Here is a 144,179-nt window from a genome sequence, read left to right as displayed (position 1 = left end):
TCCAGGGACAGGCAGGCAGGTTGGAATACCGGGTGATCAGTCCACGAAAGTGACAGTACAGGCAGGGTTAGGCGGTAGGAGAATCCAAGGGGCAGGCAGGTCAGGACGCAGGTTTCTGAATGACGAGAGAGGACAGGAACGAGAAGGGAGAGAACAACGGGCTGGGAGTCAAAAGGCAAAGACAATGAGCGATACAAAGGCTTGGCAGGTCCACTATGAACAATACCTCACACTGGAGTGGAGGCAGAGCACAAGCTAAATAGAGAGATAAACAGGGCACAGGTGTTCAGTATTCCGGGGATTAGGATCTGGATTGCTGGGTGCGTTCATGCATGTCAGGAAGTGAAAGTGTAACGTGGCGGGTGAGGAGTGTGACGGGGAGGAGCTAGATCCGGAACGACGCAAGAACCTCACAGTTTTGTGTAGATTTGCACAACCTCGCCATTTTAATGACCATTTAAATCTCATCTGAACAAGTCAGTGTTAATTATCGCACCTTTTTTGATTTAGTCTAGTCTTAATCTTAAATATCTAGTCTTAAATATCTTAAAGTTTTGGTTATGTTTTTATTATTTTAAGGTTGAATATTTCGCTAGACACCATTAAAGTTTCTTATTAAGTTTACCTCCACCACAAATAGCATCAGTGTGTGGCTTTTGCCATACGGTGACTTAAGCAAATAGCATATAGCTGGCTAGCTTAGCTAACTAGCTTCTCTAGACTCTTCCATCCAATAATCTCAATGTTGTATGTTGATTAATATTGTCTTCTAGTTGTGTAGTTTTGCGTGTAAACCACACGGCTTCCTCCATACACGCAGTCGCTTATTTGTCACACAAACGGTCATTGAGCCGACGTTACATGAGAACAACACCCTGTCCTTGGCACGTTATGTAGTAACGATATGTGGTATGTATTTTGGTTAACCGAGTACTTTTTTTCACATTCGATTATGATAGTAAAATATGTTCCAATGCACATCCCTACTGCAAACCTTCCTGGGATAGGAGTCACCATCACCCATGTCATTGTTGGAGATGCTGGTTTTCCATTGCATGTAATCTGATGCCCTTTCAAAGTAAGCAATTGTTGATTGATATTCTGAAAATGGTTAAATCATAAGCATACAAAATATAAGATTAATTATAGATTTATACTTAATACTTGTAAATGTTCTGCCCTCTTCTATTTGCTTCCATTGCACATTTAGAATTGCCATATGTAATGCATTTGCATTAATTGCACATCTATACATACTACTTGTACATACATATACTTAATACTTTTAAATATTCATCACTCTATTTGCAGTTTTGGTAAGACGCAAACTGCATTTTGTTGTACTGTACTTGTACGTGTTCAATGGCAGTAAAGTTGAAATTAAGACTAGATTCAACAATGTCATTGAACAGTACAAGTACAGTACAACAAAATGCACTTAAAAGTCAGTGAATTTTTGTGTTATTTTAAATTTCAATGTAAATTCTGCTTTAACTGGTGCCAATCTAGATGACAGCAAGAGGATCTACAACTAGTGACATTCACGGTCCAGGCGTGTGATGGAGAACTAATTTGGTATGATGGTTGCAAGGTGGAGAATTCTAGGCAGACTGTTGGAATTCCTACAAGACAAATGTACACATGTTGTAAAGGCCTGTGTTGCACTGCACAACTATGTGGCCTATACAGATGCTGCCAACACACCTGCAACAATGTATATACCACCTAATTTAACCAACTCTGTTTTGAACAATGGTGAGGCACAGCCAGCGAGCTGCTGAATCCTCAACAACCTGATGAGGTTTTTCATGTGCCATGGCAAGTAGTTAGTGTAGGGTATAATGTGTCAGAATGCTGATTTATGGCACTGGGGGGCGGGACTTCCATATTCATGTGACAGGTGGGCGGGACATCTGGTTTGTAGGGTGAGACTTCCTGTATGACGTTTGGTAGGGCGGGACTTCAGGAGTGACGTATGCATGTCCGGTAATTTATGATTACATTGATGTGTCAGTGTTTGATGTTTTATAACGCCTGATGAGCAAAACAGACTAGTATTATAACAGGTGGGTTATGATTGATGATTAGCAAATGGGGCTTAGGGTTCCGGAATGTTAAATTCCCAGGTAATAAATAAGTGTTGTGTCTGAGGTAAGATGATTGGTGTTCAACAAATGGTGTTCGGCAAATCTAAAACCCAGGTGTTTTATCTTCTGACAAGTTGTGCAACAGCTGGCATACAACCGGTGGTTGTTAACCATTCATGTTTTACGGGGTGATTGGTGTGTTCTGTGTATTTAAATCACGCAGACATCGGTGATGGTCATTCAGTCTTGTCTGAGCGAACGTACCTACACATTACAAAACATGGAGGATTGTGCTGCGATCATTGTTTTGGGTAAAACACCGGTGAAGGCTAACAGCTTAAACGCAGGTCAGCGATTTGGTAAGAAATTACAAATGGACCGCAGAGATGCAATCAACATGCCAGCCCCCAAGAAACCGATGCAGAGTTTAACCCGAATCCATCAACTACACCAGGATATGTTGACACAGGAGTGGAAATTGGACGATGGTCGGATCGGTGAATACATCTTCAACCCAGAGCTACCGGAGGTGGCATTTTATGAATTACCCGAAGGCCATGTGTTTAAGGCTGGTGTGACTGATCAAATGGTTTTTAATGCCAGTTTATGGGTCACCTTTCGAAAAGTGTTTTATTTGGGGCCAAAACAAGGCCCACATAATACAGTAGATGTATTGTTTAAAGTTATCGAGGGGCTGAAAGAGTATGACTCTGTTAGATTGGAGTTATTTCCGGAAAATGTCAGCGGGTTAGATTGTGACTGCGGACGGATCGACTGACGTAAGACCCTGAAGCCCCGTCCTCAGCACAGCATAAAAACCGACAGACCGCCTGTGACTATCAAGCAGTCGGAAGAATTTACGAAACATGTCTCAAGATTACAACCAAGCGGTGATTGAAGAACCCAAGGCTGAGGACTGGCTGTGTGACGCCTGGGATGACAACGCTGAAGCCTTCTACGGAACCCCTGACCCAGACAGCTCGATTCCACCGGCATACCCCGCAAGAAACTACCACTGGATTGACAGGGTTGGTGATCAGCTAGGTCCTCTTAACCTGTCATACCTTTCAAATGCTAACAAGCGTTATCACAAAATGGACAAACACCTTGCACCAAAAATTTTAAAGATCATCAAAGCAACAATGGGTATGATTCTGGAAAACGTTGTTGGGGCTATTCTACACAAAGCATGTATCGGATGTGAAGTGGACCACCCGAGCCAGACAAGACATTCATGTTTCGAACCGCCTGAGTATTTTTTTGAGGCCCATTATGATGACATTGTGGCGACAGTTTTAACACCGCGACTGAAACATGTGTTGGTCAAGGCTTTGAACGCATCTGGTTTTCACGCACCGATGACTGATGTTCACGAGGCCACTGAGAACTTTCTGCATGAGCTCAAGTTGGAGCCGAACATCAAACAGAGACTGAGTGAGAACAGGGATGAATACATGGACAAATTTAATGAGGATGTTGTATGCGACGCAGCGGCGTCATGGTACCTCTTAGTAAGAGTAAATTTGATGAGATCTGTATTGAAGTAAAATCTGATCAAAACCAGCTGGTTTCATTTGTAGTGGGGAAGGTGATTGCAAAATTACAGACCCGTCAAACAATCTTTTAGAATTTAAGATGCAGCCGCAGAAGCTCTATGATGATCTTCGAAGGTATGTTGAATACTACACAACACAGGCCGGTAACGGTTTACCAGGGTATCATCAGCAGGCTTCATCTTAATAGACCGATGGTAGCTATGGTTGTACCCACGAACTAAATCTTGAATAACCTCAACATAGCGATGAGTGTTGGCAGCTGTCAGATACCTCCACATTCGTAATTTAATTGTTTTATTAAACCTCTCAACGATACTCGCTTTGACATCATTTCCTGTAGCAAAATGTTTCATGTTGTACTTTGTAAATGTATTGATTGTATAAGTTAGTGATCTGTTATAAGCTGTTGTAACCAATGAAGCAAAATATTAATTGTTTGTAATATGAGATAAAACGGAAGGTGCAAGTAGGAGAATAGGAAACCCTATTCAAGCGGTTGCCGGGGAGAGAAAGATTTAGTATGTCTGTCTTTTGAGAAACAGGACACAGGTTAGAGACACACACATAGTCTGACAGACAAGACAGAAACCAGAAGGGGGCAAGAAGATGTTTGCATTTATCCTTATAAGGAATAGAACTGGAACTGGACCAATAGCACACTTGCTTTGTAAACTTAACGACTCTATCTTTTGGGCGTAGTTGAAGTATAAAATTATGTTTTGACTGTTGATCCTTAGACATTGTGTGGCGACACCTTGTCTCCAAAAGCTTTTGTAATAAACAGAATATACGGTACGGTAATTGACCTGACTCCTGGTGTTTTATTCTCCTTTCCAACAAACCAACTCGGGGAAGTGTTAGACTTCTACAACTTCTTCATCAACATTTCAAAAAGTGAATAAAATAACTCCTTCCCCTTGTCCGTTTGGACTTTTTGTGGTGTTCTTCCTTCTTTTAATGTCTTCAAATGCTCGCTTTACCTCAATACCGCTTTTATTTCTCAGCTCGCGAATCCATGCGTATTTGCTTAATACATCTATGCATGTTAACATAAATTTAATGTTATCGTTTTCCACACTGTAAGCACTCATGTCAATCAAATCCAGCTGAAATTGCGAATTTATATCATGAACAATAACTCTATTTCTTTTAAAATGTATAGCTACAGGCCTGTGTAGCATGTATGTATCCTGGGCGAGCAGCCAGTCATCGGCCTCACCATTTTAGAGGATCTTCTTCCGACTGCTTGATAGTCACAGGGCGGTCTGTCGGTTTTTTATGCTGTGCTGAGGACGGTGTGTAGCTTAAGGTGGGGCTTCAGGGTCTTAGGTCAGTCGACTCCGTCCGCAAGTCACAATCTAACCCGCTGACATTTTCCGGGAAATAACTCCAATCTAACAGAGTCATACTCTTTCAGCCCCTCGATAACTTTAAACAATACATCTACTGTATTATGTGGGCCTTGTTTTGGCCCCAAATAAAACACTTTTCGAAAGGTGACCCATAAACTGGCATTAAAAACCATTTGACCAGTCACACCAGCCTTAAACACATGGCCTTCGGGTAATTCATAAAATGCCACCTCCGGTAGCTCTGGGTTGAAGATGTATCCACCAATCCGACCATCGTCCAATTTCCACTCCTGTGTCAACATATCCTGGTGTAGTTGATGGATTCGGGTTAAACTCTGCATCGGTTTCTTGGGGGCTGGCATGTTGATTGCATCTCTGCGGTCCATTTGTAATTTCTTACCAAATCGCTGACCTGCGTTTAAGCTGTTAGCCTTCACCGGTGTTTCACCCAAAACATTGATCGCAGCACAATCCTCCATGTTTTGTAATGTGTAGGTACGTTCGCTCAGACAAGACTGAATGACCATCACCGATGTCTGCGTGATTTAAATACACAGAACACACCAATCACCCCGTAAAACATGAATGGTTAACAACCACCGGTTGTATGCCAGCTGTTGCACAACTTGTCAGAAGATAAAACACCTGGGTTTTAGATTTGCCGAACACCATTTGTTGAACACCAATCATCTTACCTCAGACACAACACTTATTTATTGCCTGGGAATTTAACATTCCGGAACCCTAAGCCCCATTTGCTAATCATCAATCATAACCCACCTGTTATAATATTAGTCTGTTTTGCTCATCAGGCGTTATAAAACATCAAACACTGACACATCAATGTAATCATAAATTACAAAGTCACCGGACATGCATACGTCACTCCTGAAGTCCCGCCCTACCAAACGTCATACAGGAAGTCTCACCCTACAAACTGGATGTCCCGCCCACCTGTCACATGAATATGGAAGTCCTGCCCCCCAGTGCCATAAATCAGCATTCTGACACATTATACCCTACACTAACTACTATGGCAGGATATGGTGCTGAGGGCTGGCTTACTGAACTCTCAGTGAATTACTGACATACACATCTCTAAGGGATCGCCCAGCAACCCTGCGGAGAAAGCTCATTTTGGTCGCCTGTATCCGGGATCTTGTCCTTTCGGTCATGACCCAAAGCTCATGACCATAGGTGAGAGTAGGAACGTAGATTGACCGGTAAATCGAGAGCTTCGCCTTGCGGCTCAGCTCTTTCTTCACCACGACAGACCGATACATCGACTGCATTACTGCAGAAGCTGCACCGATCCGTCTGTCAATCTCCCGTTCCATCCTTCCCTCACTCGTGAACAAGAACCCTAGATACTTAAACTCCTCCACTTGAGGCTAGAACTCTCCACCAACCTGAAGTGGACAAGCCACCCTTTTCCGACTTAGTACCATGGCCTCGGATTTGGAGGCACTGATTTTCATCCCCAGTCAGCATCCATGAAGTGTGCAAATTATCACTCAAATCACAAACAAAATGTACTTAGTCACTTTTGAAAAAGATTACTTTAGCCACATCAAAGTGTTTATTGAAACAGTGTCTTCAGCACTTTCTTTCCCCATCTCAAATAAAAGATGATGGATTTTGAACTTGCAGATCAGATCACCAATGGTGTGACAACATCTGACAATATCGTCATCAAACTCTGAAGTGAGCATGGCATGTCTCTCTTCCCTCTCTTTTCTGCGTTGATCCAGAATGTTAAGTCGAGCTGTCAGGTCATTGTTCTTCCTAATTTTCTTTAGTGCTCTCTAGGAGGATGAAGAGTCTGCAAGGCAGGATGTACCTGGAGAGACACTCCTAGGTTGTTTGGTAATTAGTCATGGCCGGTTCTAATGATTGTCTGTTCTCAGCCTTGGGGTCAACTGATGCAGCTGGTGAAGTTACATTTCAGTCCAGGTCTGTTTCAGGTGACTGTAGGATTGATGAGCTGTTGCTGTACTCCATCTGCAATGACAACATATTTTACTATTCAACAGGGCTACTCAACCTGAAGGGTGGAAAGGGGCACAACCTAAGCTTGCAGTACATGACTACTGAAAATAAACAGGCATATGCCTGCTTTCAAGTAACGTTAAACTTAGTAGACCATAGTGGAACTATTTCCTCTTCCATGTCCCTTGTTGACTCTCTCTGTACCATTCTGTCCCTCACTAAGTCTCTTGTCTCTTCCCTGCCTACTAAAGTAATGCATACAAAAAAAACACAAAGCAGTAAATTCTATAAACTAACTACTTTAAAAACTAAAGTTTCCTGACACTTGTCCCTGCTACCCGTATCTCTTTTGGCTAAAATGATTTACTCATCTGATGAAAAACTGAGAAAAACATAAACTAAGTTTTGTTTTTGTTTCCTGTGTTGCTAATAATAATCTTTCATCTTTACTGGCCAGTTAGCCAACTTTGTAGCAGAAGTAATCAACGCCGAATTTGCCAATTGGAAAAACTGAACTTACCTCGTTTGTGTCCTCGCCAGAATTGGAGTTGGTTTCACTATGTTTTATGTGCCTCGGACAGCCAAGAAAGCATTATATAAAACAGAGGTACTTTTTTCCATTTGGAATCTCCACTTTTACTCTTAAATTTTTGTTTATTGTTACAGATTTGTCCCTCATCAGCTTCCACCTTTCTGGCAAGTTCCTGGCCCTTTGCCCAGAATTTCTCCTATACTATCAAAAGTTCCTCGATTTGAGCCATGCCTCCAGACTACATTGTTGCCCTGTCTTTGTTGATACAGGAAGTGAGATTTGGACGGAATTCCATACTCTGTGTAAAACCCTCACTCCAACTTTCAACCAATCATCATTTGTGCGGCTCTGTAGTTCACATACACGTAGCTATGTGCTTTTAAATTTTTTTGTCTGCGTAGCCTATGCGGCTCTCTGCGGTGTCCGTGGATCTTACTCAGACGCGTTTGACATTGAAGTATACCATGTACACAAACATACATAGTCCTATTCTACCAACAAATGTTTCTGCATAAACATTGTTGGATGATTCTAATCTGAAATTGGTGGAAGAACATGTTAATCTGCAGCAGAAACAGGCAGGGGCGAAAATCTGAAGAGCATTTCCTGAGGGGGACACCAAAAGTAGTGCTGTAATACTGTTTTAGTTTGCATTATCGGTTTGCTCGCTACTGTAGCTCTGCAAATTCAGCTAGTGTGTGTGTGTGAATCCCTACTAACATAAAACACACTGACTGGATTAACCTAATGTGAGCTATGTGCATTAAGTGCCTTTCAGATGGTAGACACGAACATATTGTAGTGTTCCATAGCTCGTCACCTTGCGAGCTAAGGAATTGCGTTGCAAGCTTCTCTCATTGACTCAAATTCAAACCGATGTAAACACTGGTTGATGTTACTGTTACTAGCTAGCAAATGTCAGCTAACATCTAGCTGACAAAGTGTGACCTGTAATTCAAAGCAGCGAAAATGAAGACTGGTGAGAGTTCTGAATGTGTCTTATTGTATTGAGAGGTGGAAGTAAAGAAAGTCAACGTATCCTTTGTTTGAAGTAGTCTGAAAGTCAGCTACCAACGACAGACTCCCTCAGATTCCCACACACGCACTGTACCTGTAAGATGTGCCAGTCCAGTGCAGTATTGCCAACTCCTCAGAAAGGAAAGTGGGTATTGGCTGTCCTAGAAGTCGCTAAATGACATCATCACCTAATTGATGATATCCTAACGCAGAAACGAGAGAGGAATAACGTGGGAGAGACAAAAAGTAAAAAAACACCCTAAATATGTTTAGAACTACAAATGAACTTTCTTCTGTCGATTCTTGTTTTGATTCCAACCCTGCTCCTTTATCCAGGCTTGGGACTCGCAAAGGTGACCCAAAAGAGATACTCTGGCAGAGTTACTTATGTTTATTATAAATGTAAGGTTTTTTTTGTTTATTAGTTTAGCTAAGTTAGGTTTGGTTTTTAACCTTTTGGTCCACTTAGCAGCCTACAGGGAGTCACAGTAAAACAGTATACATTTTAACCATAACATTTATAACTTTTTTGGTATACAACCTACATTAACAATCTAAATGGACCAAAAAGAGATAATAGAAAAAACTGTCAATGGCAATGTGAGAAAATTATGGTTATAAGTCTGGCCCAAAATCTGATTAATAGTATTATTATTTTTTAGACCCCCCTCCAGACTGTGCTGTCATCTTCATTTTGGTCAAGGCTCTGTAAGGCAGGTTTAGCAACTGAGGGAGCAGACTTAAATGAGTAAGCAGCTGATGTGCCAAAAAGCTGCAAAACATTATCAGGCAGTTGGTGCTCATAGCAAGCCTCACCAGACAGCTTTAGTCCATATCGGATGTAGAGGATGGAGTTAAGGGTCTAGAAGGACACCCGATTTTGCGAAGTTAGCTTTTTACCACATTAATCTGGCTGAATACTCTCTCGACTTCAGCATTCAAGTTTGGCAAGAACAATACAGACACAGCAGCCATGGCAAGTTGAAATGGGTTGATATCAGCTGCATCCATGGATTTCCAAATCTCACTCCAGAAGCCCAGTGTGTTTTTTGTCACATTCCATTTACTAGGATGGAGGGCACGCCATTGTTGGTCAATCTTGTCTATCTTTGCAGGGGAGTAGCCAAGGAGCTTGGCAATTTTTTTTACTTCTCCAGGGCTCTTATTGTGCTTTAGAATTCCTCCACATTGAAAACTGACATATACAGCTATGCTTCGATGTTGTCCGGCAGTCTCACCCTCAACTCATTAGTGAGGGAGATGGTGAAGGCTACACGCCGCTTTCGGACATTTTCATCCTCAGGTGCTAGGTGGAGCACAGCTGCATTTGACTCAAAAGGTAACCAAGGTACGATTTTGGACTGATGTATCCATCTATTGGCCCTTTGAGTACATCAACATTTGCCAGTGGATTCAGCGCCCTGCTGCTCACAGATTTGATCAGGCTAACCAAGTTGTAGCTTAAGCTACTTTTTGAAGTAGCTTAAGATGATCTACCAGCTCTCCCTCAAAAGCCTTGATGGCCAGCTGTACCTCACCCAGCACTGACTTCCAAAAATTCAGATACAATATGTTTTGAGGATCACTGTACATGGAGTATAAAACCACAGCCATGTCGCAGTGTTCACTGCACTTGGTGACTGCGAAAGCCTAAGCTCCACCCACTGGTCCAAAATGTGTGAAACCACAGGTTCAATGGAGAGCCAACATGTGGCACACACCTTGATTATCTGTAAAGGTTTCTCCCCACAATTGATGGTCTCATATATGGCCTTGTAGCCCTCCCTGCGATTTGGATACACTCAAAACCAGTTATAAGTCTCTTGTACCAAGTACCCCATTGGAAGCATGACCTAAGCAAGCTGCAGAGAGTGACACACACCGCAAATAGCCAGATCTTTGAGGCCATACTCCTCCTTCAGCACTTTATGGACCCCATTGTTAATCCCCGTCATAAGGCATTGTCAGTCCCTATCCCCAGGAGTTTCTCTTTTTTAAGACTTCTCGAGGAAAACCATAACATCACGAGCTATAGATTTGGCATCTCCTCCCTCTAACTCAACAAACCCCAGAAATGTTGATACAGCTGTCTGCTTGGTGTCACTAAAGTACCTTATCACAACCCCCAGGTACTTAGAAACACTTACATCCATGGTCTCATTGAGGAGGAGGCTGAAACGCTTGTCACCCACATCTGTGACCAACTTTTTCAGAACGTATGGTGCCAGAACACCATTAATAATTTCTGTGCACTTTGTCCTGTGCATTTTGAAGTGGGTAGCAGCAGTGGGTAGTACATGCTTCTCAAATGTGATCAACGATAGCTTATGGCCTCAGCCTTTTTTGTAGAGTACATTTTTTTAACCATAAATGGCAGCTTGTTTTGGGTGGAACTGTTATAAGGCTTTGCATTTTGAGTATGTTTTTGAGTTGTCATGTGTTTTTTTTACATCACTAAGTTTGCGTAGGGCACACGGCATCATCAGGGACCCTTCACATCCAGACCACAAATTGTTTTTCCTCCTACCATCAAGCAGGCGGTACAGGTCTCTTTGTTCCCATAACAGCAGGCTCAGGAAAAGTTTATTTCCATCTACCTTAACCCTGCTGAACTCTGTGACCCATCACTAAACATACTCCCCACTCCTTTCAGGGGCCTTGTTGCACTACTGTCTTTGTACTACTGGACTCTGACACTTCCTTGCAAAATCTGATGTGAAGAAATGTTTCAGTTGCTGCACATGCAACCTTACTCCTTCAATATGCCTCGATTGCACATTTATAATGCCATTTAGAATTGTCTTTTGTACCCATTCAACTATTTATTTCACTTGGAACATACAGTACACTTAATAAGCAAATTTGTTGCCCTCTATTTGCCTTAATTGCACATTTAGTATTGCCATTTGTACTGCATCTCTACATTCCACTTGTAATATACATATACATAATATTTGTACATTTTCTGCCCTCTTCTATTTGCACTTCTGGTTAGATGCCAACTGCATTTCATTGTAGTGTACTTGTTCAATGACAAAAAAGTTGAATCTAATTTAAAAATAGTTCATGGGAGCTATACACAATATCAAGTAAGGTTAATGGAATATATCAGAATAATGAGTTTAAAATATTGATATAGCTTACTTATATAGTTGTGCTCATAAGTTTGCATACCCTGGGAGAAATGGTGACATTGATTTTGAAAATATGACTGATCATGCAAAAAGGATAATAACCATATGAATCCCTTTATTATCATATGGTTGTTTGGCTCCTTTTTAAATCATAATGATAACAGAAATAACCCAAATGGCCCTGATCAAATGTTTACATACCCTTGAATGTTTGGCCTTGTTACAGACAGACAAGGTGACATACACATGTGAAAATGGCAATTAAGAACTGTCAAAGACCTGTGTAACAAGGTAATGGAACTTTATAAAGTTAGAAAAGGATATTCAAATATATCCAAAGCCTTGAAAATGCCAGTCAGTACAGTTCAATCACTTAAGTGGACAATTCAGTGATCTCTTGATACCAAGCCACAGTGCGCTAATCTGCAGTGCGCTATTCCAAGTTGCTGGCCCATGATACCTCTTCCTTGTTTCAGCTGCCAGCTCCATTTGCCTTCTAGCACTCTCATAAGCTTCCTGGATGCGTGTCTGATGGATTTGGAGCACCGTCCAAATCAGCATCATCGGTGATTCCTGGTTCATCTACCCCTTGATCCCCATCAGTGCATCAAAGGGCAGAGTGGGTGTCTGGCAAAACTTTAAAAAGATGGGAGTGTATCCAGTACTTGCATGCTCCGTGGTTATATGCAAACACTACTTCCATCAGATTCAATCGACCCACCTTCTCTTCTTGGTTGGTGTCAGGGTTCTTAGCAAATCATGAAGGGTCCGATTGAATCTCTCACACTGCCTGTTGCCTTGGGGCAGATAGGAAGTCGTACAGCTTTTTTTTATCCCATAGACTTAGCAGAGATTTTGAATAATCTCTGCCTTAATACACCTCTCTTGGTCTGAGTGCAACTGCACACCATAATGCTGAAACCACTCTTTGATTACAGCCTTGGCGACTGTTGTTGCCTTCTGGTCCTAGGTAAGGACAGCAACTGTAAACTTTCAGAATACATGTTAGAATAAGCAGATCCTTCTGGCCGTCACTTGATCATTCGGTAACACTTTATTTGAAGGGGTGTCCGTAAGAGTGACATGACACTGTCATGATACGTTCATAATCATGACCATGACACATGAAGGAATCATTTTGAACGTATATGAATGTTGTCATTAGGTGTCATTCGATTGATTATGTCATTTTTTATGCAAGGTTGACATTGTTTGGGATGTCTTTGTTATGACAACTTGACATTAACTGAGACAACATAACCTGCCAATGTCTTTGTCATCAGAACTTGACATTAACTGAGACAAAATATCCTGTCAGTTCCTTTATAATGACAACTTGACATTAAGTGAGACAACATAACCGGTCAGTGTCTTTTTTTATAACAACATGACAGTAACCAAGACAACATAACCTGTCTTAAACAGGGGCCTGATTTTCAAACTTGAAGAAACTATTTAGCCACTATTCTGTCTGCCATAAAAGGAACTTTCCTGAGATTGGTGCTCATACTCAGCATATTGAGCATGCATGGCAGAAATACAAATTGGAAATATGGAGTCATAAAGGTAATCACACTCCTGAGTCACTGAAGATTCACCTCAAAATGGTAGTGGCACCATTGGTTAGCCATACGCCATTATAAAGGTCAAGTCAAGTTAATATCAAAGTTTTTTGCAGGAACATAGTTTGTACTGTAATTTTGTTATTCTTGATGCAGGACATCCATTCATGTAACTAGTGGTTTGCATGAACAATAGGCTAAGTAATATTCAATATTCAAGAGTTAATATAAACTCACCTAAAGGATTATTAGGAACACCTGTTCAATTTCTCATTAATGCAATTATCTAATCAACCAATCACATGGGCAGTTGCTTCAATGCATTTAGGGGTGTGGTCCTGGTCAAGACAATCTCCTGAACTCCAAACTGAATGTCAGAATGGGAAAGAAAGGTGATTTAAGCAATTTTGAGCGTGGCATGGTTGTTGGTGCCAGACGGGCCAGTCTGAGTATTTCACAATCTGCTCAGGTTACTGGGATTTTCACGCACAAACCATTTCTAGGGTTTACAAAGAATGGTGTGAAAAGGGGAAAAACATCCAGTATGCCGCAGTCCTGTGGGCGAAAATGCCTTGTTGATGCTAGAGGTCAGTGGAGAATGGGCCCACTGATTCAAGCTGATAGAAGAGCAACTTTGACTGAAATAACCACTCGTTACAACCGAGGTATGCAGCAAAGCATTTGTGAAGCCACAACACGCACAACCTTGAGGCGGATGGGCTACAACAGCAGAAGACCCCACCGGGGTACCACTCATCTCCACTACAAATAGGAAAAAGAGGCTACAATTTGCACGAGCTCACCAAAATTGGACAGTTGAAGACTGGAAGAATGTTTGCCTGGTCTGATGAGTCTCGATTTTCTGTTGAGACATTCAGATGGTAGAGTCAGAATTTGGCATAAACAGAATGAGAACATGAATCCATCATGCCTTGTTACCACTGTGCAGGGCTAGTGGTGGTGGTGTAATGGTGTGGGGGATGTTTTCTTGGCACACTTTAGGTCCCTTAGTGCAATTGGGCATCTTTTAAATGCCACGGCCTACCCTGAGCATTGTTTTCTGACCATGTCCACCCCTTTATGACCACCATGTACCCATCATCTGATGGCTACTTCCAGCAGTATAATGCCACCATGTCACAAAGCTCGATCATTTAAAATTCACTGTACTGAAATGGCCCCACAGTCACCAGATCTCAACCCAATAGAGCTACTTTGGGATGGGGTGGAACGGGAGCTTCGTGCCCTGGATGTGCATCCCACAAATCTCCATCAACTGCAAGATGCTATCCTATCAATATGGGCCAACATTTCTAAAGAATGCTTTCAGCACCTTGTTGAATCAATGTCACGTAGAATTAAGGCAGTTCTGAAGGCGAAAGGGGGTCAAACACAGTATAAGTATGGTGTTCCTAATAATACTTTAGGTGAGTGTACATAATCCAATTTGTTAATATGATAAAAGAGCGGTAACCATTATTAAAAGGTAGAATGGCTACTTGCGTCTTCAAATAGGTGTGACACATATAAAATGTGTGGTCGCATTTGGGGTATAGAATTTTGAAGGACACTTTTATATTGAAGGACACATACTACGGTTGGCCCTATAGGGAGCAGTTTCACGTGGTCGTGTTGCGTTCGGAGGGTTAACGATCAAAACACCTGCGCGTTCTCGTAACTCTTCAAAGAAAATCCATGTCTTTTCTCATAATTTATCCTGTTTTTCCTGGTCAGTAAAGTAACAAAAGAACACTGGACCTTCAATACAGTTTGATAACTTGCCTGTTAAAGTGTATGTAGAGGGATGGAAAAGCATGGTAATTGTATAACTGTGACAGAAATATACTTGCAATCATTGCAGTGTAAGGATTAGCGATAAGCTAGTTCCTTGTTCCTTGTTGTTAGCTGGCTTCGGTTGGTTTTTAGCTGGCTCAAGTTAGCTGTATGCTAGTTCCAGTCAAGTGTTTGTTAGTTCCAGGTAGCACTTTGCTAACTTGCTCAGCCATGTTCTATTTGTGTTAATTTGAAGGTAATTTGTTATCACTATTTAGCCTACTTTATAAATTCAATGTGATTATATTATGAATAGTTATTTAGGATATTGTTCATGCAAAGAACTAGGTACTGTACATGAATGGATGTCTTTTATCAACCTTAACAAATTACAGTACTAAATGTGTTCTTGCAAGAAATTACATGAGTTTATGTCCTATGTCATGTCAACATGAACAAATGACATTACACTCTGTTAATGCATTTGTAAACCATAAATAAAGTAAGGTTTATCATTGTTAACCGTTTGTATTTGACAGTGTTATAACGGATCATGACATTTTTATGACAAGTCCAAATTGTGCCACTTTATTTGAGGTCAAGAAATTTTGAATATATTAATATATGGTCTCATGACAACCAATGTCAAAACCAACCACATATGACAGTTGTATTTAATGCTAACACATAAAGCTAAATTGTTTCATTAAGTTTGATAATCAGGCCTGCTATGACATGTAATTTTTCTGACTAACTGCATCACAGCATGGTTTGGCGTTTGCTCCGTAGCCGATTGGAAGACCCTGCAACGGGTGGTGGAAACCGCCCAGCACATCACTGGTACCCAGCTCCCGGCCATCGTAGACCTCCACCACAAGCGGTGTCTGCACAGGGTGTGTGGCATCATCAGGGACCCCTTCACATCCATGCCACAAACTGCCCCTCCTTCCATCAGGCAGGTGGTACAGGTCTTTTCGTTCCCGCACCAGCAGGCTCAGGAACATTTTCTTTCCATCTGCTATAACCCCTGCTGAATTACGTGACCCCATCACTAACCATATCCACCCTTTATACTACTGGACTCTGACACTGCCTTGCAAAGTCTGAAGTTTTTCAGTTGTACAAGGTACATGTCTACCTCGGGAACCTCATTGCTGCTATCCCTGCATTTCAGTTGCACATGCTACCCTACTCCTTCAATTTCATTGTACTGTACCTTGTTCAATTACAATAAAGTTGAATCTAATCTAATGTTTGTCGTGGTTAATGTCAAGTTGTCATAACAAAGACATTGACAGGATATTTTTGTCTTAGTTAATGTCAAGTTGTCACAACAAAGACATTGACAGGTTGTGTTTGACTCAGTTAATGTCAAGTTGTCTTAACAAAGACATGCCAAACAATGTCAACCTCGCATTAAAAAAATGACATAATCAACCGAATGACACCTAAAGACAACATTCATAACCATTCATAATGAATCTTACATGTGTCATGTCATGCTATGACAGTATCATGACAATGTAATGTCATTCTTATGCACACCCCTTCAAATAAAGTGTTACCGATCGTTCCAACCCTGTGATGTCCATTGCCACAATTTCAAATGGCTTCGATACCAACAGGCTCCCCATCTCTGTCAAAATCTTCGGTGTAAAATCTTTGGCCACTACACACCGCTCACAATAACTTTCTATATCTTGGTACATCCCCTCCATGAACTGCCACCTTAACGTGGTGGAAGGGTTTGAGAAACCCAAGTGACCTTTAGGAGCTATGTTGTCTGGGGCTATATGCCCCGGGGTTAGGGTCTCCCAAGGCAAACAGGTTCCTAGGCGACAGGTCAGACTAAGAGTGGTTCAAAACCCCTTAATCATGTGACATCGCCCGGTATGGCGCAGCCGGGGCCCCACCCTGGAGCCAGACCCAGGGTTGGGGCTCGTACGCGAGCGGCCTGGTGGCCGGGCCTTTCACCCATGGGGCCCGGCCCGGGCTCAGCCCGAAGGAGCGACGTTGGGGCCGCCTTCCCGTGGGCTCACCACCCACAGGAGGGACCATAAGGGGCCGGTGCGGAGAGGAACAGGTGGGCAGTCGAAGGCGAGGGCCTATGACAGCCCGATCCCTGGGACACGGAAACTAAGCCTCTGGGGACGTGGAATACCACCTCGCTGGCGGGGAAGGAGCCTGAGATCGTGCGAGAGGTTGAGAGGTTCCGACTAGAGGTAGTCGGGATCACCTCTACACACGGCTTGGGCTCTGGAACCACACTCCTTGAGAGAGGATTGGACTCTTCACCACTCTGGAGTTGCCCATGGTGAGAGGCGGCGGGCTGGTGTGGGTTTGCTTATAGCTCCCCAGCTCTGCCAGCTATGTGTTGGAGTTTACCCGGTGAATGAGAGGGTCATTTCCCTGCGCCTACGGGTCAGGGATAGGTCTCATCACTGGTTGTTTGTGCCTACGGGCCGAAGGCAGTGCAGTGTACCTGACCTTCTTGGAGTCTCTGGGAGGGGTGCTGGAAAGTGCTCCGACTTGGGAACTCTATCGTTCTACTGGGGGACTCAACGCCCACATGGGCAACGACAGTGACACCTGGAGGGGCGTGATTGGGAGGAACGGCCCCCCTGCTCTGAACCCGAGCAGTGTTCAGTTATTGGACTTCTGTGCTAGTCACAGTTTGTCCATAACGAACACCATGTTCGAGCATAAGGGTGTCCATCAGTGCACGTGGCACCAGGACACCCTAGGCCGTAGGTCGATGAATCGACTTTGTTGTCGTTTTCATCTGACCTGCGGCCCGTATGTCTTGGACACTTGGGTGAAGAGAGGGGCGGAGCTGTCAACTGATCACCACCTGGTGGTGAGTTGGATCCGATGGCGGGGGAGGAAGCTGGACAGACTTGGCAGGCCCAAGCGTACTCTAAGGGTCTGCTGGGAACGTCTGGCAGAGTCTCCTGTCAGAGAGATATTTAATTCCCTGTATTCCCTGTATCTTCGACTGTATCCCGAGGGAGGCTGGAGATATTGAGTCCGAGTGGACCATGTTCTCCACCGCCATTGTCAAAACGGCCGCTCGGAGCTGTGGCCGTAAGGTCTCCGGTGCCTGTCGAGGCGGCAATCCCCGAACCCGGTGGTGGACACCGGAAGTAAAGGGATGCCGTCAAGCTTACGAAGGAGTCCTATTACGCCCTGGTTGGCTTGTGGGACTCTTGAGAGGTGGACTCGTCCATCACAGGGCTGAAGTCACAGAGATAGTCAAGATGAGATCCGCCCTGAGTACCTCAAGTCTCTGGATGTTGTGGGGCTTTCTTGGTTGACACGCCTGTGCAACAGTTGGGGACAGTGCCTCTGGGATGGCAGACCAAGGTGGTGGTCCCTCTTTTTAAGAAAGGGGACCGGAGGGTGTGTTCCAACTATAGGGGGATCACACTTCTCAGCCTCCCCGGGAAAGTCTATGCCAGGGTTCTGGAGAGGAGAATACGGCCGATAGTAGAACCTCGGATTCAGGAGGAACAGTGTGGTTTTCGTCCGGGCCGTGAAACACTGGACCAGCTCTATACCCTCTACGGGGTGTTAGAGGGTTCATGGGAGTTTTCCCATCCAATCCACGTGTGTTTTGTGATTTGGAGAAGGCATTCGACTGTGTCCCTCGTGGCATCCTGTGGGAGAGTGCTTCGGGAATATGGGGTGCTGGGTCCTTTGCTAAGGGCTGTCAGGTCCCTGTACGACCGAAGCAGGAGCTTGGTCCACATTGCCGGCAGTAAGTCAGACTTGTTCCCAGTGCATGTTGGACTCTGGCAGGGCTGCACTTTGTCGCCGGTTCTGTTGTAATTTTTTATGGACAGAATTTCTAGGCGCAGCCAGTGGCCGGAGGGTGTCAGGTTTGGGGACCACACGATTTCGTCTCTGCTCTTTGCGGACGATGTTGTCGTGTTGACCCCTTCAAACCAGGAGCTTCAGCATGCACTGGGATGGTTTGCAGCCAAGTGTGAAGCAGTGGGGATGAGAATCAGTACCTCCAAATCCGAGGCCATGATCCTCAATCGGAAAAGGGTGGTTTGCCCACTTCAGGTTGGTGGAGAGTGCCTGCCTCAAGTGGAGGAGTTTAAGTATCTAGGGGTCTTGTTCACGAGTGAGGGAAGGATGGAACGGGAGATTGACAGATGGATCGGTGCAGCTTCTGCAGTAATGCAGTCGATGTATCGGTCTGTCATGGTGAAGAAAGAGCTGAGCCGCAAGGTGAAGCTCTCGATTTACCGGTCAATCTATGTTCCTACTCTCACCTATGGTCATGAGCTTTGGGTCATGACCGAAAAGACAAGATCCCGGATACAGGCGATTCTCCGCAGGGTGGCTGGGCGATCCCTTAGAGATAGGGTGAGAAGCTCGGTCACCCGGGAGGAGCTCAGAGTAGAGCCGCTGCACATCGAGAGGGGTCAGCTGAGGTGGCTTGGGCATCTGTTTCGGATGCCTCAGGAACGCCTTCCTGGGAAGGTGTTCCGGTCCCGTCCCACCGGGAGGAGACCCTTGGGGAAGACCTAGGACACGCTGGAGGGACTATGTCTCCCGGCTGGCCTGGGAACGCCTCGGTGTCCCCCCGGAAGAGCTGGAGGAAGTGTCTAGGGAGAGGGATGTCTGGGCATCTCTGCTTAGACTGCTGCTACCGCGACCCGGCCCCAGATAAGCGGAAGATGATGATGATGATCTTGGTACATCCCAGGCCAGTAACATCTTGCTATATTCAGTTTAAAAGTCCTCTTGATCCCCTGATGCCCATGCCCGTCGTGCATATGCTGTGTGTTTTCCCCCTGTAGGCCCTGGGGCAATAGCATCTGCTTCACCTGACCATGTCACATGTCCCTAAATTTACAGTATAGGACATCATTACTCTTCTCCATTTTGTCCCACTGATGCAGACACTCCACAGCCTTACTATCTTCTCCTGCCCATTCTACTTTTCTAGATCTTTGCCACCTCTTCCAGTACTTTAAGAAGGCCATGATAACTGGATCTGCTTGCTGCTGGGCTGCCAACACCACAGTGGAATAGACCGGAAAACTGAACGAGGAACCTTGCTCCCTCACAAACATTGCATCCCCAGCACCTATTCCAACCGTTAGTAAGCTCTTTACCTCTTCCGAAGCATCAATAGATGGAGCCACAAAATTCAGATTTTCTGAATACTGCCTGGAAAGGGCATCCGCATTTCCATTCTGTTTGATACACAACGTCATGATCGAACTGCTCCAGTTCTGACACCCACCTCTGCTCAATGGCTTCTAACTTAGAAGTCTTCAAATTGCTCAGTGGATCTGTGAATAATGTAAATATATGCCCCACCAGGTACTCAATATTTATCTGTAACAGCCCACTTCAATGCCAGCAACTCAAATTTAATTGCACTGTAGTTGTCCATATTTCTTTCAGATGACCGAAGACCACGGCTCGTGTAGTCAACTGGTGTTCCATCCCCACATCCATGTGACAAGACAGCTCCAAGACCCTCTGCTTCCTATCATAGAGTCGTAGTCAGAGACTGGGTCTGCCCATAACCATCTTTTAATATATCTAGTACTCTTTTAGGATCCTTCCTAACAGTTTTTGTAGTAGTTTTATTTATCCCTTAGCTTCCCCTTCCAAATTATCATAATTATTATATAATTAGCAGCTTCGTGATCTTTGCAGTGTTTTGAGCTCAGAACATTTTGCAATTCATCAAACCAATCATGGAATGAAACAGTAACTTTGTGTCCAGAAAACAGATTTTTTTCTCTCTTGGTATAAATGTTACTTCAACCATGTGGTCAGGTTCAAAATCACTAGTCAGAGGTTGTAAGGCTCTGACTTTTTTGTCATAAATCAAAAGAACCCACTGGAAACAGTGAACTGGTCTTAAGCGTTTATTCTGAGAGCTCTAATACAATTAGAAAAACACATACATTTTATACTCGTCAGTGAACAACTCTGAATATTCCTTGTCCCGCCCTGTCCTATTTCTCTTCCTTCACATTGGTTACACACATGCTTAGACTGTTTTAATGTGACACCTGGGCCGGGTTGCCCTTTGAACTTTTTCTACTCTGCAACATACATGGAAAACTAAAAACATGAAGAAAACAAGAATCAGTATATGCAATTTTTTATCACCCTTAACCACAGCTCTCTTATTCTAGACAGTTCATCAGGTCATTTCTACCCTCAGCATTCTTATTTCCCCTTTTCCTGTGGATGAAAACAACACTTTTATCTTGCCATATTACGCTGTAATATATTAAATGTATAAAGTGTTTGCTATGATAAAAGAGTAAGATATATTTAACATTTTCTCCAACACATGTATTGTGCACCACTACGTGAAGCTGCAGATTGAGGTCTGGGGAAGCTGCGGGTGTGGGAATTGATGGAGCAGAGGGCAATGTCTTCCTGCATTAAGCAGAAGAGTAGTCAATTCATAGTTGTCACATTTAGGTTTGTCCATCTCAGTCTTTTCCAGGACTTGCCCCTTCTTGAGGCCTCAGAGTTCTTCCTTTAGCTCTGCCACCGACCTGACAGACCCATTGAAAGAAAAACTCTCCAAATCACTGTTGGTTAATTGTAACCTACGCAACATGATAAAGTACAAATACTATGAACAGTCAGGATTGTTACAGATCTGATCCATGGCTTCTCGGCTTGACCCTGTTTACTTCTTTCCTCCCAAACATTGTAAACAGTGACATAGACCCCTATCTGCAACAAACAAAACAATATAAACTCCAACCTGTACAATGCATTATTTATATTGCCATACATACATCTTGCTTAAAAACACCAACACAAAAGAAAATAACGTAACCAATTAAATGTAGCCTAATGTCCTCTATTTGGCCAAGCTGTTTCGCGTTGCTGTCACACGCACTCACAGACTCCTATTACAGCAGCATCATGTAGCTAATGGCATAACGTCAGTAGAATATATGATATACAATGATGGCATATTTAAAAACTGCATAGTAAACTGATGGATGCTTCTAAAACATTAAACTAAAACCACATATTGTGTTGCTGTTATGGTTCGACACGAGGCAGGACACGAGGCGCAGAGGTGAGGGAAAATATCCTTTTAATGTTCCTTTCTTGCAAACTGAACAAAAAATAAAAGGTGAGGCAGACCGCAAACCGAGTGCAAACAGAAACAAACAATGAAGAACAAACAAAAGCAAAACCTGAGTAACTAACATAGGGTCCCCAATCAGAGACAACAAGATGCAGCTGCCAGAGAACAGAAAACAAGTGCACAGAGATGCCTAGACGCATCCCCATGGTCAGCCCCTGGCTGTGGCCCCCGGGCACATAGAGATGCCTAGAGGCATCCCAGCCCGACCTGACAGTACCCCCACCAAGGCATGGGCTCCCAACAGCAAGACCGGAACATCCAAGGGGGGAGGGCGGGGCACCAGGTAGCATCTTCGGCCCAGGAGCAGGGCACCGCGCCTGGACTGGTGGAGGCTCCGCCCCCGAAGCAGGGCGTGGCGCCAGGACAGGTGCAGTCTCTGCCCCCGAAGCAGGACGTGGCACCAGGACAGGTGCAGTCTTACCCCCGGAGCAGGACATGGCGCCGGGACAGGTGGAGGCTCAGCCCCCGAGGCAGGATGGGGCACCGTAGCAGAGTGAGGCTCAGCTCCCGAGGCAGGACGGGGAGCCGGAGCATAGGGAGGCTCCACCCTCAAGGCAGCACAGAGCACTGGAGCATAGGGAGGCTCCACTCCCAAGGCAGGACAGAGCGCTGAAGCATAGGGAGGCTCCACTCCCAAGGCAGGACAGAGCGCTGGAGCATAGGGAGGCTCCACTCCCAAGGCAGGACAGAGCGCTGGAGCATAGGGAGGCTCCACTCCCAAGGCAGGACAGAGCGCTGGAGCATAGGTGGGAGGTGGCGACGGGAAGGGCTCATGACTTCCTACCTGTTGGGCCATTCCTGCCTATTGGGCTGTGACAGTTGCTAATGTCTACTTGTAGTCTGCCTGCTACATTTAGGGCTGTTAAAAATTTTTGTCGGGAGAAATGTGTTATTATGAATGTAAAATCAGATTATAACAGCAAAGTGGAGAATGCAACTTGAGTTGTGTGTTTTTAGTCCAGCCTGCTCGACCTGGCTCAGCACCCTCTAACACCTATGGATTTTATTGGCAGCTAAAAAACGGTGAATTCTGTATTTTTCTTGACGTTTTCGAACGTCTCTAAAACATAACTTGTAAAGACTTACGCCTACTACAGAGCTATAGAACAGTGCTGGCAGCCTGGCACATCCAAGACACACACTTCTATGGTCCTCCACCTGATCATGCGGTTGCTGAGTTGAAAGTAACTGAAAACATATTTTCTGTTTAAATTGTTCTCAAAGGGGCAGAATTATGTATCCATAACGGACAAGGAAACACAGAAACTCATTTGTGTGCTACTTGATTGACAGTGCTCATCTGATAGTTTGCTCTCAAGTGTCTGCAGACTTTCAACACTGCAGACTTTAAGTTGATTGAGGTATTCCCATTCAGTTACATGTGTGCACAAGGAGAGCACTGTTACTGGACCCTTGACACCCTACACTAGTTGAACACCCTGTATTAACCCAGAGGAATATCTATTGTATTGGCAAAATTGCCAGGTTAAAACTTACAGATCTTGATTACATTTTAGAAGTGACAGTGATAGTTTGAGTACAGATCATATACTTTTTTTCAAACATATAGCGAATGCGGAATGATTTATCATGAAATTTGCAGAACTATTATTTAGACTAATAAGATGGGGTATGAAAATATGAAATGTTTTTCAATAATATTTCCAAAATGGATACATTTGTAGTAGTGGAGAAAGGATGGGATTAAAAATGTGTTGCTTTTGTGCACAAGCCCAAATAAGTTAAATAAGATAAATTAGATAACGCATAATATGTGGGGATTTGCAATGGTGTTAATCCTGGAGTTAATGTGTTTGCATTTCTACATAATGCCGTGTTTTTGGTAGAGGGGATGGAGTAGAAAAGTAAAAAGAAAGTGAAAGGGAATTGGCAGAACGTTTGCGGATGGAAAAAGCTGGTTGAAGACAAAGGCCGATGTAGTGAGCCGAAATGTGGCTGAAATTATGTTGAAAGTGATTAAGACTGAGGAACATTTAACTGAGGTGATGAGACAAAGAAGCCGGATTGTATCCTGTGTTTCGCTGTGGGAGATTATGCGTTTCATTTGAAGATATGTTGGATAAGGTTTGAGATGTCACCTGGGGTCCACTGAGGCTCCACCATGTTTTTTCCACTCCCTGTTTTGCAATCTGGAGCCCTTTAACCCTCCATAGGGCTGCTCATTGATACAGTATGTTGACAATTTATGTTTCTCCTAAAAGGATGTCTGCAATATTGTCATTTTCTTTTTATTGTTGTTGTTTTGCTCATTCAGTTTCTTACTTTAGAGCCCAGCCTTGTGAAACTAGTATAATGTACCTTGGTCATGACGTCAATCCTGAGGGTCGATCCCTATTGGCTGATTGGACACAAGTTTTCTGAAAATGCCCATACTCTTCACATACTGGCATATGATGTTTTTTTGTTTGTTTGTTTGTTTAAGTGGTCGTGTATTGCAGTTCATTGACTTAGTCTCCCTAATGTGGCTGCTGAGAGATCTTAGTTGAACCACCAAAACTGTAGTCTCTGATTGCATTGGTTACGACTCCAGAAGGGGATCAAGCCTTCCTGGAGATAAAGTATGCTCTCCTGTCTGTGCCATGTTTGGGCCTACCCGTTCACCCTGCCTTTTCCACCTGTTAGTATCTGCACCACGTTTAGGCCTACCCGATCACCCCGCCTTTAACACCTGTTAGTATCTGTACCATGTTTAGGCCTACCCGATCACCCTACCTTTTCCACCTGTTAGTATCTGTACCATGTTTAGGCCTACCCGATCACCCTACCTTTTCCACCTGTTAGTATCTGTACCATGTTTAGGCCTACCCGATCACCCTACCTTTTCCACCTGTTAGTATCTGTACCATGTTTAGGCCTACCCGATCACCCTGCCTTTTCCACCTGTTAGTATCTGTACCATGTTTAGGTCTACCCGATCACCCTGCCTTTTTCCCCTGTTAGTATCTGTACCATGTTTAGGCCTACCCGATCACCCTGCCTTTTCCACCTGTTAGTATCTGCACCATGTTTAGGCCTACCCGATCACCCTGCCTTTTCCACCTGTTAGTATCTGTACCATGTTTAGGTCTACCCGATCACCCTGCCTTTTGTCACCTGTTAGTATCTGTACCATGTTTAGGCCTACCCGATCACCCTACCTTTTCCACCTGTTAGTATCTGCACCATGTTTAGGCCTACCCGATCACCCTGCCTTTTCCACCTGTTAGTATCTAAACCATGTTTAGGCCTACCCGATCACCCTACATTTTCCACCTGTTAGTATCTGCACCATGTTTAGGCCTACCCGATCACCCTGCCTTTTCCACCTGTTAGTATCTGTACCATGTTTAGGTCTACCCGATCACCCTGCCTTTTCCACCTGTTAGTATCTGCACCACGTTTAGGCCTACCCGATCACCCCGCCTTTAACACCTGTTAGTATCTGTACCATGTTTAGGCCTACCCGATCACCCTACCTTTTCCACCTGTTAGTATCTGTACCATGTTTAGGCCTACCCGATCACCCTACCTTTTCCACCTGTTAGTATCTGTACCATGTTTAGGCCTACCCGATCACCCTACCTTTTCCACCTGTTAGTATCTGTACCATGTTTAGGCCTACCCGATCACCCTGCCTTTTCCACCTGTTAGTATCTAAACCATGTTTAGGCCTACCCGATCACCCTACATTTTCCACCTGTTAGTATTTGAAAAGGATGGTTCTATGTCAGCGGTAATCACCATACATCACAGTGACACTTCTTATGTTGTAGGCTATGATTTTAAACGACTTGATGTCCCCCCCGCTGGCTGCGGCACCGGGGCAACGGGGGGCGCTGGCTGCAGCTCCGGGGAAGTGGGGGGCGCTGGTGCCTTGGAGCTGGCACTGGATGTACGCAAGGCGTTGGCTGCTCCAGGCTGGCTGGGGGCTCTGCCACTGGTGGTGAGACAGGTACGGCGGATCCTTGAAGCCCCACCAGTCCTCACTCCTACCGACATCCGGGAAGGCCTCCACTGGGCATGGCTGAGGCACATCAACCACCCCCCACGTGAGCGGTGGCAGCAAGTGCTCATCTTCCCACCCCTCCCCATAGCACCCCCCCAGAAATGTATTGGGGCTGACTCACGGTGTGTTGGTGCCATCGCCTCCATCGACGTCTCCTCCAGGGTCAGCACGGAGCTGGCCAGGTGTGCAGTGGGGGACGGAAGGGGTTCTCCTCCTCCTCCGTAGCGCTGTCGGGCCAACCAAGAAGTTCCCCTAACGTCCATCTCTGCTGTGTCTCGAGTCGGTGGTTCATTCTGTCACGGTTGTGGTGGTAGGACACAGGCGCAGAGAAGAAAGTGTGGAACTAATCCATGTTTAATGAAAAAAGAAACAAAACAATAGCTGCAACCAGTGACGTAGGGCATCAAGTACAAACAAAACCAAAATGAACCACACCGGGTCTGGCCAAACATGGAACATAAATAGGTTCCCCAATTGGAGGCAACGATCTACATCCGCCTCCAATTGGGGAGACCAAACTGAGTAGAGGTGCCTAAAGGCACCACCTTCTGTCCGGTCCTGGCTATGGCCCCAGTGCAGAGAGTGTCTAGGGGCATAGCCAGGACATGACAGTGTCGTTTCCACTGAGATCCCTATTGACAACATTGACTATTTCTATGATGGTTCAGATTCCCATGCTGTTTCTGGCCATTCCAATTTTGTGTATGCGGTCATTGTTGCTCATGCCTTGGTGGAAAGCACGTGTCTGCTCTCCGCTTAATTCACAAGCATTTGAGTTGTTTGATTTTACCCTAGCTTGTATTGGATAACTGGATAATGGATCAACACTTATCTGTTTAACGAAGACAAACTCATAAAAATGACTACAACACAATGTGTTGGGAGGTCTCTTTAACGATGACAAACTCCAATAACCTTTTGAAAACATGTCTAAAACACTTCCCCAAATAGTCACTAGCATAATTATGATTGGGGCGTTGATGCCAGTTGTTGTCAGACATGCAACAAGAACAAACATTTCTACAATGTTCCCATACAGTACAATGAAGCATATCAGACTATGAAGCCCTTTATGGGGAGCAGGGGAAATTCAAAAACTACAGATAAATGTCCACAATAGCATGCGTTTAGTTGCAGGGATAGGATAAAATGTGGTTGTAAGTGTTACTACTAGAAGGTTATCGGGGGACAGCTAGGAAATGAGTGCAAGGGAACGTAATCTTAGTGATAAATAAAAATATTTAAATAATCTGACTCCATATTGTTTGTAAACATACGGAAACCTCAAAGACCATGATAAACTGGAAGTTCTTAGAAAAGTTAGCTAATCTTTCGTCACAAGCCAAACATTTAAAAGATCAAGTTTCATGGCCTACGTTATACTTAATGCTCCTCATCAGTCAAGTCCAGAAGACAAGGGATGGTGTAGCAACACGGGACTCAGAGACGATCAGTCTGGTCACTTAGATTTACGTATGGGTATGTGCCTATATCAGGTATCATAAGTGCCCATAACACGAACAATACAGTAAAATGGGGTGTGTTCCTGGGTCTAACAGAAAGTTAATTATGCCCAACGACTAGAATTTCATATGTTCCTGGGCCTAACCAAACTGCTTAGAGAATTCCAGGACTCAGGGAATCCAATTCTGGTCACTTAGATTTACTAATGTGTGTGTAATTACCAGTAGCCCTACGAGCTTCAGTATGGAGATGAACAAGGAATGCCGTAGTAATCTATATTCCAAAGTAACACAATTTATTCCAATCGAGTAATAAAGTTACAATACAAAGCATAGTTACACACCAATACGATTCAACGTCCTCTCAACTAACCTAACGTTCTACTAATTCTACCAAAAGTATTTAAGACACTATAGCACAAAGGTATGCTAGGAGCTTCTGTTAAAAATAGACTTCTGAATATGACTACAACACAACATGTCGGGAGGTCTCTTTAACAATGAGAAACTCCTAAATATGACTACAACACGACGTGTTGGGAGGTCTCTTTAACGAGAACAAACTCAACTTTTTGGAGACATGGCTATTTATCCTAAAATCAGACATATCGAAAACACCCCCAAATAGTCATTAGCATTACTTTACCTTGGCAAACCCAATGACCACAAAGGACAGGAACTGTCCCACTTAATCAATGCAAAATCATTGAATGGACGGGGTGTTGCTGCCAGTTGTTATCTGACATGTGTTGTGGAAATTCTTGAACTGATGTATACTTGGTCCTATACATGTATACATGGGTTACTAGTTAAAGGTACTGAGTCCCCATGTTTGGATAAGAAAATGAATGTAGGGGATCTGGTGTTTAGGGTAATTATTGACTGGTATCACCAGATTACAGGGTAAATCTGCCTATCTGTATAACCCATCAGAGCCTATTGTTTGTCCAGATGATGTAAGACCTCTTCGGGAGGTGAAGAGGTTACCCATCTGGGGGAGGATAGTCTGCCCCTTGTGTAAAGCCTAGGTAGTAATAGAACAAAGGAATGTGTTCTGTTGAGTTAGGACAGCTGGGTGGCAACTTACTACACCCCTTTTTCCACTATAAGTACTGATGATTGTCATGTATTAAGTTAGAGACTCCTCGGATTAATGTTTTGTGTTTGACGCATCTCTCTATTTCCAAATAAACTGTTAATTATGTCAAGAGAATTTTGTGTCTTCCTCCTTTAAGAGTTCTGATCGATGAAATTGCCATCACACTTTGGACCCAGTCTCCGTGCACAGCCGGAGACTGGGTCCCAGAGCCTAAATCCTCCCCTGCTCGTGGGCTAGCTACGTAAAGGGTGAGAGTCAGTGTGCCCGGCTTAATTTTTGGGGGGGATTCATCAGTACAGGTACCCGGGCTTACATTTTGAACTCAAGAGGTAAGGGCACATTGCGGTTAAATATGGTTCTGGTCATATGTGTCAGGGCACATTTATATTCTGCGGACAAGATTAGTGCCTTGAACGTCTCACTTACGGGCCGACGGGTCTATTAACGATGTTAGGGCACGTTAATTGAGATGACAGTATTAGGGCACTTCTATACGTTAGGGCGCGGGTATATGTGTTAGGGCACATTAAGTTAAAGTGGTTCTGACGTGCGGGGCAAGCTCACATGGAATGAAACAAATTAATAAAAATGGGTTTGTTTCGCCATGCATGTTTTTTTGCTGCATTTGATGATGGGCATGGGTTGTGGTAAATATTTGGGGCTGTGGTTAATATTTCTGTTGTCTGGGCAAGTGAACAAATGTATCTTTGAGAGTTATTAGGTTTTCCAGTAAATGGCATTTTCGTTCGGTGACGGATGCCTGGCCTACCGGGCAGATTGGAGAAATATGGCCGAGGTGACGTATGGACAGGTGCAGTCTTACCCCCGGAGCAGGACATGGCGCCGGGACAGGTGGAGGCTCAGCCCCCGAGGCAGGATGGGGCACCGTAGCAGAGTGAGGCTCAGCTCCCGAGGCAGGACGGGGAGCCGGAGCATAGGGAGGCTCTACCCTCAAGGCTGTACAGAGCACTGGAGCATAGGGAGGCTCCACTCCCAAGGCAGGACAGAGCGCTGGAGCATAGGGAGGCTCCACTCCCAAGGCAGGACAGAGCGCTGGAGCATAGGTGGGAGGTGGCGACGGGAAGGGCTCATGACTTCCTACCTGTTGGGCCATTCCTGCCTATTGGGCTGTGACAGTTGCTAATGTCTACTTGTAGTCTGCCTGCTACATTTATGGCTGTTAAATTTTTTTGTCGGGAGTAATGTTTTATTATGAATGTAAAATCAGTTGCAGAAGGCGTAATATAAAGTTGTTTGGAAGGCGATATATAGAAAGTCTGGACGCTTTGGGAAAGTTTGTGTGGGGTTTATTGATCTCTGTGTTGTAGTCCTTTTCTCCCAGGTTGGATGGATCGTCCCTCTGACCACCCCCACCCTCCCGCGGTGCTCCGTCAGGCGGATTGCTGGGACTCCTTGGGGTTTTGCATCGTCCTACCCCGCCCGGCAACACTCCATCGTTGGAGAACATTTCCCTACAATCGACGTAGCCCACCCTGCAGGTGACCAAGACTGCTCCCGACTCCTTTCGCTCTATGGACCTTTTTGTTGTGAATGTTGTGATGCAGTGATGCTGTTTTGCTCAACTTTAGAAGTGTTGAGAGTGTCTACGCGGGTCAAGAAAAGGTCCAAAAGGGGGGAGAAGAACACACCAGATCCGTAATCTCTGTTGGCCAAGCCGGTATTTGCATCGGCTGAGACAAAAGAAAACTGCAGACCCGGGGTTGAGGAAGAGACTATGCTAACCGCTACGTTTACATTTATGAAGCTACCACTAGACATTCAACTGGACATTGGATCTGGGAAGATACCCGTGGGAATCAAGATGATTGCTGTTTATGTAGTGTTCCCGCAAGACTGTGCTGACTGTCAGAGGAGATGGCCCAGAGAGCATCAACCGGTGAGATCATTCCTTAACACAGCCCTGTTTTTTCTCTGACATATTTAGAGTACACAGGATTTATACCATTTCATAGGGTTTAGTAAACTAGGTGGTTGGTTTCGGTGTGTAAGGATTGATGGGTTTGAGAAAGTATGGTAAATCGAAGTTTTCAAGGTGTTTCAGTTATAGCTACTGTAGTTAAGTAACCGCCATTGTCCCGTGTCCTGTTAGCACTGGTAACGCTCCCATGCTGTCTTCCCTGGGCGATTCGTGCAGGATTTTAAGCAGTTAAATTAGCAGTTAGACTGTGAGATGGAGTAGAGATTGCTCCTGTATATAATGGTTTTCGGATATTGAATTGTGGCTATCTGGTTGTGGTCGACACCTAGTAAAAGCATTTTTCCATTTTAGTATTCCCTGTGCATGAAGGATCCGATTGGCTGCGTTGTGTATTCCTTGGTGGAATATTTGTATATTTGATCGGGATTGTTGTTAACCTGGAAGTTTTGCTACACCAGGTTTTGCTTTGTTGGGTGTACACTTGGGTGTATGCATTCATTGCGTCGTTAATGTGGTTCTTTGGCAAGGCCCACTCTTCTGGCTTTTGCCTAAGCGCCAACTCCGCGAAATTTAAACTTGCGTTGTGCTGGTGACTGGCACACGCGGAGGTATTCGCGATCACACATGCAACCAGGACTGTCATTTCTACAAACTTTGTTAAGTTTGACCCATAACCTGTACAGTACAATAAAGCATATCAGTGTATTCTGCCCTTTTTGGGGAACAGAGAAAATCCAAACACTACAGATAAATGTCCACAATATCATGCATTTAGTTACACTTCAGTTTGCGCAGAGTTTTTATTATGGGTGTATCACATGGTCTTCTCCTAAATACTACTATTAGGAGTGTGACTCACTGGGGAATGAAGGAGTATTTACATCTGTCCACAGTGAGGAACCCGGTTGTGTCTGCCTGAGGGGGTTAAGCACAAACTATTGGTAAAGAAGATAGGGTTGATTTGTCTTTGTTGCATGTTCACATATCAGTTTCTCTGATGTCTGAACCAGGCAATAGATTTGTGATTTTAATGTAACCAAGTATTTTCCCAACCAGGCTGAAATGGTGTAAATAATAAATGTATAAATGATGCTACACAGTGGCCTGGGCGTCTGGGGCTATAGCCCCAGAACTTTTATGAATAGACCCGGATCTATAATTGACAACAACAAAAAAAATAGCCCCTGATCTATTCATCTGTAATTCCGATCGCGCATTATGACAATGTAGACGTGTAGGCCACCAGCAAGTACATCAACATTTTCTGCATGTATATTCAAAACCCTGTACTTTCTGTCCCGGGCGGGGTAGGTGGGCTAATCCCTGAATGTATTGTGATCCTAGCGACGCCTCTGCTGCTACAGTTGGATCATGAAATGTTTGACTCAAAAAACGCAGAAAACATTATCTTGACCCTAGAGCATAAACCTGAGTAATGTCCATGTTATAAAGAATCCCACTACAGGTGACTGGTTATCAAAAACATTTACTGTTCACATTTGTGGGAATGTTGACATGCTGTATGCTGCTTACTGTTACTTACCTGGCTACTTGCCAAACTTTTTCAAATTTTCTCTATATAAACTAGTTGGTTAAATTCTAATTAAAGAGTTTACCAACGCAAAAATTTTATCTATTGACTTTTTACCCAACCTTTCTACACCGGGACTCTATTTGGACATAAACAGAATTACTCGCCCCTGAACACCCGAAGCTAAGTATCATTGTTATGCCTTATCGTTGTAGTTGTTGTAGTTTCAACACGGAGGAGAACTATCGTCTTCAGGTAAAGATAGCAGAGTTAGAGACTCGGCTTCAGACGCAAAAGTCAGGCAAGGATTATGTTAGTGTAGAAACAGGAAAAAACTGCGTCAATGCCACCAGGAAGAAGTGATAGTGTTGTTGGCCCCTGGCACAGCTCCTGCAGCTGTGCAAGAACTTTCTCTTGGTCACTGGGAAGAAATGCCGTCGACCAATTAAACCTGTGTCATTGCTAGAGCCGACTGAGATTTTCAACAGGTTTTCCCCACTGGAGTGGGAGTCAAGGCCCTAGCTGTCTTCGGAGGGGAATGATCGGCAGGCATTTACTACCGGTGGCCCTGATTCCATTACCCGCAGTATTAGACTAAAGAGTAAGCCAGCCACTGTTTATCGGGGGGCAGAGCCACCGACGTAGTCGCAAATCTGGGGTTTGTGCTAGCGAAGTCTAAAATTAGCAAGTATAGAGAGTACAGAGATATTGTTATTCATGTTGGCACCAACGACGTTAGGATGAAACAGTCAGAGGTTACAAAGCAGAACATAGCATCAGCATGTGAACTAGCTAGAAAGATGTGTCGGCATTGAGTAATTGTCTCTGGCCCTCTCCCAGCTAGGGGTGGTGACGAGCTCTACAGCAGACTTGCGCAACTCATTCCATGTTCCATCCTGAAAAAAGTTTAACATAGTAGTGCTAACAATAGCAACCTTATTAAGATAAAGTCTTCCTCCACCTCGGTCACAAATAAAAATGACTATTACCTTGCATCTCAAAATGGGACTCCTAAATGTTAGGTCCCTTGCACCAAAGGCAGTTCCAGTAAATGAATGAATCACTGATCATAAATTACATGTTATTGGCTTGTTTGAAACATAACTAAAGCCTGATGAATTCACTGTCCTAAATGAGGCCTCTCCTCCTGGCTATACTAGTGATCATATCCCTCGTGCCTCCCAAAAAGGAGGGTGTGTTGCTAATATTTATGACAGTAAATATAAATGTTCTCTTAAATCACTGGTTTTCATTATTTTGAAGTTTTACTCATGAAAGTTAACCAGGCTGATAAATCGTTTAACATAGCTACTATTTACAGGCCCCCAGGCCTTATACAATGATCCATGCTTTTGTTACTTCTAGATTAGATTACTGCAATGCTCTTCTTTCCGATTATCCTGATAAATCAATAAATAAACTTCAATTAGTGCTGCACACGGCTGCTAGAACTAAAACATTTGAACACATTACTCCTGTAAGAGCCTCTTTACACTGGCTGCCTGTTAGGGTTAGGGCTGATTTTAAGGTTTTATTGTTAACATATAAATCAATACATGGACTTGCTCCTACTTACCTCGCTGAAATGATCCAGCCATACATACCTTCAGGTAACCTTAGATTGCAAGATGCAGGCCTTTTAGTTGTATGTAGAATTTCTAAACAAACCTTTTCTCATAGAGCTCCACTACTGTTGAATGATTTGCCAGTTAAGGTTAGAAATACAGACTTTCAAGTGTCTACTAAAGACTCATCTCTACAGCATGGTCTATGATTAAGTGTAGTCATGCCCAGGGGCGTGAAGGTGACCAGAAAGGCTTGACACTGTCCACCCTTGCTGTCTTGCCAGGTGGGCTATCATCGCCACTGGGATACCCTCCCTCCAATGCCATTCGGGGGTGGAGTCACTGGCTTGTTGTTGTCTCTCTGTTGCGCAGCTGTGCAATTGTGCTGTAGTCTGCTGGCAATAATCTGCCCTCATTCAGGGTGTTTGCGGTTAGTCTGTGTTCCTTTGGTTGATGCTTGGCAATATGGGTGGATTGATTTCCTGCCACCTGGTCATGCTTCCGACCTGGACTAGGTTTAAATAGATTATGGACTCAGCCCACATGCATTTATTAATTATTACAATTTGTACTCTTAATATGTTCACCCAGCACAGCCTAAATTTCAGCCTTCTTAGGGAGTTTTCCCTAGCCACTGAAATTCAACACTACTGTTATTTGCTCCTTGGGGTTTAAGGCTGCGTGTTTTGTAAAAGCACTTTGTGACAACTGCTGATTTATAAATTATATGAATCTTCAATTCATCTACCACCACATGATTCAAGAAATCATTGCTTCCTGGATGTCATTCGCCTGATGGGATGGATCCATGGAAGCAGCTGTGGCAGTAACTATCCCAGGGGCAGGGGCAGGTATGTCACTGCAGCAGCAAGTTTTGAAGCATAAATCCCCCAAAACAAAACAAATGAATGCAATCCATGCACAAATGGTGACCATTTAAAAACATGAATGTATTTCTCCATAATGTATTGTACCTTGACTAAATGAAAGGGCACTTAATGTTGTCTATAAACCTGGTACCCTTAAACAAGAAACAAGGTATGACAAAAGACCCACACCATCGCGTTGCAAAAATGTAATTAGGGCCTAGATGTAATTAGGGCCCAGAAGTGATTTCACCACTGCAAACCCTTATTGGCATTGACATTATTTAATTTCATATTAAGGATGTGTGGCTAGCATGCAATATATATAAACAGAAAAGACCAGCTTCCTCATGAGTAACATTTAAAAAGGTAAATGGGACAGCAGAAAGCCAAGTGGTTAGTGTTGGTCCAGTAACCAAAAGCACTGATCATAATTTGATTATAATCATAAGCTTTGAGAAGAATTGACTCACTCATATCATGAAACAATGGCTAATTGTGTTTACCACTGACAGTCAGTTTATTTAAAAAATAAAATTAAAAAAAATAATGATGCAGCAGATAGTTAGATTTGTATAATAACGTTTGGTTCAAAATAAATAATTTACAATATACAAAAACTGAGGCAAAGACAAAGGCAGCTACATTTCTTGTTTATTTAAATATAAGAATGCCCATATTTGTAGCTAGAGTGTACTCCTGTGTTGTAGAGTACAGTCAGGCCAGATCTGGGCTGTATGACAATTCAGGGCTCAACTGAGTATCTGAGACCCAGTTAAAATGTGATTATTCACTCATGCATAGCTAGTCGTCACATCTGTGCTAAGCAATTATTATAGTTCTGTTCTCTTTCTAGTTCCTTCAAACAACAATGGTAGCTACAACTTAGCTACAAGTAAAAAATATTGTTGTACAGAATAATGTTAGTTCAATTAAGTGTATTTTATCATATTTTGACCAACCTAAACTTTCTCCTTTCCGTGATATTGCCACTGCTTATAGGGGGCGTTTATCTGTTCAAGACAACCCTTTGGATATGAATACTGTAGCTTTCATCATCTCAGGGCCAAAGTCAGTAAAGCACCCTATCAGCCACATTATGTAGATGCTGCACTAAAATGTATTTTCCTATGACTTTGACACAATGAATGAACACTGCACTTAAAGTAAAAAAATTATAAATTGCCAAATACCACAAGGATTGTAAAATCACCATGCTCAACAAACAGACAATACTGAATAAGTTATAAACATCAACAAAGGGGTTCTGATAAAAAGGAGCAACTTGAGGTAAAACATTATGCAACAAAGAATAAATTAAGTGTGCTTATAAAAAATAAAATCCACAGTGAGAGTCCTCTTCATTTTGCTTGTTGACATGACAGCTCGATGCAGGTATTGTCCTTCCAGTCTATGTTGGGCAAAGCACTGTGGAAATGTATTTTATAAATTAGCATGTCTGATGCTTGGTGTGACTGCCTGGTAGGCTACAACAGGAAAATTCTAAGTACACAATAAAATGTACAACAAGATTGGGTGGAGAAAACATTTTGAATTAGTGAAATATAAAAAATTAAAATGAAGTACCTGCATCTAAGTTTGATAAGCAAAATGATGTAAAGAACTCCAAACACTGTGGAATGTGTTATACTCAATGTGTGTTATACTCAATAGACTATTCAATCAGCCAGAGAGAAAAATGGATCTCAATAGTTCTGAGTAGCTAGTGCTTCACTTTGAGCATTTTAGGGGGATCCTTAACACTATGTTAGATTCTGTCCAAGTTTGATCCATGAACAAAATAAATGCAACCAGAAGTCAGGGGAGATCCATCTTTATTCAGCATGAGTCTATGATGTTTCCCTTCGGTTTCTCATTTCTCTCTCTCTCCAATGATTACAAAGTGGACACAGTATTTATGTCCCAGCACATCCCCACCTATATCTGGCTGTCTTCCAATCACATACGTGTATTCTACATCCTAACCTTACATGGCCTAATAGTGTCCCTTCTTAAGTTTCTTGGCTCCACAGCTTATCAGGTTGTGTGAGGCCCCTCAGTAGTAGATACCAACTGCTTGTGATACGGTACCTCATATAGCACAAGATAACGAACCACTCCTCTAACAAGAGAATAGAACTAAAATACATGCATATCATCAGGTACAGACAGGTTTCCTCACAATGGTATGTGCCAACCTACGGTCCATGGGTCTATTCATAGGGTCTATGACAGTCAGATGGAAAACTCCTATCAGGAGGTATGGACAGGATGTGTGGAAATCATCAGAAATGGGGCATCATATTTCCTACTTAGTGTCCTTCGTACAGAGATCATTAATACTCTCATACATTGTGTAATTCAGCTACTTTTCATGCCCAATATCTATCAGTCCCCCCTTCACACATTAATGATTAACATATAATAATTACATGTTGATAAAAATAGCAAAAATAAAATTACAGTCCAATTCCTAATGAACTGAAAAGGTCCAAACACTTTGGTTAAAAAACAATAAATAAAAATAATAAAAAGGATTATCTGGCCTATGAGGCTTTATTATTCCTGAAATGAAATGAAAATAAGATGCAATGGACACAGCTTGCCCTGGCACATAGCACTGTATGGTACTGCAATCACAATAACCATTGTGATCGATCTTTGTCATACACATCAAGTCCCAGGCTACTATCAGTCTAACCCGTGTCCAACAGAAACAGACCTAACATGACATATTAATGAAATGCATAATTCATTCACAATAAACCCTTTAAACAATCAAAGTCCCCCCTTGTCCATATCATGAGTCATGCGTCAACATCATACCAACAACCCAACATATCCTGAACGTAACACAACACTCAACTCCAATGAATGTACTAGTGACAGTTTCTACCTTTTGAAAAGGAATATGGCACTATTAAACATATCAGGACAGTTGTTGTAATTATGACTATTATGCAGCTTCATAAAAAGACAAGTATCAATGACCAATGTTTGGGTAGTGATCATATGTAGTCCTCTACCTGCCTTGTGAGGAATGAACATACATACATACATAAGATATCAAAATATCTGTCAATTTAGGAAAACTATTGATTGTTAAGAATGAAGCTGGATTCCCATCAAATGTCCTGTAGTTCTAGTCTTCAGTCTTCTCTGTCTTGCATCAGTGATGTAAAGTTCCAATATCAGCTATTGCAGTCAGTGTGATGTGGACCCACCAAATTGCCTGGTTGTTCTAACAAGTCAGTGTAGGTGTGTAGTGGAGTAGTGAGTTTCCAAAACTTCACTACTTCAAGATTAACACCACAACAGTGTCTTCTACTGTGATGGGACCATGTGACCTTTCCAGTCAACTGGCCCGTGGTACTCTGACCTATAGTATGTGGAGTCCCTCTGGACTCTCCTCTCATCTTGCTGTCAATGATTCATCTGGAAATGGGATGTGAAGCCAAGTGATCTGACCCTGGCATCGTTCTGCCATGTGATTGGTAAGGAGGATTCGGAACAGATTCAACCAGTGTAGTTGTAGAAATCCTTCTTGAACATGTTGCTGGTACTCACACACTCAGTTGCCTGTGTCCAGTCAGTGACGTGATGTATCATCAAAAAAGGGGGTTGTGATGTCCTGATCTGTTGAAAGTATAACTGCAAAACAACGATTAGTGTGGTTCAACAGTCCATCTGACTTTCATCCACTTGGTCTGGTTCCGTCAACTCCCAACAATGAAGACAATAGATCAGTCTTGAAAACTTGGGGATCTCAGAAGTTCCATAGACAAGTTTCAAAAGTCCATGTCAAATTTCCTTTTCCATCTAGAACGGGCTTGGTTGATGTTTCATTCAATGTGCTATATTTATGCTGGATAGCACCTAGCAGTAGAATGAGATTCCGTTGTCTGATCAGACTTGACTATGCATAACCAAATCAAAAATGGTAAGATCTAATATATTCCACCATTAAAATGTTAGACCTTACAAATAAACAAATGAAAACAAATCCAAGGAATGGAAGATGTAAAACATAACAAATGCCAGTGCACCATTATAACTATGCAAACAGAAAAAAAACTAAATGTTCATGTAACTCCTTATAAGTACAATTTGATTTGCTTTGAGCCCTAAGCTCAACTATTTCCAATCATAATCAGTTATCATATCATACATCCCCCCTGCTTTCACTTCATTAAGTCAATGGAAAGCGACACCATGAGTGAAAGCAGAATCACGGCGAATACGGCCACAGGAGGCGCCATCCTGAACCCACACTGGCCATCATTTTGGGACGGACATGTAAAAATAAAGATTTGGTAATAGGGATGGATCTAGAATCCATTTGTTATGGAGTTTCGTACTGTATATTCATCAAAAACAACAAAGTGGAAATGTTATAAACACAAACATTCACTAACACAATCAAAGACATCAATGTGCAACACAGTCTTGTGCGAAGGAATTATAAACCATATAACCCACTGACACATTCGTCTTACAGAGCTAAACAGCTCTCAAATTCTTTAATTGGCTATCATGCATTTATAATATCCTGAAGTTTCTTGGCACATGCCTAACTAAATTGGTTAGCCCACTAAGGGATATGCTGAGCAACTAAATTTTAGGAGAGAAAAACTCCAGCCCAAGTTCCAGTGGTACATCTACTGCAACCACCAGGGCGATTGTATTAGCATATCTACAGCACCCAAATTTAGCATTTTTAAAGGCAACGACCAAACTACCTTGTGACAAACAATGTCTTAATTGACCTTCTACATTTAAGTAAAATTCTCCAACTTTGATTCATTTTCATTCCAAATAGTGGCGGTCAGCCAAAGACTAAATCACAACTTATATTTTGACCACATCTGTGGTTCTATTGACATCAGAATTACTCTATCATCAACAATGGAGGATGACTTTTGGTCTCCACCCTCACTGTAGTCCATAAATTCCTATATTAAAACTATTGAGTGGAAAATGGGTCTAACCTTTACCTAATGTTTGACTATCCCAAAACTGAATATGCCTATTTTGAGGAAATAACCACAGTTGAGACCAGTCTTAACACTCAATTTGAACCCTTAGTAATAGGCTGCCCTGATTTAATGGGAGAGGTTGTTTGGGGTCATCCTAGGGGTCTGCCCTCCTTCCTGGAGCCCTTGACTTTTCCCACTTATAGTTAGCCATGAATAAAGGCAAAAATTATTATTTAAAATGTGTATGAAATTTAGGTTTCTATGTATTAAAAATCTGTACATGGTCCTCAGACTGTCAGTAGCACCATATGTTATTCTCTCAACCTAGCCAATATCCTTTAAATGAAGGTTCAGATTTATTGTCTTACTTATCTCTAGTATTGTGTGCAGTTTGTAAAAATATGCTTGTCATATCTATACAATTACTTAACATTCTTGTGGACATTCCAAAACATTGATACAAATTATGACTAAACCGAAAACAGACATGACCACCCAAGTAAGCCTATGTATTCTAACACAGGGCAGTGTGTGGGGGAATTGGCTCAAGCACTCCTCCCTCCTGTGCTGCTCTTAGAACCCAGGATTAGTCTATTTTTGTCAGTCAACCTATTTAGAACTGAGTATCTAGCTTTTGTTCTTTAAAACACATATGTCATCTCAGTAACTAGAGAACAAATTAAACGGTTCCTAATTAACCAAAGCAAATTCAGAATAAAATATACAATTTTATTGTAGGGGAAAAACTCGCTTTTGGCGGTTTTCACCCTTTTTGTCCTAATTTCACATGAGACTGTAATCTCAATCTTTTGTCTAAAACCAATTTATAACATATATTAGAACCAAATTCAGTGCACATGGAAAGCCACGTGTCTATTTAAAAAAATTATTACCCTATGTGTATTGTTTCCCTCTCACCAGTTGTCCTGTGACAAGGCAGAGAGAGAGAGACAACACACATGCATTCCAACTTGGGGGAAACCCTCTGTAAAGGCTTATGGCTGTTTTGGATTTATATTCAGTCCTCATGGGACACAGCGTGTCTTCTTAACATTAAAGATTATCACCATGTGGATTCTTCATTCTATCACTGATATAATATATAAGGAAAGAGAAAACACAATATTTTAACCTTTTGTAAGAAAACCATGAGACTATTTTACTAGATTACAAAATCATCATTGTACCAATTTCTAATTTATCACAAGGGTTAGATGTATCCTCGTGTTAAAGCCTGTAGTGAGACCCTCCTTGAGGCCTTACGGTTTTAAACATTATCATCAATGCAATAAATACGTTTGATTTAAATTTACATAGTGAACATGACAAAGCACAACAAAACAGGCTATTCCTTGAATACCTATTAAAACATGTTCAAGCATGACAGAACAAAACAGGCTATTTCCAATGCTTATTAAAACATGCTATATACCATCAAAGTGCTTTCAAACTAATATTAACTTGAATAAGCATGGTCATTATCAAGGGAAGTGATCAGGTTTCCTTGATAAGTTCCAGCTCTACTCAATATTTAGGTATGATACATTTTTGGAAACACATTTAAAACTCTTAATCAATGATTATTAGCTCACGTCAGTTCCCGGTATCACCAGGAAATCCTCTGTCTTTGATTCCTGAATTCCATACATGGGAGAACTTTCCTTGCTGCTGATCGGAATGTGGGTAGAATGTCTCATGTTCCAACTGTCTGTGCATCCTGTCTTTTTCTTTTGGTTCTTCATCTTCTTGCGACACTCATCCTGCCAATGTCCAATGATTCCACAATAGTGACATGATCCTGATTTCTTTTTTAATGGGCTTTGAGTGTCTTTAGATGTTGTTCCTGCTTTCAACGTTTCCAGTTCCTTTTTCCAACTTATCCAGTTCAGCCATTTGTTCAGCCAACGCCCGAACACATTCTTTCTCATTCTATCTTTGAGGAATTTATCAATCCATTCTTCAATTTCTGATAACACAATCAACGACCATTGTGTTTTTTGTAATTCATCAGGCATTCTTTGAATTTCTTCCCATATTTTCTGTATATCAAAAAAAACTCCAAAAATCTTCTTCTGGAACAATGGCATATTTTTTAATTATCTCTTGGTGACAGTTATCTATTTTCAAACTCTTTTTGATCTCATAGGCCAAGGATTTCACCATTTTCTAAATTACAACGGGAGGGCTGCAGTCCCTGTATTTACCACGTTGTTTAAAGACGTCTTTTTCTTCCCCTTACTTGTACAAGATTTAAATTATTACTACATACGCGTCAACCTGCTATCCAAATAACAAGGACTTCTAGATGAATACCGAAGCTTTGCACTAAAGAGTGGCCTATATTAGGACTTTACACATGTGTCACTTACTACTCAGTCTAGTAAGTACTTCCCATCACAACAAGGAAGATTTAGCAAGGACTTCTAGATGACTTAACGAAGATTTATCTTCTTCTGTGGAATCTCTGGACTAAGACTAAGAACACATCTTTCAGTGTCAACGTAAGTCCACAGGTGGAAACCACAGGTTTCCATTGCCTAAAAAATTTATTTCTTTCATTTCTAGGTCTTCTTATTGTTCCAGATGTGTTCATCTGGATACTCATGCTGATTTAACTGACTTGTTCTTTTAGAGTGGTTTGACTCACCATTCAGAGTGCAAATCCATCTATCCGGGTCACGGCACCATACTGTTAGATTCTGTCCAAGTTTGATCCATGAACAAAATAAATGCAACCAGAAGTCAGGGGAGATCCATCTTTATTCAGCATGAGTCTATGATGTTTCCCTTCGGTTTCTCATTTCTCTCTCTCTCCAATGATTACAAAGTGGACACAGTATTTATGTCCCAGCACATCCCCACCTATATCTGGCTGTCTTCCAATCACATACGTGTATTCTACATCCTAACCTTACATGGCCTAATAGTGTCCCTTCTTAAGTTTCTTGGCTCCACAGCTTATCAGGTTGTGTGAGGCCCCTCAGTAGTAGATACCAACTGCTTGTGATACGGTACCTCATATAGCACAAGATAACGAACCACTCCTCTAACAAGAGAATAGAACTAAAATACATGCATATCATCAGGTACAGACAGGTTTCCTCACAATGGTATGTGCCAACCTACGGTCCATGGGTCTATTCATAGGGTCTATGACAGTCAGATGGAAAACTCCTATCAGGAGGTATGGACAGGATGTGTGGAAATCATCAGAAATGGGGCATCATATTTCCTACTTAGTGTCCTTCGTACAGAGATCATTAATACTCTCATACATTGTGTAATTCAGCTACTTTTCATGCCCAATATCTATCAACTACAACCGCCAGGCCTTTCAGACAATATAGAATAGTAGAAAAAATGATGAATCACAGAATGTTTTAGTTTTAAGCGGTTAATGAATTCGAAAAAAACCTGAAGGTTTTTACTTAAGGTCTTATCATACGAAAAAAATTACTAGAGAATGAATACATAGAATTATTATTTCTAGGAACACAGACTATATTATTATAATTTGTTTATTAGGCCGTACAAATGTACAAAATGAAAATTACTTAAATTATTCAAATTAAATCCATTCAAATTTAGTTTTCATTTTGATCTCATTTTGATGATGTACAAGGTAAAATAACAGACATTAAATCAGCCAGTTATGCAATGCTCAAAGAATGGACACATGAATAGCCGTACATAGGCCTAAAGCCCGGTTGCCTAATAAGCACCAAAAATTACAAAGAATGAATAACACTTAGGCTACAGTTAATTCGTAGAAATAAAATTGATCGACCCAAGGATATGTAGCCTCCAAGTAAAAACAGTGTATTGCAGTGTATTATTCAATTCATTTGTATTTGTAAATTTGATTAGCAGAGTAAAAGGATGATTTACAGTAGCCTACACTGTCACGGTGCCTCCAGAGATCACGGCTCCCTCCGGGCAATCTTGACTACATTGCTCCCTGTCGCCGGCCTATTAACCACCACTGTCCATCTTTCCTGCTGCTAGCACCGCATTCACGGAACACCCCAGACTCTCCACTATTACGCACACCTGTTCCACATCATATCACCACAGAGTTCCCATCATTATTCACACCGAATCCTCACTACTACAGCTTATAACTGCCCTTGTGTAGTAAACCCTTGTTTCACCATTCATCCTGCGCCTGAGCTCTTTGCTTACCACACCGTGACATATATGAATAACAACATTTAAAAATATAAATTCGATCAGCAGAGTAAAAGGATGATCAAAGGATAATTTGCAGAGGAATTTGCGGTTGCTGTTGTTTTTTTTGGTTTTTTTTGCTAGGAGGCACAGGCATTGGAGGCTCTTTATCAGAATTAGGTGAAAACCCAACATCCGAGACTTCGATTTCGGGATATATTTCTCTGACTCAATCTCATCTAAATTTAGCATCACCTGCAGTGCTGTCAGGGTGTCGAATCGTCGGGTTCTGTTTGCCATTTTGAACTAAATACTGTAAATTGTGTCTGAGTTGTCTGATTATATACAATTTCAGATTATATAAAATGTCTACCCTTATCATCATTCTTCATCATTACACTTCAGTCACATGCATACTGTAGGTGTGTCTGGGTTGATCAGGGGGTTATCGCCCATTCATCCATTGACGTCATTACTATTTCATTGCTATTCATTAGATTAGATTAAATGTAACTTTACTGTCATTGAACAAGTACAGTATAACGAAAACGCATTTAGTATTTCACCAGAAATGTGCAAAAAATTGGGTGTATAAATGTGCAAATTGAAGTTGCAAGTTGGCGTGTGTAGCTGAAATGCAGGGATAGCAGCATTGAGGTTACAGAGGTAGACATGTACTTTTTAACAACTGAAAAAAGTATTAATGTACACAATTTCAAAGAGTGATTTACAGTAGCATATATGAAAATATAGAAGCAATCTTTGATTGTATTGATGAACAGTAACGTGAATTACATTTGCTGAACTGATAATTGGTGATCGTTGGTATTTAGTTTTGTGAATAGTTAGTTAGATTTGTAGAATCTTAATCTTCAGTAAAATAAGCAGAAAAATGTAAAGAGAGATGATAGGAGAGAGAAAAAAAAAGCAGATAAACAGTAACATGTAATACCTTTGTTGAATTGGTAGTTGGCTATTGGTAAAGGTTGTCTGTTATTTCGTTCCTTAAAATATTTTGATTTACATTTGATGAATTAGCCTACACAACAAGCAGAATCTCTTATTGAAAAACGGTAACATGTGATACATACAGCTCCGGAAAAAATTAAGAGACCACTGCACCTTTTTCTTTCCTTTCCAAAAAAGTCGAAAAGGAAGGTTTTGAGTGAGGAACCGAAGGGTTAAAAGTAAGAGGCCACTGCAAATTGAACGCTTCTGTTCCTCACTCAAAACCTTCCTTTTCAACTTTTTTTTGGAAAGGAAAGAAAAAGGTGCAGTGGTCTCTTAATTATTTCAGGAGCTGTATGTTGAATTGTCAAGTAGCCTATAGCATTTCTATTGTATTTCAATGTTAGCCTAATTAAATTGTTGAATGGTCATGGAAATCTTGTATTTTATTTGTAAGTTTGTTCGAATTCATTTAGGAGTATCGCACATTCATCCATTTACATCATGCATTCAGTGAGGGGTGATTAGCGCCATTTGGGTACCAAAAGCGGGCTGCCTGGGTACCAACTTAAAGTGCTATGGGCTGTTGGCCGATTAAGTCAGAAAACAGGGCAGTTTAGAATTCTGACAATGGAACAATGGAATATATCCCCATTTAGGAAAAGTCATGGAAGGAGGAGGGTGTAGCTTTCAAATTCGAATTTTTTATTTTAATTACAAACTCAAAGCCAATTCCCAAAGGCATTTGGCGGTCCTAGTGTTAAGCTCTACGTGGAATGACTTCAGAATGTAAAGGGTTATGCAAAGCGAGGTTGTATGTGAGACCTAACATTGTGACATCAAGGTGAGCAGCAATGAGGTTTACCCAAGAAACTATGACTAAGTTAATAAAAGACTTAGAAGTCACCACCAAATTTCTAACATTTACAAGGGGAGTAGCAGAAATTATTGATTAACAACAGTCTTAGAAATCAATTACATAATATCTTGCAAGCATGGCAATCTAGTTTAGGTTATGTGTAGTCTGTAATTCATATTTTTATAGCCTTTTTATGCTTTTATCTTACAACAGGCTTCTCATGGAGGAAGTGTTGATAAAGTGTTTACAATTATTTTGAATACCACTGTCACTGTTGAACAAATACTGTAACATTGACAGGAAATGTTCCTAACTTAGCAGCCAATCAAGAAGTAGTAGTTATTAACACGATATCACAAGTAGTACCCTCATCACAGACGGTGACTTCAAACCATCCCCTCAGTTTAATCATCTAGTGAATACATATCATTATTATATATCAACCATACCATTAATTGTAGCAGTTTGACAATGAGAGGAGGACAGGGCAGTGACAGGACACAAGGGTAGGGTAAAGTTACATTACAATACAGCTGAGTGGCCACAGGGAGTGCCCTCGCAGCAAGAGAACTACAACACACAGTGAACAGTGTCTGTGAATGTGTCACAAACCTCAGTCCATGGCTCACACCAGAGCTAGCATGTACAATGCAGCGAGACAATGAACAGAAAAATAAAAGAAAGGCATGTAGGAAATCTGTAAATTGTTCTATCCCGTACACATAAAATGCAACAGAACATTAGGAAAATTAAATTTAAAGAGAATGGGATCTTACGCACTTACAGATTTCTAAGATACTGTACAAATGCACTTACAAATTGTTGACAATTTTTTTACTATGAAATTGATAAAGTTGAATACATTTAGGAAGAATATTCAGGGACTTATTTGGCTTTTGAGTGCTTCTTTCTAAAAAGAACACAAAACATCTGGGACTTTATTTATCAAGGAGTGTATGCACATTTGCACCAGTTTTCCACCAATGGTTGGTATTCCTCAACTTTGAACTTTGCGGGAAGTGTGCGTATCTCCATAAAACTTGTAATTGTACTGCAATAATTTTTGATCCATGGGAATTATAAACATTTATTTAAAAACATGTTGATAAAACAGATGCACTTACTGTTCCTAAAAAGATTGCATAGCATCTCTATTGTTGTTCATTCAGTATACTTTCATTATGTAGGATAACTACAATCATATTACAGGAAATGTATTTATTTTTCCAGATGACTGGTTACACTACACTGCTAGTGTAGTCTATTTAATATTAAAAAACATTTGCTATTGTTTTAGTTTATTTTTTTTATAAATTTTGTAATGCATGGAAATGGAAATTATGTATTGTTTTTCAATCTTAGCCTCCTTGGATTCTTATTTGTTGTATGTGTGTGAGAACCTTTCAAACTCTTCCTCCAACAAATATTGCTATTTTTTACATGGAATAGTGCTGACTTCCAACATTAATAAAACACACAGCAATTCACAGAAGTATGTAATGCTCACTCAAGTGCTCACTCTGATTTATCAATGGAAACATGCACAACACTTGATAAATTCTAATAATTTGTTACGTAATCAAATCCTAGGATCCCAATGTGCCCCAAATTTCAGTGAGGAATGTACGCACGGTTGATTAATGAGGCCCCTGAAACATCTAATCACTGGCAGGAGACAGTCATGTAAAAATGCAGACACAACAGTATGACTGGACTGGAATATGGCCTCCTAATGTACAAACGTGCAAATCTGTGTATTTACCTTTGAGAATGTAGTCTGTCAAGAGGTTGGGCACCTTGTCACTGTCATCTTTCATAGCCTGAAGGACTGCAAATGAAGCGCAAACCAATCTTAGACGGGCAATGAGATCAAACATCTGTAACACTGGATAAATGACGTTGCCCTGTACCCAGAACAATTTAGGACTTCTTTAGGATTTGTGTGATGCTGGGCGGAGGATAAATGCCCTGCACCTGACTGGTTCCACTTATTACGTTGGCTACTTACTTTTGGTAAGAATCTGAAGATCTTCCAACGATGGAGTACCTCCTTTTTTCTCATACGGGATAATCGTAGTCAGATACTAAGCAAGACAAAGGGAGATAAACAACAGAGAAAAAGAGAGATAATAAGCACATGCTAAAAGGTTAAAAAGTAAAGTAACGAGAAGGAACAAGCCATTTCCTACGGTCAGATGAGACTGCAACTAATTAAGATTCAGTTAACGGCTGGATGGATCAGCAGGGGTTGATATTCTTCACCCCCAAAAACGATACAGCACAGATAAGAGAAACAGAGAAAAGGAAAAATATAAGCACCTGTCTTTCTGTGCCACCACTTCCAAAAGTTTGCCGGAAGCCATTTTGAATTGCACTGGAGATTCCCTCCATGCTGAATCTCTATGAAGGAAGAAAGTGAGGCAAAGGAACAGGCACACAAATAGGAAACCAACAGAATAGAAGAGTCTGGTGCAATGTTTAGAAGTTGAATATACCAAAAATAAACAAGTAAATGAAGATCGCACAAAGCAAGGAAAAAAGCTGTATTTTGGTACAAAAATATTTAGATGATGCGCTCGGGTGCGGGTGTGTTTGTACAGCGTAATGTCACTCACAGATCCGAGTGCTTGTGTTCTCTCTTGTCGGCCCTGCAGGGTTCCCATCCCGCTCTTTAGTTTCTTCTTTTTCTTAAGTAGTTCCCTGTGTTCCTTCTGTCGGTTCTGTACATCTATCAGGACAGAGATGAAGCTGTTCTTCACCTCCTTCTCAAACTCCAGCTCATCCCTTAGGGCCAGCTGTTGTATCAGCTCCTCACTGTAACTTCGGATGGCCATCTCCACCTCCTCTAGCAGCTCATTCAGCTCTGCTACACTGAGGCTCCTCACTCCTGCTTGCATACATACACAAACACACAAGGGTACAGATATGACAGCGCTTATACTTTTTCCCTCTTCCTCTGTCATTTTGTCTCTCCCATATAACCATTGGCGCAAGTCCTTACAGACATAGATACTGTATACTCACGTGCTTCAGAGCAATGGTTGGGGTTGGAGCGCTGGATGTCCAGTGTGAGCATGGAGAAATCTAATGGAGACAGGTGGTTTTGCTCTGCTTCCAGGTCAGGAGAGTCTTGCATCATTTCCTCTATCTCCTCAATCACCTATAACACATGGTATTTTCCACCTGTGGGACTTAACATGGAATATCTCCACATGGTGCATTACTTGGACTGCAACTCATTTGTAGAACTTACTGTTATCTTAAAAGGTGAGACCCTGCCCTGATTTTAACCACACACACCGGGTCATTCAATGTCAGTTGTCTCTGTAAAGTCCTGTGCCCAGATATTGCTTCGCTGTATTTTAGCTTTAGCCAAAGTCACTCCATAACATTTTGAGCATTTTAAAACCTTCATATCATGCAGTTCATGTGATAATCCATTCATGTATATACACACAATTACACATGTAGCAATTAGTTGACTGTATCATCACCAATTTTGATTTACCTAATATTTCATAATTAAAATTCAAGACAGTTTTAGGTCGTTTGGATACCTGTTCCATAGAATGGCAGCAGAGTAAAGGTATGTTTTTACCCATCAGGCATACACGATCAGCCATAACATTATGACCACTGACAGGTGAGGTAAATAACACTGATAATCTCGTTATCATGGCACCTGTCAGTGGCTGGGATATATTAGGCAGTAAGTGAACATTCTGTCCTCAAAGTTGATGTGTTAGAAGCAGGAAAAATGGGTAAGTGTAAGGATCTGAGCGACTCTGACAAGGGCCAAATTATGGGGCTGCGTAGCTACAGACCACTGTCCACTGCTGAGAGTGCTACAATGCTCACTTGAGCATCAGAACTGGTCCACAGAGCAATGGAAGAAGGTGGCCTTGTCTGATGAATCACGTTTCCTTTTGCATCACGTGGATGGCCGGGTGCGTGTGTGTCACTTATCTGGAGAACACATGACACCAGGATGCACTATGGGAAGAAGGCAAGCCGGGCAGAGGCAATGTGATGCTTTGGGCAATGTTCTGCTGAGAAACCTTGGGTCCTGCCATTCATGTGGATGTTACTTTGACACGTACCACCTACTAAAGCATTGTTGAAGACCATGTTCACCCTTTCATGGCAACGGCATTCCCTGATGGCATTGGCCTCTTTCAGCAGGATAATGCGCCCTGCCACAAAGCTAAATTGGTTCAGGAAGGGTTTGAAGAACAACAACGAATGTGTTAACTTGGCCTCCAAATTCCCCAGATCTTAATCCAATCGAGCATCTCTGGGATGTGCTAGACAAACAATAGAGGCCCCACCTTGCAACTTACACAATATAAAGGATCTGCTGCAAACGTACCACAGCACACCTTCAGAGGTCTACTGGAGTCCATGCCTCGACGGGTCAGGGCCGTTTTGGCAGCAAAAGGGGGCCCTACACAATGTTGGGCAGGTGATAATGTTATGGCTGATCAGTGTGTCTACTGGGAACACAGGGAGTAGAGCTCCCTCTTGTGGAATAATGGTAGGTGTAATTTATACATCAGAAATAATTACAGATGTTTGGGGACAGTGCTATGGACAATTCATACTTAATCTGACCCTTTGAGCCATGTCAATTCATCAGAATGAGAGGGTTTAAGATGAGTATGGGGAGGGATTTTCAAAATAATCCAGACCAGTTTATTCTGGGAGGTCTGAAGCTTATTTTTGAAAAACTGGGGGGAAACTGCTGTACCACATGCATAATGAAAATGACAGTGTACAAAGGCCCCTACCAGGGTCTTTAATGTTTGCTTAACTCAGAATGTAATGCAGGCTCTCTGATCAGTATTTTTCTAGGGTCATGTCCTGATTACAAGATATAATAATTGTTATGGAGCAATGTGGGAGTCATAAAATACATATTTGTTGTGCATTGTTGTGTGGCTTGTTTAACTTTGCAATAAATGTTTTTTATGTGACTCCTAAAGTGTGAGGAAATGCGATGATCTCATTCTCATCTTGTGCTGAGTTCCCCATGTGTAGTAGGGATTTTTATCTGATTTGTATTTGGTTAACCAGAGTATTTTAAAAACTACCGATACATAATGAGCGCTATAACATAATGCACAAAAGGAGGTGTAGTTCACATGAACATTGGCTAAATGGCTGTTCGTGTGACAAAAGAGTGTGCATGTGGTAGACACGCAAAACTCGGCTACAGAACTAGAAGACTATATTTATTCAACACATAACATTGCGTTTATTGGATGGAGTAGTCTAAAAAAGCCAGTTAGCTAAGCTAGCCAGCTATATGCTATTTGCTTTCTGCACTTTCAACCGCCTTAGATTACACAGCCTAATGTAGCATTTTGTGGCCAAATAATCTTTCCGTTGGTAACATTAATTCAGTAAATATATTCCACCTTCCCTTGAATTTGTTAACTTTCATCCACTTGCTAACAGTAGGCATTGGTGTATATATCACGTCATTCTGACTGACTGGGCCCACCACACTACCACCGCTTTGACTGACAATCGTAAAAAAACAAACAGGTGTGAAGGAGTGTGTGTTATAAAAACAACTTAAAATATTTGCCAGACCACCTAAGTGGAGCCGGTCTAGAAGAGCGAATGTCACTGACTGACTGAGTCTTATAAAATAGCGTAGTGGTTAAAAACGCAGACTATGGAACAGACCCCACGTTCAATTCCCATCACAGTCAAAATACATTATGCCTAAGATTTGTTCAGGACATACAAAATCTTCGCTAGCCACAAACTTCAGTAGCTATGTAATAGGAAGCCTAAAATACAACAGTTCTGGTGGATATTAGGATTTGTTCAGGATAGACAAACCCTGGCTACACTATTCTCTTGACTTTTCACTTGACAAAAAAAAAAAAGTCAGTTATCGTCACCTATATTGATAGATACTGTATCAATGTCATTCATGAATGGCTAATTACCTGTTAAAATGGTCAGTGCCAAAACAGGGTTTGTTCAGTATAGACATAAACTTCCCTGACTACAACCTTCAGTAGCTATGTTATAGGAATCCTGAAATGAAACTGTTTAGTGTTATATTGCAACTATTTCTTGTGGATTTTCAAATTATGTTTTAGGATTTCACCCAGCATATATATATAGCTCTGTGGTGCAGTTGTTAAAGATAAAGCCTTTCATGTGGGTTACCCGGAATCTCAGGAGTGCTTTTTATTGGGGGCCAGCTGAACTAGGCTGGCCAGGCTTATTGTTTAAAATGTCATGTTATATCATCATATGTAAACATTTGAGAGTAGAATTTTAATAGAATTTTGAGAATATTCAAGTCCTTTCTACAGAATCAACAAATACATGAAACTTTAGCCTTCAGTGAATGAATGAATGCTTAAGTCTCTCACCAAACCAATGCCCTTTAACATCTGAAGGAGGGAGCAGGAAAAAGTTGCAGGGAGAACAGCGAACTTAAATAAATACAATTTGAAAAAACATTAAACTAGATCAAACATTACAGGTTGCAACTAAAACCAAATACAATGACCGAAAAGCCTGCTGCGCCAGGATGTGACAAAGCCATGTGTTTAGTTATGCCTTTGTCTGTTCACTTTCACATCAACATGAAATATCATATCACATATATAATCATATGTAATATTAACCTATCTGATAATGTTAACTGAGGAAAGCAGGGTTGGGAGGGACCAAGAGAAAAACTATTTAATTGTGGTTAGTTAAGTAAAATACAATATTTTTCTCACTCTTTGACTTTAACCCAGACGATTTGCCTCAAAGCATATGCTTGCATGTAGCACTTAGCCGTGTGCATGGCATGCTCAGGTAAAGGCGTTAACAGTGTAATTTGTGGGAGAACTCATCGTTTAGAGACTGAAGGTAGCAAAATAACTACTTATTTAAGAGGGCTAATGTGTACAGCACCACCAAGACTCTATCTAGACCAGGCTGTCCCTCGAAATTGGACAAATGGTCTAGTGGGAGATTGATCAGAGTGGCTAACAGGCCAATTAAAACTACAAGAGTTACTTACATGGCCAAGATTGGTACGGTAAGGTGCCTCTAGAGAATCAAGAATTTCAATAGCAGAGTTGAATAGTTAAGAGGAAAACAAGCTTACCAGTAAAATACAACAATATTAATACGCAAAGAACTGTCATACTAAAAACCAGAATTAAAATGTTTCATGAAAACTAAGCCTGAAACATCAGGTTAGCCCACAATTACATTTTAACTGTTAATTTTGTTTTAAATCGTTGTAATATTTGATAGGATATGGTAACAAACTATAAAAGCAACTGTGAAATGTAAAAGAATTCTAGATGCTAACTATGTTGTGACCTTGCATGAAGTTTAGGCCAGTGTATGTGGTGGGAAGCCTACCTGTTCTGCAGTGAAGAGGGGTTCGTTGTTGAGGCAGGAGACGATGATGGTGTGCATGTCCATCTGTTCCCTCAGCTCCTCCTCATCAGACAGCTCAAACGTTACATCATCCGCCCTCTGAAATGACAGATCAGGGCAGGGGGAGGGGATTTAATCAAAACACATCCTGTCACAATGAATTCTGAATTTCAGATTGGAGAGATAAATAGATCAGACCAGAAGGTTGGGAGAGGGTTGGAGAGAGTGTGCTGGGTGGGTGGGTAAGGGGGGGTTGTCCAAAGAAAGAGCATACTAACTCACTGGATTGTCTTTGAGATTTAGTTTAGGGAGATGGAGGGACCGGGTTCGAGACTGTTTCCAGTCCACTGCCACGACATTGCCAAAATTATTTGTGAGAGCATTCCAGATCCTGTAGAAGAAATAAGGGACAAATAAAATGTAACTTCAACATCTGAAGGATGATCGATCATGTAGAGAAGTGGTGTCAAAATTGTAATAATAGTCTATGTATTTGACACTGACACCTAACTCTGTCAGCAGGTAGGCTACCGTTTAGAGAATCTGACCCTTAACCAAAATGTTTGGTCAGCAATGCGAAAAACTTTGTTCTGTCCATAAGGAAGGCAGATAGCTCTAATTGCTCCTACGGCATTGCTGTATATGGGAATTTTTTAAGTCAACTTACCTGGTAAAAAAATAACTGTTTATGTTGCCAAATATTAGTCAATGAAGAACAGATGGCAAAAAGGTAACTAACAGCTTACGAAAGATTATCATGAATTAAAAGATTTGGATGCTGTAATGAGGGCAAATCTGCCAGCTATAAGATGAGTTTGACTGTTGTTGATACTACGGCAGCACTACTGGTTTAAAAAGGGTTATGACTATTTCAGAAAGGAAGGATTTGGCTGGAAAAACAAATGTCTGAATTACATTATAAAGCATAATTGCTCCAGAATCTCCCATAAGTGTTGAATTAAATTGCTATCTAACGATTGACACGGCTTTGGCATACATTAACTAGCAGCACGCCACTGCTCGCTTGCCTCTGAAATTAATCGGTCCTTGAATGTGAAACCAGATGCCACTGCAAGTAAGTGGGCCAGCAGGAGGCTTTCCTCCAACCTAAAGCAATCCCAATGTCCCAGCGCAGTGAGTGTGGACACATCCTGTTGTTGTCCCCTCCCCTAGTAACTATTACCCAAGTAGTGAATGTAAATGAGTGTATTCTCAGTCTGCTTACCTAGTAAAATAAGTGTATGTATGAAATGAATGAAAATCTGAATCATAAGCAAGTTCATCAGCTCTCTTTACTGGAAGCTCCAGTTAAATATGCCCTTGTAAGGGTCTGTTTTGTTTTTGCTGTAGCCTGTCTTTGTTCTGATTGTTGTTCAAATCCTCGTCTGGTGTCCTGCTAACCAGAAACATGACAGCCCCAACAAAATTTTAACAACCGCTGAAATCCAAAATAAGGGGCATAGTATTTTTATACATATCCCAAAGCAAAAACAAAGTATCTGAAATACTTTAGAGATGAAAGCTTCATTGGTCAATGAGCTATCATTTTCAAATAAAAATTGTAAAGATTGCATAGATTAGATGTCAATACAAACTGAAAGACAAACCAGCAAGGAATTTTAAATGGGGAATATCTCAGGCACTCCAAACAAATTTGTAGAAAAACATATTTGTAACATTAACTTACAAAATTAACTGCAGATGTCTTCTGGTCATTCATGCTTGCATAATATGCTCGTAGTACAGTACAAATCTTACATATGGCCCATTTAAAGGGCTTTTTGATTAGGAAAAGTGTAACGTGCTGGTATGTCAGTAGAAATACCCAGCCACCTGTTTCTTTAGCACACACACCCTTACAGAAAACATACAGTTTTCATCTATAACTATCAGTTAACTGGTCTTAAAGTTGTTAGGACCAGTTAAACCTTAGCATTACTAAATCTACATAAACAGATCAGGGATCAACTAGACGGGCCCAACTCAGCTTTTAGGAGAGTCTAAACGTGAATTGTCCTACCTAAAATAAACTCCATGGAAGTGTATTTGGGTCAACATTCTAATCTAGAGTTAAGTGAGTCGTCTTGTCATATTTATATTTAGGACAACACAATGGCATGTTAAATGAGATTATGTGAATTCTGAGTTCACTAGCCGAAATAACAAGAAAATAAATATTGTAGACATAGATATTATAGTTAGATAAATGTAGCTAGCAAGCATTACTGTTAATCTATCAGTGTTATATGAAAATTCCTAGGCCTATTTGATGCAATGTTTAGTATTTATAGCGTGCGTCCACAATCAATAGTGACAGCATGGATGGACGGCAATTACTGTATAGAGAGCGAAACGTGACATTTGGTACAATGCTATAAAGGAAAAGGGTCTGCTATGTAAACAAGCTAACTTTGGACAGGAGTGACTGCATACTAACTTGTCGTTCTTCAATGTTGTATCCTCGGTAATATTTTTCAAAGGGGCAATGTTTTCTCTTTCGGAGTTAAAATTTTGGAAGCACGCCGTCAACTTCTCGTCGAAATCGTTCACCTGATCTTCCATGGACTTGAAGCTGCCAAATTCTTCCGAGAAGCTGTTTTTGAGCTCAGGGTTATCCTCCAGAGCGCCTGTCACCTCTTCCACGAACAAGTTTACTCGATTTACTCGCATCATGTGCTCTGAAGCCGGCTTAAACTCGTTAAAATCGTGCCACTCATCGTTGAAATGCGCAATGGGCGCCGCCATGGCTACCGCGCGAAACCCTATGCGCCTCTAAATTATGTATGCGGCGATGTAATGTCAGGCCACAGCATCCTCCAGTTCGAACAGTCTCTTTAAACCAGTTCAAAAACTGCTTTTCGCCCCCTTCTGGGGTAAGTGTAAGCAACAGTCTATTGTAAATCTAACCGTTTCTGGGGGCCTGCGCGAAGTTAGACCAATCTCAGATCTGTCGTAGACCAGGGAAAGTGGACATAGGTTCTAACTGGGCTTGCCCCTAATACAAAATGACAATTTGATACACAACATGTAGACTATTAAACTGTATTTACAAAGATATTTACAGAGATAAAAATGTATAGGATGGTTTATTCTCCTTCAAATTCTTCAAAAGGATTACAAATTACAGTTGTTCTCAAAAGTTTACTCTTGGAGAATTTGTAATATATGTACCATTTGTAAAGAAAACATGAGTGAGCAGGCAAAACACATGTATTTTACTTCTTATGGGATTCACATTCAACTGTAGGTCATAACAGAATGGCACAATCATATAACAAAACATGGTAAAAAAGGGGAAAAATGAACTGATCCCTGTTCAAATGTCTGCATACCCTTAGTTCCCTTTAGCATCAATGACAATTTGCAGTTTTTTGTAATAGTTGTCTAGAGGCACCGAAATTGTTGCAGGTGGTATAGCTGCCCATTCGTCTTGGTAAAATGCCTCCAGGTCAGGCAAAGTCTTTGGTCATCTTGCATGAACCGCATGTTTGAGATCTCCCCAGAGTGGCTCGATGATATTAAGGTCAGGAGACTGTCATGGCCCCTCCAGAACCTTCACCATTTTCTGTTGTAACCACTGGAGGATCAACTTGGCCTTGTGCTTAGGGTCATTGTTGTGCTGGAAAGTCCAAGAGTGTCCCATGCACAGCTTTCGTGCAGATGAATGCAAATTGTCTGCCAGTATTTTCTGATAACATGCTGCATTCATCTTTCCATACATTTTCACAAGATTGCCTTTAGAGCTCACACACCCCAAAACATCAGTGAGCCACCACCATGCTTCACAGTGGGGATGGTATTCTTTTCACTATAGGCCTTGTTGACCCCTCTCCAAGCATAGAGCTTGCAATGCTGTATTATGGTCTTGTCACTCCAAATTACAGTGTGCCAGAAGCTGTGAAGCATGTCAATGTGTTGTCGGGCATATTATAACCAGGCTTTTTTGTGGCATTGGCACAGTAAAGGCTTCTTTCTGGCAACTCGACCATGCAGCTAATTTTGGTCAAGTATCATTGTATTGTGCTCCTTGAAACAACCACACTGTATTTTTCTTGAGCAACCTGTATTTCTTTTGAGGTCACTTGTGGGGTTTTCTTTGTATCCCAAATAATTCTTGTTGCAGTTTTGGCTGAAATTTTTCTTGGTCTACCTGACCTTGGCTTGGTATCAAGAGATCTCTGAATTTCCCACTTCTTAATAAGTGATTGAACAGTACTGACTGGCATTTGCAAGGCTTTGGATATCTTTTAATATCCTTTTCCATCTTTATAAAGTTCCATTACCTTGTTACGTAGGTCTTTTGACAGTTCTTTTCTGCTCCCCATGGCTCAGTATCTAGTCTGCTCAGTGCATCCACATGAGAGCTAACTCATTTACTATTTATACACAGACACTACTTGCAATTTAAAAAGCCACAGGTGTTAGAAATTAACCTTTAATTGCCATTTTAAGCTTTGAGTGTTACCTTGTGTGTCTTTAACAAGGCCAAACATTCAAGGGTATGTAAACTTTTGATCAGGTCCATTTGGGTGATTTCTGTTATCATTATGATTTTAAAAGGAGCCAAACAACTATGTGATAATAAATGGCTTCATATGATCACCATCCTTAAATAAATGACGTTTTTTCAAAATCAATGCCAAAATTTCACAATTTCTGCCAGAGTATGCAAACTTATGAGTACAACTGTATTACCCAGACAAAATTAAAAGTACATTTGTTAATATATATATATATATATATATATATATATATATATATATATATATATTACTTTGTTGACATTTAGATGCTCCAAGGACTCGTTTCACAAGGGTTTGCAAATTTCCTCTGCCTACATTTGTTACTCTTCAATAGAAATACCACAAAGCGACACACCAATGGAACAATCTTTCTGCATATTTTCCTTCTTGCAAGTGGTTAGTGCGAAATGTGCATTAAAAATGAATTATTTTCCAATGACAAGCTAAATATATGGCAACATTTTTTAAATAAAATTTGTTTAGGGGATAATCACACATTACATAGCAATAAATTACTAGTAATACTGCTATCCCTCATAACCTTTTTTGTAAGATACTGATTTGGATTTTTCACAATTGTTAACAGGTGTGGACATACTGTACATAGATCCACAAGAACAGTCATGACAAGGCAGGCAACAGGCAAATAGAAAGGTCTAGTAGAGACAAAGCCTAAGTTTGTTTGTCCCTGATAATTTACAGCATGGCCAGTGGAAAACCTGAACAAAATAACTTTTGAGTGCACAACATCCACTCCAAATTTCAGGAAAAACAAGCTCACCAGAACCAGCTTGTACTTGATATTCCTTGTTAGATTGTTCCTTGTTATATTGTTGGTTGAAGGAGGTCAGAGCAAATGCCAATGCTTTATTAGCTTCTAGCTGGACCTCATACCCCAGTATGTATATTGGAGCCAACATTAAAAGCAGTACCAATACACTGTACTTGAGTAGTGCCATGTGTAATCTATTTTCATGTCACCTTTACTTTGAAACTTAAGCAAAGCTGCTTACTAGGAAAAGAGTATACTCAAAAGAGTAATAGAAAATAGGTGAGGTGGCAGGACATTTCCCAGTTAACTTTATTAAATAAAACAAACAATGCAATCACAGTCTAATATTTGAAATTATATTTCACAGGTTGGTTCACATTACAATGGCATTTGTAATGAAAGTAAAAAGAAGCCAACAAATATGTGTTATCTAGATATAAATTGAGAAAAAGAAAGAATTGCTTGTCTAGCAGATGTTTTGGGACATTTATACAAGCAATGGTAGAATAAACCCTGTAGAATGCAAACATGAAAACATTAAACCTGTCAATATATTTATGATACATTTGAATACAATACATATTATGTTTACAGAAAATGTTTAATGATTTATTTTTGTCTTATGGACTAGACATATTGCATTACCTCTTAACAAATACTCTAAAACATTCCTCTTTTCACTGTCTAGTGCTAAACTCATGGAAATGAGGCCTTCCAGTATACAGTATTTTATAATTAAGGAGTGTGGACATTAGGGAGTGTGGAAATCTTAGCAGTATTTTACTGTGTTGCTATTTTTAAAACAATATACAGTATTGTTTGTTTTAAATAATTAAAAATATCCTCTGATGACTGTTTTACCTCTTTGTGATAACCCACATTTTCCATAAAGCAAGGCATTCAAGTAAATATAAGAAAAATAAGTTATGATGTCACCAGCCTCTCCTACTGTAACAAAAGAGAAAAATCACTGGAAAAGGATTGAGGTAATGTGACACATGAAAGTTCATAAATCTGAAACATGGTTACTTGGCAAAGAACAAAATAATAAAAAAATTAAATAACATTGTTATGTATGGAGAGAAGATGGAGTGAAAATAACCTTGTAAAATAAATTCAGAACTTTCCACTGTGGCTAAAATGAACTCTAACTTCCGAGTATCCCAGATATTTATTGTTTTTTACTTGTTACTATGAGAATTTTACGAAAGTGATCATATTGAGAATGCTGGGTGGATTTTATTAATTCTAAATGTGATCAAGATATGGATTTCTTTATGGATTTTTAATAAAGCTGTTGATGCCATCCCTGCTCCCATGAATATGGAAGGAAAATTATAGAGGAAATAATCTTTCAGTTTTAGCATTCTTTTAGATGGTGTATGCCTTAAGAATAAAGGGTCACTATTAATTAGTATGAATCCATGTATCCCATGCACCAAGCAATATTTACAATTACCAAATCTATGCTTGGATCACATTGACTTGCAATGCAGCCATAGGGGGATACGCCATTTCCATTCATGAATTTGGGCGATGCTAATAATGCTAATTACACACGGGACATAGATGAATAATGGATTGTTTTAAAATGACTCTATGTGCCTTCAGAAACCACTCAGGGTAAGTGGACATTTACCCAAATATGAATTTTAGCTGACCTATCCCTTTAACTTTTGTCAAGTCAATCTGGTGCCAAATTAGATGAAAGAGTTTCTGCAACAGTGTTGGCAATGTAGCGACTTTGTCGCTAGATTTAGCAACTTTTCAGACCCCCTAAGCGACTTTTTTTCAAAAAAGCGACTAGCGTTAAATCTAGCGACTTTTTGTGGTGTTATTGGAGACTTGTTCTTACTCAACGAGCAGCGGGTGCCGCCGTGGGCCCCTCCCCCATATGAAAGCACTTACAGGCGGCCCAGTCCTCGCACAGCAGTTCCTCCGAGCTGCAGTCAGAGCAGGAGATGTTAACTCCTCCGCGTCCAGAATGAAAATGAATCGCGCATGCGCTCCGCCAGAATGTCTCTTTTGGGTAACTTTTGCCGGTCCCAAGCCCGGATAAAGAAGGTTGGTTTAAAAAAAAAAAAAAGAATCGACAGAAGAAAGTTAATTTGTAGTTCTAAACATATTTAGGGTGTTTTTACTCACTTTTTGTCTCTCCTACAGGCAGCGGCCATGACGTGCAGATCCATGACCTTAATCCATGACCATGATGATATCTCCCCTTGTGTGTCGCTCTAAATGTTTATTTATTTTTCTAGCCTTTTGACTTAAATAGCGCCCCCTTTTTTGATTTGTTCTTAGTTTTTTTGCTCAGGTGATTATTTCTTGTACATGGACAACATTTGTAAATACGCATGTATATTATTTTCCCCAACGAGAGTTTTGTATGTTTAAAAAAATCAAATCCATTCATGATGCTGATGGGAAATTATGCAAATTAGGCGATGACGTCATTTTGTGACTTCTAGCGACTTTTAGGACCACAGACATCTCATTTAAAGGCTAGACGTCTCATGGCGCAGTCACTTCCGGCATCACCGGTGGCCATCTTGTCACAGGCAGGCTTCCTGTCGGGCTCTGTGGTACCTAATATAAGGTGAGTGATCAGCACTAACACAAATACTCTTATCTCGCTGAAACCTTGACGGATTTACAAACAGTTTGGTTTCTTACAAACGTTATTAACGTGGCTATAATTCTGAATGCTTGAAAATGTTGAAATTGCAGCTTTTCTTTTCTAAAAATGTCTAAATCGTGCAGCATAGTTGGATCACGGCTACTTGCGCAAGTTATCAAGGCAGATATCACAAACGAGCTGTTCGATTATAGAGGTTTTACTGACACCAATAACGATTTTATGACAACTAATCTTTTGTCTAAATTACAATATTTGTGGATGTGGTTGTTGTTATTTGCTGGCTAATAACAATAAGCTTTGAGTGAGACCTATGGCAGCTAACGTTACAGTTTAGCTGCTAACCAGCAAAGTTGCACATGCTTTTCAATCCGATTGGTTCCTGTGTTGCTTGAAGGACAGCAATATGTCCTGACCTACAGGTTCAGCCAGGACCACTTGGAGCTTCTCTTCAACTCCATCAGAGTATCTGGTAGGGTTCATAATTTATATTTACCAGCTGCAACACTAAGTGACTTGTATTGTTTTCAGTTTGTCGGTCCATATGTTTTTTTACTTTTGGTAACATGTGTTTTCTCCAGACACCTTAACCCTAAGACACACACAATACCTGGAAGTGTCACAAACCATTTTGAGTATTTAGAAAAATGCCTGTGTTTCACTATTTGTTTGCAGAACTTATCATCACTGATACAGTCTGAATTGTATGATAATGTCATTCAACCAATTTTATGTGGAAAGATCATTCAGGGGTGGCTAGTAATTAGTCTTTTTTTGTAAAAATGTTTTAAGCATAAAACATTTTAAAGCATGTATTGAATATCTGTGTACTATTCTTGTATATCTTTTTTTTTCCTTAAAGGAATAACAACCCTAATGCCAGCCAGTTCAAGTACATCTTTAGGATGTAAAGCTGATGGCCCAGTGTGGGGTTGTTAAACCATGCAGAGGCAATGTGACGGCACAGGATCACACAGGAGTCCCTACCAGCTGTCATCGACACGTCTACAAGCCTGTCAGCTGTAGATGTGTCCTCTGTAGCTGGAGGAGAAGATCTTCCATCCCCGTTTGCTGACATTCCTGCCCTAGTACATGATCACAGCTACCTTCCCGTCCACTTCAATGGTCTTGTGGACAACGCTCTCATGTACATTTCAGGTGAAGGCTAACTGAAAGTCGATTTTCCCTATAACCAAAAGTGCCAATAGTCACAATCTGGGGAAAAACTATCTCACGATTGTCCAAAAAGGGAAGTGTTCCCTTAATTTCCCCATGCTTATTAATGATTATTGTTATTAGTTATGATATTACTAACTAAAATTTCAGGATTTGTTGTGCGACAGGCTCTGAAGAAGCTTTCGTGTGATGTCTGCCGTGCCAGCCTGGTGACATGCTGCATCTGCCATCAAGGACCAGAGCTACCACCTGCTGAATTAAAAAAAACAATGGAGGTCTGGTGATTCCATCAGAGGGAACCGTGAGTGTCGTCAGGGCAGCAGAGTGGGTCATTCGGCAGTCATCAGGCAGTACCAGATGATCACAGCCCATCAAAATGTTTGTGTTGGGATAGACCGTATGGGATAGAAATCCACCACCATAGGCTGTTAAAAATAATTCTGTCCCTGTTTTTTAAGTTAAGGCTGCACCACATTGCCAGAATTACAATCCTCAGCTTACAGAGCAACAACATGCAACAGAAACTTAATAAAACTGTCCTTTTCAAAGGGCATTAGCCCAAGGTATGTGTTTTCAAGGTACTGTCCTCTTTTACTTCAACAGTAGTGTAGTGCTCTCTACAGCATTTATTTATTTGTATATATAAATGATTTATTCATATTTGTAAAGGGGAATCATGTACCTATTTTTTGTGTGCAAATAAATGTCACTCTTATAATAGTTTAAAAATAGAGACTTGTGTAATTATTCCATATTTTTTGTAGTCATTCTATATCAGAACCCCTGTCATACAATCCAAATAGTCTACAAGTAACATCAGTGTTACCTTTCATTTGATTTGATTTCATTATGCTTCTACACCAAGAGGTTGCCCCAGAGTAAGCATTTTATTGTCAGCATTTTGTCTGACAAAGTCCTATGGGGAGTTTCCATAGGGCATTTTACAATACGCATGACCATACCTTGGCAAATAATGGTCTAAAGTATTCATTCTATATTGATCTGCTTTTGCACACAGCTTCACAAGACCTGGTGCTAGGGCTCAGTTGTTTCTAAAGTCATATGTGACAAGTGAAGTGACCTAGAGGGCTGAAATGTGGTCAGTTCAGAGATGCTTGTTATCCGGCATAAAAAAAAACATGTAGTAATTAAAATTATTTTATAATAGTAATTTTATTATAATAGTACAAAAGTGTATATGTCTTGTTGCCATTCTGTAGCCTATTTATTGATTTAACATACATACCTTGTTTGTATATTCATTACACATATCTGGTTCTGTTCAATGATATTTTCATATGGAAGTCCATGGTTTTAATGGTTCATATGTATGCAGTGTCATAACTTTATCTCTGACGTTTATAACAAACCAAACCGTTTGAAAATCGGTAGAAAAATTTGCAAGTTATGGTTATTTAAATGTACATGCACCATAAAACACAATGTTACGAGTGAGCGAGCGGCCTGTGGCAAGATGGCCGCCATGTGCGGACGTCGACCTCCATTAGCCTTTAGCGCGGACAAGGTATCTAGCCTTTATATATGATATCTATGTTTAGGACAGCCAATAGCGACTTTCCTTACTGAGGAGTTGGCAAACTGTTCGCAAGTTAATGTCGAGCATGTTGTATTATGTACACCAGTACATTAGGTGTCAGTATAGGTAAAAGCAAAACTGACCTTTTGCATTTTGCACCAATTTTCAAAATAACCGGAAGCAGCAGTAAATGCGGAAGACGAAAGATGGAGGCGGCTGTGTTCATTTTATCGCTGGTCGACTGCTGTGCTTTGATTTTTCTGGCCGTGTACTTCGTATCCTTCAATCGATCAATAGCTAATACTTTTTTTGTGGTTCTATATATGTCAGTATATATTTAATTTTACACTGAATTCCTTTAGCGCTATTGTTATCTGGTTGCTTGTGTAACCCTATGACCAGAGAAGGGTTAGCTAACGACGTTAGTTTTGCCCTGATTTTATGATCAATCGGATCCTTGCTGCGAAGTCTTTCATTTTATCTATAATGTCGATACACGTTAGTGAACCAGACAAAAAGGGTCATTTAGCCAAATGCCAGTCTTTTTGACAATAGAAAATATATTATTTTGATTGACAAAAACATTGTTTAACAACTGTGCGTATTTTAAATGCAGTTCTTGCTGTTTTAGTTTTTTCCTAGAAACACTACATTGCGTAAAATGACACGGTCACTCAGATACAGCTAGCTGGTAACTCACACTTTCCTGTCTGTGCTATGTATTCGATCACTGCTTCAGCTGCTTGACTTTCGTGCTTCTCCGATCCAGGAGATCTGTAGGCATGGGGTTGGTGAACTGACAATCAGACCTTTGAGAAATGTTAATCTCAGCCGAGACCATTTACATGCCTTAACTTTATGAATAGATAATTACCCTCTCTGATCTAGAATGCGATTACATCAATGCACGGGCCTGCTGTTCCAAGTTAAACAGAGTAAGTGTAATCTTAATTCAGTTGTTCTAGCATGTACATGATGTGCATCTGCGTGCGAAATCAGACATAACCAAATAATATTTGTCTGTCGGCAGTGGGTTGTTCCAGAGATGGTAGGCCAGTCCTTGGCGACAGTATTAATGTTGGTCTCCCTGCACTGGTTTGTCTTCCTACTCAACCTGCCTGTGGCAGCTTGGAACATGTACAGGTGAGTTTGCTAGGCCTTTCCAGTCCATATCAACAATATTTGAGATGACAGCAGCAGGATGAACCTTAAGTCTAACATGAACAGTCAAACCACTGTTGTGCCTCAGGAAATCAAAGCTGTCATCACTGGGTGCGTGTAAACCTTTGATATTCTAATGATTAGCAATGTCTATGGTTTGGACAGTAGGCTGCTGGTCGAGTAAGATTTTTAGTTGAGAAGCCGCTTATCCAGGTGAACCATCAGATACCCTCTGTACCAGTCCATTGGTCAGGGCATGGGGTTGGCAAAATCCATCCTTTAATTTTTTTTTTTACATGTGTCTGAAATTGTGTATAGGATTATACTATGTAAGAAAATTGTACAACACTAATAAAAAGTACTATTGAAACTTAACATTAGCCTATTTTAGAAAAAATTGGTACTGTATGTTAGGCACAGAGATGTTCACAAGTCATATTTTGGAAGTCCAAGTCGAGTCTCAAGTCTTTGAGCTTGTGTCCAAGTCAAGTCTCACGTCTCTCTTGCCATCTGATCTGTCCCCAACACTGTATTGTTAAATCTTATGAATTCATATTTTGATATGTGAATGTGTGCACATAGGCATAGGCGTTACGTTGCACAGTATGGCAAAAGGGACATGCAGCTCGTCATACGCTTCCCCAACGTATAAGCACCAATAGAATAAAATAGAAATACATTAATTCATTTAGATTTAAAAAGCAATAATTGCATGAAAACAGGTTGTTGACGAGTCTCGAAGCTCGAGTCTAAAGTATTTTGGGTCGAGTTTAATTGGCACTCTCTACTGTTTTGGAAGTTAAACTATACTTTTACATTTGCACTAGGATTTCAGTTCTGAACTAGTTACAGCATGGTAGTTTTTGTAGGCTATCTGCAACATCAGGACAAACATGAGGAGTAACGTTGTAGTGGCTGGATCTGGAAAGCCTAGCAGCTGCTGTGAGTCAGGTCAGGAACACATTTTTATACTTGTGATTATCTTATAAATACTCCTATTTAGTCACTTATTTGTTCTTTGTTTAACAGTGCCTTAAAGTATCGAACAACTTGTTTTTTAAAGGGGAATAAAATGTGTCAAAGTTCATAAATCGTCTTTATGCACAGAACATTCTCACTCAGGGAGAGCAGGGTCAAGCTAGGTCGAGTGCAGCGTTATCTGGTAATTGCTCTCCCCAAATTAATGTGATTTGATAAAACTGTGAAAGAGCAATTGTTTGTGAAAACAACAAAAACTAAATTGGGAAATACCAGTTGATTCTTGTATATACCATATACATTGTGATGTGATAAATGTCAGTCCTGGGTTTTAAAGTTGACATTTTCTAACATGACCTCCATAGACTGCTCATGGGCTTAAAATAAACAAACAAAACATTTTAGATTTGGATTAGCCAGACTGGATTTCACTGTTTTCTGACAGGTATTTGATGGTGCCCATGGGGAACATGGGGGTGTTTGACCCCACTGAGATCCATAACCGGGGACAACTAAAGTCTCACATGAAAGAGTCCATGATCAAACTGGGATTCCACCTACTCTGCTTCTTCATCTACTTGTACAGGTATGATGCTGTCCACTGGTGTCTAGAATTCCATATGCAAGTGTAAAGAAGGCATTATCCATGGAGACAGCAACCTCAGAGAAATCCTCCCAATGTTTTACCACACCAATTGAGGTTACAAATAAAATGAGAAATAATACAGGTAGAGCTGACACTTGCTCTCATCTACCAACAAAATAAGAGTCCACCAGTAAGGTTGCCGCACTAGCATGAACAGCTGTCATATGCTTAACTAGAGTATTGACCTAGACAAAAAATGGTAATTCAGGATTTGGGCAGTATGTCCCATTATCTACATCCAAAGAGTCAGATTAACGTGTCATTTTTGTTTCTGCATCTAGTATTAAGGGAGTTAGAGGTAGTTTTGCGAGGCAATGCTAACTAGTTTTTGTAATGTCTAGGAAGCTTGCTCTTCCAATATATTTTCAGGCATTGTTAAAAATCTGCATTTCCATCAACTTCCACTTAAGTAAACTTAATAAGAAACGTTTCTCAGTTTAACACAATGCTTAATGGCGCCTAGCGACATTATTTGCTAAGACGTTTTTAAAACGGCCAGTGGCAAAAGTCATACAGTTAATAGATACTATGTGTGGTGGAGGTAAACTTAATAAGAAACATTATTCAGTTTAACACAATGGTTAATGGTGTCTAATGAAATATTCAAACTCGTCGTGATGTTAATGTGAAAAAATTATATAATGTCAAGAGGCTATACTGACACTCAGAAAATGTCCGGCTCTGTGTCGTAGTGGTTACCGACAAAGCCTTTCACGTGGGCGACCCGGGTTTGTTTCTCGAGAGGGCAGCCACGATTAACGCATTTTATTGCTGGCCGGCTGAACTTGGCTTGCCTGGTTTCTTATTTATTGCTCTGTAGGATCATTTCAATTTGATTGTTGAAAATGCATGTTACACCTGGCAAAAGATACATATACCACCAACGCTTGGAAGTGTTGTTCTAAAATTATTTCTTGTCACTTTTCCTTTCTCTTCCACAGCATGATCCTGGCACTGATCAATGATTGACATCACCATGGCTGATTTTATCCTTTTGGCTAAACCAGAAACACTTCGGTTTTTGGCGTTCAACATGTCTCAGCCCTTGGTCTCCTGCTCAGCTGGAAGCACTCAACATTACACTCCTTTGGACACCAAATCACTGCTCAGACCTCAGTTCCCTGAAGAAATAGATGTTGTTTCGATGTACATGTGCATGTGTGTTCATTCGTCCGGCCTGCAGTCTAGCAATTTTATCCACAGACTGCCCTTCTGATCAGACAGAAAGAATGACAATCGCACAGGCTACTAGGAGTATACCGTTGGCTAGCACGAGCTCTTGCTGCCTGCTGAACACAACCTTTAAGTTGAATTTGATTGGTCTGTTGTCTGTCATTTTCCTTATTTTCTTTGCTCAAAATCTCTTGCCTTATTACCATCAATTAGTTACAGCCTAGATGGCCAAACTTAATTGAACACCACACTAGATCTGCCATTACCTGACTGCTATTAAAAAAAAATTCTCAGGGGAATACATGCACCTGGATTGAAAAATGCATTTTCTGCCCTGTTTTCTCAGTCTCTGTAACTGTGTATTAACAATGTAGCACTGTTTTATAAAGCTGTACAAGTCCAAGTGATAGCTTGCCTGTCAATGGGAAAATGTAATTTGGGCAGTTTGTGCATGACCATGATCCAGCCAATTGTATTTCTTCACTGTAGTGTTAATGGGGAAGGGTGCCTGCTTAGAAAATACTGAGGTTACAAAGAGTTGGTCTTAAGTTTTATTATCCCCTAAATTGTGGGTAAATTGTGGGTTTTCCTAAATAAACAAACTTGAAAGAGAACACTTGAGTGTTTTTCTTATGAAGTTGTATTACCCGGAGGTAAGGCTGATACTATAGTCCCCAAAGAAACCTTGGAGCTTTAGCATGTTGTGTTCTGAGAGTACAGCATTTATATCTGGCTGTGCTTCATAAGCTCCTAATCATTAAATCCATTACTCACTCTCTTAAAACCCTGAATGCTTTATTGAAAATATGCATACATAACACTTCTCCTACACAACATTACATAACAGTACAATAAACTTTAATAACACCTTTAAATGCAAAATGAATTCATCCAAACCCGGCTGCAAAAAAATGTTTTACCCTAATGCCTTCTGAGTTCGCTGAGCGTTTACAGCAAGGAAAGGGAAATAAGATGCCATTTCAGAAGCTACGTCTGAAAAGACAACAAAAACTTGCATAAGCCGAACCTAGAACACCACGTCTGTGATTGTTTTAGTGTTTGATCTGTACTGAGGTGCGTGTTTGTGACACAAGTGTGGTTACATACGTTTATAAATCAGTCTTTAACAGAGCAGAATTAGCTGGTAGTGTCTGTGATGACCTGTGGTCAGGCTCTCACCTGATGCAGGGGAGATCTGTGTCACAGGGGAAAAAAACAACACAGCCTATATGCTGTTCTTACACTATCTCATAATACATGCCATAACATATACAGATACATATATAGCATACATTACATAGCATACCATATCAGACAAGCTAATTATGTCCAAAAGGAACAATTTGTACAAATTTATAATTATCTGATGCACTCAAGTGCCCAAAAGTATTACACACAAACACTGTGAAATTGTGGTAAAAGAAAATGAACTGTTAAAAGACACCAATAATGACAGTAGAAGGAAAACCAGAGAAGACATGAAATGTAACAAAATATAAAATTCACAAAGCCATAAAAACAGATGTCTTTTCAAAGGTATTTTATGTCAGTCTGTATCAAATGCACAACTAATAAGGAAAATGAAAACAGCAAATAATAAAAATAAAAATAGAAAATCCAAATACTGGTTTTACCAGCAATGGAATCTGGATAGACCAGAAGTGAGAGGGAATAGATGAATAATGGGAGAGTGCAGGAGAAAGGGGTCAAACATAATGGAGAGCAGGGCCCATTCAGTTCTAAAACATTCTCAAACACTGCATACATGTCGAAGAGGCATGTTTGTCGTACATACATATTGGAACATTACAGAACATACTGAACAACCCACGAGCTCCAGTGTGTAAAATGGAAGTGAAGTGACGACAGCACATAAGTAGACATAAGTGTGGTCAGAGTGAAAGAACAGAGTCGACCCCATTGCTGTTTAGTGTGACACAGGCAAATTCAAGTCTCAATACTTACCCAATCCACAAAATATAACCTATACATATAAGAAAGATAGTTAGCCTCTGGACATCATCAGGTCAAGCAAAGGCTCTGAAGACTAAGGGTATAGCCACCATATAATCTAATGCTATTTACTTTAGCTGTGAGGCCTTAGCAACATGCACATCAATTTCACCATGCTACTTGTCAGGAAGCAAAGCAACATGTAAATAAGATGATAATTCAAGGGGAATAAACAAAAAAGTTAAAAAGTACCTTGTTTAAAAAAAACCAAAAAAAACAACTGCACAACCATTCCAGCATATTCAAGATTCACTTAAATTTGTGGATTTCATAACCATTTGATTCAGTTAAAATGACCTCTCACACAAAGATTTCGGAAGCGAAATGAAAACAAGAAAAGCCCCAGCTTAAATATGTTGAGGTGTTTCAATCCGAGGCAGCAATGAATAAACTAATTAAATGTGACTTCCCTGTTGGAAGAAAATATTCTTACCACTCTCTGCTACTACAGCCTTCTCTCGTTCTCATAATATATTAACATACCAGTAATAAGAATAAATAATACTATCCATAATAAATATTAAACTCTGGAAGAGGCAGGTGAAAGGGGGTGGTCCTGGGGTTAGCGCCGAGAAGAAAGAGAATGAGGCTTGGCTGAAAACATGTGGTGCGACAGACATCAGGGATGTCAGTCAGCCTAGGGGGCACCTGGGTAGACGGTTCATTCAAGTGATTTGTCTGACATCTGTGTGTGACATCATTAAATGCCACCGCAGCTCAGCCCCAGGCCTAAACCTCCAGAAAGCAGCTATCAAAACGCAACGCTTCATCCGCTTCATTTGTTAGAGTCTTGTAGTATGTCTCTTCTGGATATGAGAAGTGGTGTCTTCTGCTCCGAGGTCACCATCAGCTGTCCATGCTACAACATTCTTTTGGAGAGAACAAGATTTTTAATTTGCATTCCTTTTCCCACTCCTTCTTGGTTTGCTCCTACAGAACAGACTTAAAAATAACAACATTGAAATTATTTTGTCACATACTTATAGCGTACATGTGGCCTCCAGTGGTCCAGGGGTCTAGGCATCTGCTTCACACCGCTCTAGCATGAGTTTAAATCCAGCCCACTGCTCTTTTAGCAAAAACTCTCAAATGTCCTTCCCCACTGTTTCTATACAATAACCCATAAACGTCTGAAAATATATTTAATCAAAGCATACATAAAGCTATGGCAATCACAATGAAAATCAAACATATGGCCAAGATGAACTGATCTTTATTTACATTTTATTTTCATTATTAAATCATTTCAAAGTGTTACTATTTTTCTGCCCTCCCAATTTCATGATGTCCAATTCGCAACAACTCACAGATTTGGGAGTCATGTCATCTGATGCACATCTCGCCACGGCGGTGTGATTCTTATCACGTGGGTTGCTTGACACACTCTGGAGAGCCCATTCCCTGGCCAACAACCACAATTGAGCTTGTAGTCTCCCAGTCTACAACAAGCAGTCTCAAGAGCCCACCAAGACAAGGAACCCTTGTCCGCTATCCTACAAATCCACCCCTAGCCGTGCATACCAATTCATACCACCCTTAACGGGACTTCCAGTCACGGTTGGTATGCCACGAACAGTATTCAAACACCTGGCAATTATTAAGCCCACTAACTCGCAGTGGTTCCCAACCTTTTTGAGTTACTGTACCACCAGCTTTATTAAGTTCTGCCCAGAGTATCCCTCATGTACCCTCCTCATAAGCATTTTACCAGTAAATCTATGGTATCATGAGAATCTTCTGAAGTACCCCAATTGAACCTTGTACCCCTGGTTGGGAACCACTGCACTAAAGCATACAAAACAGTAAAATAAATCAGTACCGTTTAGCCCCTCTGTGTCCTGGATATCCAGGAAAGGGGCAGGGCCCCAAATTCGGACAGTGCCGTCATCTGAAGCGCTGGCCAGGAGACCGGGCACAACAGGGTTCCAGCTCACACAGTTCACTGTACGCGTGTGTCCTGTCAACTCTGCGATCGGCAGCTCACTACGTTTGTGCCAAATGTAGACTTTGTGATCTGTGGGAAGAAGACGCAGTCTGTAAATCGGAGGTTGCGTCACAAATCCGTCTCTGCCTATAATAAGCGCCAAACAAGAAAAATGTGAAACTGTATTTTTCATAATGAACACAACTCGGAATGTTCGAACAAGTTAGTTGGATGATACTGCCAGGTCTGGGAATCTCACAGAACACAATCTCGTGGAGATATTTGGACGAGATTGTAGCCTTACCTTCACTCCCACTGGCGATGAAGTCCTCGTTGTGCCCTCCGAAACAAGAGTGGATGGTATAGAAGCCCTGTGTCACGCCTTGATATTTCCTGACCAGCACCCTGTCATGAAGGTCCCACAGGTGCACCCCCTGCAGACAGACGCAGGGAGAAGGTGAGAGGTGCACTCCGACTGGCTTCAGATGATTCTAAATAAAAACACTATACCCCCAACGAAATTCCCAACAGCTCTCACCTGAGTAGCCACATTCAGCAGGGCTAACCTCCCGTTCTTTGAAACAGTGAAAGACATGATCGGGTGGTCCTCCTGGACTCTGGAAGCGCAGTACAAACACATGTTAAACTACCATAACTTGCCTATGCACACATCCAGGGTGGGCGAGGTGCACGCAGATCCACAATATGTTGGCACAGTAGTCACTTACATGTTTCTGTCCGTAAGGTCCTCAAAGTTATAACCGCGGATACGCTGGTGTGTGTCGGAGGCAAGGACGGTTCGAGTGTCGCCTAGGCACCACAAGCATTGAACCCTTACGCCCTCCCACGAGTCCAGCAGGTTACCATCCAGATCCTGCAGAGAATAATTTTCTGTGACTCCAAACTTACTGTATTAATTCAATTGCATAGCTTCACTGTACACATGCGTAGTATAATGACATCATCCCGGTGCTGTGACAAAGTGAGACACTCACACACTGGTAGAACTGGCCCCTCTGACCTCCAGTGACGAAGCGCTTGCCGTCTGGGTTCCAGGCCACACTGGTCAGACTGTCCTCGTGTGACTGGCTCATCTTTATGCGTAAGTCACCTGTCTGGACCAGGAGACAGTGCTGAGCAATAAACCATTTAAGGCATTCACAGCGTGTACTCTCATGGTAATAAGCCTTTCACGTATCATTAGTCATTGCAGACCCTAATATGAAGTAAGCACTATTTGTACTTTATAAATGTCTACAGTAAACAGTGTAATTCCTCACAAGAACATGGGAAGGACATTGTTTTACATTCCAGCAGATAACCAGTAAATGATTAAGGACAAACGCCGTATATTTAAAGAATTGTAAACAGTAACATCCAAAAGTATTTGGTCAAGGACATTTTTTATTCGTCTTTGTATTCCAGCAGTTTGCATTTTAAACATGATACAACGAATACGTCAGATTTTATTTGTGGGTGTTTTAATCCATATCAGATACTGTTACAGTTGTTTGTTACAGTTGTTTGCAGTGTCATCAACGGTAGAGGTGTTAATGAACCAAGAAAGCACTTAGCTCAAGAGTGTCAAATGAGCGGCTGGACCAAGGAAGACAATCCACAGTGGATCACCAAAGAATGCTCACAGTAAATAAAAACAAAAACAAAGAGCAGGAAGACTCTCCAAGAGGGAGACGTAAACGAGTCAGCTACTGCCATCCGCAAAATGCTCTCCCAGTGGACTGCAAGGTGATAAAACCCTAGTTAGCCTTAAAAACATGTACCACAATGATGGCAAGAAGTGTGAAGAAAAAAAATAAACTGTCCCATAACGTCATTTGTAAAATATGGTGGAGAAGGTCTTCAATGATTATGTGACTTCTGACTGCAGTAGCAGAATGAATTGTGATGTGTACAGAAACATTTGCTCAGACACATTCCAATGTCTCTAAACCCATCAGAGAATGCTTCATTAAACAGCAGAACAATGACCAAAAACACACTTCCAAAGCTACCAATTACTCAAAGCCAAAATGTGAAACGTTCTTGACTGGCAAAGTTAAATCACTATCTGAATCCAATTGACAAGACTATAGGCAAAAGGGCCCAAAACAAGCAGGACCAGAAAGTGACTGCAGTACAGGCTTGGCTAGTGTAGCATAGCATTGCCAGAGAAGATAATCAGACTCTGTTTATTGCTATGGGTTAGATATCAAGCAATTATTACATGCAGAAGTTATGCAAACAAGTAATAAACATGACCCCAGAGATAGGGCCACAGTATCACTGGACCCCACTTTCTCAGCCCCATGGTCTTACACTGCTATATTATTGTGCCGGTGGAGTAGGGTCAGTTATACTTCTCCACTATAAATCCTTGTAGTTATAAGGAATGCATTTTCAAAATGTTTCCTGTCTCCTGCCCTGTCTTAAACTTAGGATGATGTGAGGTCTTGGCCCACACCACCGGAGTACCAGGCTTGAAAGACTTGCTGCTGTCCCTGTCCAAAGTCCTCCTGGTTGTGTTGCAGATCAAGATGATACCTGATGATTTCAGCTGCCACTCTGATGACTACATCATTGTACATAATGATAATCTGTCCAAATACTATTCACACCCTAAAATGGTTAACAGTACAAAAATGTGTTGTCATTTCTAAATGGTTTATCTTATATGGATTAAACACCATGAAATTAAAGCCAACATTTAGCATTTTAAACCCCATGGTGATTATGTAATTAAAATCCCCCCCCAAAAAATGTTCACGTTACAAATACTGTTGGAGTATATAGTTGGTATAGCATGGTAGAGTTTGCAACCCCAGGGTTGTGGATTTAATTCCCATGGGGGCTAGTATGAAAAGGTATGAAAACCACTAAACGGTTCTGGATAAGACAATATTTAAATGTAAATGTAGGGAAGCAGGAACCTGGGGGCCAGTACAAAGAACTAGCATATGCAGTGCTTTGCAAAAGTATTTGGACCCCTGACCAATTGCAAATTGCACTTGATAACATTTAATTTGGTTTGATTTTTTTCTTTTCTTTCTTACAAACAAACTCAAAATCAATTATTGTATGGTGATATTGGTTTTATGTTGGGAAATATTTTTTATAAAAATAACAGTACAACCCACACACGTTAATATTCGGTATAGCTACCTTTCACTGCAATAACTGCAATTGTGTGGGGCAAGTAAGTGCAAGCTTTGCAAAAAATGTCAGAATGAGAGATATCAAGTTCATGCTTTACGACATTCATAGAGTATGACATTACTTCACACACCAAGCAACACAGGTGCTAATCTAGGCAATGTCATCTCATGTCTGGACTACTACAAATCACTGCTGGTAGGGCTCCCAGCATGTGCCACCACATCCCTGCAATGCAATCTACACAGAAAACTGTGGCCTGTCTGGTGTTCAACCTTGTCAAGTTCTGCCATGTCACCCTGCTCCACCGCGCACTCTACTGGCTTCCAGTTAAAGCTTGCATTTGCAACAACTCCATGGTGCTTGTTTACAGAACACCAAGAAGTGCTTGAAGCTGCTAAGAAGCATCCCCATAGCATGATGCTGCCACCATCATACTTCACTAGATTAGGTTTGTTCCATACAAAGTGCTTTGAGTTTTAGCAAAAAAGCCCTATCTTGGGCTTAGCTGACCATAAAACCTTTTTCCTCACATTGGTTTGTCACTTTGTAGACAAACTCCAGCCATACTTTCAGATACTTTTTAAGTAATTGCTTCTCTCTCTCCACACTCCAATATAGGCCAGTTTCATGTAGAGATCTTGATATGATGGTGCTCTAGTCACTCCCAGAGAACTTTGTACAGATGGCCTCTCTGTGGCTTCGGTCAACAGTCTTCTTGTTGGAGTGCTGAGTTTTGAGTGACAGCCTTCTCTTGGCAGTCCCTAGGTGGTGTGATGTAGCTTGCACTTCCTGATTATTGATCCAACTGTGCTCACTGCACTCATCTAAACACCTATATTATTTTGTACCATTTTCCTAATCTATCCATTTGTATTACTTAATCTGAAATGCACTTTGGTCTTCATCATCCTTCAGATTCACTGGCTGACCAGGCTGATCCTTCAACAGTGGGGTAAGGCAACATTAAGGCAATTTCTTTAATCTGTGTAAACTGGTAGCTTCCACAGCACAAGTGTGAATACTTGTGTAAGCAATATTGAAGTTTTTAATGAAAATAAACATATTTCCCATTTGTAATTCAGTAATATGAAAGAATTGGTCAGCTGTCGGAATACTTTCGTAAGGCACTGTATATATAAAACACGGGAGTGCCACTCATCATTTACATTTTTTGATGCAAACATAATGATAATGAATTAGAAACAGTCAAGTTTCCTCAAGTCCACAGTTCTCAACTCTGAAATGTCTTATTGGAGGACAGGGATACATTTTATTGCACCTCAGGATGCTAACATAACTATGATATAACGGTTTGGGTCTGTAAAATCTGCTCTTTAAAATGTCACATCAGCAGATATTACACAAAGAGCTAAAGACCCTTTTCAAGACATAACAGCCAATTTGAATAATATTTTATATGAGGAAAGTGTGTATTGGTAGTGTATTGGGAATGATGGTCTGAACTGCGAATGTCAGAGGATTAAGATTAAAAAAAAATGCTTTTAAATATCGTATTTGTTGCCAGTCCTCCAAACATGAGTGAAGGTAGTAGGGTTATACTATGTTGTTTCTTTACACTTAACAATACACATGCTGGTCCTGCTTATTTCTGTGCCAGTCCTGGCATGCAGTGTGGCTCGGCCCAGTAGGCATCTCGCACGAGAGGTGGATGGTTAGGAGTAGGTACTCATTATATTCAGCTGCAAGTTTTATTGCTTAATATTGCATTTGTATTGTTGAACAATAAATTTGTTCAAAAGGAAAGACTTTCAGCTAAAAGCAATGCAGTAGGCCAGATCCCACCCATGCTGCAGCAGTACATGTGCAATGCATGCCTGATCAACCATCCTAAGCCAATGTGTTACCTAATTTTTCCCTCTCCCAATTTACCAAGCAGATTATGGCTTTGCCTGATCACCACAACTCCACAGGAGGCCCAGGAATTTGGAACTCTGGGCACTGTCAGTGAGCAACGACCAGGATTTGAACACCTGAACACAATGATGCAGCTCTACTGCCATGTCTGTATTGTTTTGTTGTTAAAAGGACCAGAAAATCTTAATGAATACTAATGGACTATGTGAAATGATTGGGCAAAATATATACCCTGCTAAGTTAAGGACTTCCATGAGGAAGGTAACAGCCTATTAATGATTCCAGCCAAGCAATCTTGATTATGAAACTCAAAATCTCATGAATATTTATTGCTTAGGCTGGCCTTTGCTAGAGCTACGCCTATGTTAGTACGATAAACAGTTGGTGCAACACCCAAACGACCACAATTGAACTTTCATGCTCTTACCATAAGGAATCGCTGAAGATCCATGCAAACAACTCGTGAGACACTGACCCCAGATTGCATTAGGCAAATAGAATTCAAAATCCTGTCTGCAATGATGCAGCTGTACTGCGAGGCAGTGTCTTAAACGCTGCATGTTGCCTGAGGTAGCTTCACTCAACTTAGCAGTTGGCGCAACTGCCCCAGACTTTACCCTAGCTTACTGATTCAGTATCATGCGGAAGTCAGCACTGATTTCAGTATCATGCGGAAGTCACCACTGATTTCAGTATCATGCGGAAGTCACCACTGATTTCAGTATCATGCGGAAGTCACCACTGATTACAGTATCATGCGGAAGTCACCACTGATTTCAGTATCATGCGGAAGTCAACTTTATAGAGGCCTTTTGATATTTCTAACAACACCCGTTCTGGTTCAGAAAAAGGCATTCCAATATTACCTGTATGTTCCATAACCAGAGCTCTGAGCAGTCGTCGGGGCCGCAGGCAATCAAGTAGGAGTCATCAGGGCTCCAGGCCAGGTAGGAGACACCGTAGGCATGGCCCTCCAGAGTCTTCATCAGCTTCAACTGGTGACTCTCCTGTCAATCAGCAGCACATTCATCCCCTCTGCCAATCTTTGACCACAAACTGCAAATCTTCTTGCCTTCGCCACCTGTTTGAAACTGCTCTCACGCCCCTACAGCCTTATTAACATGATCATGGTTAATCTGCAATGAGAACGAGAAAGATTCCTACTGTGTCCACGTGCCAAACGATAACAGTGGTGTCTTTGGATCCTGTGGCCAGTTTGGTGCCGTCATTGGAGAACTTGCAGAACCAGACTTCATTGCAGTGTTCAGTGAGGATCTGCTGGGTGTAGCAGGGGAACTGTTTCCTGTAGATAACCACACTTTAGACGTCAGGGACGGAGGACGTATGAAGAAGAATGAGGTTGTGTGATACCAGGAATATACTTTGGGGCTAGTGCCAATCCAAGTGAAAAAGAAAAGCATTTAAATCAAAACACACTGACTTCACTTAACTGTTCCCAAGTGGAAAATATAAAGGTCAGAAAACAAGCATTAGTCAGTGAAAAACACACGAATAACATGTCAATCAAAAATGTAGACAAAAACAAAAATTAATAGGCAGCTGGTCCAACAGAACCGTTTGGCTGTGACCAAATTACAAGGGAAATTGAGGACTGTGGCAAGCCAAGTTTGAGTGCCAAAAGGGAATAAAAGCAGAAACGGTAGACACACAAATGCGAAGAACCTTACCGGCTACACGCGTGATCCAAGAGGAGGGACACAGAATCCAGGCCGCTGTCCAGTTTGGTGTTATGGTAAAGGCAGCGCTCTCTCTGCAGCTCCACGGCCTGCCTCAATAGGGTCTGCAACCGGCGTGGAGGCAACATCACGGAGGGGGGCAGGTAGGCTGTAGGTGGTGGCCACAGTTTGAAGGGGGGTGGGGCAAAGCCCGTAGAAAGACAAGAATATTAAATGTTTGGTCTTTTATTTTTATTTTGGGAGACTAGTACATATATATACAGTATACAGACTAAACTTATACCGTGTCAAGCAGCTTGGTTGGTAGGGCGTGGCATTTGCTTAATTACCACAGGGGGATCCATTCAAACATATATTAAAATATATGCATTCACTACTGAATGTAGCTCTAGATGAGTCTGCTAAATTACTTAAATGTGTATTTCCATTGGTAAGGGATACTGATTAAGGAAAGTCCCAAATATGGTAAGAAATGGGTGTTTGTGTGTCAGTGGTGTGTGTGTGTAAGATGGCACTAACTCTGAAGCTTGTCTAGGAGTTTTGTTCGGGAAGCGGTGCCTTTGCCCTCCCAATCTGCTTTTACTCTGAGGTCTTCTGCATGGCTGCACATCAGGTACCTTGGAAAGAGATTACATAATTATTGGGCTGCCCTGCTGTACTTACCCCCAGCACAGGGGAGATAGTTGGTCAGACAGGGACATGTCAACGCTGGCCAGATTATGTCCAAAATCCTCACATTAGAGATTATACTTGTTCTGTCAGATGTGTTATTTTATGTGACCGACACAAACTTGTTTTGCACCCGCATCAGCACACTTGTTATGTCAGCACCGTGTTATGCACTTCATTTAATACTTTGTTTTGTAGATGGCAGTTGTTGCTTTTCATTCTTTTTCTATATAGCTTGCTTTTGGTTTTTAAGTTCTGTCTGTGTGCATTTTGTTTCACCGTTTTAGAATTTGAGCTTACTCCAAATCAGCTAATCAGACACTTGTAAACCAACAAAAGACAAATTTGAAGATAAAGTATGTGGTATACTCCACCAACATCTCCCGTAATTGAATGTTTCCTGTTTCTTTTACAAATTGCACTCAAAGCAGACCAATATCAAGTTTCAAGTGCTTTGAAAGGCACTTTTGCTCACAAACAACCGACAGATGTTTAGATTACCAAAGAGTCAGTAGATTTTTCTGATTCTAGTCCCTTTCATTGGGGTGGGGTTGGGGAATTGGGTAGGTAGTCACCCGCTCAGGATGTGGATGCGCTCTGTGTTGTACTTGAGAGGAGTAAGTTCAGCTCTGAGAACCTGCAGTGCCTCCAGGACCTTGGCATCCTCCAGATACTCCAGGTACTTCTGCTGCAAGAGCAGGAACTTCATCCGCTTTGGAGTAGAAAAATTTGATAAAAACACAGGGCAGGATTTCATGGGGTTACATTCCTTAAGTACAATAGATTGCATAAATGATGAAGGAAAGCAAGACTTAATCACATTAGTTTTGAGCATGTGCATCTGGACACATCAAAATGGTGATGAATATGAGGAAGATTTTGCCTACACATATCCTACACTTTTACTCTGACAAGAAACAGCTGCCGATGTCTTGTACCCATCCTACTGTAGCACTGTTGGGCTTACCACAATAGCACTTGGAGAATGCATTAATGCTTTCAGCTCATTCAGGTCACTTTCAGCCTATATGTAACCAACAAAACAAAAAAAACAAGAGACACCGTTTGTTTTCTGGTTTTCAAAGTACTGCACATTAAGCTACATTTTTGGTAAAAACGTTTGAGGCAAATTAATGGATGTCACCTTGTCCCACTCTCCTTCCATTACATGATTGCGGAACTTGGTGGCAGATGGATGCTCCAGTCTGCACCCAGACTCCTGCATTAACAGGTCAACAGTTTGACTGTGGATGAGAGTGAAAGTTGAGAAATAAGAAATACTAAGTACTAAACTTAACATCAAGTATTAAAAAACACAGACATAATGGTTACATTTCCTAATTGATTAAATTATTCGAGACCAGGATGTAAATAACTTGAATCATTATTACTTGACTATTTTATAAAGAATAATTTCACAGTGACTATTAGGGTGGGCATCTTAAATGACATGCAAGTCATGACGTGTTGATACACATTTTTAGGCAAATGTGTTTTTATAAGTCTTCATTTAGCTTACCAAATAATCTTACGTGATGTGGATAGATTGACGTGCAGTAACGATCAACTAATATTCTTCTAAACTATATTTTCCAGTTTGTACAGTCTTAGCAAGATGAAAGTCAAAGATGTATGCGTATAAATGGTTGATGAAAATTGATAATTATAGGAAATGCTACTGACAAATTCAATTTTGTGGTCATTTAATAAAGTACTATTTCTGGACACAAAACAAAATTTCGATAACGTTAATTTGCTTTCCACTAATATAGCTAGGTAACTAGCTAAACTGTGCAATAATGGGTCTATTGTTTCTCTTCAATTCGCTAAAGGGTTTGTCCTGCATTACATTTTACATTTATAGAGCTAATAACGACGATCTCACGCAACTAGCTAATCGCCGTGAAAATGAATACTTGCTTTTTCACTGTTAATATGAACGACATTAAAAGCATATGCTAGCGCTGCCAGCTGCCAATAAAGCTCGCTAACATTACTTACTGAAGCCTACTAAATCGTGTAAATGTTGCCTATCAATCTAATGACATCTTCCTCTGACTGAGAAAGACTGTTTCTTCTTTTTCCACGGAGTTAGTATCAGATGACACGGTGTTGTTGGATGCTGCTGGGACTCCGTTGTTGTTACTGACAGAGTTCCCATTGTTGGTGGTGGATAGTCCATTAGTGTGAGCTCCCCCTGCTGAGGACGACTCTCCGTTTTGGCGCACTGTTGTTTAGGCAGGACAGCTCCGAATCTTCATCCTGTCCTGCCCCGTTGGCCTGCATGTTATTAATGCTGATGTGGACTATGGTGTGCGGATTTAATCGAATGACAGGCGCAACGGGTGAATTCGGAAAAGTTAAAAGCCCCACAACAACTGCAGACAGGCCCGCTGACCCAATTGCAGCCCCGAGCTCCCCTACTCCCTCCGCCACCGAAGCTCGGTATTTCTTCCGCGGTGGCGGCGACGTTCCGCCGGTTTCCGAGTCGGAGGAGGAGGAAGCGGAGGCCAGAGTTAATTCGCAAAGAGCTTTGGTGACAAAATTATGTGCTATCGGGGCTAGTAGATGTCAGAACTCAGACAATAACTCGTTTTTATGTTCGTGTTGCTGAGCTGCTCTTGTTATTGTTGCTCTTCAGACAGCTGCAACCCCCTTACGTCACCGGAAATTTCGACATCAGCATTTCATCGGCAGTCGATTGGTGGCGCCATTAAAGTTTATAGAACTTAGTTTTTACATCTTAAAATGTATTCTAGATATTTATTTAGAAATATTCAGCGTACTTACAGCAAAATGATGTATGTAAAAACAGGATCTAAAATTATATGTTACGTTTAGGTGACAATTATGTATTTTGGATAACCCTCTGTAATTATTTGGACAGCATTGAATAATCTTTTCTTCTTTTGGCTCTATTTTCTAAAAGTTAAGATTTTGAGTACAAAAAAATATAATGGGGTTAGTATAGACTATTTAAAGGTATGTGAGTACACAATTTCACCATGTAAACATCAACACGTATCTGTTGTCCTATTTCAAGGCACCTTCATTTTGAAGACAGGTTAATATAATGTACAAAGAAAGGCGTGACGGGGTTAGGTATATGGCCAATTGTTTTTAGGCACAATACATTGGGGAGTACAATGCATGTAAGAACTTCCAATGTAATTCAAGCCATTGAACTCGGATGCTAGGTGTCTTCACTGGCAATAACACTGGCAAATGAAAGTCTTGTTCTATTGGATTTAAACCTGGAGGTTGACATGGCCATTATCAAGGACTTTCCACTTTTGGACCTGATAAACTCTTTGGTAGTTTTGACAGAATTACAACATCTTAACAGGCAATATGTTTTTGTACATTTTAGAATACACTTAGTTACAGTACATCATCAGTGAAAACAAATTAGCCAGGTACAGTGACAGCCAGACACGCCAAAATCACAATACACATTCCAGTATATTTCATAGATGTGGTTTTATGATGTGGATCTGGGACAGTTAATTTTTTCCCCCGTCAAATCAATCAAAGCCCTTTTATGTCAAAATCTTTCACAGTGCTTATACAGACACCCAGCCTAAAACCCCAATACACTCAAGACATGAAAATACAATTAAAAGATTAATATGAGGCAAAAGTAGAGACTCTACTTTTATTTTTGTTTCAACACATATGTGTTACCTACTAAGAATTACAACAAAACATTTTCACATAAAATGCTATCTACATGTGTGACCATGCTGTTATTTTGAGTTGATTAAACTTATAAGTGGAGAGATGGACAGAAATAAAAGGTGACACTACTTTTGCCTCATATTTATCTTTTAATCATATTTTCATATGCCTTAAGTGTACAGCAAAAATAGCAGTTTTGTCTTTACTCTTCCAATATTTATGGAGGGAACAGTAATAATCTGACCACCACCCATTTTTACTGATCTCCACAGGCACTTTTAGGGGCAAACTGTAACCTGGCCATCCTTTTTTCCACATTAATATTTAATTTACTAAAACATCTTTGAGGCAGATTTGTGCTCAACAGGATGGCAATTGCAAAAACCTTCTGTGGTCAGTAAGCCAATTTTCTATGGACCTGGAAGAATGCTTTGGACTACTGAACTCAACTGTCAGGAAGTCCGATTTTGCTCTGACATCTGGTTCTTCCATCATACTTTGTGGTGGATTTTTTTTTTCTTCCTGGCCATCCCTCGTTTTAGACCACACCAACGTCTAAGGTTTGTGGCCAAAAAGCTCTATTTTCCTCTCATTTGACACCTGTTTAAAAGTTACAATGATATTTAGCAAACACCAGACACTGACATGTGTCCTGATGAAGGCAACATGTCCAAATAACTTATTTTTAATAATAATTGTTGTTCTCACAAGATTAGAAATGTAATACGATGCCATGGTCTTCCCTTAAAATGCAATCACTGCACCATTGATTGCACATGTGAACTGACCCAATGACCATAAGGTTCTCAGTAGGTGGTGAAAACAGTTTAGTGGATCACTTGGGCCGTGGTCCCATCCTGGACATCCATTCAACATGATGCCTATCGAAAGGATGCAGTATTAAGATAACTTCTGAACCCAGCCACAGACCTTTCAAGATCTTATACTAAGAGGCTTAGAGACAGTTTCTATCTACAAACCATTAGACTGCTGAACACTTGACCTGATTCAACTGCACATACTCATGCACACTCAACCATACAAGCAGAGAGAGACACACACACACACAGTTTATTTTTTTAAGCATTGTTGATGAGGAACCTGAGTTAGAATTTGATTTTGTGGTTTGCGTATGACAGTAAAACAGTAAAAATGCATATTTTTTCAATACCTGTGGTATTCCACAGCTTTCAAACAATCAGTTTTAAGAGTTCTAACAACATATTTTATTATGCAGTTAATCTAGCAAATGTTTGCTAGCTCGAACATACAGTAAGCTATTCTGCATTGATTCAGATGTCATGATATCATGCCACACAAAACAATATCCAAAAAAGGACAGAAACAAACTGTTTAACCTAAAACACACAAAATAAAGTATTTGAGGACCATGGTTTAATAGTTTTTTTTAATCAATCCACCTGAAAATGACAAATAATTGAAATGAAATACATTAAAGAAATTATTAAACTCACACACAGTTTAAAGACCATTCAAAGTGCCATTCTTTCCCAAGCCTGAGGTTTTCTAAAACACAAATCGATAAACAGACCTGCATTTTGACCCCATGTACTGGGGCCAAAACCATTCCTTCAACATTGGCACTTTTACATTGGTTTAAAAAAAGGAAATCTGTCCTTGACATCTGCAATAAATTAATTTAATGCACAGTAAACTGTATTTACAACTTAGACTCATTATTCCTTTATTCCTTCACTTTAAATAGAATCTCAGTATGAATGAAACGTACACATTTATAAAAATATGAATTAAAGGGCCAGGAATGTTTAACTTTATGTAAGGGGAAAGAGGACAGGATTGTAGAAGAATAAACTATTGCACTTTCATTAAATCTGAAATAATAGACACTGATGGGGATACAATCTGAGCAAAAGAAATACACCCGCTCCTGCAATACTGTCTACATATTGAATCTACCTGACATACATTCAGACAAATCCTGCATTTTACTTTCCGGAATACCCCATATCGCCACAGATGTCAGCTATTAAAATATCTGGTTTCTAAAAACAATCCAATTCTATAATACTTTCAATGGTCCATCCAACATGAATTACTCTTTCTTGACAAAATATGAACTCACGCATACACCTGCAATACCTTTGAAAAAATAATAATACAGAAACATTAAAAACCTGTGACCCATCTCCAGATGCACATCCAAGCGCCTGGGTTAGACATCCAATGCCAAATTTACCCCAGTTGCAAAGAAGGGATGTGTGCCCAAGTCCAGGCTCGGAGAATAGCAGAGAACTTAGAAAGCAGATTTTCCAAGTTCATGGCAAACAAAGAGATAATGGCAAAGGAGACATTTTTTACAGGTACACATGCATTAACCTTCAAAAACAATTCCATTTTAGGTCATCACCCCAAAGCAGTTTAGAGATACTCAGCATGAACCAATCCAAAGTATTTTGTAAAAGGGGGTAAGTATTAAAAATGACACATTTAGTCTGACAGCCATGGGGCATCTGAGTGTTTTGCAAATGGCATTGTAATGGATACGTGAATGTGTGTTTCTCCTAAGTTGAGTGTCATTACACGTGTTCATTCAACTGAATAAATGTGCGTGACTATAAATTAGTATGGTATGTAGTGCAAGTAGCTGGTAACTATTTTGAGTGGCTTTGGAGTTCACAATAAAAAAAATTAACAGGCAGGGTAGACTGGCAAACCCTGTCTTTATAAGATGAAATATCATCTGCCCTTCCATTCTCTGCAAGTCTGAATGATTGTGTGGTACAAGCATTATTTCAGATCTCACTTTAACATTAGAATGTATGTTGTGTGTTTGTTTTACACGCAGGTCAGGAGCTGTCCACCACTTGGTGTGGCAGGGTGACCGAAGAACCGTTGATGAAGGAACCCTGTTTTTCTCGACCTTTCAGAAAGTAGGTGAGAAGCTCTCCTTTCCCCTTCACAAAGATGGGTCCCCTCCTCACAAAACGGAAGCCGTACTCCTTCAAGATGTTGTAGCAATCCTCCACCACCTGGGGGCAGCAGAACCATAATCAGCTTTTGTTGATGAATCTCAACTGGCATACTGATCTAGCGATGTTGTCTTTTCTGCCCACGTTCGCTAATCCACTTAAAGCTATTCCCTGATGTCAAAACCCCTGATCTAAATTGTTATCAGACTAATTAGGATTATTCATTGGTTATTATAGCCATACGGCAGAAACAATGGCTACATTCCAGGCTACCCACATTGTGGTCATTCTGCCACATCGTCAACTGCGCAGTTGGATCGCTTCAGTGTACAATGCGGTTAGCTGATATGTGAAACCATTATCCAGAAGTTCCAACATCTGTCAGGCAACTGCAGTTGTAGTCAACCCGAGAACACAGCCTCTATTGCTCCTTGTAGGCCATCAAGGGCAACTGCTCAGCCCCTCAATAGACATCAGGCACATCAACAACCGTATTGCCCAATGCAGCTATGATTATTTGATAGATTTTTATTTTATTTTTTAATGTAATTCCTGTCCAGAGTGGTGTACGTACATGTTCATTGCATGTATTTTCATGCCTATAGTAGTTTCAATTCATATGATACAGTGAGGGAAAATAATATTTGATCCCCTGCTGATTTTGCCCACTGACAAAGAAATGATCTATAATCTATAATTTCAATGGTATGTTTATTTGAACAGTGAGCGACAGAATAACAACAAAAAAATCCAGAAAAACACAAAATGTTTATAAACTAATTCGCATTTTAATGAGTGAAATAAGTATTCGACCCCTCTGCAAAACATGATTTAGTACTTGGTGGCAAAACTCTTGTTGGCAATCACAGAGGTCAGAAGTTTCTTGTAGTTTGCCACCAGGTTTGCACACATATCAGGAGGGATTTTGTCCCACTCCTCTTTGCTGATCTTCTCCAAGTCATTAAGGTTTTGAGAGTGACGTTTGGCAACTCGAACCTTCAGCTCCCTCCACAGATTTTCTATGGGATTAAGGTCTGGAGACTGGCTACGCCACTCCAGGACCTTAATGTGGGTCATTGTCATGCTGGAATACCGATCCATGACCCATTTTCAATGCCCTGGCTGAGGGAAGGAGGTTCTCACCCAAGATTTGACGGAACATTGCCCCGTCCATCGTCCCTTTGATGCAGTGAGGTTGTCCTGTCCCCTTAGCAGAAAAACATCCCCAAAGCATAATATTTCCACCTCCAAGTTTGACGGTGGGGATGGTGTTCTTGGGGTCATAGGCAGCATTCCTCCTCCTCCAAACACGGAGAGTTGATTTGATGCCAAAGAGCTTGATTCTGGTCTCATCTGACCACAACACTTTCACCCAGTTCTCCTCTGAATCATTCAGATGTTCATTGGCAAACTTCAGATGGGCCTGTACATGTGCTTTCTAGAGCAGGGGGACCTTGCGGTCGAAGCAGGATTTCAGTCCTTCACAGCGTAGTGTGTTACCAATTGTTTTCTTGGTGACTATGGTCCCAGCTGCCTTGAGATCATTGACAAGATCCTCCCATGTAGTTCTGGGCTGATTCCTCACCGTTCTCATGATCATTGCAACTCCACAAGGTGAGATCTTGCACCGAACCCCAGACCGAGGGAGATTGACAGTTCTTTTGTGTTTCTTCCATTTGCGAATAATCGCACCAACTGTGCCTTCTCACCAAGCTGCTTGGCAATAGTCTTGTAACCCATTCCAGCCTTGTGTAGGTCTACAATCCCTGATATCCTTGAACAGCTCTTTGGTCTTGGCCATGGTGGAGAGTTTGGAATCTGATTGATTGATTGCTTCTGCGGACAGGTGTCTTTTATACAGGTAACGAACTGAGATTAGGAGCACTCCCTTTAAGAGTGTGCTCCTAATCTCAGCTCGTTACTTGTATAAAAGACACCTGGGAGCCAGAAATCTTTCTGATTGAGAGGGGATCAAATACTTATTAAACTAATTAAAATGCAAATCAATTTATAAAATTGTTGTTGTTATTCTGTCTCTCACCATTCAAATAAACCTACCATTAAAATTATAGACTGATCATGTCTTTGCCAGTGGGCAAATGTACAAAATCAGCAGGGGATCAAATACTTTTCCCCCTCCCTGTAAGTGCAATGCAATCCTTTAGTGACCACAGTCAGGACATTCATTTAATAACCCATCTGAAACATCCCTCACTGTCCAGGAGCATTAGGGGTTTGATTTTTAGACTAGAGGGCATCTGGTCTCCCATCCAGGGACTTACAACCGACCAACCCTATTTGCTTCAGAGGCAAGCTATTAGCCGAATGCAGGGTGCTGTACCCATGGCATATTGCATTACTTCCATCTGCTATCTCATTGCACCTTGTAAGGTGAGGCCTTACCTGGATATTACCCATGACCCCAGTAGACTCCATGCGACTTGCTACATTCACAGTGTTTCCCCAGATGTCATAGTGAGGCTTCCGGGCACCAATCACCCCTGCCAGCACACCTCCTTTATTCAAACCTGGAGAGGAGAGGAAAGATGGAATGTACCATATGATATTTTGGTTTATTTTGTTTAACCATTACATTTGTCAATGATGACCTGGCCAAAGGCATACAATTACATGACAATACAGAAAACATTTATTTTAACAGTTTAACATGAGTACAAATTAACAAATAAACCCTATTTTCAAGGAACAAACTATGAACAACTAAATATAGAGGGACAAATGCAGTAGAAAACAAGCAGTGTCTTCTTTCTCTCACTTTAACATATGGTTGAAACATTTACATAACACACATACAAAATCAAACCAGTGAAAGGTTAGCACTGACCTATGCGTAGCATAAAGTTGTTGAAGGACTGGTAGTTAATGTTCATGAGCGTGACCTTCATTGCCAGAGCAAAGTCAGCCAGATCTGCCAAATGCTGCCAGCGCTCTCGGTCAGAAAGCTCCTCTTTCTGCAAAATAGAGCACTGCTGTAAACATCTAGTTTTAACACCACCACTACAACAACAATCAACAATTTGTTAAAGATTAGCCATATATTATAAGATTATCTTTTTCTTACATTGTCATCCTTCTCATTGTTGCTATTTTAATATATAACACAGTACACAGTGCTTTAGTCGGAATAAGTTAATTGGAATTATAATTTGGAGATTTGGCTATAGGAGTGTATATAATTATGGGATGCCATAGAAGTTTATAAGGCAAGTTTCAACCAACCCAGACCCAATGGCTGATGATGCCATAGTGATAAACTAACCTTCAGGCAAGCGTAGCCATTGCTGACATCAGGGGTTACCCCTGACGCTGCCATGTAGGTGCTGCCGATGGTCTTAATCTTGGTGATGCAGCGGAACTGAGACTCATCCAGGAGCTGTCACAGGTTAAACGTTTACTAGTTGAACATCTAAGTTTCATTAGGCAGCATTTTAACTTATTTAAAGTAAACATGTTAACAGTATGGGGAATATAGTGTAACTTGAAAAACCGCTGTAGAATAGCAGAGCAGCTTTTTCTCAATAAACAAGCCCCGGACTGGTAGCAGGCTGTGGCAAGTTTGTTTCCGGGCCACAGAGTTTTGACATGAAAACAAATATATGTCTCTAGCACTGGATAGGTAATCTATTGACCATGTTCAGCCAAGCCAGTAGCGCATATCTGATTCACTGAAACATAAACGTCCCTAACATTTCATTTTCATCCCTAGTACTGAAGCTATCGCGCAGGCTATTGACTTTTCAAACAATAGTGAAAGTCAGGCACCTAATGTAAGTAGCAAGCTTAAGTGGACATGATTGATATGCAACTTTAATAGCCACTCACAAACCACAATTTGTATGACCAGTTTCAAATAAAATGATGTAAGTAAATAGCCTATGGTCAAATAAACTTGCTAACAACAGGTAGCATCTGGAATAAGATGATCCAAGAATAGTTGATTGAAATTAATTTAGTATTCTTCAAGAAAAGTTTGCTAGTCGGGAGTTAGGAATTAGATTTGTAGGGCAGATGAAAATAAACACCTTATATATTCAGTACAAAATCAGAATAAAATGTGCTTATTTTCAAACATTTACACACAAACATATTTTTGTGCATTCCAGTCCTCTGTGAAAAAAGCTCTGTTACCCTTAAAAGTGCATAAATTACCATTGCAAGCTAGCTTCAAAAGTTACAACTCACAAACCGAAGTAATCAATTTGCTTCTTACGCTGTCAAAATCTGAGATGATTTCATTGAGGAACCTGAGGCACTCGATCCCCCCATTGTTAATGCTCTCCTCTGTGTAGAAGTCAGAGAAGTTGGGGATGGAGGCAAACATCACACCGATTTCATCATACGACTGGCTGTACAATTCCTGTAAAGGGTATGGAATTCAGATTGTTAGACTATTCATAAGAGGCTAACTCTGACTGTAGCCTGTGCAACAGCAGAACACAATTGACCACTGTATCAAAACAAGGGCTTATCCTCACACGCACAGTGACCATGTACATTTACTAGTTGAAGTCCACATGCCCCATACAATGTCTTCAAATTTTGCTGTCTTAAAAAAAAACATGTATTCTGTACAGTGGACAGGGTTGGGTATTAATCAAAAAGTAACATACATTTTTGATTACTCAAATTCAGTAATCTGATTACTTTGAGATTAAGAGGCATTAGAAAACAAGTAGGAATAGCCTATAACCAGTTGAACACCTTCTGCAGAATGAATCAATGTTAGAGTTTACATAGCTGGCCAAAAACGGAATTTGCATTTTACTTTATGGGTTTTGTACAGCCCTTTGGAAAAGGTTGCTTTCTACTTCAATATGATTGGGCTACATCTTTACATTACATGCTAAAGGTCTGTCAGATGTTCAGTCGTTCCAATTAATCCAATCACCCTAGATCTTCCAGAATCTGGCTGTTTATTTGAACATACCCCAAAATCGAAAGATGTGTTAGCCCTTTCTGTTATTTGTTTAATTCGTGTTTTTAATTGGTTCAAAACATTATTGAAAAATAAATGGCAATTTCTCAAAAAGGGTACTAACATTTTGGATATCAAAATCAAGATATCCGTAGCTTTCCCCGTGTACACTAAATCTGCAGTAGTCTGATGTTTTGCTCCACAACTATGGAGTTAGATGTGTCTAAATATTTGTAAATATATATAGACAATCTGTGCATATATTCATCACAGCTCACAAATAAAAAAATAATTTGTAAATGTGAAAAAATACTTTGTAAATACAAATATTATCTGTGAATATGTAAACATGTTTCACAAATATAAATACAATTTGTGAATATGTAAAAACATATTTCACAAATAAAGCACAAATCTGTAAAACATTTACAACTGTTTTGTTTATCAGTTCACCTGGTTGCCTTTTCACTATCCATTAAGTATAATTGTTCTTTTTGTACCTTAACATTTTTTAATTGTACAGTTATGGTTACAGGCTCTCTCCTCCTATAAACACTCGTATTTTGAGTGTAATTAATTTGCCAAAAAATAGAAAAATAACACATTAAACAAAGTTTAAGATGAATTTGATTTGTCCACGATAATCTTGTAGTGAAAATTTTATATCGTGACAGCCCTACTCGACATACATAATCACTAAATGGACAGATTTGACAGATCAAAAAATGAATGGAGCACATTTTTTGTGGCAATTATTTTTCCTGTTAGTGAATAGCGGTTTTGAGCAGAGCGATCACATAGTCTGGTATCACTTAGGTATCACTTATATTTTAGAGTCAGAGAATGGTTTTATGAGACGAGAACGGCATGTCTTTGTGGGTCTGTCCCAGGAGTCCTTGTATTGAAATTGGTAAATTTTTTATGATGGGTGGTTTGTGCATTTAATAAAACTCGGGAAGCTGTCTCCACGGCTATGGTCGTGTATAATGGAACGTCTGAATAACGTGTGAACTTCGCGTCTGTGGTCCGCGACTAGCCTATGTATCCCCCATTCACCCAAGCAGGTGAATAATATTAATATAGTGCATTGTGAAAACACTTGGGTGGATGTATTTGTTTTTTATGTAGGCATATTGCTGGGTAAGTATTACAATGTGTTATAAAGTGAATGCCTTTTGTATTCAGCGCTGTTGCTCAACTGCAGGGGTCCTATGTGGTCCTACGAGGTAGAGTAAAATGCTTGTGGGAATAATGGGAACGAGTGTGAAGTACAGTGGTACCTGGGATGGTTGAGTAGCGTGCATATTAAAGCTATAATTAATATTGAGTTGGAGAACTGTGTCTTTCATCACTCATGGATCACTATTACAGTTGGGTTAAAATAACCCTGTATGTTGGGTTGTGATGTGAACACATGACTTTGACTTTTAAAGTAATCATTGGGTTTATTTGTGAACATTATTAGCATAACATGTTTACATTTCCTAATTCATTGGCTATTTCAGCAAGACAATTACCTACACATATACCTCAAAATCAAACAAAATATTATGTTCCCTTTGTTTTCACAATAACATAAGCCAGGGGTCTCTGACTCGGTTGCTGGAGATACTATCCTGGTTGTTTTCACTCCAACCCTAATTTAGCTCACTTTCAAATAATTATACAGTCAGAAACTGAATGAGGCTGCAAATACATGGGGTTGGAATGTAAATGACCAGGACGGTATCTCTGGAGTGTGTGTCTTTCAATACATATAATCTTGATTAGATTAGATCTTTCACTTGTGTTGTGTCTTGACATAGACTTGTAATGTGCAGTTTTTGTTTGAATAAAATTCTGATAGTATCATGAATTTGCCACATTGGGTGCTCTACAAATATCTGTACATCATGAGGGAATATATTTTTGCTTGCTTGAAGTCTGGCAACTTTCATTTCATACTACTGGTTCGAATCTCGAGAGGGCAGTACTTTCTATTGTGAGCCGGCTGAACTAGGTTTACCTGGTTTCTTGTTTGTACTGCAGGTTGATCATTCTATTCTTATCCTTTTTCCTATTTTTCAAACAGGGTCTGTGACAACATTATCCAGATTTAGTTTATTTTTGATTTGCCACTATGTTCAAAGCTTGTCAATTTAAAAGAAAGCTGATGGCGTTCATTCAATATATCTTTACGTTAGTTGGCAAATGCAAGTTTTCGCCGGTATTAGGTGTAGTTATTTGTACGATATCCTCCATTGTTGTTCCCATGTGTTGAGTTGGAGGTGGCATCACGGCAGTTTTCCTGTGATGTCACTATGGGCGGGTACAGGGTACTATCTGCGGTGGAAAACAAATGGAGGCGAGGTGTGTGTATTCTTCACCAGCCTGAGCAGTAATTCCGAAAGATTTCTGATGTAAAGCCAACACGTTTCATGACTCAGAGTAAACTGTACCTACTCTCAAGCATGGTGGCTGCAGCATCATGCTATGGGTCTGTTTCTCTTCAGTGGGATCGGGGCTCTGGTCAGGATGAAGGGGACAGTGAATTGCTCCAAATATCAATATTTTGGCATGTATGCCACTAATGTAGATTTTCAACTTTCAACATGACAACAATCTGAAGCACAGCCAAATCAACCATGGAATGGCTTGAAAATAGGACGATCAATGACCTGGAATTGCCCAGCCAGAGCCCAGAACTGAATCCTATAGAAAATCTGTGGACTGGCCTAATGAGGACTGTGCCGAGGAGATCCCAACACAGTTTGACTGAGCTTAAACTCTTCTGCAAAGAAGAGTGATATACACTTGCAAATCCAGGTGTGCTAAGTTGATAGAGACCTATCCAAACAGACTTGCTGCTGTAATCAAAGCAAAAGCTGCTTCCACAATGTACTATATAAATTGTGGGGTGTGCATATGTGCACTTATGTAATCAAGGCTTTCAATTTGTTTTATTTTTTATTATTTCTCTAAAACATACATTAGTTTATCACTAATATAATTGTATTATTTTATTTTATAGTTTATCAGTAAAATATATTTTTTTCTCATATCTTTTTAAAGGTGGAAGAAGGTCTGACATGACTTGTCATGGTATCAGCCTTTACATAAACAAAAGCTGCCTTTTCAATAAGGGTGTGTAGACTTTAAATATACACTGCATCTTACAGGTATGACAGTCATAGGCAGGTACCAGGAATAAAAAAAAAATACAGAAGGAGTAAAGCTGGGGTAAAATGTTAAAGCAAACCCTTCTAAAAACCCATACCAAGGACCGGATTAAAATTTTCAGCGAGACAATTACTCTCATTTGTATGCCAAAAGCACACCAGAACAGCTTTTCAAGAGTGCTCCTGAGTGGTCCTGTCTCAGTCCTGACTAAAATGTGCTTGAAAATCAGTCCCTTTTCAGTTGACATTTTGTCCTTGGCCAGGTCATTATTGTAAATGATAATTGGTACACAAATTGGCTTACCTGGCTAAATAAAAGGTGAAATAAAATACAAATGTTAAGACAGCAAGATTTGAAGAATGTGATAAAGGTGTGTAGTCTTGCACTTTCTACTATATTATTCAGGTGTGATACAGTGTTGTGCACTTACAGTGGTGAAGCAGTCTCACCTCATCTCTTTTCTTGGAGCCCAGGAAATGCCGTGCTACATGCTCTGGCAGCATGTTGGTGACCAGTGCCTCATTCCAGCGCCTCATCTCATACACCTTCTCCTTCTGGTCATGGACTTCAATCTTCCAAAGGAACAAAGTACGTGCTAGCTTCTCAACCTACAGTCATGTGACAAGTGTGCCGGGGATATGATTAGAGAGGGGAAAGAATCATTGCGAGTTTGAGGATACTAACAAGGGAAAAAAACAGGGCGTCAAGGACATGGTGAGATCGAAAAAACTTCGCAAGGGACTTACGTGTCGGGAAAAATAGTAGAAGCTGATCATCATTATGAAGATCATTAGAGTCATGGCATATTTGGAGGGAACCAGGTAAGACCTGAGAACAGGTAGCAAGGTGAACATCTGTCATTCAGCCCATGAGCAAGGCAATTAATTTCTAGAGGACTGCTGACAGTAATGGCAGAAACAGGAATAGTGACATAGATTTTTTTAAATTATTCAATTATACAAATTATACAAGTGTAATAGAAGAAAGTAGGCACCAACCAAATTATAAGTTCACAGAAAAGCTCAGGTTGTTTACAAAATACCAATACCACCCCTTTGGGGTCAATTGCTACTCAGTTCATTTAGAAAGTAATTTAAAAAAGTCCAATTTCACTATATAACGCCATTATTTAACATATTAAAAATATAATTATTATGACCACCATCCACATCTTTTCTACAGCCAATAAAACCACCACAACGCTCACCTGTAGTCCTGGAAGCGGGCAATATCGTAGCGGTCAAAGATGTCCCTCCAGCTGTAAATGTTGACAATACCCGTCGCAATGGTGATTAGGAGCATGAGCGTGACTTTGACCATGTGGCTGACCTGCACCAACATGGTGGTCGCCATGAGCGCCAGCACGGCAATGTAGCTATAGTACTTCGGGTTTTCCAAGCAGCCCTCTTGCCCAGATTGAACAAGCAAGAAGGCAGGAGGGCTCATTGTGGTGTTGTCCGAGGGACCTGGTGGTGGCAGACAGCTTAGCTACAGGGAGGGGACAAAAAGGCGAAGGAGGTTAAAATGTCAATGCAAGCCTAAGGTTAAATGTCAATAAAAGATGTCAGACGCATCTTGACATCTTTTAAAAATCTTGTGACCAAGGTTGCACATAATATGCTATGTGGGTTAGAGTCAGATCTGCTGTTTTTTCAGCAAAAATACCAGATCTCCCATCCCATTACTTATACATTTTAAATTACCTTTTTTTAACTCTCACAATTTGTGATATCCAATTTGCAACTATGGCCCTGCCTCATCTCAACATCTCCACAGCAGGTGCGGGACAATCAAGGATAGAGACACACTTCCTCTGAAGCACACCTCGTCAAGGCATTCTACTTTTTGTCACACAAAGTCGCTCAAAGTTTATGCCAGTACCCACATTATGGAAGTGAATGCATTCGGGACCCAAATTTCAAATATTCAAATATATATGTCATTCAATACCACAAAGCCACAGATCTCTGCATTTTGATTGTAGGTCACTACCATTAAGTATTTAGCTGATTCTGTATGTTTTTTTTCCTCGTTTTTCAATGCACGTCAACACCTTTTCCTATGTACCAAGTTGATTATGTTTTTTTAAATCCAACGTTTGTGTTATTTAATGATGTGAACTGGTACACATGTTTATTAGGCTTCCAATAAAACATTTGAAACAATCTGGGTTTCTCACCATGTCCACAATATCAGCCATGGTGAGAATGATAATGGCTGCCATAGCCCATGTGTTCCGGGCCCAGCGAGTGTGGTCAATCCATGTGGAGAAAGACACCAGCCTCTTTGGAAAAACCTAGAAAAAACATTTATGTTAGCCATCTACAACAATATCCTTAACCAGTCAGCTCAACTATTAATATATTTTAATTAATTGACATAGGGTGATCCAGCAGCCTAAGCCACTGCCTCCACAGCACAATGTCTGCTGCAGCATGGGTTTGAATGCAACCCACTGCCCTTTCAATAAAAACAATTTCTTGTTGTGTCTAACAAAGCACAAAAATACCCCAAAATCCTTCAAGAAGCCCTTGCCCTTTTTCTTTTCAGAGTGTATGATGACATATTCATGACAGCGCGGTGTACTATTGCATAGTGCCAAATCTGTCAGCGGTCTTTTCAGATGAGCCTTGACAAGCTGAGAAGGAGACACCGGTTTACATCATTGAACCATCAATCCCACTATTAGGAGTCATGTATCAATCTACCCAGGGGGCTTCTCTCTGAATCTTAATAAATGATGAGAAGGGACGGATTTCCAATACAGAATAGCCACTAGTTTGGAACCTCTGTCACGCCAAAGTACTCAGATCTTAATGGTGAAATCTAATCTCATTGGGTACAGCTCGGAAACTGAAAAACAGTCTGCCCTGTACAGTTTCTAGTAAAAGTGTGTCATTATTCACAATTTTAAGGTCTTGCTTACAGGCTGTGAGGAGAAGTGTTTGTGAGCGTGAGTGGTTCCTGGGGGTCATGTACCTGAATTTGTACTGTGATAGGCACCGACCCATATCGACATCAACATGAGTAATTCAGTGATTCTCAAACCCCAAAAAGGTTTCACAATGTTCTTATAGTGTTGAGCTAGCTCCCCTGATTTTAATATAGGTTAGTTAATATAAGGTTGTTGCAGACTGTAATATTCACATGTTTTAATGTGAAACCAGCAACCTATCTACAGGTCCCTTTCAATCCAAATCTCCACTTTATCTCTGCCTCACTATTAGAAAGCTGCACATCAACAGACACGTTATACTGGTCAACACTGGCGTAGCGGGGTGACGCGTGTGGTGACACACGCTACCGGATGCAACTGCACCTCCTGCACACCCGATAGTTACACCACTGCTGGTCAATAAGTAATTTATTTCAGTTCACTGCACTCTAAAACTTGACACTCTAAAAACTTGACACTTATCACCTAACATGGTAAACAGCTACCTAGGCACCTTATCTCTCTGTACATAAATAAAACCACATATGGTATATTGTCTCTCTATGTAAGTAACACCACATACTGTGTAATTTATTAGTGGTATTTATTGATCTGCCTTCTGTTTTTCTTACCCATTGAAAATACTTTCAATCGAGTACTCTGTGTAACTTTGTGCTGTCTTGCACTGTTACGCCCTTGGCAAGGTTGGCATTGCAAATAAGAATGGGTTCTTAACTAATTATTACATTACAGTAAGCACCACATGTGTAGAATTCTACAATAACTTGTCATATCTATGTGGGCTAGTAACAGCACACGCTCGCACATGTGTGTGTGTGTGTGTTTTAAAAGCCTTTTGGGCAATTCAGAGATGGGTGATGAGTATTGCTGGTTAGGGACAGTAGAAGTCAATAGTGCTAACTATAAAGGCCTGTTGAAGTCAATAAATTTGACTTTCCATGACTCCAGCTGATGTTTGATTAAAAGTGCCACTATATAACAAAAGAACACATACTCGAGGGAAAATGGCTGCCAGAGAGCAGACGGTGAGGACAAGCAGCAGGATCTCTCCCACTGCTAGGGTCACGTAGTTTGCGATCACCCTGTCAAAATCAGTAAAACACACAACATAAGGAGCTGTAGAGAGAGCAATGAAATTAATGACAAATATTGTATGAGAACACAAAGAGAAACAGAGACAGAGCTGCACTTTGTATTACATTGTGACCAATATAAAGAAATTGGAGACAATATATTCCCCAAAATGTATTTGAGAGTCCTAGGAGAAAAACCCAACTGCTCACTTTCAGCAGCCAAATATGAGACAACCTGTCATAACCAATTAGGGACAGCCAGTAGAAGACAGAATACAAAAACAATAAGGTGTATGTATGTGTTTACCCTGTTTATTTCGATAAGATATTTTCTTTATTATCATTCATTATAATATTATTATTATTTTATAATAAGTATCATTGTGGTTGTTATTTCATTTTGTATTGTTGTACTGCTTTGGCAACACTTGAACATGTTCTTGTCATGCCACTAAAGCTTTGGAAATGAAATGAAACAAGAGAATGTGAGGAAGCGAGCACTCAAGAGACAAGTGAAAGACAAGAAGAAATGGAAGTCAGAAATATGAGAAAAGGGAAAATGTGGAATAGAAACAGACATTGAAACACGGAAAATGTGCACAAGCACAAGGATGAGAGAGAGAGAGAGAGAGAGCACAAGAATGAAGGAGAGAGCACAAGAACGAGAGAGAGATTGAGAGCGCAAGAGAGAGACAGAAAACTTAGAAAACACTGCCTATGTACAGACTCAGGGAGCACAACCTGACCATAGAAACAAGTCGTCACAGACAGATCTGGCTACCTAGAGAGGACAGGTTGTGCTCCCTCTCCCCAGAGAGAAAGGTAGAGACAGAACAAAATTTTCTCCTACACTGCAAAAACTATGTTGATATACAAGAAATATTTTCCCCAAAATGTTAAACGAAAATGTAATACTTTGAAAGGACAACAAAAATTTAGAAAATGCAGCTTAATCTAGGAGAAAAATACAGTTGTACTATATTAGCGGCAAAATATGTAGCAAGAGAGAGAGGTTGAGAGCACGTGAAAGGAGAGAGATTGAGAGCGTGCGCAATAGAGACTGAGAGCGAGAGAGAGAGATTGAGAGAGCGTGCGCAAAAGAGAGATTACCAACGTGCGAGAGAGAGATTGAGAGCGGGAGAGAGCGAGAGAGAGTGATTGAGACCAGGAGAGAGCGGGAGAGAGCGAGAGAGAGCGGGAGAGAGCGACTGAGAGCAAGAGAGAGCAGGAGAGAGCGGGAGACAGCGAGAGAGAGCGGGAGAGAGCAAGAACCAGAGAACGAATGCTAGAAAAAGCACACAAGACAGAGAGAAAGACAGAAACAGACAAAGATATGATGCAAGAAACAAATGACCAAGAAAGAGAGATTGTCTTCAGGTGAACTCACAAGGGGTCTATGAGGGCCTCCATGGCAGCAGTGAACAGGAGCACCACACAGCAGCAGCTGAAGGCAGCCCCGCTCTGCTTCTCCTTCTCTACAGAGTAACGGGTCTCCAGGTCAGGGTCCACAAAGCGCAAGGACAGACGGTTGGTGTGTTTACCCTTCAAACTGGCATGGCAGATGGAGTCAGTGATCACACTGTTGGCTCATGTAACACAGGATTCATAAAGTGGCTACATAGTGCTCACCCTGCTACTGACACACAAAAACATGCACAATATGATATACTCACGCTTGTACAGTCTCTCTCTCCAGCAGTGCCTCATTGAGCAGTTTGTTGAGCTCCTGTTCATTTTCCTGAGCGTCAATCACCCGTTCAGCCAGGTCCCGCAATCTCAGCCTCCGTCGTGGGTTGGGAAACGAAGGGTTCACTACCTGGGGTCACAAGGAAGAAAAGGGTAATTTCTCCTCGATTATAGAAACCAATAAACAAGAGCATTCAGTTTTTCCATGCATCTTACAATGTGTACGCTTGCGCACACTCATAGGTTTTCAAATTCATAGATTTGCCATAAGCATACCGATCCAATGCTTTTAAACCCTTGCTGCGGAATGTTCTAGTGCACACTTAATGAAAAGGGTGTAGAATTTCAAAGTTGTCCCTCCTCAATTCAGATTTTAAAGGGAGAAGGTCACATAATTTTTCACTTTTATTACTTTTACCAGTTTTTCCCCCAATGTTTTTAGATATCTAATTCCTATTTAAGGCCCTGCATTAACACAACTCCCATCAAACTCAGGGCTGTGGATGCCGAGATGTGTCTGAAGAACATCCAATTCCGCTCTGGTTGTTATCACACAACTCATTCAACCGGGATGTCTTGAACAGAATCCTTACGCACCAGAAGAAACATATACTCTGAGCTCACAAGCGCCTAAGACGCCACAAGGAGTTACTAGATTGCAACAATGGATTTTTTTTTATAACTAACACTCCAAACCCTGACAGTACAGACCAATTCTCCCACCCACATCTGGGCTAATCCAAGAGCCGGATTCGAACCCTGGTATTCAACAAGTAGCAATTTTTGGAGCAGAGGTGGGCAACTGTAAATTGGAGAGCCATAGAGACAGATGTATTTGCAGATTTTTGTACCATGACTGCTTTAACCACAAGGGAATACTCTGCCACAAGAGAATATTCAGGCAGAAAGCCAATGAAGCTTAAATAAATGGAAGGGGATGTGTAAAAGCACATGTTCTCTTCCTAAAAAAACAAATACACTAAACGGAAATATAAACATAACATGCAACAATTTTACTGAGTTACAGTTCATACAAAGAATTCAGTCAAATGAAATGCATTTGGCCATAACCAATGGATTTCACTCAACTGGGAAGACACAGATATGCACATGTTGTTTAGAGAAACTTGCAAAACTTGTTCACTGGATTACGTGTGGTGAATAACCTCACTGGCCACTTCATTAGGTACCTTGCTAGTACCGGGTTGGACCCCCTTTTGCCTTCAGAACTGCCTTACGTTTTCGAGGCATTGATTCAATATGGTGCTGGAAACATTCCTCAGAGATTTTGATCCATAATGACATTATAGTGTCACACAGTTGGTGCATATTTGTCGGCTGCACACCCATGATACGAAGCTCCCATTACACCACGTACCAAATATGTTGGATTTTGATCTAGTGACTTTAGAAGCTATTTTAGTACAGTGAACTCATTGTCATGTTCAAGAAACCAGTTTGAGATGAGCATTGTGAAATGGTGCGTTATCCTGCTGGAAGTATTAGAAGATGGGTACACTGTGGTCATAAAAGGATGGACGGTCAGCAACAATACTCAGGTAGGCTGTGGTGATGCTCAGTTGGTACTAAGGGGCCCGAAGTGTGCCATGAAAATATCCGCCACACCATTGCACTACCACCACCAGGCTGAAATGTTGATGCAAGGCATGCTTTCATGTTGTTTACGCCAAATTTTGAACCTGCTGTTTGAATGTTGTAGCTGAAAGCGAGACTCATCAGACCAGGCAACATTTTACCCAATGTTCCATTGTCCAATTTTGGTGGGCCAGTGCAAATTGTAGCCTCAGCTTCCTGTTCTTACTTGACAGGAGTGGCACTCTGTGTGGTCTTCTGTTGCTGTATCCCATCTGTTTCAATGTTTGACGTGTTGTGTGTTCAGAGATGCTCTTCTGTATACTTTGTTGGAGTGGTTATTTGAGTTACTGTTGCCTTTCTATCAGCTTGAACCAGCCTAGCCATTTTCCTCTGATCTCCGCCATTAACAAGGTACTTTCACCCAGAGAACTGCTGCTCACTGGATATTTTCTCTTTTTCAGGCTTTCTTTGTAAACCCTACACATGATTATGTGGGAAAATCCCAGTAGATCAGCACTTTCTGAAATACTCAACCCAACCCGTCTGGCACCAACATCAATGAACCATGAGACCAACACTTTACAAGTTGTGTTTTATACTACCGGTCAAAGGTTTTAGAACAAAACAATTTTTGCAGTTTCTATTGGAATTTATGCAGTTCAAGTCCAGTCAGTCCAACTGTTGGTTACCAAAAAGTAAAGAATAATGTAAATATAAAAAATAATGGGTTACCAACTTACAGCAATGGAAGTAAATTAAGCCTTGAAAGTTGATAATTCCTGTTGATTACTTACAAACCCTCTGTATAAAAGCAGCGTTGGAACAGACTGTTATTTTACCTTGTTAAGCATTATTTGGACAGCACTGTACTGAATTAAGTAGTATATTGCTTTTATAATGGCGAAAAAAGGGCAATTAACAAAGACACACATTATAACCCTTTAAAGTGTAGGAGAAATTGCAAAGAAAGCCAAGGTGCAAGTGAATACAGTTTCCTACACCATCAAAAGGCAATTGTAAACTGAAGGAAACTCTATCAGGAAGAGGTCTGGTAGACCCAAAGCCACAACAGAATCAGAAGACATGAGTCAACAGCTTGCTTGATAGGCGGCTCACAGCACAACAGCTTCAAACAACAGCTTAACATTGGTTGAAGTCTTGAATTCAATTGTAACAAGAAGACTTTAATATGCAGGTTGGCAGGTCAAGTGGGAGTAAGAAAGCCATTGCTAAGATGGAAAAGTTAGAAAGAGGCTTGTCCATTACGTACAGCCAGTAGAGTACTAAAAACTGAAAGGTCTTATGGACAGTTAATCAGAATAAAAAAAATAATTATTATTTGGTTAATCATGCAGGGTTTTTGTACACCGTCAACTAATAGAAAGGATGGTTCCACCAATTGTCAAACATGAAGGATTAAGTGTGATAGTCAGGGGCTCTTTTACTAGATCCAGAGTCAGCACACTGAACCACAACGTCTACCAAAGCATTTTGCAGCACCATGCAATATCCCATTGAGCTGGTTTGGGATGAACAGGGCAACAGGGTGAAAGCAAAGCAACCTACAAGTCTAATACATTTGTGGGACCTTCTGCAACAGTGTTGGAAAGAACTTTCCAAAAAATATTTGATGTCAATTGTAGAAAGAATGCCAATTCAGTGTTCAGCTGCTGTCTACCAAAGATGGCTACTTTGACGAGTCACAAATCTAGATAACATTTTGTTAAAAAAAATCTTCAATTATGCTTTCATGCTTTCATTTTAAACTGCTCAAAAAAATTAAGTGAACACGTAAATCACACATCGGGTCTTGATGAAGGAAAAATATTAAAGATAAAAATCTTTACTGTACTGTATTGTTTAATTAATTGAGAACAAAATGACATAATGGTCAATGGAAAACAAAACAACCAACCGATTGAGGGCTGGATTCAAACTGAATATCATCACGGCAACTCATGTGACTCAGTAGGGTGTATGGGCCCCATGTGCCTGTACGCATTCTCATCAACGTCTGAGCATGCTCCTGATGAGACAACGGATGGTGTCCTGGGGGACCTCCTCCCAGACCAGGCAGCATAATATTCACCACAGTGTCTTGAGACTCTTTCATGACTGTCATGTGCTCAGTGTGAACCTGCTCTCATCTGTGAAGAGAACGGGGCGCCAATTGTGGATCTGCCCATTCTGGTGTTCCCTGACGAAAGCTAATCGAGCAGCACGATGCAGGGCTGTGAGCAACGGTCCCACTAGAGGACATCAGGCCCTCATCCCACCCTCATGGAGTATGTTTCTGAAAGTTTGGCCAGGAACATGCACACCAGAAGCCCACCAGTGGTCATTTTGTAGGGCTCTGGCAGTGCTTCTCCTGTTGCTCCTCACACAAAAGAGCAGATACCGGTCCTGCTGCTGGGTTGATGCCCTTCTACGGCCCTGTCCAGGTCTCCACGTGTAATGACCCATCTCCTGGCATCTCCTTCATGCTCTTGAGACTGTACTTGAGACACAGCAAACCTTCTGACAACAACACATATGGATGTGCCATCCTGGAGGAGCTGGACTACCTGTCCTGAATGGGCTGCAGGTACTGCCTCATGCAACCAGTAGTGACAAGGACACTAGTAAAATTAGAGAGGAATCAGTCAGATAGGATAAGGAGACAGCAATTGTCTGTGCCCACCACTTGCAAAACCATTCCCTTTTTGGGAGTTGCCTTGCTGTTGCCTCTCCAGTGCACTTGTTGTCACTTTCATTTGCACCAAAACAGGTGACATTGATTTACAATCGTGTATGCTTCCTGACTGGAGAGATTGATATCCCTGAAGTTTAACTGACTTGTTGTTATACTGTGATGATGACGTGTTCCCTTAATTATTGGAGAAGTGTAAACTGGTCCAGCGGTCTAAGCCACTGTCTTCACAGCAAACATATGAGTGAGTTTGAATCTGACGAACTCATCCTTCAAGAAAAACTCTCCTAAGTCTTTCCACACTTGCCTCTGCAATTAAGCAAAACAATTCCTGAATACAAAAACTATGTAAATCCATCGGCGAGCTAGGTGAAATATATATATTTGTCCCTGAGCAAGTCATTTAACCCTTTACTTGCTAAAATAAGTTGTCTACTTTATAACTGTAAAAGCTCATTAACAAAATACAATGTCAAAAACAATGAGCTAATCATTTGAATAGGTGTGCTAATGCCAGACTGATACAAAGGCCTCTTTATATTGTGGACTACTGGAACCTTGACTCTTAATCTTCTGTGTCAGGGGTTACAGTTAAGGTCATAGGTTACCCGTGTGTCCAATTCCTCAGGTTCTTCTGGTGTGGTGCAGGCTGTGTGGACACTCCCATTGCAATCAGTGGTGTTGATTAACAGTGGAGAGTTCCCATTGGATGATGTCACGGACAGCTTCTGATAAGAAGAAATGGGACAGGAAGGAGAAGAGAGATCTATGAGGTGATGTAAGTTACGTCACCTCAAAGAAACTTAAATGTATATAGGCTATGTAACACCACATAGAAGGCAACACTCACCACCCCGTTGATGCCACTCTTTGCCAGGGGACCTTTCGGCACTACCACCAGGTAAGAGTCGATGCCCCTCTCCTTGAGGTACTCACAGCGGTCGCCCCCGTTCCCAGGCTCCATGTCAAACTCCCCATGCAGACACTCCATGGTGGCCTGTGAGATGTGTACACGCCTGCCACAAAAGGTCAGGGGTTAAGTCAGGGGTCAAGTAAATATTTAAATTTTACCTTTTTTGTAACAAAGTCAGCCTGAAACCTAGGTCTCTTAACACTGTGCCCTGTTATAACAAACAAATTGAACAGAACACATAGAACAATAAAAGTCAATTATGAAACATTATAAACGTTTTTCAAATATGTTTAATATAATTATATTTTCAGGGTACTAAAATGCTATTTACAATCATGTAAGTAGGAAATATTTCGGTCTATTTTAACAAAATCAGATACACATGTTACTATTTAAATAGTATTTAAATAGTATTTTAATACTATTTTGTATGCTGAAGTACAACATAAGTGGTTCCAAAATAATGCCCTTTCAGTACACAGTTTGTATGGGGGGCTAGGGGTCATTGCATAAGAGTAATAACTTACTGGACTAATGCCAAAACATAGTACTGTAATAATATATTGGACTGTAATAATGTAAGAATGATAACTTTCTTGGGACAGCTCATCGGGAAGGGCAAGGGGGGGCATGGGTCGAAACCAGTTAATTCTTACCCAGGTATCCCTCCAGCCTCCATCTTGTTGGCGACTGTGACGTCGGTTGACCAAACATCATACTGCCAACGCTTCTGCCCGAGCACCCCACCCAGAACGGTGCCGGTGTGTACCCCAACCCGCATGTCCACATCGGTCCCGGTTTTCTCCCGCACATACCTGCAAGACAGACATGGATCTCTGAAGAGCTTCCAATACACCTCATTAGGTCTGCTCTTACAAGTGCAAGTCAGTGCCAAAGTAAAAATACAAAGTACTTTGTTAGTGTCAAAATATGTTAGTGGCATAGGGTGCTCCAGTGGTCTAAACCGTTGCCTTTGTAGTGTAATGAAAGATTTTGGAAGCTTTGTGAAGCTGTCGTGTTGTCTGGCATCTTAACTCAGTGGGACATCCTAATCTCACACCAATGGACCCATTTGCATCATGAAAGGAATGGACATGCACGGTGGGGGTCAAGGTAGCCCCATCTCAGTCGAACCAGGTGTGAGGATGGACAATTCAACAGAGTAGAAGTATGACTTTCGTTGGATTAACTGCACTGATGTTTGGTCTTTTAATGTGTGACCCATAAAGGGATGAACTCTCCAATATGTTTCAATGGCGCACATGTTATGTATCGTTTGTTACAGGTAAATGTTTACTGGATGAAGAATCCTGCAAGACTAGCTTTGGATGGTGCAAGTCTAGCTTTGGATAGTGCTAATTGAATATATGTGACAGGGCGTGGAACCAAGCATGGACAGAGAGGCAGAGAGGAGATGTCGTGCACAGATGTTTAGAGTAGAAATAGGCAGTCTTGTAGTTGCCAGGCAGGCAGGGGTCAGAAAATAAATCTAGAGGTACAGAGGAATTGGCTGGTTGGAGGTCGGGGGCAGGCAAAGGTCGTAACGAGGTGGTCCACAAGGCAGAAGCACAGGGGGCAGGCAGGCTCGGGGTCAAGAACAGATGGGGTTCGGTAACTGGGAAGGCTGAGCAGAGAATGGGTAACGGGAAACAGGTAACTCAGGAGTAAACACTGGAAACACATGAAAAGACAATATGATCTGGCAGTGGGTGAACAGAAAACAGGCATAAATAGACAAGAGGTAACGGGAACATAGAGACACCTGGTGGGGGGGGGGGGGGGGGGGGGGATAGTGAGTCAGGTGAAACCAATCAGGGTGTGACAATATGTAAATGCCGGTTTCTTTGTTTTCATTGTTTTAGCCAATGTGAGGTGGTCCTGTTATAAATGCAATGAGGGAGCTTGGAATCGGTCTGTCTGGGTGGGATAAATAGGAAATCTTTAACAGAAAATCCTAGTACACTTTTGTGCTATAGTGTCTTAAATGCTTACTAAATGACCACCTGCCAAATATTGTATAGGTCCCCCTTTTTCTGCCTAAACATCCCTGATTCGTCCAGGCATGGACTCCACTAGACCTCTGAAGGTGTGTTGTGGTATCTGGCATCAAAACAATAGCAGCAGATCCTTTAAATATTGTAAGTTGCAAAGTGGGGCCTCTACGGATCGGACCTGTTCGTCCAGCACATCCCACAGATGCTCGAATGGGAATTTGGAGGCCAAGCTAACACTTTGAACTTGTTGTTGTGTTCCTCAAACTATTCCTGAAACATTTTTGTGGCAGGGTGCATAATCTTGGTGAAAGAGGCCAATGCCATCAGGGAATACCATTGTCATGAAAGGGAGCACATGGTCTGCAACAATGCTTAGGTCGGTGGTATGTGTCAAAGTTACATCCACATGAATAGCAGGACCCAAGGTTTCCCAGCAGAACATTGCACAAAGCATCACACTGCCTCCACCGGCTTGCCTTCTTCCCTAGTGCCTTGTGCTCTCCAGGTAAGTGACGCACACGCACCCGGCCATCCACCTGATGTAAACAAAACATGATTCATCAGACCAGACCACCTTCTTCCATTGTTCTATGGTCCAGTTCCCACTGTAAGCGCTTTCGGCAGTAGACAGGGGTCAGCATGGGCACGCTGACTGGTCTGCAGCTACACAGCCCCATACATAACAAACTGCCGTGCACTGTGTGTTCTGACACCTTTCTATCAGTACCAACATTAACTATTTCAGCAATTTCAGCTCCAGTAGCTCGTCTGTTAGATTGGACCACACAGGCTAGCCTTCTCTCCTCATGTGCATCAAGGAGACTTAGCCACCCATTACCCTGTCACCGGTCCACTTTCGATAGGTACTGACCACTGCAGACCGGGAACACCACACAAGGGCTACAGTTCTGGAGATGCTCTAACCCAGTCGTCTAGCCATCACAATTTGATCCTTACACTTGCCCATTTGTCCTGCTTCTAACACATCAACTTTGAGGACAGAATGTTCTCTTGCTCCCTAATATATCCCACCCACTGACAGGTGCCATGACAATGAGATTAACAGTGTTATTCACTTCTCCTGTCAGTGGTCGTAATGTTATAGCTGATCAGTGTATTTAGTAGACTGTTGAGAGGACGTTGAATCGTGTTGGTGTGTAACTATGTTTTGTATTGTAACTTTATTACTTGAATGGAATCAAATGTATTACTTTGGAATATAGATGGCATACTATGGCATTCCTCGTTCATCTCCATACACAAGCTTGTAGGGCTACTGGTAATTAAACACACATAAGTCTAAGCAACCAGACTTGGTGTCCCTGAGGCCTGGATTTTCGAAGCAGTCTGGTTAGGCCAGGAACACATGACATAGTCTAGTCATCCCTGAGTCGTGGGCATATTAACCTTCTGTTAGCCCCAGGAATACATGCCATTTTACTGTATGGTTTATGTTAAATGACCTACACCTTATGGGCACTTATGATAACTGATATAGGCACATTCACATACGTAAACCAAAGTGATCTTTTAAATGTTTGGCTTGTGACGAAAAATGTGCTACCTTTTTTAAGAAATTCCAGCATATCATGGTCATTTATGATTGCCTATGTTTACAAATAATATGGAGTCAGATTATTAGATATTAAATTATCACGTAGGTCATAGATTCTCTCTGCACTCATTTTCCTACCTGTCTACTCAGTAGCATTCGAAGGGGTTAACCTTTATCCCCCGTGCTACACCTTCGGTTCCCATGGATTACACAAACCTGCTGCTCTTTCAGCAAAAACTCTCTTCTACATTTCACCACTTGCCTGTCCAATAAAGCACAAAGTGCCTAAAACAATAATTTATTTTTAAAAGCGTATGTTGAATATATGAACATACTTTATACTGTGCGAAAAACATTTAGCCTGATAATTTCACATGCTGAAAATGAGTCAGACATTAACAGTAACTGGATCTACAGCAGCATGTCCACTGAGATGTGGCCCAAGACAAAGCACACTGCATCCAGTCCCCATTTCCATTGGCTGCTACTCACGAGATGGCCTCCACCATGGCCAGGCCCATCATGATGGAGCAGGCAGCATGGTCCTCCCTGTATTCTGGCAGGCCACAGATGCAATAGTAGCAGTCCCCCAAGATCTTTATTCTCAGCTGGTGGTATTTCTACACACACACACACACACACACACACACACACACACACACACAAAGAAATACACATGCTGTATAGTTAGGTGGTAACGAGATTAGAACAATTAAAGAAGTAATTAGTTGTAAGTTATGATGAGAATATTTCTGCAAAATAACTTGAATCTGTGAATATAAGTGTGTAAGAGATAACTAAAAGACTATTCTGAATACATGCAAGCAGTCAGTTCATTATAGTCAGTAAGTAATACATGTTTGAGAGTGACTCACAGCAGCCAGCTTGTCAAAACGGGCAAACAGTTCATTGAGGAGCTTGACCAGCTCATGGGCACTGCATGAAGATGACAGCTGGGTGAATCCCACAATGTCTGCAAACAAAATACTGCAGGAGAGAAGGGATACTCATTCATGGGTATTTCATTTGTTTTACTATTCTCCATACTGTAAAATAACAGAAAACATCAAAACTATGAAATAACACTACATCATGAAGTTGGCTGGCTACTTTGTGAAATGTATAAATGTATTTTGATTTGTTTACCTTTTTTGGTTACTAAATGATTCCATGTGTAATTTCAGTTATCTTTACTATTAGATATCTTCCTTATCATTCTATAATACAATTAATCAGTGTTTTAATTGTTTTGTGTGCTAGGTAATCAAATATGCAATATTCAGGAATAAAAATGTATAAACCTCAAATTAAATTGATTGTTAGGGTCAGGTTAACCATCAGGCCTGATTTGTACAAACACTACGTAAATATAAACCTGACTTACTTTGGCACTTGCCATCACATAGAAAATGCCAGAACACAAGTTCCGAAATAACATATACAATGATGCAATTACATAATGTGCTGTTTGAATGTAGTATGTGAAACTCTTTGGGCAATTATAGTAATTTTTTGTGGCGACCATGAAATCTTTATTTAATCAGAACCAATATTTATCTGACATTACAGTTATATAGTTATCAATTCCATATGTTGGAAATCATACATGAAGTCTATTTTTGTATTTTTCTAAGAATTAGTGCACAACAATAAGTGAACCCCAAGATGCATTTTTTAAATTAAGTAGAATCTGGCGAGTAAATAAATGGGTCCCAAATTAATCAATCAAAGGAGGGATTTTTAGGAAACCGATGGGACTCTGATAGAGACAAGAAACCTGGTCAGTTTGGTGTTTCCATCCACGTGAATGCAAAAAACCATGCCAAGCCTCATCAGTCCACTGTACTGCAAACAATTCTCCTCTGGTGTAACTCATTGCCAACACATGATCGTGTATACGATATTACCAACAATATCATCGTAATATTATAAATAGCAATCCCCATAGGTAATGAGTAAGGTACGCAGTACCGATCCCTGAGTCGTGGGCATATTAACCTTCTGTTAGCCCCAGGAATACATGCCATTTTACTGTATGGTTTATGTTAAATGACCTACACCTTATGGGCACTTATGATAACTGATATAGGCACATACACATACGTAAACCAAAGTGATCTTTTAAATGTTTGGCTTGTGATGAAAAATGTGCTACCTTTTTTAAGAAATTCCAGCATATCATGGTCATTTATGATTGCCTATGTTTACAAATAATATGGAGTCAGATTATTAGATATTAAATTATCACGTAGGTCATAGATTCTCTCTGCACTCATTTTCCTACCTGTCTACTCAGTAGCATTCGAAGGGGTTAACCTTTATCCCCCGTGCTACACCTTCGGTTCCCATGGATTAGACAAACCTGCTGCTCTTTCAGCAAAAACTCTCTTCTACATTTCACCACTTGCCTGTCCAATAAAGCACAAAATGCCTAAAACAATAATTTATTTTTAAAAGCGTATGTCGAATATATGAACATACTTTATACTGTGCGAAAAACATTTAGCCTGATAATTTCACGTGCATAGGTAATGAGTAAGGTACGCAGTACCGATCCCTAACCACAAAGGAAACACAGAACCAAACAGGTGGAGCCAGGGGTTGTGGGTGAATTTGAACCTGCAGGCTAGGATGACCATCAGCATATCAGACTGTAACCTGACATTTATATAGACCCACTACCACTCAGGTTTCATGGCTGAACTGGCCACTCTAATTCAACATTGCTAATGACAGTGCCACAAGCACCTTGCATGAAGGTGCTCACATTTTTGCACACATAAAAGATTTCTGATAAATTAACCACTTCTGTTAAATAAACCACGTATCACCTATTTATCTGTGTGCATCCTTCATTAGGAATGTCTATTACAAATTGAAAACATTTTATAAAATATTTAAATATTTGATTTCCCTGTACAAAAAGTAAATAAATACAAAATATATTATCGTTATTAAGTTACTGAACACCTCTATAAAAATAGTTGTTGATGCATAACATATATCCTCTCATGTCTAAGTTAACATCAGTGATATGACCATCAGAAAGAAGATGGACAATAATAAAATTCATAGAATCCTTATTTAGAGTTTGGCAAAAAAACTACATAAAAAATACAAAAAAACACAGCAAGAGTTCTGGAATAATGGTCTATGGACAGATGAATAAAAAGCGGAACCTTTTGGGGCATGTTGGCCCTAAACACTGTATTTGAATGAATTTGGACATGGAATTTGAAAATCTTATACCAACGGTCAAAAATGGTGGTGGCAGTCTCATGGTTTGGGAATGCTTTGCTGCATCAGAACCTGGATAGCTTGTGATCATTGAAGGAACAGTCAATTCTGCACATCAGAGAGGTACGCACTGATTAAATACTGGCATCGGAAATGCACACGATACTGGTAAAGAAATATGGGATCAGTCAACAGCAAGTCTATATAATGTGCCACAAACACAACTTGTTGATGACGAGCAGACCAGAAACATGCAGGCAATACTTAGTAAACTCAACATCATAATAACGTCTGCTATCTGGAATTACTTTGAAGTTGAAACAACCCCTGGTAAAACTGAAAGTTGCTAACTTTTCAAAGCAATTGTTTCAAGGAATGACAGTAGAGAAGCTTAAGCTAGCTAACCCCAGTTACTAACACTAGCCAGCTTTTAAGTCAAGTCAATGTGAATCAGCAAGGAAAAAGTGATTTTGGTGCATTCCTAGTGTCAGAGAAATCCACACGAGAATGTCAGTCCATCCATTAGTAAGCTTTAGCTGATGCGAAAATAGTCCAAAACACAGTCTTGAAGAACAAGAAAGTAAAAGTTATTTGGAATGGCCTAGTCACGGTGCACACCTAAACCCCATTGAGATCTTGTGGCAGGACCTGAAATGAGCAGTTCTAAACACATACAAATGTCACAGAGTTAAAGCTGTTCTGTATGGAGGAGTGGGACAAAATTCCTCTATGCAAGAGTTATAAGTGACTTATCATTAACTATATCCATTCTCCTACCAGCAAAGCCACACGGTAGCTACGGACTAATCGGGTGTTTAGTGTCTTACCTGACGTTTTCGTGACGGTACATATACATGGTGTTAAACTGCTGCATCTCCTTCTGTCCAGTCTGACTTGCTTCTTTTTTCTTCATGTCCTGCAACATCTCATCTGCTATGTGCTTGGGAAGGATAGACAGCAATAGGCGCTCCTATGGGGAAATTGTGGGGTTTGAATACCTTACGGGGAGACATTCTAGATTCAAAACTAACAATATACAGAGCATTGCAAATTTACTGAGACCCCTTACCAATATTCTCTCATATTACTTAATTACAAATAGTACTTTGAAATGTTGGTCTGTTTGACATTTTGTTTTAGATCACTTAAATTCAGAAGCAATGACAATGAAGGGACATTGGTTTTATGTTTGGAAATATTTATGAGAACATTTTAAATATAAATGTTTCTTGCATACTCAACCCCTGTGCTGTGGAGACTCCCAGTATATAATGATTAAAGAACCTGCCCTAATTAGGACATAAATTCCTTACCCCTTGGCCTCAACCTGTGAGCCAAATAAAGTTGCTCAAATATTTTCTGGATTTAAAAAAATATACTGTTTAAAAGACCATTGTGTATCTGAAAAAGCAAATTAGAGGTTAAAGAAAAAAATCCCTATTTTAGGAAAAGGGTACAAATAAATCTCAAGTCTCATAATGACCATAAACATATTTTTCTTTTTAAACTCATCAGTCTATTCTTGTTCTGAGAAATGAAGGCTATTACATGCATGAAACTGCCAAGAAACTGAAGATCTTATACAACTTGTGTAGTACTCCCTTCACAGAACAGCGCAAACAGGCTCTAACCAGAATAGAAAGATGGGAGGCCCCACTGTACAACTGAGCAAGACAAATACATTAGTGTCCAGTTTGAGAAACAGATGATTCACAGCTCCTCAATTTGCAGCTTCATTAAATAGTCCTTGCAAAACACCAGTCTCAATATCAACAGTGAAGAGGTTCACTACAGGATGCTGGCCTTCTAGGCACTGCCAAAAAAAGTCACTCAAAACTCAATGCTCAAACAACTAGACTTGAGAGATCACCTTGAATGAACTGCAGAGTTCAGTAGCTGGCATTAAAGTAATAGTGTACCGGTCACCAATATCAAGAGCTCAGCATAAAATTGGCCTGTTTTGGAGGGTTCCAAGAAAAAAAGTCATTACTCAAAAACTTCTCAAAGCATGAAAGTGACCCAACTGCAACATAGGAAAAGGGTTTGGGGTTAAATGAGACTAAGGAAGAGCTTTTTGGCCAAATCTCAAAGCGCTTTAAGGATAAATCAACAGTGATTTTTTTCCAAGGAAGGGGCATATTCACAGTGTGCACGACGGGGTATATTATCAGGAATAATGCAATGTATTAAAAAACATCAAATTGTAAATAAAATCAGCAAATCCTATTTCTGACAACAGTTAAACCGTCCTAAGCAGCAATCAGGTCATGCAATTGTTTTGCAATTGTCTCATTACTAAACTTAGCAGAAAAATCCTTCCCACAATTCCATCAGGCCAACAGATTCATGGATTCGCTTGTTGATCATGAAAGGGGAGAGGAAAATAAATATTACACATTTCACGCTACTTTCAATATGTTTGATGTCAGCCATAGTGTAAACCATTCCACAACACACACCATCCTTACAGTGAAGAATGGTGGTGGCAGCATCATGCTATGGGGATTCACATCAACAGGGACTGAGCAACTTGTTAACATGAAATTAATAATAAATGGAGCAAAATACTGCAAACAAGTCTATTTAAAAAGTAGTTTGGGAGAATTTTCAAGTTGTAACAGGAGAATGAAACCAAGCACAAGGCCAAAGGCACATGCAAATGTCTGAACAAAAATGGTTAATGTCCTCCAGTAGCCCAAAGTTCTGATCTCAGTACCATTAACAAGATGTAGAACTATTTGCAGTGCATAAGCATCCTTCAACCAACCTAAACAACCTGGAGCAATTTTGCCCAGAAAAATGCATTAAAATCACTCTGACACTGTGTGCAAAGTTGGTACATAGCTGTAAATAGCATTCCCAAAAAACGTAAAGCTGTGTACCTCACTCAAAACGTTCCTTTTCAACTTTTTTGGAAAGGAAAGAAAAAGGTACAGGGGTCTCTTCATTTTTTCCGGAGCTGCATTCCATTACAATATTGTTGTGGGTTTAAGTGTTTAAAAAGGAAATATCAAACAGAATGGAATGTAATTCTGTAATATGAAATAACTGGTCAGGGGTCTGAATTTTTTTTGCAAGGCACTGTATACATAATTGCACACATAACTGACAATGGAAAGGGATGTCATTGTGCTTCATTGACAACAGAATAATTGAAGATTCAATGACTTGATCAAAACACTTTCCATAATTAAGCATCTACTTCTGAAACATACCTACTTCTATGACCTTTTACGAACTCGAACTGGTCTGAGTAAGAAAACCAAAAATCAATACCATAATTACCGTCAACATGTAAAACAGACTGCCATGTGCTCAAACAACACATAGAGGCCAGAATCCCTTACAGAACAGAGACATGGTATAAATTGATCCTTACAAATAGAAATGTGTTGTAAAGACTTTCCCCAGAACAAGACAGTGGGTCATGAAATTTGGGATGTTCTTGGGACATTTGCTAGGATTACAATCAAATGGTATACATGGTTATTTAAAAACATCTCAGTACAGATGTTAGACAGGTTTAGCCGAAATATATACCCATCACTATATTATACAGGCATATCATACGTTCACTCTGTAAAAAAAAAGAAGGCCCTTTTCACAAGTCTGATTGGCCTTAAACTACGTCACTCACTCATCACTACATAAGCAATCACACATCTGAACCATTCCCCGTACCCCCCAAAGACCATAAACATGGGAAAACACCAATTAGTCAGGAAAACAAAAGCTTTGAGTACAGATCCACACACTTCTGAAGGAAAGAAAAACAAATAATGTCTCAGGGTTTAGCCATGCTCTTATCAAAACCCAGATGGAGAGAGACAGAAACGGGAAAGCAAGTCAGCAGTGTGATTACAGCTGACATCGTCTCAGGAGGCTGGTCGTCATGGTAACCTGCTGCAACCGGATGCTCCTTGATTGGCTGGCGGCCCTTGTCTCTCAGCAGCCAGTGCTTCTCTATTAGTATTCTAGGAGTTTCTCCTCTCATGGTCTCATCAACCTCTCTCTCGCTCTTCCTGTGTCTCCCTCTTTCTCTCCCATACACACACACACACACACCTTTGCACCCTACTTCCCTTCCACTATAATCATGCCTTTCTTCAAACCCACCTCCCCCTCCCCCTCTCTCTCCCACCACCCGTCTCCCCCTCTCTCTTCCCCTCCTTCTCTCTCCCCCACCCTGTCTCCCAATCTCCCTCACTCCCTCTCCCATAAATAGTAGCAATCAAGAATGCCCAATGGCTACAGCTGTGAGACGGGGGAGGAATGGGGAAATGACTGCTGACAGAGCTAACTCCAACAGTCATACACCAGACAAAGACCAAATTTGCACAAGCTCGTGTACACACACACACACACACACACACACGTGTCAACTGCCATAGCTCACACGTGCATGACACAAACACAGAGGTGTTTGAACCATCTTGTTGTAAGTGTTGGGTATGGCAGGGTTCAACATTAACGATGGCCTATTGGCCTGGTGCCAGTAAGACCTGATGTCGGGCCAGCAGACAAAGACAGTCACTGGCCCGGGAGGGGCTGTGCTCAATTTCCCAAATTAAATTCATAGTATCGTATTAAAACATTTGCTTGTCATCTATATAACGGTTACCCCTCATTCACACATAAGCGGCATGCCATTGTTGATAGCGGAAGCGCTCCATTGCTAGCCATTCAAAAAAAAAATCTGGAGCTCCGCCCCCTAGAGGGGCTTTAGCTCCTAGTGGTTTACTCTGGCCGGGTCCGCAGCCGTACTGAATACTCATTATGCAAGATGCGACAGCCAATCAGGGCACGCCTACCCTTATATAGGACCCGTGAGCCCAGAGAATGCCCTCCATTTCTATTCAGCTTAAATTTGCTGAGTGTCTACTGATTACGAATTTATTTGGCTTCAGCCTGAGAATTTTTGTCGTCTGCATTCTTTAGTGGGACGTCTCACTATGAAGACATTTTTAGCAGCTGCTTGCTGTTGTGCAGACCTGTCACTGGATCAGGACCCTCACCGTTCATGTGTTTCCTGCCTGGGACTGGCTCACGCTGGCGAGGGTCTCACCAACCCCCTGGCTTGCTCCTCCTGCGCTGCTTTGTCCCTCTCTACACGTGTTAGAGAGGGCAAACTTTTACGAACAGGCAGTGGACGTCTCCGCCATGTTGGATTCTAGCAGAGACAACGACAAGATGTCTGAGGAGGAAGCTCATAAGCAGGACCCGAACATGAATTGTGGTGGCGGGTCTTGCACTTCTCCCTCTCTTGCCCTGCGGCTATCTGGTATCCAGAGAAGATGCAGTTGTTGGCGGACCGCCTGTGGTCGGTTCCACTCAGACAGGATGCACTGTCCCAAGTGGAGAACTTGATTCTACAACCTCCATCGTTGTCAGGAACTCTCAGGGTCTGGCTCCTGAGCGGGACAGGCTTTTGAATAGGGGTGTGTCCGCTGTCGTTGTCCGCACCATCCAGGGTGCTAGGGCAGCGTCTATGTCAAAATTGTATTCCACTCGCTGGAATATGTTTGCGTCGTGGTGCACGCAGAGGTCCGCGGACCCTTCGTGTTATCCTGTGGAGGAGATTCTGTAATTTCTGCAGTATCTCTTTGATATGGATAGGTCTCCTTCGACCATCCGTGGATACGCATCGGCCATCTCTGCGTGTCATGAGGGCTTTGCTGGAAACACAGTTTTCAGCCACCCTCTCCTCCGCAGTTTCCTTTTGGGTATGCGCTGTCTGCGCCCGATGGCCAGGCTGGGCGCTCCGCAATGGTACCTTGCTAAGGTGCTGGGCGCTCTCTGTGAACCCCCATTACAGCAGTGTTCTCTTAAGTTGCTCTCCCTTAAGACTGCCTTGCTCATCGCTTTGTGCTCTGCTAAGCGAGTGAGTGATCTCCGTGCGCTCTTGTTGCACCCGGGCTGCCTGGCTATCAGACAGAGGCTATCAGACAGAGGCTCCACTGTCTGTGTCCGGTACACGCTCTCGCCCCTTACGTAGAGTGCACCAAGTCTCCCCAGCTGTATATTTGCTATTCGGATTCCCGGTTGGGTCGTCCACTTTCTAAGCAGCGTCTCTCCCACTGGCTTTGCGACTGCATCACTTTGGCATACGGGGCGTCTGGTTCTGTCGTTCCGGAGGGTCTCCGTGCACACTCCAAGCGAGGTGTTGCAACCTCCTCTGCCCTTTTCCACGGGGTCAGGGTGGATGACATTTGCGCTGCGGCGTCTTGGTTGTCGCCTTCGGCGTTCATGCGTTTCTATTTACTAGATGAGCCTCCGTCATCCCTCGTTCATTCAGTTCTCAGTGCTGCTGCCCGAGATCTCAGAATTTAGCTAGGGAATTTTGTGCTTTGCCTTGATTCTATCTTTCCCTAACAGTACAGAATCCAGAAGCCTGCTTGGTTCAGGGGTATTGTCATTGCCTGTCAATACTCTTGGTGCGGGTTTGCCTCCTCCTTGGGGCTTTCCTTATATACAAGTTTTTGTATCCCCATGCCCCTCATCTCGTGATGTGTGGCGCATTAGTGTTTTTGTTGTGCTTATGTGGAACGGATACGTTTGACCTTGTCAGCTATCGGGGATGTTTTGTCTTGGGGTTTTAGGGGACGGGTTCTACTGGACCCTGCAAACCTTGCTGGTCGGTCTGGCAGGGAGTAAATCCTTGGCTTGCTCGCTCCGCCATGAACCACTAGGAGCTAAAGCCCCTCTAGGGGGAGGAGCTCCACAACATATAACGTTAGTTCCGGAGTTACATTCCCGGTAACTAACGACTTCCCTCTCCGGAGTCCGCTCCTTCAAGCGGGACCGCAGAGCTGACTATTTCCTTCTCCGCCGCAGAAACCCAATCAGAACACAGCGGAAAACCAATAGGAAAGCTTGTAGGAGGTACTACAATACTGAATAGTCCATAACCTAACCAAAACATCTGATGAACACCTAATTTCTAACAGGCGAGTTATGGTGAGCATACGAAACAGACGTTTGGTCACACGTTCAGAGCGTCACCGAAGAGGCCGGTCTGGGAGAGAGGAGCGTTGATCAGTCCAACCAGTCAACCTCCTTCTGCGATGAGAGAGACAACCAAAGATGTCTTTGCCCCAACACAGAGCTAGCCATGGTGCATCCCACACAGACGGTCTGGGCCTGGTTAAGGTGCCGGATGGCCTTCAGGTAACTGGCAATCTCCCCAGTCTCACATAAGGAAAGGGTTGAAGCGCCGTTGATGATCTCCGCAGCCGTGGAGGCCAAAATGCAAACGTTGTTAGAAGCCACCAAGGCCTGTGCTCCGAACATGTGGGTCTTATTCAGCAGTTGCACCAGCAGCTTGTCCTTAAGCGAGGGGAGAGCAGGTTTCTTCCCATGCCAACCGATGCTGGCCAGCGTCTGTTCTGGGGGGGGCAGCAGTGTTGATAGCGAGCTGCCTACCCAGGCTGACCAGACGGGGACTGTCTACTGTGGTGTAATGTACTATACAGGGTGCTAGGGCTGCGTCTACCTCCAAACTGTACTCCATTCGTTGAGACATGTTTGTGACTTGGTGTGATTGGGCATCTCTGTGCTGCCCTGTTTAGGAGATTCTGTCTTTTCAGCAGTATCTGTTCGATATCTGTTCGACAGAGACTTCTACTATTAGGGGCTACGCCTCCACAATTTCTGCCTGTCATAGGGGATTTGAAGGAAACACTGTTTTCAGCCATCCTTTGATTTGTTGTTTCCTTTTGGGTACGTACTGGTTGGGCCCTGTTTTTAGACTAGATGCTCCCCAAAGGGATCTACCCAGAGTGCTCAGCGAGTCTCTCTTCGAACCCTTGGATCAAAGCCTGTTGAAGATTCTCTCTATGAAGAAGGCCCTACACCTCGTTTTGTGTTCTGCTAAACGGGTGAGTGATCTACGTGTGCTGTCTGTGCGCCCTGGCTGCCTGTCTATTAAGGGAGATCTTAGCAGTGCTACGCAAATCTGTCGTTCATGCCCAAGGTTATTACAAACTCTTATCGATCAAGGGTGATTGAGTTACAGGCTGGGGGAGCATGTTTTTCTGTGGCTCAGGTGATCCAGCAGCAGTGTCTCTCAATTCCACGACTAAGGTTTGAGTCCGGCTTGGGATTCACTTTACATGTATTATTCCGCATATGCCTCTTTTGCTGTGTATTCTCTTTCCCTTTTAAGTCCAGTGGTCTGGCGGGATCGTTCCAGTCCCTTTTTATGACCCAGGCTAAATTTTTGTTGAGTTTTTGTTACAGTTTTTTTTGTTACAGCCTTTTGGCGTGCTGACTCCCTACAGCTCTGTGGTCTAGTGGAATTGTGCAGTGTCTCTTAATTCTGTGACCTGGGGTAGATTCTCTTAATTTTGTGACCTGGGTTAGATTCTCTATTGGGGATTATTGTTTTAGGCCTTTCCTTTGCAGTCTCATGCAAATTTGCATTGCCTGTGAGATGGGGATTGCCTGTTGTATTCTTTACGCATTCCATTTTGCACTTTGCTCCTTCCTGCTATTGGCAGGAAGTGAGCGTTGTGTTTTTAGGGCTGGGGGATAGTCTTGTTAGACTGGACCCCGCGGGTCATGCTAGATTCCTTTTTGGGTCTTGCAGCGAGTACATCTTGGCTCACTTGCTGACATATAATGTTAGTTACAGGGAACGTAAGTCCAGTTACATGAGCAGAGCGGAGTCCCCTAGACCTGATACCCTGCCTGAAGAAATTATCGGGAGGATGTGTAAGGGCATGCTCAGGTACTTATAGGGGCGTGTCCCGATTGGCTGAGCTATGTGCATAATTAATTTTCAGTAATGGCCGATGACGCAGCGGGGTAAACAACAAGGAGCTAAGCCCTCTAGGGGGCTCTGCTCCACTCATATAACTGGAGTTACATTCCCGGTAACTAACGCTGATGCCTCAGGAACCTGGATAGATGGTATTCCCCAAGGTCGTGAAAACCAGGCCAGTCCTCGCTCTTTCCATTGTCCGGGCTCAGCAAGCTCCTTCGAGGATCGTGCTGGCTTCTTGCTGCCCCCGCCAGCCTCCGGAAAGGCTGGAACCAGCTGGCACTGAACTAGGTCCCACGCCAGAACCCCCTCTGTCTCATCCTTGTCAAACTCGGTATACTCTGCTTCTGAGTCATCTGACAAGAGGGAGTCCCATCCCCATTCTCCCTTCCAGTTATACTCCCCTCTCGTCTGTGACATTGGAGGGGAGTAGCTGAAATATGCGCTGAGATGCCAAGCTTCCTCCTGCTGTTTCCTTTACTTTTTGGGTTGGACATGTCAGGGTTGTGTAGCGGTGGAGTGGAGGAACCAGGCGCAGGCAGAGTGGCAGTCAATGTGATATTTTAATATAAATAAACACGAGCATGTAAACCAAACTAAATGAAAAGCAAAAGCTCTAACAAACCGAAAACACTCACCACTGACTTTCAAATACTGAACAGGGAACAATGACCGACAAGTGAGGGGAGCAGAGCAGAAACATATAAACACATACTAATGACTGAATTGGGATCTGGTGTGAGTGATGATTGGAGACAAGACAGAAAACAAGTCCGGAATATGTTCGAGGATGAAAGGAAACCGGGAGATGACAGAGCTGTCCCTCACCTCACCGTCACAATGCTACCATAAATATATTAACTCCATTATTTTATATTCATGTTTTTATGTCACATCAAATAAGCAAGCATTTTCATGAAAATATGATAATAATATTTATAGTAGCTAATATTTTGATAACCATTTATTAAAAAGTAATGATGTGTGTTGCATTATATTATGTTTGTTTTTTTATTCAGTTCAGGCTAGTAAAATTACAGTCCAGACCAGTAGATTTCAGACCAAGTGAGAAAAAAAGTTAGCATGGGTCCCTGCATTTGGAACAAAATATTGCTTGAAAATTAACCTAAAAGGTTGGAATCACACATTCAAACCAGGGCACTACCAGGGCCATTCAATCTGGAACAATGTTGTCTATCAAATATATTCTCCTCAGAGTGTGACGGTCCCACCTGTTGCTGGCTCTGTTCCTCCAGATTCAGTTTGACCTCCAGGGACTGCCGCGCTTCCAGGAAGGCCTTACGGTGTTTCCGGTCAGCCATGTAGTAGGACATGACCCCCACAGTGATGGCACACACATAGATCACGATGTTGGCCAGCAGCTGGAAAATGTCAGAAATTATACATACACACACAATTCAGTGTATCGTGTGAGAGACAGTAGATCAAAATAATTGGGTGTACGGTTGGATTCATAAAAATAAAATGACTTACTGAAAAGTGGCGAGCAACATCAATATTTTTCTTGTTTGGAACAGTTAGTTGACTGTATTTGACCTACTGGAACAGCACACAAACTAATAGCATATAAACTGCAGGACGTGTGCTGCTCAATTAACTAACAGGGGTCAGGGCTTGGTGTGTAGGGGACGCAGTGGCAGCAGAAAAAATAAATAAACCTGATGTAAACTATAAAACAGTTATTAACATTTTGCAATACTGATATTTCATGTTAATATTGCGATTTGAATGCTATTTAGATTTATTGGTAGTGATGACACCATAGGACACAATAGTGATGACACCATAGGCTTGGTTGATCTCTGCACCAGACAGGATGCTCTTGCCAGCATGCGGGCAAAAAAAAGTTACACTATTTTGATGATTTTAAGCAAAATTCCCAGGCTTAACCTCCCATTGAAAATGTCCCTAAAAATGCTAAGTTATTTTCATTCAATCATTTTGTTATGACAAATTGAGGGCATATGAAAATCACCCCACAAGCCCGTCATGCAGAAAACATTTAACAAGACAGCCCATGGTACCCAAGGAAAACTGTCTTCTCCACAGACAAGCATTGATCTTGGGAAAGCAGGTTACCTACTCATTCTCTCCTCTCCTAACCCACCCAACCGCACACAAAGATCTAGGCTGAGCAGCAAGAAAGAAGCAATATAATGTTACAAAACGTGCTGCAGCAGATATAGGCTCTCGAAATCCCCAACTCCAACCATCCGTGACACTCAGTCAATCAATATCTTTCAGGGACATCATAAGCCCCATTTCCTTAACCAAGTCTATCCTGAGCACCAACTCATTTTGCTTAACAGGGAGTTGTGCTGATTTAGTTTTGACTCCTGTGTTTGTTTTGCATAACTGCCCCTATTATGTGGCATGTCCTTGAAAAGCACTACATAAAGTATTATTACAGAAAATATGAATTGTAATATTATTGCATATATCAAAGTCAACCTTCACAACAGTGACCAAAATGCCCCCACAGCCCTAGTGGAGTGAGTAGGAACATCAGTTTGATTATAGTTTGTAAGGCTCTTGGTGGATATTGTCAAGTATTTGACATTCTAATGGTTCTTGTTGTAGGCTGCAGATCTATTACAATGTCTCTATGCTAGCATTTCTCAAAATCAGGGGTTATGATAATTTTGTTCCTAACCAAAATGTCATCCATCTTCACCAGTCATGAGCATTAGCATACAAACTGTGATACATTATACAGATTAGTGACAAGAATACACTGGTTTCAAATTCCCTGGTTTGGTCTGACAAGAACCGATTAGGCCTATCTTTATATTATAGATATAAAACACAGTTTAGCAATGGATCCTCATCATAATTGCCATGTCTATGAAAAATAGCACTGCTTTCAATATTGAGCATCAAAAAAAAATCTAAACATTATGGACATCTACTATATGCAACAATAGCCATTCCAAAATGCAGACAAATTGATGGCTCTAGTAAAAACCAGCAAGTGTCAGGAAATAACTGATCAACTTCTCAGACTTTCAAAGTGTTGGTTTCTTCAGCTGTTTGACTGTACCAGTCTTTTAACCAGTTATTATATTTTGCAGTGAGGTACCTGCTAAAGGGTTAAATGGCAAATGGACACTGCTGCTCAAAATAGTCTTAGCCTTCAATTTCTGCTAGTCACCACAACATTTGATACCTCCTGCCTGTCTGCAGATTCATCAGTAATGCCTTTTTGTGGTAGAGAATGTAAAATAATCACAGGACACAATGTGTCATACATATATATTCAATTGAATGGAGAAGGGAATTCAGAACAGGAACAGCTAATGTATTTCACCTCCACTATCATTCTAACATTCCTTCAAATTTATAACATAACGCTCTTTTTACATCAGCAGATGTCACAAAGCACTTGCAGATCCCCAGCCTAAAACCCAAAGGAGAAGTTTTTAAGCACAATGAACTATTCCCAGGAAGGCAATAACCTAGGAAGAAAATGTATTTCTTCCTGTCTACCACTAACACTTTTACATCCCAAGTACCTCTCATCATCATCATCATCATCTTCCGCTTACCCGGGGCCGGGTCGCGGTGGCAGCAGTCTAAGCAGGGATGCCCAGACTTCCCTCTCCCCAGACACTTCCTCCAGCTCTTCCGGGGGGACACCGAGGCGTTCCCAGGCCAGCCGGGAGACAGTCCCTCCAGCGTGTCCTAGGTCTTCCCCAAGGGTCTCCTCCCGGTGGGACGGGACCGGAACACCTTCCCAGGAAGGCGTTCCTGAGGCATCCGAAACAGATGCCCAAGCCACCTCAGCTGACCCCTCTCGATGTGCAGCGGCTCTACTCTGAGCTCCTCCCGGGTGACCGAGCTTCTCACCCTATCTCTAAGGGATCGCCCAGCCACCCTGCGGAGAAAGCTCATTTCGGCCGCCTGTATCCGGGATCTTGTCCTTTCGGTCATGACCCAAAGCTCATGACCATAGGTGAGAGTAGGAACGTAGATTGACCGGTAAATCGAGAGCTTCGCCTTGCGGCTCAGCTCTTTCTTCACCACGACAGACCGATACATCGACTGCATTACTGCAGAAGCTGCACCGATCCGTCTGTCAATCTTCCGTTCCATCCTTCCCTCACTCGTGAACAAGACCCCTAGATACTTAATCTCATCCACCCCTGGTGCCTTGCCACCGAGGAGTTTCTTGACCACCTCTGTGACTTCAGCCCGGGTGATGGACGAGTCCACCGCTGAGCCCTCATCCTCTGCTTTCTCAATGGAAGACGTGACAGCGGGATTGAGGAGATCCTCGAAGTACTCCTTCCACCGCCCGACGACATCCTCAGTTGAGGTCAACAGCTGCCCATCTCTACTGTAAACAGCATTGGTAGGGCACTGTTTCCCTCTCCTGAGGCGCCGGATGGTTTGCCAGAATCTCTTCGAGGCCAGCCGATAGTCCTTCTCCATGGACTCACCGAACTCCTCCCAGGCCCGAGTTTTTGCCTCCACAACCACCCGGGCTGCAGCCCGCTTGGCCTGTCGGTACCTGTCAGCTGCCTCAGGAGTCCCACAAGCCAACCAGGCCTGATAGGACTCCCTTCTTCAGCTTGACAGCATCCCTTACTTCCGGTGTCCACCACCGGGTTCGGGGATTGCCGCCTCGACAGGCACCGGAGACCTTACGGCCACAGCTCCGAGCGGCCGCTTTGACAATGGCGGTGGAGAACATGGTCCACTCGGACTCAATATCTCCAGCCTCCCTTTGGGATCCAGTCGAAGCTCTGCCGGAGGTGGGAGTTAAAGATCTCTCTGACAGGAGACTCTGCCAGACGTTCCCAGCAGACCCTTACAGTACGCTTGGGCCTGCCGAGTCTGTTCAGCTTCCTCCCCCGCCATCGGATCCAACTCACCACCAGATGGTGATCAGTTGACAGCTTCGCCCCTCTCTTCACCCGAGTGTCCAAGACATATGGCCGCAGGTCAGATGAGACGACAACAAAGTCGATCATCGACCTGCGGCCTAGGGTGTCCTGGTGCCACGTGCACTGATGGACACCCTTATGCATGAACATGGTGTTCGTTATGGACAAACTATGACTAGCACAGAAGTCCAATAACTGAAGATCAGGGGGGCCGTTCCTCCCAATCACGCCCCTCCAGGTGTCACTGTCGTTGCCCACGTGGCCGTTGAAGTCCCCCAGTAGAACGATAAGAGTCCCCAGTCGGAGCACTTTCCAGCACCCCTCCCAGAGACTCCAAGAAGGTCGGGTACTCTGCACTGCCGTTTGGCCCGTAGGCACAAACAACAGTGAGAGACCTATCCCGACCCGTAGGCGCAGGGAAACAACCCTCTCGTTCACCGGGGTAAACTCCAACACATGGCGGCAGAGCTGGGGAGCTATAAGCAAACCCACACCAGCCCGCCGCCTCTCACCATGGGCAACTCCAGAGTGGTGAAGAGTCCATCCTCTCTCAAGGAGTGTGGTTCCAGAGCCCAAGCCATGCGTAGAGGTGATCCCGACTACCTCTAATCGGAACCTCTCAACCTCACGCACGATCTCAGGCTCCTTCCCCGCCAGCGAGGTGACATTCCACGTCCCTAGAGCCAGTTTCCGTGTCCAGAGATCGGGTTGTCTAGGCCCCTGCCTTCGACTGCCGCCCGATCCTCTTCGCACCGGCCCCTCTCTCCCACTCAAACCTGCCTGTGTTTCACTCATAAAAATGGTCAGAGGACTTAAAGGTGCATTATGGGATTTCTGGCCACTGGTTGTAGAAGTGTCTCTGTTGAGCTAAAACAGGTCCCCACAAATTGTGCTGATCTGGCCCATGTCATCAAAACCACAGCTTTTAAAGTTGGAATTTTGGACTGAGGCATGATAGTGATTCTACTTAAAGATTCTACTCTATTTTTCACAAAATTTACAGACTGCACCTGAATGGAAATGTGTTTAATTTGTTGATTTAAAATGGGTTGTAGAAGATTTATTTAAAAGTAAGAAACAAAGCAGCGATAAAGTGACTGCCTCACAGTTAGCTACGTCATTGCCAGAAGAGGGTTCAAAGGATAAACCTTTATTGAAATTAAGACAATCACTTTCTCTTGCCAGCTCAAGGAATCGATCTAGCAACCCTTCGGTTTATGTTCAAATGCTCCAGGAATTCTGACCAATTAGAATGCCATCAGTCCATGCTGGAGCAGAGGCATCAATGACACTGATACAAAGAGGAGCCCTCTTTCCATCTCTATTGTACCACTCCACCGGCAACGTCATCGGTCCTTGTACCACGTGGCTAACCGTTATAGAGCCTTAAACAGAATAATGGATAACAATTTTACGGTTCGTTATCCGTTTTCGAGTTTCGAGAAATCGACCGTTTTCGCTCTTCGCTGGTCAATTCGGATATCGGAAAACGAGAGCAGTTAACGTAGGCGGGGTTTCCGAATGGGTAGCGTTTATTTATTTAGTTTATTTGAGGGCAACAAGCTAGCTATCGTTAACGTTAGTATTGTGGAAATACTTAATAGGTGCCACAACATAGTTAGCGTTAACGTTAATGCAGTGAAAGGAAAGACTTGCTTGGGAGGAACTTTAAAGTGAGTCTAAACAGCTACTGTAACTAGTTACTCAGATAGGTTACGTCGCTAGTAAATTATTACAGTAGGCTACTAGTGCGGTTTGAAGCTATCCTTACATCACGTATTTATAACGTTACTGTTCGGCTTGCTACTATATAATGTAGCCAACTTCAGTGAAATGTTGTGTGTCTAACAAGGCAGTTATCGTGCGTATAGCTTCATTTTTAAAAGTGATTGTATTTGCCTGATCATCACTTCCATTTAGTGTGTCCACAGATGTGCATTAATCGGGTTGATGCACAGTTGAGCATGGGATGTATTACGTGTGTGGCCATAACTCGGGTAGTATTTTTTTGTGTGTGTTTCTAAGATGTAATAAATCATTAATAAGTTTGTTTGTGTGTATATGTGGGTCCTACTCTGCTGGCTTGTCTAGTCGACCTGCAGTTCTCCTCTGTCAGTTTGTCATTGAACAATACACACACACACACACAGATAATTTGTTTGTAATAAACATGTACACTAGTGTACAGCCCCGTTTCCATAAAATGGGGATGCTGTGTAAAATGTAAAGAAAAACATTGATGCAATGATGTGCATTTAAACCCTATATTCAGAAGGAAATAGTAGAACCACAACTTATGAAATGTTGAAACAGAGAAATGTTGTTTCTTGAAAAATATGCACACTTTGAATTTGATGCCAACAACACGTTTCAAATAAGTTGGGACAGGGGCAACATTTCCAAAAAGGTTGGGACACTGTGTAAAATGTAAAGAAAAACATAATGCAATGATGTGCAAATCATTTAAACCCTATAATCAATAAAAGAAAATAGTACAACATATAAAATGTTGATGGCAGCAACACATTTAAAAAGAAAAGCTGGGACAGGGGCAACAAAAAAATGGTGGAACATCTAATAACTAATTAGATGAATTGGCAACAGGTCAGCAACATGATTGGGTATAAAAAGAGAGGATGAGTCTTTCAGAAGTAAAGATGGGGAGGGGTTCACCACTCTGTGAAAGACTGCGCAGGCAAAAACTTTATTTAAGAATAACGTTTCTCAACGTAAAATTGCGAAGAGTTTGGGGATCTCATCATCTACGGTACATAATACCATTAAAAGATTCAGAGAATCCAGAGAAATCTCTGTAGACAAGGGACAAGGTCAAAAACTAATATTGCATGGCCATGATCTTCGGGCCCTCAGGCGGCACTGCATTAAAAACAGAAACAATTCTGTAGTGGAAATCACTGCATGGGCTCAGAAACACTTCTGAAAACCACTGTCTGTGAACACAGTACGTTGCTGTATCAACAAATACAAGTTAAAACTCTACCATGCAAAGAAGAAACCGTATGTAAACACGATCCAGAAACGCTGATGCCTTCTCTGGGCCCCATCTCATTCAAGATGGACTGAGGCGCAATGGAAAACTGTCCTGTGGTCTGACAAATCAAAATTTGAAATTATTTTGGGGAATCATGGATGCCGCGTCCTCCAGAAAAAACAGGGAAGGGACTATCCAGCCTTTTATCAGTGTGAAGTTCAAAAGCAAGCATCCGTTGTGGTATGGGGCTACATGGGTGAAGATATGGTGCCTTCTGTGAAGGCACTAATGCTGAAAAATATATAAAGGTTTTAGAGCAACATATGCTGCCATCCAGACTACATTGTTTTCAGGAAGGGCCTTGCTTATTTCAGCAAGACAATTCCAAACCACATTCTGCACGTATTACAACAGCATGGCTCTGTAGTACACGAGTCTGGGTGCTAAACTGGCCTGCATACAGTCCAGACCTGTCTCCCATTGAAAACATTTGAAAAATACAAAAGAATACAGCACATCTGCGCTTTGTCTTGGCCAGGTCGCCATTGCAAATGAGAATCGGTTATCAACTGCCATACCTGGTTAAATAAAAATAAATAAAGCATTACTATTCCTTTTCTTGTTTTCATGAAAACATGTATAAATGCATTTATCTCACAGTTGTCACCCTGTTCCTATAGAGTTATCATCCTATAGGTTTATTTACTCCAATCCTGTTTATGTAAACTAATTCAGCTAATTAACCAATGTTAGAATCAGTGTTTTAAATAAAAAAACAAGGTTTTGAGACCTCAGAGGAGCCCACTGATTTAACTACTCAATTACATGATTTGTAAATAAGCATCAATTAACAAATCCTTTAATTCACAATTTAGTGGATAATGTTCATGGTCAGTATGTTAGTATTCATTTTGCAAGGCAGACAAGACCACATTGGCCTTCCAAAAATCGAATTTACACCCTAAACAAATTAGACTTATTTTAGAGCATTTATTGGAAGGTAGAGGAATATCAATTCAGTCAAGTAACATTTCATCCATGTACATGTACTTACATACACAATGGCCATCAAGAGGCAGTGTCAACTCTGATAATAATGGCAGGTTTGAATGCTGGTTCTTCTTGATTTTAACATGCAATGACCTGCTCTTTCCAACCCAAATCAGATAACAAAATGACACATCTAGATAAGCTTGTCTTCGCTGGTTCTCTGTGTTTTATGTTGTTATTGTATGTGTATGTTTTATTTGCTGCTTTTTAGGGTAAAAAAAAAAGTTTAGTCTCAGTGAGAGTAACCTGGTTAAATATAAGAAATTAAGTAGCTAATCATATCACAAGACAAAAAGTCACAGATCAATAACGCATGTTTAATGTGTCGGGAAAAAGACTGGGTTTTAACCATTGTACACTAGTGTACATGATTTATTACAAACAAACATTACTTTATGAGTTATCACATATACACACAAACACACTTGTACCTGATTTATTACATCTTAGATACACACACAAACACTGCCCGAGTTATGGCACCACACGTAATACATCCCATGCTTAACTGTGCTCCATCCACCCAGATTAATGCAAATCCGTGGACCGAACAAAAATTGCCTGCACACTAAATGGAAGTGATGATCAGGCAAATACAATCACCTTTAAACATTAAACTATACGCACGATAAATGCCTTGTTAGATACACAACATTTCACTGAAAGTGGGTACATTATATAGTAGCAAATAGCTTAATGTTATGATATTGACATGCATACATAGCTCACAGATTTTAGAAAGTTTATTATTTTATGGATCAATGGGGGACTTGGCAGCTCGTTTTTGTTGAGTTCGTTCACTACACTATTATGGCGATAGATTGTGATGGGACGCATGAAGCCGAGGCTTTGAGGACTGCTTCGAAATTTCAACCCAGTTTGCTCCAAGCGAAAGGGCGGAGGCTTGCTTCATAGAAAAAAATACCACATGATGGTGGACGTCACAGATTTCGGAACGTGCTTGTTTTAAAATACTAGGCGCTTTTCAACTAGTAGTGTTCCAAGCCTTTTCGGCGAGCATGGTTGTTGTAGGTGGACGGACCTGAACTCACCCGCTTCCCGAAAAGGTAGAAACATTTACCTCGCGTTAAGCAATATTGGGGAGATAGCGGGCGTTGCGTTAAATAGTATGATTAACCTTCAATTCACAAGGATTGTTGTAATTGATCAAAAACCAGCCGTGATTAATTTACAATATTGAAAGTTGAGTAGGCTGTGCCCCATATTTAAAGGAATAAAATTACAGAAATCACACAGTATCGTTAAACACATTTTCTTATCAACTTTGCAAACTACTGACAAAGTTTCTTAGCTGTATAGCCAAATCACTATTCATTTTGCCTTTAAATCATTCCACAGCATTACACGGATGCAAATAGGCTATAATGCACTTGATATTGCATTATTTAATGGGAGAACGAATGAAATGACTAATTAACAATGTTAAAAACTTTATTTTCTATGGTCTTTAATTTCTCGCATATCAGGAAGACAAAGTTGTTAGCGAACGGCTACTAGTGTCAGCGTCTTTTCAATGAGACATCTCTTATGGCTGTGTTCACTTGAAAGAAGGATAATATATTAAACTTCAATAATATTGTCAGATTGGAAAAACTAGCATGAAATATTAAATGTGCATGTAGATTTTTTATTTTTTTTAAGTAATTCTAATCCAAGTGAAAGGGTCGAGGCTTGCGTCGGTGTAATACCACGTGATTGATGACGTCAGAAACCTCGTTTGATCATGTAGTCAGTGTTGCCCACTTGGCGACTTTTCAGACTCCCTTAGCGACTTTTTTTTTCAAAAAAGCGACTAGCGACAAATTTAGCGACTTTTTGTGGTGTTATTGGAGACTTGTTCTTACTCTTCTCAACGAGTAGCGGGTGCCGACGTGGGCCCCTCCCCCATATGAAAGCACTCACAGGCGGCCCAGTCCTAGCACAGCAGTTCCTCGAGCTGCAGTCAGAGCAACAGATGTTAACTCCTCCGCGTCCAGACTGAGAATGTGTCTCTTTTGGGTAACTTTTGCCGGTCCCAAGCCCGGATAAAGGAGGAGGGTTGGTTTAAAAAAATTTAAAAAAGATTAGACAGAAGAAAGTTAATTTGTAGTTCTAAACATATTTAGGGTGTTTTTACTCACTTTTTGTCTCTCCTACGACGTTATTCCTCTCCTACAGGCAGCGTCCATCACGTGCAGTTGGTGCAGTTCTATTAATCCATGACCATGATGATATCTCCCCTTGTGTGTCTCTCTAAATGTTTATTTTTTTTCTAGCCTTTTGATTTTGACTTAAATAGCGCCCCCTTTTTTGATTTGTTCTTTGTTTTTTTGCTCAGGTGATAATTTTTGTACATGGACAACATTTTTAAATACGCATGTATTTTCCCCAACGAGAGTTTTGTGTGTTAAAAAATAAAAAAATCCATTCATAATGCTGATGGAAAATTATGCAAATTAGGCGATGATGTCATTTAGCGACTTTTAGTTGGCAACACTGCACGTGGGTTCTCCAAAGATGGTTGTTCTGTGTGGTTTGGTGCCTGAGACTTTTGAACAGCAACCTCTACAGGTCACCTTATATAGTAATTTATTTAAAAAACGTATTTGTTTTGCAAGTCCAGCTATGGCGCAGTTGGTAGGTTTGCTGACTAACAATTTCTTACTTCTTATGGTGCAAGATCGAATCCATGTCACGTTTAACTTTTTGAGTGCAAACGATACTGTTTATTTTGTGTATCTTATTTATCTCTTACCTTATTAATACAAAACATTTGAACGGATGCAGAGTTGAAAAATGCTAGCTGGAAAAGCAAGAACACGAGATATGAACCAGGCATTACAATTTCATTTCGGAAGCGCATGCCTAACCATAGCGCTACGAAGTCATGTTGGATAATGTGGAAAAGACGTCTATTTGATCATTCAACTTTGGATAATTATTCTTGACCAACAGATGACATCACTGTGCAGTTAGTTTCAAAGCCTCAAGAAATCGAACCGATTTCCGAACCATTTTGATGAAAGCCTCAAACGTTTCAGAAAGCCACAGTTGCCCATAACTAGTGGTAGCGCCAGCCGAAGAAGCTCAGAAATTGAACTTTAACCCCCAAAAAATATCTGGATTGTGCTACACCACTAAAAGTGTGAAGGAAATTTGGTCTGATATGCAAAGAAAGTTTAATATCCCTCTAAAAGGGTCACAAGATCAGCTCTTTGAAATTGCCAAGCTCCTCCAAAAACACATTTTCAAAAAGAGACCTCAGCTGGTCTCAGTCATTAACACCAAAGTCAAAATGAGGTTCAGGTTTGCATTAGGTAGTTCGGGGAGGTATATACACTGCACTTTCCCTCTGTTTACATAGAGTAATTGGTAGTAACTCGTCTGAAGTAAGTCCAGTGGTTCCCAACCTTTTTGGTAACTATCACCCACTGAATTTTGTCACTAAGGTAACTCCTGAGTACTGTGCAATTTACCAGTAAGCCTATGATCTCAAGAGGCTTCTCAAGTACCCCCAGTGGAGATGCCAAGTACCCCTGTTTGGGAACCACTGTCCTTAACCAATTATTTAAGATGGGATTTTCAACTGGAAAGAAATTTCAGATGGATGATCATGCTCCTTTAAACCCCTCCTCCAAGTATTCTCAGCCCCATCCTCACACTCACCTTTCTTCCACTCCACCAGCAACTAAACCCCCATCAAAGTGTGCCCTGAAACCCATCCCCACTCTCACCTGTCTCCCAAGGGCAGCCCCCTGGATGTCCTCCTGCTGCTGTTGAGCTATGGTGACCCCAAGCACCAGGGTGTGGACCCCGCATGACACTGCTGTGATCAACACGATTGGAGTTAGCCGCAGGGGCAGTGTCAGGAAGAAGGAGAAACTGAAGAAGGCCTGCCAGCCCACCGTGTCGCTGGCCTGGTGGAAGCGGGCATAGCTCAGGCCCAGGTAGCAAAAGATCTGGGCCGCTATGAGCACCCACAGGGCGTAGGGCACCACGCGCCGTGAGATGCGGTCCGGTAGCAGACCGTAGCGGCACAACACATAGAGTAGGATGTCTGATGCTAGGCCCACGGAAGCCACTACCACAGAGGCCAACTTGTCCCCGGTGTACACCACAGCACACATGACGATGATGTAGCAGTCAAACAGGGCAGCAAACACAACCAGGACCAGCAGGGTTTCGTGCCGCTGTCGCCGGAAATATGTCTGATAAAGGTTTTCCAGTGACTCAGGTGCAAAGGTGAGGCGCATGAAGCGTGGGAGACAGAGGCAGCATCCTTGGCTTCGAACCGTCACCTCGTGTGTGCGACCCACAGCTTGGCCCGGGTCCGACGGTAGGGTCACCGAGCAGTCTGCAGAATACTCTGCCGAATACTCCGGCTCTGAGAAGGCCCGGTTGCGAGGCATGGTAAATTCGGACAAGGTTTTGTATCTTTCTCGTTGTTGAAAAAAGTGGAAATCTGTTTGGATTACTTCAGGTGGTTTACAATTACTCAAGGTACTGTTACAACATTCAAATGTGGTCCTACATTTTGCTCTCTCATCCCTTTTATTTGTGTATACATGTAAAAGTTTATCATATCCTTAACCCTGAGGTGTCAAAAATATCCTTGAAAATCACAAGTAGTGGCTTGATTGTCAGGCCCTGCACATTTGCTTACATGTTTGTCAGTCCAGCACCTTAGACAGTGTGCCAGTTGACTTAGGCTTTGCTCACTAATTTAATGATTTAAATGGTCAATTGGACCAAGTGAGCCAATGGAAACCTCTCAACTACTATGGGGCTAAAAGTAGCTTTGTTCCTATTCTAACACAAAGGTTTGTTTACATATTCCCCCTTCTCTCCATATTACTAGTATTGGCTTTGCCAGCATCACCCACATGTGGTTTCCATGTTGGAAAGTCATACAAGTCAAGAATACGTACGAGATGCCTTTAGATCAAGAATTGTGGCCGCTTCACATAACACCTGACTAGCAATCCACGTTATAGTTAAGACTAAAAGGGGCCTAGATATTCAGTTAGGCCCCTGTGATTTTTAAGCAAGTGATTGGGAACTGTAGACAACCTTGTGTGGAACCCTGCCGAGTAGGCTTACAATTGTTTCTTTGCATTTGGCAGACTGATATTATTAAAAGCAATGTATCAGTCGTTCTCTACCAATATTCCTCTTGAGAATACTGCGCTTCCGTCCTCATCCCCGGAACACTATGCGGGAGTTCTGATTTTACGGCTTGCACAGGAAATAGGCTACATGTTGCGCTCTATGAAAAAGAGCAGAAACATAGAACTTGTCAAATGAATTAAAAAATGACACCAAATAATGACTATCAATTTAAAATAATAAAATTTGTTCTATACTATCGACCAACCCTACAGTATACCGAAATCATAATTCCACGTTGCTCGCTCTCCTTCACAACATAAATGGATGAGTTTGTTGCCTTATTTTTGGTGTTAAATTGTTCGGCCACATTTATATTTTGTAGAGGCGCTATCTTTAGATGACGGCTATTGCTAAAGCCATTAAAATGGTCGAATGCTTTAAAATAATAAGCTTCATTATTTACCCATTCGGTATCCATTTAACATGTGGTAATAGCCAAACATGAAAGTGATCTTTCAATTAAGGTGTTCTTTATCCAGTGACTCGACGTTTGGCGTCTCCTGTCTATCCTTTAAGAAGCAGCCTTGTGAAGCGAGATTTTGTACCAGATGCTGTGAAAACCATCCGCATATTGTTGCATCCGTTTACTGAGCCATGACAACCCCCCTTTCGATCTCCTCGGTGGTTTTTCTTGTAAGGTTTATATGTTACTTGTATTCGCATGAACAGTTCCGTTTTATGGTCTTGTTTGATACGAATAACCTGGCATATCCGGCCTCGAAAGGTAATACAACGGATTCTTGTATATTTCTCTATGGCTCGCCTTCTAAAGAAAACACGGAACAGCTCTGATTTTTTCCCCCTCGATCTTCACTTTCTACTCCCGATAAGCCCGCCCCTTGTACCCCCTCCCTTCCCTCCATAAATAGGAACAGATCATTAAAAATAGGTGACCAGGTCGTTATAGCGCGTTATAGATCTGGACATCTTGTGCATGTAAAGAGCCCATGGTTGTACTATGACTAGATTAACTAAAAAATGACACTGGATTTTATTTTATTGATTATTTTGCCACTTTGTTCACATTGGTTTTCAGTTTCCGTGGGCATACCACTGCGATGTCTGAGTGCACTAATATTTTGTCAATACATTGTGTAAGCCCGTAAGGCTTGTCCTTGGATCCAACCAACACCCAAATACGCATTTAGTAACATCTCCGACAGCTGTTTTGATACTGGCTTTAACAATCCAAAACAAGAGTATCAGCCCATTCACTCTAAAACATTTGTTTTGTGGCTCACACACAAGGCCCATTCGTTACTGTGTATGTGTGTGTTTGTGTTCTCTAGGGCTGTTATTTCACCACATTGCCATGTTTATTATTCATTTTGGATGATGTGATGTGTTAGGGTTGTTTAGCCTGGTAAAAATTTTTGTGTCCCAGATGCTGAGAAGAAGCCTTCCGCGACTGGCTGCTTTCATTGACACCGCCATGAGGCCTGTATTGATTATTCCACTGTATTGAACTTGTGATCAATACCCAGACTGTTGACCTTTTCACGGGAAACAAACTGATCGACATCATCCTCCCGCCTCTCAGGCCTAAATTGACGAATCGTACTTCCCATCCTGCATCCACCCATAGCTTGGGGGACTGTGATACACAATATCACAGGGATGTCTGTCCTCTGCCTTGTGACTACACTCCACATTATCACATTGTCTGCCTTGATTTTCTGTTTCCCTCTAAAAAAAGATTTTTTTGGGGGGGGATTTTGAGTTAAAGGCCAGGTATAGGAACAGCTGTTCTACATGTGGAGACTGGGCATGTCTGTAGTGGTGTGCAGCCTATTGACAATAGTGGAAGTTTGTAGGAAACTATTTAAAATGTATTCATTAATTGCTGGATTCCCAGACTGATGTTGCCAAGGAGAAATGGATTACCCCAGAGAACAGTCAGTTAACACCATAATTATAAATGGGTCCTCTTCACCTCGAGCAAAGGCTAAGGAATGACAGATGATGATGATGTTGGCAATTTAGACGGATTATGGGATATAATGGATTTAGGGTACTTCCTTTAACATGTGACAGATGATTACATAATGTGATGCAGTTATTAAAATGCTAACTATTGATTGCTTGATGAAGGGCTTGATAAACATTTGGTTTCCAATGTATCTCTCTCTAAGTACAAATGGGCAAGAAGTACCAAACTAAGCCTCTTTATAAGGTAACTTGCTCTCATCATGGGGGTTTTGTCTGAATTCATAAAGAAATACATTGTCTGATAAATATATAAAAAAATAAATTAGCATCACTTTGAATGCATGACTGTTTGAAAGAGAACATGTGATTACACATTAAATGTTTTGATGACACTGGTGGGCAGAATCAGAATAGAATTTAATCACATTTTTGCATATTTGCTCCCCTGGCGCTGGTCGGAGACGACAAAGAAGATACAGTGTATTAGCTTAAGTGACATTTTATTTTCAACTTATTCCTTGGCCAATAGGCTTATGCACGAAATGTTCTCTTTATAATCTACACGGGTATAGAATGTAATACATCTATGTAAACATTTGTAATCAAAACATTTTCTCTTGTTTAAATGCGTATTATGTTTACAAAAACAATAACAGTTCATCCAAGAAATAAGTTTAAACAGCCATACGAATTTATGTATAGGTGTCTTTTTCTACGTTTTCATTACGACGTTATCACGCACAGTGCACGTTGCTGACGTGTAGGTAGGGAAGTAGAATGCTGGCTAGCCAGCTAGCCTAGCTAAAACGTTATTTTTATAATGTCCAGCCTGTGACATCTCATTATGGGAATTCCATTAAAACTACCAAACTAACGGAAATAATTGGCTTCAGAAGAGAAATCGGAAAATTGTACACAGGTAATATTTGCTACATCTATGTTAACCAGCCCTCAGAAACATTAGCTTACTAACACCATCATTCATGCCCACGTAATGTTAATGGATAGCCGGCATATTACGGGCTTGTTAGCATTTAGCAGTACATTATAACGTTAGCTCAACTGTTTTGTTCGTATTTACCTACATGTAATGTGCATTGACATTGCAACAATTTCTAGCTAGTTGCTAATTAACATGACTTTCGTTAAAGCGATGGGATGTTTTGCAAACCAACGTTAGTTACAATTAATGTCAGCAAAACCTTTCCCCAGTTAGCTAAGAACAGGCTAGCTGAGGGATGTGTTGCAAGCGTCTACTGGCGCTACGGACTGTATAGTACCTTTCCCCTGGATCAGGACTCGAGCTTATTTTTTGCAGTATGTACTAGTTACGCATTGTAACAATGCACGTATACATTTTGACTTTCTTGCCAAAGTATGGTATTATAAATCGCTATCAATGTAATTATCACCTCTACAATACAGCCAGAGACTATCTTCTCATTTTCTTACTTTAAGACTAGCTACCTGGTAATTTCAAATAAATGGATGAATAAAGTTGTTTTTATTTTGATCTCCTATCTACGCTATGCTATGCTACGCATCATTCTAGTCAATGTCACTCCTGTCTTCATCATCAAGACATTAGGTTTTGGGTAAAGCCTCTTGGCAGTGGGGCTAGAGGAAAGAAATACATATCATCTAGCCAATATTGTGTGGTGTTTTTGTGTTATCATTCCTGAAATTGTTTCATTCTATATTGAAAAAGTGACCATTATTAATCTAGCTACTATTGTGTATTTTTTTGTGCATGCTGATTGATTACCTTGTGTCTATAGAGTGGAATTGCGGTTCAAGTGGATTGACTCTGTAAAGAGCCATGGGCAAACGGAGAATGCCAGACCTGTACAGGGCCCCTTTCCCCCTCTACACAATTAAAGTGGACCCCAAAACAGGATGGGTGATTACTGCAGGAGGTGGAGGTGCTTCCAAAACTGGCATTAAGAATGCAGTGGTAAGCTTCTTAGTGTAAGCTGATCATGTATTGTTCAGAATTAAGTTTACTGTTAGATTGTGGTTTGATGTGGTGAGCATTGTCTCATAAGTACCAGGATGTTTTGGTCATGATTGACCTGTACTGCCCTCTGCCTGCTGGATATTTATAGCAGGGGACTGTGACCCGGGTGGGAGGGGTCAGCAATGATCTTTCCTGTGGGAGGCAGGTGGCTGGCTATTACTCCTTATTATTACTCTGTTAATGTTGCTACTTTATATGAGCACAATCTCTGAGTGTTTTATATTTTCTTTGCCTACACACCCTTTATATTGCATGTATTCTGGTCACTGGAAAATGTGTACACATTATAAAGTGATTCCTGACTGCTGGTATTCTGTCATTTTTATTTGCAAAATTTGAACTTTGGTATTTTTCTAGCACTTCCTGGGATTGGAGTTGGTAGGTGGGCAGCACAGTGCCACCCTGTTGCACTCTCATGACACTGACACGCATGCCACCATGAACATGGCAATAGGCGGGGACGTAATTGCAGCAGGTCAGGACGGCAGATGCAGCCTCATGCGCTTCAGACAGCACCAAACTAGAGGCAAAGCCAAAGTCGGTAAGGAAAGAATGGAATGTAAGTCGCTCTACATATAAATATCTGCCTATTTAAACGTGAATAAGTGAAAATAAATACTTCTGTTTTGGATAAATCATAATTTTGCAGTCGTTAGGTTATTTCTATTTACGGCAAATAAAGTGGACATTTTGTCATAAAGACGGTGTGTGGTGCTCATTGTTCTGATTCTGTTCCAGCTATCTCACAGGTACAGATGCAGAAGTTAATTGAGCATTCTATCCAATTACACAAATATTTAAGTTCTGGGTTAATTAAGATTACCGGCTGTAAAACCTTTTTTATTTCTATCTTGCGATTTTTCTCAATCCTTGTATTCGGGGAAACAAAAGCGTACTTCGTTTTTTTTACTCCATGACAACACACTTTATTCAACTAATCAATTTACCATGCCTTGGATTAATTTAGTCACACCTTCTAGTATAAGAGCTAAAAGAAAAATAAGAGTCTGGGATTGGGCAGCATTATCCTACTCTACCTCATCACTATGCCCCTTGTTTCCTAGCAGGGGTTGATAATGAGCAGGGCACCGCCAGGAGACGAGCCAGGAAAGGGGGTAAAGGTGGTGACGGGGCTGCCGAAGCTGCGGCTGGGAGCGATGTGTCAGACATGAAGGATGACACCACGCAGATCTCAGTGTACACGATCGGGGAGGTGCAGTCAGACCTAAACCCCCAGGACCCGCTCCAGAAGTGTGTGCGTTTCAGTCCTGACCTCAGCCTCCTTCTGGCAGGAGGGACAGACGGACACATCAGAGTGTGGGAGGTGAGTTTCGCGTATTTCAAAATGGCCACCATTGTTACTTTCCAGAATTTGAGTGACTTCAATTGCTCTCTCCCCAGTACCCCTCCTTGAAAGAGAAGTTGGATTTCAAAGCCCATGAGGGGGAAATTGAGGACTTGGACATCAGTCCTAATAACAAGGTACTCTCTGCATTTAAATCATGGTAATAAAAAGGTTATGAACATAACACTTACGTTTACCTAGGAGCTAATACATTTAGCAATGTACTGTATGTTTCTCTGTAGCACCTTGTGACTGTGGGCCGGGACTTTGCCTGCAGTGTTTGGAGTGGCAACCAGCTGGCCATGAGCCTCTGTTGGCATGAGAAGATGCCTCGCATCACAGAAAAAACATACCGCTACATGTCTTGCAGGCAAGTGCCCCACATTCATCTAAAACAAGTAAACATTCTTCTTCACTTTCTTCCTCGATTTTGTCATATCCAATTGTCTACCAGGGTTGTGCTTGCTTCATCATAATCATATCCTTTTTATTTCTCTTCATACTCATAATCGGATTTTGTCATTATCGGGAAGCTGAGAGGTGGGCTTCATACTGTATGCCTGTAACTGAAGTGCTCATTACTGCGTCATCACGCAGAGAGCATCTCAGGGCTCACCTCAGGCTGCATAGCAGTTCCTTCAGACATTGCATCCCATAATCTTTAGATATGTAAACCTTTCTCTATAAACATTAATGCCACAACATTTGTACTATCAGACTTAACTATCTACATTTGTCATTGTATTTAATACTGATGTATGTCTCGGGTTAACATACATGGGCAAGAATAAATAAGACTGTCAAGTAAGCTTACAATGAGAAAGATCACTAACGGAATATTACTGGACAAAGTAGGCTAATAAATACAATGCAGCACTGACAAACAAAAGCAACAGTATGGACAGGAAATACAATTAAATGGATCGCTAGAAAAGCATTAACTACCCAACTAGGGATAGGCCCGGCTGCAGGCACAGATTCTATCTGGAGGGGCAATGCCTACATTTGCCCCTCCGTGGCACTGGGCCTGACTAGGGACCCTGGATTTGCATGTTTTTTTTGGGAGAGAGAAGGAAAGTGTTGCCTTTAGACAAGCAGACTTGAGCCCTGTGGGTGTCTCAAGGGAGAAAAAGAGGGAGGAAAAGGCCCTTATTCAAATCCAATCATTGTGGGAAACTCAGCCTCGCCATTTCTTACCAGAAAGCTGTATAAGCCAATGTATTTTCTAGTGTGACAGATTTTATCAGATACAATTAAAAGAATAAGTAAATGGTTGTGTAGTTTTCAGAAAATTCTCACTACCTATTACAAAACCTATTTGGGTCCCTGGTGTCTACAACTGTGTCTCATTATAACGGCTTGCAGCAGATTCTGGAGAGTTGGATATCATCGCAAGCCTCCAAGTAGTCTATGTAAGCTGTTCTATTTTTTCACACTGCAGTTCCAACCAGGAAGTCAGGTGCCTCATTAAGTCCCTAGAATACGACTAGGAGGTCCCTGCTGACAATTTCCTCCCCCTTCCTGGTGATGCTGGCCAATTTGCTTTACTTGTGGTCCAAGCCTACACTCTGCTGGTCAGCTTGATGTTACTAAAGAGAGCGTTAGCCCGTTTAAGTAGTACTAAATAGTATCAGTTGAATTGAAGGAACAAATGTAAAAACATCTTCACAGACATAGTACTCCCACTTGGCAGCTATCTTAAGTTATCTGAACTGCAGATAATGTAGTAAAACTGTGATGACAGACACGTGATCACAATGACAGACCCAGATCCCATTTAGGTTTGGAAAAGTTGAAGACCAGAAAGACGCACTAAGACTATACACCGTCCAAATCCCCCACAAACGAGACCGAAAACCTCCACAATGCTACCTCTCCAAATGGGATGGCAAGAACTTCCTTCCCATGCTAACCAACCCCTGTGGCACTGAGGTCATCTCTGCCCTGACTGTCAGGTGAGGAAACTTAAGTCAATTTTATCTTTCCTCTAGTACTTGCATGCTGTCTAATTTTTGAGAAGTCAAGAAATATCTTAACTGGTGCATGGCAAGGCCGAGAAAGAGCCTTATTTGTTTATATCAGAAATACCTGTTTATTGCAGGTTTTTCTGATGTTACTTTTTTTTTTTAATTATATATATTTTTAGGTCTTTTCATGTGTTATTGGAGAGTAAAGTGGGAAAAAATTGGGGAGAGAGTTCTTGCTTAAGGACTAGTAGGTCAGGAACCCATGTTTCAGCAGAAGCGGCTTTGGTGGCTGGACCAACCTAGGATAACTCAAATGTGATGCTATTGTATAAGAAATCTAGTAGTTGTCCCTTATTATAAACCGGGTGGTTTGAGTAATGAATGTGGATTGACTGAAAGCTGTAGTTTCATATACAGTGGTTATGATATGACATCAGTATTTACGTTTTACTTTTTTTTATAATTGTATTGGTAACCAGTTTTTAATTCCAATAAGGCATGTCCAGGGCATCTCTGGGTCATTGCTATGTGTTGTGCTTAAGAACAACTCATAGCCCTTGCATATTGGCCAATTACCAGACCCCCTTAATGCTTAATTGTATGCAAACATACAAGTCAATGGCGCTTGCTGTTCTGTGTGTGTTCCACAGTGACTCTGGAACCTTTCTTGGCCTTGGAACAGTGACTGGATCAGTAGCAATCTACATCGCCTTTTCCCTACAGGTAGACATGCACACACTCATTTTAGGTTTTGCAATCTTTATGGATTTTCCCATTGAAAATACTAACCATAAAGCCAAAAGAATTGCAACTCAAATACAGAAATAGTCATGATGATTGATTTTGACTTTACATCGCTGGAAATACAGGAGATATTTTCAATTTATACTCACGTTTGTTTACATTTTAGTGGGTAATTTGCATTTGTACACACACGTCTACCTCAAGGACCTACCCTACTACATTACTCCTTCATTTGCCTCGTTTGCACATCTAGAATGCCATTTAGAAATGGCCATTTGTACAACTATTATCCCACTTGTAACATTCACTATACCTAAAACTTGTGAACTTTCTGCCCTCTATTTGCCTTAATTGCACATTTAGTATTGCCATTTGTATTGCATTTGCCATTACACATCTACACATTCCGCCTGTAATGTACATACAAGTATTTACAAGTATTAAGTATACTTTTTCTGCCTTCTATTTGCACTTCTGGTTTGATGCTAACTGCATTTCGTTGTGCTGTACTTGTACAATAAAGTAGAATCTAAACTAATTTCTCGGCTAAACATTGTGAAGTTTAAAACTAGCATAATGTGCTAAGTTTGCTAGCGTGTTAACAAAGCCAAAAAAACCCAGTCATAGCTACTTCATATCAAATGAAAGGGATTTGGTTAACCAGTGCAGCACATACAAATATAAATAAATATCCAAAGCTAGTTAGCTAACTACTGTTTATTATTTTATTACTGTTTTCCTGAAGCCTGCTTTCTGTTCTTGCTGCAACACCTGAGTCCTGTGTCAGTAAACTGCTGATTGAAAGCATAGCAGATATGTTGATCTACATGGATTTTAAATAACACTTGCTCTATATTTAGGGGAAGCAGTTCTACAATGTTATGGTCTAAGAGAATGTGCAAATTTAACTTAATCAAGCTGTTTATTTCAGACAATGTAGAGTAAGCTAGACAGTTTGTCTTGCAAGTTGATAGTTTTGTAAGTAACATCATTAGTTTCAGATGGCTAGCTTGGGGTTGAGAGATTGTCTTCTTACGAATTGCCTTCTTGCTATGTATGTCTGCACTGGCGAAAGATCCCCACAAGATAGTTTTCCTTGTTTTAATATTCTTGTAAGGATTTTTGATCAACCACACACCAGCCTTACGTAATGTAATATCTAAATCCTTGTCTGTGCTTATTGTTTCTGCAGAAGTTGTACTACGTGCAGGAGTCCCATGGCATTGTGGTGACTGATCTGGCCTTCCTGCCCAACACTTTCAAAGGCCAGCACATGAAAGGGAATTACGAGGCGGCCATGTTGAGTGTAGCCGTGGACAGTCGCTGTCAGATGCACACCATACGCAACCGAAGTAAGGGGTTTAGTCTTCAACATAGGACCAATCTGATTTGGTAGCACTGACATAGCATTATGAGTAGCATTGTCTTCTTCCTCACCTTGTCCATCGTTCTGTTTGTCCCATCTTTATCTCCACGGTCTTAGGGTCCTTTCCCATCTGGCTGGTGCTGTGCTTCTGCGTCCTCATGTTGGTTGGAGCCGTCCTTCTCCTGCAGCACCTCTTCCCCGGATTCATGTAGATATTGACAGGGGGTGTCAAGGGGAGGCAGAAGGATTCCATACAACCACTAACTACTCCTTTCACAACATCTTCTGAAGAACCTCCAACTCTCTTCATACAACCTGAACTCTGGACCTCAGCACCTATCAAGATCCATTTTAACACGCTTGCCCAACCCTGGACCATTTTATAATCTCCCTCCAACAATCTCTTATGTCCCCATCCTTCTCTGGCCCTGGCTCAGGACAGCTTTTTTTCTTCATGATTTCTATCAATACATCTTTTTTTTCTTTTATACAATGTTATATGATGGGGAGTTAAGAGCTTCAGATCTACGTCATCACAAATGACCAAGGGGTGGGACATTTGCATATTAGATATTTAAGATATGTCAAATTATAAA

General features: G+C 41.3%; 5 protein-coding genes across 14 annotated transcripts; 2 read left to right on the top strand and 3 right to left on the bottom strand.

Annotated features, from left to right (window-relative positions):
- Positions 1-35,261: 35,261 nt before the first annotated feature.
- On the bottom strand, positions 35,262-55,907 carry fez2 (fasciculation and elongation protein zeta 2). Of its 2 annotated transcripts, XM_010864253.4 has the most exons (10): positions 55,419-55,907; positions 53,264-53,372; positions 52,964-53,080; positions 48,599-48,734; positions 48,190-48,461; positions 47,894-47,974; positions 47,583-47,658; positions 47,337-47,402; positions 46,187-46,210; positions 35,262-36,052 (listed from the first exon to the last, which is right to left on the bottom strand). In XM_010864253.4, the coding sequence occupies exons 1-9, from the start codon at positions 55,724-55,726 to the stop codon at positions 46,200-46,202; spliced, it is 1,176 nt and encodes a 391-aa protein (XP_010862555.1). In that variant the 5' UTR covers positions 55,727-55,907; the 3' UTR covers positions 35,262-36,052; positions 46,187-46,199. The 2 variants fall into 2 exon arrangements, with proteins under 2 accessions (XP_010862555.1, XP_010862553.1); XM_010864251.4 differs by lacking the exon at positions 46,187-46,210.
- A 7,823-nt stretch (positions 55,908-63,730) lies between these two features.
- cnih4 (cornichon family AMPA receptor auxiliary protein 4) lies at positions 63,731-68,187 on the top strand. Of its 2 annotated transcripts, NM_001310968.1 has the most exon segments (5): positions 63,810-63,899; positions 64,491-64,559; positions 64,655-64,767; positions 66,209-66,349; positions 67,351-68,187. In NM_001310968.1, coding segments are annotated over 5 exon segments (420 nt in total). In that variant the 5' UTR covers positions 63,810-63,830; the 3' UTR covers positions 67,379-68,187.
- A 173-nt stretch (positions 68,188-68,360) lies between these two features.
- wdr26a (WD repeat domain 26a) lies at positions 68,361-80,934 on the bottom strand. 3 transcript variants are annotated; one of them, XR_004574888.1, is made up of 15 exons: positions 80,433-80,934; positions 80,058-80,157; positions 79,881-79,937; positions 79,489-79,625; positions 78,764-78,861; positions 78,236-78,392; positions 77,712-77,850; positions 77,414-77,554; positions 72,515-72,634; positions 72,248-72,393; positions 72,058-72,136; positions 71,824-71,953; positions 71,415-71,609; positions 68,690-70,996; positions 68,361-68,575 (listed from the first exon to the last, which is right to left on the bottom strand). XR_004574888.1 is itself a non-coding variant. In XM_034288818.1 (14 exons), the coding sequence occupies exons 2-14, from the start codon at positions 80,136-80,138 to the stop codon at positions 70,914-70,916; spliced, it is 1,563 nt and encodes a 520-aa protein (XP_034144709.1). In that variant the 5' UTR covers positions 80,139-80,157; positions 80,433-80,934; the 3' UTR covers positions 68,361-70,913. The 3 variants fall into 3 exon arrangements, 2 of the variants coding, with proteins under 2 accessions (XP_034144709.1, XP_034144710.1); XM_034288818.1 differs by having other exon boundaries at positions 68,361-70,996; XM_034288819.1 differs by having other exon boundaries at positions 68,361-70,464; positions 80,433-80,933.
- Positions 80,935-83,980: 3,046 nt separating this feature from the next.
- adcy3a (adenylate cyclase 3a) lies at positions 83,981-135,042 on the bottom strand. 3 transcript variants are annotated; one of them, XM_010864245.4, is made up of 21 exons: positions 134,619-135,042; positions 132,781-134,312; positions 121,330-121,479; positions 112,164-112,306; positions 108,975-109,086; positions 108,592-108,719; positions 105,207-105,365; positions 104,488-104,653; positions 104,246-104,365; positions 99,340-99,482; positions 99,054-99,215; positions 97,588-97,675; positions 95,817-95,933; positions 94,845-95,125; positions 94,384-94,465; positions 94,087-94,245; positions 89,774-89,920; positions 88,823-88,936; positions 88,388-88,514; positions 87,946-88,070; positions 83,981-85,602 (listed from the first exon to the last, which is right to left on the bottom strand). In XM_010864245.4, exons 2-21 carry the CDS (start codon positions 133,453-133,455, stop codon positions 85,420-85,422), a joined length of 3,381 nt encoding a protein of 1,126 aa, XP_010862547.1. In that variant the 5' UTR covers positions 133,456-134,312; positions 134,619-135,042; the 3' UTR covers positions 83,981-85,419. The 3 variants fall into 3 exon arrangements, with proteins under 3 accessions (XP_010862547.1, XP_034144681.1, XP_010862548.1); XM_034288790.1 differs by having other exon boundaries at positions 132,781-135,042; XM_010864246.4 differs by having other exon boundaries at positions 104,246-104,362; positions 132,781-135,042.
- Positions 135,043-136,878: 1,836 nt separating this feature from the next.
- On the top strand, positions 136,879-143,833 carry preb (prolactin regulatory element binding). Of its 4 annotated transcripts, none has more exons than XM_010864242.5 (10): positions 136,879-137,063; positions 137,923-138,098; positions 138,519-138,702; positions 139,229-139,485; positions 139,563-139,643; positions 139,749-139,876; positions 141,288-141,461; positions 142,124-142,196; positions 143,410-143,569; positions 143,701-143,833. In XM_010864242.5, the coding sequence occupies exons 2-10, from the start codon at positions 137,964-137,966 to the stop codon at positions 143,793-143,795; spliced, it is 1,287 nt and encodes a 428-aa protein (XP_010862544.1). In that variant the 5' UTR covers positions 136,879-137,063; positions 137,923-137,963; the 3' UTR covers positions 143,796-143,833. The 4 variants fall into 4 exon arrangements, with proteins under 4 accessions (XP_010862544.1, XP_010862543.1, XP_010862542.1 ...); XM_010864241.5 differs by having other exon boundaries at positions 139,226-139,485; XM_010864240.5 differs by having other exon boundaries at positions 138,519-138,720.
- The last annotated feature ends 346 nt before the right edge of the window (positions 143,834-144,179 follow it).

This window comes from Esox lucius, chromosome 20, assembly GCF_011004845.1.
Source record: "Esox lucius isolate fEsoLuc1 chromosome 20, fEsoLuc1.pri, whole genome shotgun sequence".
NCBI lineage: Eukaryota > Metazoa > Chordata > Actinopteri > Esociformes > Esocidae > Esox > Esox lucius.
This window is presented reverse-complemented; position numbering and strand designations above follow the sequence as displayed.

Coding starts and splice junctions, on each gene's coding strand:
- fez2 (XM_010864251.4), bottom strand. CDS start 55,726: ATGGCGGCGCCCATTGCGCATTTCAACGATGAGTGGCACGATTTTAAC. Junction 53,081..53,263: donor TAAATCTCAAAGACAATCCA/GTGAGTTAGTAT, acceptor CTGTCATTTCAG/AGGGCGGATGATGTAACGTT. Junction 47,403..47,582: donor TCTTCAGATTCTTACCAAAA/GTAAGTAGCCAA, acceptor CTTCATTTGCAG/TCCTTCAGGCTATGAAAGAT.
- cnih4 (XM_020040634.3), top strand. CDS start 63,831: ATGGAGGCGGCTGTGTTCATTTTATCGCTGGTCGACTGCTGTGCTTTG. Junction 63,900..64,490: donor TTTTTCTGGCCGTGTACTTC/GTATCCTTCAAT, acceptor CTTTATGAATAG/ATAATTACCCTCTCTGATCT. Junction 64,560..64,654: donor GCTGTTCCAAGTTAAACAGA/GTAAGTGTAATC, acceptor GTCTGTCGGCAG/TGGGTTGTTCCAGAGATGGT.
- wdr26a (XM_034288818.1), bottom strand. CDS start 80,138: ATGCAGGAGTCTGGGTGCAGACTGGAGCATCCATCTGCCACCAAGTTC. Junction 78,393..78,763: donor ACTCCTAGACAAGCTTCAGA/GTTAGTGCCATC, acceptor CACCACCTACAG/CCTACCTGCCCCCCTCCGTG. Junction 72,137..72,247: donor GACCTTACGGACAGAAACAT/GTAAGTGACTAC, acceptor CTGCGCTTCCAG/AGTCCAGGAGGACCACCCGA.
- adcy3a (XM_034288790.1), bottom strand. CDS start 133,455: ATGCCTCGCAACCGGGCCTTCTCAGAGCCGGAGTATTCGGCAGAGTAT. Junction 109,087..112,163: donor TACCGTCACGAAAACGTCAG/GTAAGACACTAA, acceptor TCTCTCCTGCAG/TATTTTGTTTGCAGACATTG. Junction 95,934..97,587: donor TGGCAGCCATTTTCCCTCGA/GTATGTGTTCTT, acceptor TGTTTTTTCTAG/GTTTTTCCAAAGAGGCTGGT.
- preb (XM_010864239.4), top strand. CDS start 137,964: ATGGGCAAACGGAGAATGCCAGACCTGTACAGGGCCCCTTTCCCCCTC. Junction 138,721..139,225: donor CGGTAAGGAAAGAATGGAAT/GTAAGTCGCTCT, acceptor CTTGTTTCCTAG/CAGGGGTTGATAATGAGCAG. Junction 139,877..141,287: donor TACCGCTACATGTCTTGCAG/GCAAGTGCCCCA, acceptor GATCCCATTTAG/GTTTGGAAAAGTTGAAGACC.